The sequence below is a fragment of the Podarcis muralis genome, chromosome 4 (assembly GCF_964188315.1).
Source record: "Podarcis muralis chromosome 4, rPodMur119.hap1.1, whole genome shotgun sequence".
In the NCBI taxonomy this organism is placed as follows: domain Eukaryota; kingdom Metazoa; phylum Chordata; class Lepidosauria; order Squamata; family Lacertidae; genus Podarcis; species Podarcis muralis.
The window spans coordinates 28,206,373-28,326,361 of record NC_135658.1 but is presented as its reverse complement, the minus strand read 5'-3'; the positions used below and the strand labels follow the sequence as shown (position 1 = coordinate 28,326,361).

The following is a 119,989-nucleotide window of genomic DNA, read 5'->3' as shown; positions in this document are numbered from 1 at the left end:
TTATCACTCTTTGAAGGAACTCATGTGTTGCTTGAGAAGTTGGATCTAGGTCTCAATTACTTGGGCCCAATTACTAGGTCTCACTGAGCAATGGATGTAATGCACAGTTTCTTAGTCCCGTGTCCCGTTGAGACAGATAAAATTTGCTTCTGAGTAAACATATATAGACTCACAGGGCATGTCTGTTAAATATCCTTTTGTAGCGCTCATTATAATTTTGAAATCAAGCACATCCAAAAAAATGAATTTATTAGCCCTGAAAGAATAATTCTCACATGATAATTTTCTGTGGTTGAGATTCTATATCTTACTTGCTGGACACAGCATTTCTTATGGCAGAGTTGTTCTACGGAGTCATTATTTTTAAAAATGTAGGAATCACAATATTTTTTCTAGCCTTGCTCTGAATTCTGGGAGCATTACCTATGTGAAGGATAATAATAACAAACATTTATCTCTCAGCAATAAATGCCTGTCTGACATTGTATAGCTTTATATTATATTGCTGAGATTTCCATTTGTAAATTATTCATGTGTCCTATTTGTAATACAGGTTGCCAGGACAAAGAAAACAAGATATAATTTAAATCCTTCGAGGCTACATGGCTACAGGCAAGTATTGTTTTTTAAAAGTTGAGGGTTTTCTTTAAAAAAAGACCAGTTGTTGTTGTTGCTGCTGCTGCTGCTATTAGCCATCACATCTGGGAATGAAGAAGTTGGGGTATAGTTTGTGAATATTTTGATATTTCCCAGTTGAAAAATAATGCCAAGGGCAATTTTTTTATTTAAAAAAAATACCTGGAAAAGGTGTTCTGTGGCAACAAAAAGCATTTGCTGGTTTTTTTGCTCTTTCTCCAATTATCTGAATATGGCAAAGCAGAAGTTCCCACTGTTAGTAACAGACACTGCCAATCTCGGAGCAGAGCCGAGCCAGAAAACAGCTCTGCCCAAGACGCTGGAGCTGCTGCTGATCACAGTAGACCAAGGGTGGGGAACCTTAGGCCCAAGGGCCAAACGTGGCCCTTCCAGGCCTCTCTATCTGGCCCCAGGGCCACACACCCCACCAGCCTTCCTTTGTGCCATTCTTTTGTGTTTTCCCCTGGCTGCAGTGTGCCCATAAAGTCTGAAAATGTGTCTTCCTTGCCTGGATGGAAAATAGAGAGAGCCTTGTGTGTGAGTGTAAAAACGAGCCCCCGTACAAAGGTAAAATGAGCTCTGCCTACTTTTGCATCTGCCCTCACCTGCCAGTGGCATGTGGCCCCTGGAAGGCTATGCTGAAGGAATTTGGCTCTTGAGCTGGAAAAGATCCCCACCACCACCACCACCACTGCAGTAGAGAATGCTGAGATAGATGAATATGTAGGCAGGTTTTTATGTTTTCTATTTGTCCCCTGCTGATTCCAGTTTACATGGGACTTCATGCCTATACAGTGGTATCTTGGGTTACATACGCTTCAGGTTACATACGCTTCAGGTTACATACGCTTCAGGTTACAGACGTCACTAACCCAGAAATAGTACCTCGGATTAAGAACTTTGCTTCAGGATGAGGACAGAAATCGTGCTCCGGCGGTGCAGCAGCAGCGGGAGGCCCCATTAGCTAAAGTGGTGCTTCAGGTTAAGAACAGATTTAGGTTAAGAACGGACCTCCGGAATGAATTAAGTACTTAACCCGAGGTACCACTGTACTGGATTGTCAATTTTTACCAGTAAGGTACAACAACAGATTTCTAAGCAGTTCACGTTTTAATCCTAAAAACTTCGATAATGTGCTTGTATCAGCTATAATGCTCAATACAAATTCAAAATCATTTAAGAGTACATTAAGAAGAAACATGATGGAAGATAAGAATGGATTATCTGAACTCTTTCAAAGGATTCAGCACAGGAATTTTTTTCCACTTTCTTTTGACTCTTCTCCCTGCACACACATCAGGCAGAAATCAATTAGAAGTATGCCTAATTAGCTGGATTTACAACTGAGCAGTAAAACACAATGATACCGAAAGCAGAGCAGGCCAATTTACTTAATTGAATTTCTTTTGTCTATCCTGAATCAAAAAGGCAATAGTTTTCTATTTTCTTCTAGATTCCACAAACTTTCCTCTGCTATACTTTTAAGGACGCATTCCTACGATGCCAAAGATACAACCGCCACAGGGTTGCCTAGTAAGTTCAGCAACCCCGTAGACTTATACTTGGGGACCCTTGGTATTCACTACCACTCTAGAGCCAAACTTGACATAATGTACCACTACGGATATCAGTTTATTTGTTTTTTAATTAATAGTAGCTGTGGGGTCTGCAACATACAGGGCAAAATATTCATTGGAAGTGCAGCACATAAGAGCGAAGGTTTTGACCCTTTCTGCCCTGCTATGATTCCATTTACAACTGCCACCTGCTACTATTAGCCCAAGGAAAAAAGATCTAATTGGTACCAAAAAAAGAGACAACATTTTCAGTTTTTAAAAATCCTTTTAATGTATTGCCTGTGGCTGCCAGGTCAGAATGAGTGGGACTCTGTATTCAGCCGTTTGTATACTCTAAGGTTGCTTCCAGCCTAACACAAACTATTTATTGTTCTGTTGTAAGTTACAATGAATTTTCCACACTATCAGGACTCCACACTAACTTTTCCTATGTTAACATCCTGCTACATTCCATCCACACCAGTCAGCAGTGACATACCTGCCATGGGTGACACCATTTGAATCTCAGCACACCCTCACGCTTACCTTTGTTCCATTTTTTTAACCAATCTTTTAATTATCATTAAAGTGATTACTGCCCTAAATCCTGCAGCAGTAACAACACAAAGGGGGAGGTTGCAAAGCCTCCAGCTAAGGAGCCAGATCAAGTTCAGAGCTTGTTGCTGTAGGTCAAGAGACCAGTGTGCCTGAGGCTGTTAGAAGGACCTTGCATACCACCAGGGCTTGAGAAACCAAATGTCCCCCACACTACTCACTGGCGCAGAAAGCACACCAGACAGGTGGCTACAGAACATAGGGGGGAACACCTGTCTTCAGGCCAGGGACATTGGGCTTTTAAGATCTCTACAAGAGACAAAGGTTTAAAAAGGCTGGGTGAACTTCTGATCTTCAAGGAAGCAAACTGCTCACTTGGAGCAATCTGTGGTTCTGCACCTTCAGACCTGCCTTCCCCTGTGGGCATCAGCACCAGACCGGGATCATTGTTTTCACACATACACACACATATATATAATAAAAGAGAAGTATAACAATATAACATACAGTAATGTTATTTTTGTATTATAATGTGATACTACAACACTAGTTATTAAAAAAATGTTATTGGGCTTCCAAGTACACTGCGAAGTCTTGTGCAGAGGGCTTTTCAAAACTTACAATGAACATATGGATGTCAGATGTGCACAGTCCTGCCCCACCCCCATCCCCAAAGCCATATAACATTCTAAAGGTGCTTTGGGGTCTGACATTTTGAGGGATGAATTTGATGGCTCCATTTTCATATTTTTCCAAAATGGAAGAGTCCTATATTACACATGGATCACATTTCAGAGCTTTAGCCCATCAGAAAATTTCAAAATAATTTTGGTAGGGAAAGGGATTCATAAGGCCCAAGCACCTTTAACTATAGCACTAACCAAAGTTATTAGACCTGACTAATGCATTAAGGACATACAATGTACAGCCCATCTCTGCCACTTAGCCTCTGGCCTGGTTGGACTTCATGATCCTAGGTCCCCACCTCCAGGTGCTAGGGTACCTATGTCTTCCACTTTACAGGGGAATGTCTAGTCCAAGTCTGGTTCAAAGATAAAGACCTATATGAAAGGAGAGCAGTACGGGCCTTGAAGCTGCCCACCAGCAGTTAGCACCTTGACAGCAGACTGAGCTAGCACATAAGTTACCTGATCCCATTTCCCCCCTACTATGGTGAGATGTATTTCTATTTAAATTATACTACTTATTTCTAAATTTATACCTGGGTACATTTTATGGAACTCTGTGTCCTCTTTTTTTGATGGTGCATTTCCTCAGCTGGGGAAGTGAATACAGTGGTACCTCTGGTTACGTACTTAATTCGTTCTGGAGGTCTGTTCTTAACTGTTCTGAACTGTTCTTAACCTGAAGCACCACTGCTGCTGTGCCGCCGCCGCATGATTTCTGTTCTCATTCTGAAGCAAAGTTCTTAACCCGAGGTACTATTTCTGTGTTAGCGGAGTCTGTAACCTGAAGCATATGTAACCTGAAGCGTATGTAACCTGAGGTACCATTGTAAGTGGCAACCCTGCAAGTCACTTTCCCCTGTTTTAGCTTTCTGCAAAGGAAATCTATTCATGTCCCATCTTTCTAATGCCAGAATCTTAGAGGCAAGATGCATCAGAATTTTGCAGTGCTTGTGCATGATTGGACTCCATTTATCCCTCTGTTACATTCAGGACGGTTGCATCCCTGCTCTAGCAGCCTGCCCTAGACTTTCTGAGCAGCCATTTGCTACCTTGTGCAAGCATGCATTCATATCATTATGAGACAAACAGCTGAAAATAGATGGCCAGTAGCCAATGCCCTTCCTCCTAAAACAGCAACTACATTAAGCACTTTCAGATTAGAAACAATAAATATTGATTTGATATTCATATGCCCCTCTGGGAAATGGATACAGCAAAAATCTACACTCCCTTCTCCCCCACACCAACATACACTCTGGACATGAAATACCACTATGTTGCTTGCTGCAGCAATCAAGCTCTCATGCTTCAAACACCTTCCATACTCAGCTCTGCCTACAAGAGATAAAGGTAAAATATTACCTTTTGAATAGGAAGGTCCTTCTGTAAGCACGGCAGTCTGCGATTGATCCTACAGGCAAGGACAAGAGCATATATTATGGGTACTGAAAATGCAGTGGTGTTTAAATTGTTTAAGCATTGAATACAGCAATTGTAATAAAAAGGCAATGCAGGTGTGGGGCACATTGTTTTCAGTGATTTAAAATGTATTCAATTGGAAATGGATGCTATAATCATGGTTATGGTCTGGAAAACTTCAGCACAGCTGCTATTCGGAAGAAATACACTAAAGAGCAAACTAAACTAAATACACTAAAAAATAGTTCTCATGTTTGCCCCAGGGCACTGATAATATTTTCTAGCAATATCACAGAAACGCATATTGCCAGGCATGGAAATCAGAATATTGATGGCTCATAATGTTGGCCTTGGTCGGGGCAGTAATGCTTCTGAATACCAGTTGCTGGAAACCAGGGTTTCCCACAAACATCTATGTGGCCAATGTGAGAACAAGATGCTGGACTAGATGGTCTACTGCCTGATCCAGCAGGCTCTTTGTAGGATCTTCTGAAGTGTCCAGAAAATTCTTCTCCGGCTGAGATTTAAAACTGAGCTGGAGAAATCAAGTCTTTCGTCCCACCCACTTTCCTTCTGCATTCATTGCCACTCCAGCAGTGTGGTGGGATGGAGATCCTTTCCACACCCACAGCCTGCAAGGTGTCTGGCACACTGCTGCAGTTGAAAGCCAGATATCAGAAGCCCTGAACAATCTAGTTTCCCAGCACTGCTGCGCAACATCTCCACCCTGCCATGGCTGACATTAAAGCAGCAAAGCAAATAAGGAGGTGGATGGGAGTGAGAGTTTAGAGGAAGGGGAGAGGGCAGGCAGATAGGTGGGTGAGGGGCAGGAGGTTACTGAAGGATCAGACCCTGTTGTACTCCTAGGGACCTTTGGGGTGGAACAGGACGTAGAATTGGCATAAACCAAGCTATTTTCAGTGTTTTGGTTTTAGAACACACCAAGCTGTTTTCTGAGTTTGTGGGGAAATAGTTTTCAAAGCTTGAACAGAGCAGTTCACTGCTTCACTAATATTTTCGAAGAGCTCCAAACATGCAGGAATTACTTGACAAGTTAGTGACGCTTCCAGATATTAATTTTCTGCATATCTGTAGATGTATACGTCACCTTCAGATGTTACAGATTTATTTATATAATCCTAGGAAACCATAGACTTACATGCAAACTGCCTTATAAATGTAGCTGTGCAGTTTAGTTGGCATGCTTCGTGATTATGGCTGTCTATACACAACATCTAGATAGTTTCATGAAAAAGCTTGAGCCATGTTGAGGAGATACAAGTGTTTGTGTTACTGCCTTGGCCAAAGTCTCACACTGTTCCATTGTTTTTGTTTACCCCAACAAACTTTATCAAGTTATCTGTTTGGGAATGAGTGTGTGGATACAAGATTTGCTCCCCCCCACCCCTGTTTGCACTGCATTCAACTTAAGAAAATAGAATAGTGAGTGAATGCAGATACTATTTCCAGGACCACAACAGGACAAAAGTGAAATGAAAGATTACCAAGGATATTAGTGTGGACCTAGGCTGGATCTAGACGCGAAGAAGTGTTTCAGTTAAATGTGTTGCAAACTTTGTATGAGAAATTAGGTTTGCAAGAACAGAACTCCACAGTGCAATAGGTGTCACAGTGTTAAAATGCAAAAACCACACACATAAAGTGCATTTTCTTTGCCAATGTAGCTGAGTATATAGCAATTCCAAAAGCAGGAAACACATGCATATGAGAAAAGCAAAAAGAGTAGCGTACCAAGACTGAGGACAAGGGTGAAGTGCAATGCTATAAGAATTCTGGTATGGATGTGACCTAAAAACTTTCCAAAGAAAGTGTGTGTGTGTGTGTGTGTGTGTGTGTGTGTGTGTGTGTTCATCATCATCATCATCATCATCATCATCATCATATAGCAGTAAACATTCTCCAAAGGCCCTTCTGTAGGTTCCTCTGACAAATGAGTTACAGTAGGTGGCCACTGAGGTGAGCCTTTTCAATGGTGGCACTTCTACTGTGGAATACCCTCACCAAAGAGGGCACTTACTCTGTAGTTTATTTATTGCTCTGTGAATGTCATTTTATTTCCCCAGGATTTTCAGTTTTAAAAATACATATTGGTGCTGTTTAGACATTTGTCGCTACTGTCTCTGTTTTATTTTCGTGTTTTAACTACTTCAATCTGCTGTATTTGTATATTTTATGGATTTTGTTTTTGTTTTTTTAATTTTACACAGTCCAGAGTGTATTGTTAATGAGTGACATAAAAAATGTAGTGAATAAATAAATAGAAGAATATGATCTTAAAACAACAACAAAAATGGATACTACTGTATGTCAGCATTACTGTCTCTCTGCCATTGGATAAACTGCTTAGCAGGGTCAAAAAATAAAAGGGTGCATTATTCATGTTTCCTTATAGCCATATCCAGTCTTTCTATCCCAGATGTTGGTGTACTTGATATGGTTAACAAGCTAACAACAAAACAAAGGTACTCTGCACATGCTCAAAGTCATTATCATTCCTTTCTCCAGGACTGCAAACAAATTCTATAGCTGAGCTCTAAAGGATTACTGCCCTTCCAAGCAACGGAATATGATTTTCTAAAAATCATAATAGGGACAAGCTTGTTCTTCCTATAAAAGTGAAGAATACCAGTGTTTTCCATGTGGTTAGAGCTCCCCCTAGTATTCTGATTATGTTTAAAAAGAGTTTCCCCCTGATTTGATGCTGTTATTAGACACCAACAACCTTTGTTCCCCCCCCCAAACAAAAATAATGAAATAGTAACATAGTAAAATAAATATCAAAACAGAGCCCTTCTGAACATTCATTAAGGGTTTTTTCCCCAGATAGTCACCAGCACTCAGTCATTACAACTTTCACTCAGTCATTACAATTTTCAATCACTAATGTTTGCATTTTGAAAAGAATTTTTTCTGAAATAATGTTCTATTGTTTTTATCTGGTATTTTCCAGCAAAAGCACATTTGGAGTTGTAACACATACTATGTGTTGTCCTACTAATTGAAGTGGTCTAAAAATGTTTTCTTCCATGCAAAAAAAGAAGCGGACAAGTTTACAAAATGTCAACCTAATTAAGAAACCACTTAAGTAAGGAACTCCAGTTGGACTACTGGAGTCAAAACATATTTTGTGAAAGTATATTACTGAAATCAATAAGCTGAGTGTGAAATAGCATAATAGTTTTATAGTTAAATAAGTTGTTTTGTAAAGTCTTCTTACACACGGTCAGATACACTCACATCCCATTTATAATTTGGATGAGGATATGTGGTTTCAATGTATAAATAAGCAGTGTGGTGCAGCAGATAAAGTGATGGATTTGGTACCAGGGAGACTTGGGTTCAAAGACTCTAGCAATTGAGTGGCTTGGGGCTAATTTTCAGCCAAATCTACCTGACAAGGTTGTTGGGATGAGCTTCATGAGCTGCTGTGAAGGCCGGAATCATTTTGGCAAGCTGGCTGAAGGAACCTGGGAGAGAGGCACAGAGATGTATGGGAATCCTGTGTTGGCCTGCTGTGAAAGACTGGCTCCTCCTGAGATGTGAATGCTGTGAAGTGTCTCCCCATTGAAATCTTCCGGTGTAAATATGTGTAGATAAATCTCATTTCAAAGACACTCTGCTGCACCTCATTTTCCCCAAAGTAACACAGACTCTGGTTGAGTGCCAAGACTCCTTGGACTCACTTGCACCACTTGGCAGAGATTAGGGTGGCCAGTAAGAATACTACGTTTGTAAAGTTTCAAAAAAGTCTAACTCCTGTGCTCCTATGACTCGTCAGTATTATCAGTAGGAATAATGTGCCTGGAGGAATCAGTGGATTACCAAATAGGCAGAGTAGGCACTGGCCTACAGGGCCCATATATTTTAGGGGGCCCGCAGGGCAAGACAGCCAGATTTGCCACTAACATTGGTAAGGAGCTGCTGCTCTTTTACACACCATAACTTGAACAGACTGAGCAAAAAAATAAAATCCTTCCAGTAGCACCTTAGAGACAAATTAAGTTTGTTATTGGTATGAGCTTTCGTGTGCATGCAACGCTTATTCGGATAAGTGTGTATCTGAAGAAGTGTGCATGCGCACAAAAGCTCATACCAATAACAAACTTAGTTGGTCTCTAAGGTGCTACTGGAAGGATTTTGTTTGTTTGTTTGTTTGTTTCGACTACAGCAGACCAACACGGCTACCTACCTGTAACTTGAATAGACTGAGTTTTGTAACTATGTTATAAGATGTGTAACATTAAGAACCTGAGCTTGCTTTTTCCTCTTCCCTCCCATTCCTTTTTGTTGTGCCGTATCTTTTTTAGACTGTAAGCATCTTACACTGATTTTTGTAAGCCACTCTGATGCTAAATACACATAAAATGTAATACTTGTATGCATCGAGGTTAAAACTTATGTAAAGCTTTGCATTTGCAAAGCAGAGAGGTTTACATTAAGCCAGAGGTTTCACTCTGGGTGAAAGTAGAAAGCTGGTGTTTTTCCATTTCAGAGGGTTAAGCTACCTGATGATGACTCATTGGTGGAAATTGCAGATGTCTCACAGGAGAGAAACTTAAGAAGTCAGTGACAGCTACCAGTGGCAACACAGTCAAAGCTAATCTCCGTAATGAACAAGCTTAGGATCTCTGTGACCAGAAAGGAAAATTTACTGAACTGCATAAAGAACCGAATGGCATTGCCTGCTACTTGAAAGCAATGTTACTTTGTTTCTGTATAATGTTTATGTTCTGTATAATGTTTAAATCTTTTATAACTACTGTAGTATTTAAGACTGTATTGTGGTAAAGCTTTGAAATTTACTATTAGGGTGGAAAGCTCATTTATTTCTACACAAGGTCCAGATACCTCAAGGGCTGCCTCTCCACATATGAACAGACCCAGACCTTGCTGTCTTCAAATGAGGCCCTTATTCACGTGCCTCCTGCAGGAGAGGTCTGGCAGGTGGCAACACAAGAAGGAGCCTTTTCTGCAGTGGCTCCCCGTTTGTGGAATGCTCTTCCCAGGAAAGGTTCACCTGGCGCCTTCACTATACATCTTTAGGTGCAAGGTGTTCCTCATCAGCTAGGCCTTGGGCTGACTAACATCCAATACAGTGGTACCCCGCAAGACGAACGCCTCGCAAGACGGAAAACCCGCTAGACGAAAGGTTTTTCCGTTTTGGAGAAACGAATTTCCCTATGGGCTTCCTTCGCAAGACGAAAGCCCATAGGGAAATCTCCGGGACAGGGCGTCTTGCCCACTGTCCTCGGACCTCCTCCCGCCGCCAGGCTTCGGAAGGCTGCTCTGAAGCCTGGCGGGGGCGGAGAGGTTTTTTAAAAACCCCGGGACAGCGGAGGACTTCTCCGCTGTCCGGGGCGATTTTAAAATGCTGGCGGGCGGCAGCGCTGCCACCCAGCAGCATTTAAAAAAACCCCGGGACAGCGGGGGACTTCTCCTTTGTCCCGAGGTTTTTTAAAATGCTGGCGTCTTCCCCTTTCTCCCCGGAACTCTTTTGAAGCAAGGGGCGGCAAAGGGGAGAAGCGATCTTCTCCCCGTTGCCGCCCCTTGCTTCAAAAGAGGGGACAGAGGGAAAGGCGCGCGCCTTCCTCTCTCCCCCCCCCCCGACCCCTTTTGAAGCAAGGGGCGGCAACGGGGAGAAGCGATCTTCTCCCCGTTGCCGCCCCTTGCTTCAAAAGAGGGGACAGAGGGAAAGGCGCGCGCCTTCCTCTCTCTCCCCCCGGACCCCTTTTGAAGCAAGGGGCGGCAAAGGGGAGAAGCGATCTTCTCCCCGTTGCCGCCCCTTGCTTCAAAAGAGGGGAAGGCTGGCGGGGGGCGAAAATCTTTGTCCCCCCTGGCTGCCTTCCCGGGAGGGCTTTTAAATCGCCCCGGACAGCGGAGAAGTCCTCCGCTGTCCGGGGCGATTTTAAAATGCTGCCGTGGGGGGGGGGACAAAGATTTTCGCCCCCCGCCAGCCTTCAGAAGAGGTCCTGGACCTCTTCTGAAGGCTGGCGGGGGCGAAAATCTTTGTCCCCCCGGCTGCCTTCCCGGGAGGGCTTTTAAATCGCCCGGGACAGCGGAGAAGTCCTCCGCTGTCCGGGGCGATTTTAAAATGCTGCCGTGGGGGGGGGGGAGCAAAGACTTTCGCCCCCCCCCCCAGCCTTCAGAAGAGGTCGGGGGACAGATTGTCCCCGGACCTGGTCTGAAGTCGGTTTCCATAGGAACGCATTAATTGATTTTCAATGCATTCCTATGGGAAACCGTGCATCGCAAGACGAAAAACTTGCAAGAAGAAAAAACTTGCGGAACGAATTAATTTCGTCTTGCGAGGCACCACTGTATATTTTAAATGTGTTTGTGGGAGGGCGAGAGGGTACAGGGATACCTCCCAACTCTAAAATCCCATGAATCTAGGAAGTAATTGCCATTGAATTGAGCGGGCCGTACCTTGAGGGTAAATATTATAGCACTGCTCTGCATAATGACAATTTTATAGTACTTCAGGAGCATAGCTGTCAATCTTCCCTTTTTTGGCGGGAAATTCCCTTATCCCAGCGCCGTTTCCCACTGCTATCCCGGGTTAGCTATCCCGTAGACTGTCCCCGGGACAGGTGAGGCTGCTGATCCCTTATTTTCAAATCTGAAAGTTGACAGCTATGTTCGGGAGTGGCGATACATCGTGACAACCCGATGAATTAAACAAGCCCGTAGGTTACAAATAACGCAGAACTAGAGCTGTCACTCTTTTAGCAAACACGCATCACTTTCCCGCTTAAAGAGCCCACTCTATATAGAACACCCGCCAAGAAAAGCCGAGAGCGCCTTTTAATAACAACTCCGGATCATTCCATTTCCCGTCCCATTTCACGGCGCAAGAAAGCGCCACCCACGGCCCGGCTGCGCATGCCTTCACGCGAACTTCCCCGGTCCACGCCTCTTACCTGCGTCAGTCTGGAACGTTCGCGAGCAGCCGGGCGGAGGAAGGCCGCGCGGCGTCCGCCGTCGCCCGGGCAACGGCGGACGTCACCGGGTTCCCGGCCTCTGCATTGGCTGGGAGGGCTCGAGCTCGCCGGAGAAAGGCGGAAGCGGAAGCCGCACGTGGAGCCGGCTAAGGAGCTTGTCGCAGTTTCTGGAAACTTCTGCCCATTGTCACATTTCAGCCTCCTCGCCGGAGGCAGAGATTTTCGCGCGCAGGCAGGAAGGCAGGCAGGGCGCGGCTTTGGCTGCGGCGGCGGCTGGGCGAGGGTTGCACCTGCAGCGGGGGAGACCCCAGCGGCGAGGCGGCGGGCGGATCCACACCTTCCCCAGCAGCGTCCGGCGCAGGGAGCCCCGCCATGGCCGTGGTGGGCTTTGACTTGGGCTCGCAGAGCTGCTACGTGGCGGTGGCCAGAGCCGGGGGTATAGAGACCGTGGCCAACGAGTTCAGTGACCGGTGCACCCCGTGAGTAACAGATCCGGAGGGTGGGGTGGGGGGGGGGTGTCGCAGGCAGGCAGGCGAGATCTCCCTGCCAAAGGGCCCGGGGCAGAAAGAGGGTCGCTCTCTTTGCCATGAAGGGAGAGAAGATTGCGGGCTTTGCAAATGCAGGCGTGCGATGCACCTGTGTCAAACTGAAGGCGACAATGCCTGCATCTGATGGAAGTGGTCCTCTGCATCTTTGCTCTCACGCAAACCCCGCTGAATGTATATAGGGCTTACTCGGGAGCGATCAGGGTAGCAGCCTTCTTTAATAAATAATAATAGGCTTGGTGGTTCCCCACGCACGATGAAGGCAGACATCCGCTGGCCTTTTTTTTTTTTTAACATCCCCAATTCTAACCACGGAGACATCAGTGGCAGTTACTTGCAAGTAAGCACGTTTCCTTGTAAATGAGTCCCGTTGAGTTTAGCGGAGGTTGCTCTCAAGTAGCTGTGCCCAGGGCTGCGGCTCTTTCTTAGAAGCGGATCCAGCTGTGTTGAATTAAATGGGGGGGGCGCCTAGGAGGGATATTTAATTCTTTCCAAGATATGTGAGCTGCCTAGAACGTGGCAAACGGTTCTTATTTCACACGTGTGTATATATCCCACCCGGAAAGCTCAGTTTTGTTGCATTCCTCTCACCCTTGCCGCTTCCAACATCTCATGCATGGAAATTTAAGAGTGCATCATAGAAGCAAATGAACTCTCTCACGCTTCCCTTAGCCTGTTGTGGGCGTGTATATAGGGAGAAGATGCTGAGTATTGCCTTTTTCTTGGATTCTTGATTGAAGAGGGAGGGGCAGAGATGATGCTGCAGTGCCTCCTCACAATCTGTGTCCCCTTCACTCCCTATCCCCAAGCAGTTTCCACCTACTTAGTGCTTAGGTGCTAAGGAAGTGGGAGAGGGAGAGTGATGATGCAGCTTGAAAGAAGAGCTTGCTGGATCCTGTGCAGCTATGGGGAGATGAACTAATACTCAGGGAGCTTAGACCAGGATCTAGAAGCTTCTGGAGTTTTCTCTCCTCCGGATAGAGACAGAGGATGCAAGCAAGTGAATAAACTGTATTTTCTGCCTATCTCAATAGGGTGGAGCATCAACCCAGAGTGGGCCTTTGAGATAAAGGTTAGACTGGTAAACTCTAGAAAGTTGAGATGCCATAGGGATGGGAGACCATGGACAAGCGCCCATTTCCACACCCAAAGCTGCCTAAGTGAAAGCTTATGCATTGTTAATCTTTTAATGCCATAAAAACACTGTTGTCTTGCATTCATCAAAATGATTTCATTTAACCTCCCGTTTGCTAGTAAAATGGAATTACTGTGTTGCGAAATGATGCACGTCTAAAAAGTGTGTCACCAACATGAAAAGTTTGGAAATCTCTGTTTTAAAGCCATTTTTGTACCACACCCTTTCCCCAGATGTTCAGGATTCCATTATAGGGGGTATGAAATTGTTCATAAAAGCTATTTGTAAATAAGCAACATTTTAATCCCTAGAATGTATTGCATCTGAGTGGAATACAGTGGTACCTCAGGTTAAGTACTTAATTCGTTCCGGAGGTCCGTTCTTAACCTGAAGCACCACTTTAGCTAATGGGGCCTCCCGCTGCCGCCACACCACCAGAGCACAATTTCTGTTCTCATCCTGAAGCAAAGTTCTTAACCTGAGGTACTATTTCTGTGTTAGCGGAATTTGTAACCTGAAGCGTATGTAACCCGAGGTACCACTGTATGTCCTGCCTTCTGTGTTGGAAGCAATATGTCTCTGAATGTCAGGTGGTGAGAGCACTGTTGCACTCAGATCTTGCATGTGGACTTCCTAACAAGCATTTAGCTGATCACTGTGAACAGAGAACAGAAAAGTGACCGAGAATGACCTTTGGCCTGATCCAGCAGAGTATATTCCACAATTTGTGTAGAACTTGGCGTTTTCCCCAACTCCTCTTCTTCCCCTCCCTGTTTGCTTCTGACAGCAAATTCCATAGTTTAACCATACATCACGTGAAGAAGTACTTTCTTTTGTCTGTCCTGAATCATCCAACATCGAGCTTCACTGGATGTCCACAGGTTCTAGTGCTCAGGACCACAATACCTCAAGGACCACCTCTTCCCATATGAACCAACCTGGACTCTGCATTCATCATTTGAGGCCCTTCTTTGTGTGCCTCTTGTGGAGGTCCAGAAGGTGGCAACACAAGAACTGCCTTTTCTTCAGTGGCTTCTGGCTTGTGTTTTTATATTGTAAATCACCCTGTAATCCTTGAATGGAGTGTGGTAATAGAATTTTAATAAATAATTATAATTTATGAGCCTTAGAAAAACTTTCCTCTAGCCACTTTCTCAATGCTATGAATGATTTTATACACTCCTATCATTTTGTGTTTTGTTTGTCTGTTATCTAAAGGCCCAAATGCTGCAATCTTTCCGCATAGATAAGTTGCTTCATCCCTTTGATCATTGTGGTTGCCCTTTTCAGAAACCTTTCCACCTCTACAATAACCTTTTTGCAGCGAGGCTAGCAGGAATGTACACAGTTTTCACAGATGCCACACACTGGGTCAGCATCTTCGTTGAGCTATATGGTATGATCCAAAGGTCTCATTCCTGGTCATTCACTGTCCGTTCAGACCACACAAGCATACTGTATGCAAAAAAATTAAAAACTGGCCCCAACATGCATCACTTTGCACTTGTTTATACAAGCTATACAGCAGGCATAGGCAAACTCAGGCCCTGCAGATGTTTGGGACTACAATTCCCATCATCCCTGACCCCTGGTCCTGTTAGCAAGGGATCATGGGAATTGTAGTCCCAAATATCTGGAGGGCCGGAGTTTGCCTCTGCCTGCTATACAGCGACATACCTTTGAGACAGAGGCTCAATTTTAATGCCTTTGTTGACTTGGCACAAGCCCCAGACCCCCTGTCTTGTGTTTATCAGAGCAATGGCGTATCTGATGTATTGTGCCATATTTTTAATACTTTGTCTCAAAAAGGTATTTCCCTGTTATTTATTTTCATAGAAAATCATTCAGTTGACCAGTTCAAGCATAGTGATCCTAATCTCTAAAACGAATAGACTGGTCAGAAGTGATGTAGGAAGTGTTCTTTCCTTGTCAGTATCCCAGTTTAGAGGGACCTCTTAATGCATAATTCCCTCAATTTGGGTGATGTGGAAAGCAGTCATGTAAGAAACCTTCATCTAAGTCAGGTGCTCAAGGGAAGAAGGGGCGGGGATGGAAAGGTCATTCCCAATCTGATAGATCTTGGTTTATCAGACTAGGATCACTTGTGTATGAATTGTACAACTATGTCTGACAGGGGTAATTTTTAAAGACGTTGCAAGTGTAATTACTTTCTTTAGACCAGACCCCCTCAAAGGGTCCACTATACCCCTAGATTCCCAGCTTTCATTTTTAGAAAGCAGTAGCAAGTTTCCAGCATTTTTAGAACCCGAGGTGTGAGGCAAAAATGTACAGACACCATTCTTCTCAGTTTTGTGCAAAAGTAGCTTGCTTTGCCGTTTTAGGGTTTTGTTTTGCCTCCCTCCCTCCTGAAAAAAATTCCTGTGGATGCTCCCATATGTGTGTGAGAGAAGAAGAAGTATGTATTTGCTGCCTCCGAGAGGGAGAGAGGTAGCTGTGTAAGAGAGAGAGAGAGAAGGGGGAGGTTTGTATGAATGTGTGATGCGAGTGGTCTGTGGGGGAAATTGAGAGCTGAATATGCAAAGTGTGTGATGTGGTCACCTTGTATATTTTTCTTGGTACTATGAAATCCTTCCTCTTGTTATTTTACAGCAATGGCATCATTGTGTGTCTGGGTGGAGTGGGGAGTAGAATTCAATATTGTATGATTTCTACACTAAGGACCAGCAGGACATAGCTGACTTCCCATGGCTAGTTTTCCCTGGGTTGAGGAAGCAGCAATGACTAATTTAGTGTTCTGCCATCCCCCATAACATCCATTTCATGAGTGGTGCCCACCCCACTTTGTAAAAATTCAGAATATGCTTGTTGGTTCAAAAAGGATGGTGAACCCTGCTTTGCAGTTTTACAAAAATAACTTTGCAATATATCTTTAAAACAACAACAACAAAACAAAATCTTTTTAAAAAAACAATCCTGAAGTCATCACATGGTTTCTTTCCCCAACCCTATTTTGCTCAGTTGGTTAGAGCAGGGGACCACCTTCCACGACGCTGGCTGGCTTCCCATTGGCTGCAGGAAGCTCCTGCACCCAATGGGAAGCTGCGCACGCCTCTTCCGCGCCGGAAATACCGTTAGCGCATGTGCGCGCACACACACTCTGGCCCACCCCAGCGTCTGCAGGACCGTGAACCGGCCCAAGCTACAAAAACTTTGGCGACCCCTGGGTTAGAGCATGGTGCTGATAACCCCAAGGTCATGGGTTTGAAACCCTTATGGGTGCATATTCCTGCATTTCAGGCGGTTCAAGTAGATGACCCATGGGCATGGAAACTCAGAGCATAGGGGCATCAGGACAGAAGAACGGCCCATTATGGAGGGAATGAATTGCACCCAGGGCTGCTGTTTTCATAATACCTGTTACCGTCCTTTGCCTTGCAGAGAACTCCACTGTCCTGAGTTTTGTTTCCACTCTGACTAAATTACCAGTTTTGTACAGCTCTTCCTTTCCTAACAAGCTGGGGGGCGGCTCAGGGATTTCCTTCAAGCAATCTTGACCCCCTGACCAACTGACCTGTGATTCAAGATCAAATGTGGAAAATTCCAGCCCTTGCATATTTTAAATTATCAGCACTGTCAGCTCTTAACTGTGCCATATGGTGCAGTTCTATTGGGACTTAGGTCATTTCGACACATTTACCTGCAGCAGCAAATATGTAAATCTTTGTAGAAATGAAGTATTTCTATAGTTTTGGGCAGAAGTTGCTTTTTAAGTATCTTCACTGTGCTGACACAGGCAGTCACTATTAGGTAGGCATGAACTGATGCTATTGTAATGCACTGCTTTAAAAATGCTGTTTCCTGGCTACATCCACACCATCCATTTAAAGCACTGCTATACCACTTTATAATAATATAATAATAATTTATTATTTGAACCCTATCCATCTGGCTGGGTTTCCCCAGCCACTCTGGGCAGCTCCCAACAGAGTCACTGGGAGATGCCTCACAGAGCTACAATTCCCAGCACCCTCAACGAACTACAGTACCCATGTTTCTTTGGGGGAAGCAGTGACTCCCACAGAGTGCTTTAAATGTAAGGTGCAGAAGGAAACGTTTACAAGTGCATGTTTTTAGATTCATCGAATGATATCAGAGAAGCCCACCATCCTCTCAACCAATGGCAATTTACTGTGTATATTATATTCACTGGTGGATTACTTTCTTTTCAGATCGGTGGTGTCGTTTGGGTCCAAGAACAGGGCAATTGGAGTGTCTGCTAAGAACCAAGTGAGTCATTTTCTGAATAACAGCAAGGCAAATTACACTGGGAAATTAGTAAAGTGGCTGTTTTGAAAATAAGACACTGGGAATAGAAAAAAAAATTAATTACCCATGCTGCTTCTCAGAATGTAGGTTGCTGAAATTATACTAATAACTGCTGCTAGACCTGTCAGATGGGGAGAGAACTATTACACTCATGCTCTGCTTACAGATTTCCAAAGGCATCGGGTTGGCCACTGTGAAAACAGGATGCTAGGCTAGATGCTGGACTTTTTCCTAATCCAGTAGATCTTTTCTCGTGTTCCTATACTGGGCAGAGAGCAAATGCTGAGTGTAGCCCTTCAAGTAGCTGTTTTCTACACTGCTTGGGCTTTCCAGTGACCCAGAAACTCATCAGATGGGCCAATGGCCTGTCCCCCTTTGGCTGCTGCTTTTTAAAGTACCAGGTAAACAGATGGTGCTACATATATTATTCATCTACCTATCAAAGCCAAATCTGAATTGTAGATGAAGGTCACTCACCTATCAATCATCCAACATCATGTCCTGCAGGGATTGGGGTCGGGGGGAGTGGCAGAGGAAGGGGGTGGGGGGTGCAATCCGCCCCGGGTGTCATCATGGTGTAGTGGTTAAGAGCGGTGGACTCGTAATCTGGTGAACTGGGTTCGCTTCCCCGCTCCTCCACATGCAGCTGCTGGGTGACCTTGGGCTAGTCACACTTCTCTGAAGTCTCTCAGCCTCACTCACCTCACAGAGAGTTTGTTGTGGTGGAGGAAGGGAAAGGAGATTGTTAGCCGCTTTGAGACTCCTTAAGGGGAGTGAAAGGCAGGATATCAAGTCAAAACTCTTCTTCTTCTTTTTCTTCTTCATCATCTTCGTCACTGAGGGGATGTGTGACAAAATGACAAAAATGAGATTTTAAAAATAATAATTAAAAAATAGTCTCACAAAATTTTAGTTCAGTCAACAAACGTAACAAAATGCGGCTGGCACTGGGTGTTACACCGCAGGAGCCGGGTCTTACCTGGGAGTGACGTGGTGGCTTGGGCGCTTGCAGGCTCCGCGCTGCCTGAAACGGCAGCGTGGGGCTTGTGTCTGCCCACCACCTCTCCCTCAGCCGCCCTACAGCTGAAGGGGAGGAGGCGGAGAGGCTCCATTCAGTGTGCCCTGCCCCTATGGGTAGCTTGCCCTGCCCCTGGCTGCAGGACACGCACGCTGCACTGGGCACCCGAGCGGCTAGCTATGCCGCTGCTTGGGGGTCTGCTTCACCAGAATGTTCCTCACAAGGAAGCACACTGGTGGATCAAAACCCAGCAAGACTGAGCCCCACTGCCAGGATCAAACATGATGTTGGGTCAGTTGATTGACAGGTGGGGTTGGTTGGGGAAAATATATTTAGTTTTATGCTAGTTTTACTGTTTTTTTTTAATGTTGCAAGACGCTCTGAGTTACTTAAAAAAAATACTAATGAGTTAAATAAATTGTGTCCCTCCCACCTGTAAAAGCTGGCCCGCAAGAAGGAGCCAGTTAAAAAAGGTTGCCTACCCCAGCTTTAACTAGTAATGATAAATGAAACTTGAAGCAATAAACAGAACTTGAAACATGCCTATACTTGAAATATACCTTTGCTGACAATAGATCTCAGTTTGCTTCTGGCATCTTCTTTGACAAGATGGCCAGTCATCAGGGTTTTCTCTCCCCCGCCCCCTTCCATTTGTAGTTAATTACCCATGCAAAGAACACGGTGTTTAACTTCAAGAGATTCCACGGCCGTACATTTAACGATCCTTTTATCCAGAAGGAGAAAGAGCACTTGAGTTACTCTGTTGTTCCAATGAAAAATGGAAATGTTGGAATAAAGGTAAGACGAATTCATCGCTTCTATGATTTTACTTTTTTTTTTTTGTCAATCTCCTTTCATAATATAAATGGGAGTGCATCACACTATGCCAACCTTGACTGCAGCTCATGGTTTGTCTGGAGCAAGACAAACCATGACCTTTGGTTTGATGGTAATGTCGAGTCAGGGGTAGAGAATCTCTGGCCTGCTCACCTCATTAGGTCTTCTAGGCGTCTCCATTTGGCCCCGCCATGTCTGCCTATCTTTTACTTGATGTCACGAGGGAGGTAAAGGGGTTTGTAGGCACCACTAGTCATCTGTAATGTGTTATCTGAATCTGATAAACTGTGGTTAAGCTTTAATGTGTGTTTTGTTTGGAACAAACCAACCTCAGATCATAATTATGAAGCTGGCTTATTTCAGCCAAACATTGTTAAGGTTTACCACTGTTAGGGTTTGGATGAAATCCTAAGCTGTGCTTAAAGATAAAGGGACCCCTGACCATTAGGTCCAGTTGTGGCTGACTGGGGTTGCGGTGCTCATCTCGCTTTATTGGCCGTACAGCTTCCGGGTCAGGTGGTCAGCATGACTAAGCCACTTCTGGCAAACCAGAGCAGCGCACGGAAACGCCGTTTACCTTCCCACTGGAGCGGTACCTATTTATCTACTTGCACTTTGACATGCTTTCGAACTGCTAGGTTGGCAGGAGCAGGGACTGAACAACGGGAGCTCACCCCCTCACTGGGATTCGAACCGCCGACCTTCCGAACAGCAAGTCCTAGGCTCAGTGGTTTAACCCACAGCGCCACCCGCGTCCCTTAAGCTGTGCTTACTTGAAAGCAAAAGCTTCTCATGGCCACACTGGAGGGGAGCAAGGCTCCCTGCTACTCATGTCATGATTAACCACAGTTTATCTTTACACCTGGATGTGGTTGTTGTGGCTTTCCCCCCGCCCCTCATACTTCAGCCTTTTCCTCAGATCTTGGCCTCCTGTCAGTTTTCTCACATTCTCGGGGCGTGTGTGTGTGTGTGGCTCATTTACACATACTGGCTGATGCTCATCCACAGCTAACTTTGACTTTCAGATGTGCATTAGGAAATGTTTTTGGAAATAATTGTTTTGTAGAACAAATGTTTGGTAATTAGAATCTAAGAATAATAGTGGACTGACCTGGCTCCGGCCCGGTTGGAATTGCTGCAATAGTTGCTTTACTCTTGTTTCGTTTTTTCAGGTTATGTACATGGACGAGGAGCATTTATTTAGTGTGGAGCAGATAACAGCTATGCTGCTGACGAAACTGAAGGAGACGGCAGAGAATAATCTCAAAAAGCCTGTCTCCGATTGCGTTATTTCAGTAAGTAGCTCCATTTAACCTTGGGTTTGTATTTGTCTCCTCTTGTGCTGACCCTGTAGAAGCTTTTCAATATTTTTTTGTGCAGGCGTCTAAGCAACTTTGAATATTGAATATAACTGGACCCGGCGGGTGATGTGAGGGTATCTGATGCTGCAGCATCAGTGAAGCTAAGCAGGTGGAGAACAGAACAGAAACCTCGATGGGAATCCTCTGGGACACCCACGTAAACGTGGAGACATTGTTAAGATGTGAAAAGAAAACATTGCATTTAGTTACTTATAGATCTATAAGAGTAATACATGAGTGTACAGTGGTACCTCTGGTTGCGAACAGGATCTGTTCCAGAGGCCCGCTCGCAACATGAAAAGCCCACAACCTGAAGCGCCATATATGCACAGGTGCGCTGCTCAATTTGGCACTTCTGCGCATGCGCAAGCGGCAAAACCTGGAAGTAACCCTTTCCGGTACTTCCAGGTCGCCGCAGGACACAACTGGGAAAAAATGTAGTGTGAAGCAAACGTAACATGAGGTATGACTGTAATTGAAATAGACAACAGATAATGACAAGTACTAATAGCACATACAGTGGTACCCCGCAAGACGAATGCCTCGCAAGACGGAAAACCCGCAAGACGAAAGGGTTTTCTGTTTTGGAGGCGCTTCGCAAGACGAATTTCCCTATGGGCTTGCATCGCAAGACGAAAGCCCATAGGGAAATGCTGGCGGTCGGGAGCAAAGACTTTCGCCCACAGCCGGCCTTCAGAAGAGGACCTCTTCTGAAGGCCGGCGGGGGGGCAAAAGTCTTTGCTCCCCCCGCCTGCCTTCCCCCCGCCTGCCCCGGGCGATCTTAAAATGCTGGCGGGCGGGAGCGAAGCGTTCGCTGCCGACCCCCAGCATTTTAAAATCTCCAAGGGACAGCAGAGAAGTCTCTGTCCCGAGGAGATTTTAAAATGCTGGGGGTCGGGAGGGAAGCGCTGCCGACCCCCAGCATTTTAAAATCTCCCCGTGTCCAGGGGAGGTTTTAAAATGCTGGGGGTCGGGAGCGAAGCGTTCGCTGCCGACCCCAGCATTTTAAAACCTCCCCTGGACAGAGACTTCTCTGCTGTCCCTTGGAGATTTTAAAATGCTGGGGTCGGCAGCGAACGCTTCCCTCCCGACCCCCAGCATTTTAAAATCTCCTCGGGACAGAGACTTCTCTGCTGTCCCTTGGAGATTTTAAAATGCTGGGGTCGGCAGCGAACGCTTCGCTCCCGACCCCCAGCATTTTAAAACGCTGTTCCGAAGGGGGGGGGGCGGGATCACCTGCCCCAGCCGCCCCACTTCGGAACGCTGTTCCGAAGCGGGGAGGGGGGGCGGGAAGACCTGCCCCAGCCGCCCCACTTCGGAACGCTGTTCCGAAGCGGGGAGTGGGGGCGGGGACACCTGCCCCAGCCGCCCCACTTCGGAACGCTGTTCCGAAGCGGGGAGGGGGGGCGGGAAGACCTGCCCCAGCCGCCCCACTTCGGAACGCTGTTCCGAAGCGGGGAGGGGGGGCGGGATCACCTGCCCCAGCCGCCCCACTTCGGAACGCTGTTCCGAAGCGGGGAGGGGGGGCGGGGACACCTGCCCCAGCCGCCCCACTTCGGAACGCTGTTCCGAAGCGGGGAGGGGGGGCGGGAAGACCTGCCCCAGCCGCCCCACTTCGGAACGCTGTTCCGAAGCGGGGGGGGGGGCGGGATCACCTGCCCCAGCCGCCCCACTTCGGAACGCTGTTCCGAAGCGGGGAGGGGGGGCGGGGACACCTGCCCCAGCCGCCCCACTTCGGAACGCTGTTCCCAAGCGGGGAGGGGGGGCGGGATCACCTGCCCCAGCCGCCCCACTTCGGAACGCTGTTCCGAAGCGGGGAGGGGGGGCGGGATCACCTGCCCCAGCCGCCCCACTTCGGAACGCTGTTCCGAAGCGGGGAGGGGGGGCGGGGACACCTGCCCCAGCCGCCCCACTTCGGAACGCTGTTCCGAAGCGGGGAGGGGGGCGGGAAGACCTGCCCCAGCCGCCCCACTTCGGAACGCTGTTCCGAAGCGGGGAGGGGGGGCGGGAAGACCTGCCCCAGCCGCCCCACTTCGGAACGCTGTTCCGAAGCGGGGCGGGGGGCGGGAACACCTTCTGAAGGCGGGCAGGGGGCGAAAGTCTTTGTCCCCCCTGCCTGCCTTCCCAGGGGCTTTTAAATCGCCCCGGACAGCAGAGAAGTCCTCCGCTGTCCGGGGCGATTTTAAAATGCCGCCCGCCAGCATTTTAAGATCGCCCCGGACAGCGGAGAAGTCCTCCGCTGTCCCAGGGTTTTTTAAAATGCTGGGGGTGGGAAGAAAAGCCCTTGTCCCCCCCCCCCCCCCAGCCTTCAGAAGAGGTCCGGGGACAGACTGTCCCCGGACCTGGTCTGAAGGCGGTTTCCCTAGGAACGCATTAATTGATTTTCAATGCATTCCTATGGGAAACCGTGCATCGCAAGACGAAAAAACCGCAAGACGAAGAGACTTGCGGAACGAATTAATTTCGTCTTGCGAGGCACCACTGTATAGCATGTATTAGTTCAAAGTGGTGTGAAATACTGTGGGCGGTATCCAATGTTGCTTTTCTGCCAATGTAAGAGACTTCCACTTGTGGAATGAAACTTCCCCTCCTCTCCACTTCCCTACACCCCCCACCCTTGCATCCTCAAAATCAGCTATATTGGGGTAGGGGGACCTTCTGAAGCAGTTGGGGACAGGGCTGGAGGAGAAGAGGGGAGAGTCCCATTGTACAAGGTGAGTTCTGCTTGTGGAGCATTGGATACAACTAAGACATAAAGAATTCATACAGTAAACGTATACACAATGATTATGAATTCCTAAGTTAATATAAGGCTTTTAATTAATTATACATTCACATGGATAGATGGCAAAAAAATGGAATTAATTCTACAGCATAAACCACCAACGTGTGTTTTAAAATTGGGTGGCTTATGTTGAAGACTTAAAGGGAACTGATTTTTGCCAGCTTTCCATGAATTTATAATTATGCAAACGTATTATGTAAATATATTGCATGTTGCTACAGTATGCCATTCCTTTTAAAATAACTGCAGAAGTGTGAGAATATGCATTTTAAAACATCTATATCCCGTCCTATTGTCTGCTAACTTTTATTTGCTTGATATTTATGTACTTAAGCATAGGTTGGGGTGAAGTATTTTTTTGTTTTTGTTTGGTAATATTGAATTTATTCTGTGTTTGCTAAATTGTTGACTTTCATTATTTTGAATTTACTGACGTGTTTTGTATCTTGTATATTTGTGTTTCCAGTGTTCTCTATTTTGATGTTCTGAATGTGTGCTGTAAGCCACTATGGGCACAGCTCGTTGAGGAAAAGTCACATCTTAGTAAAATCAATCAGTCTTCTCAGCATGTTACTCAATGCAATGTCCTTGCTGAAATCAGCCATCAGGATTGCACTGGGGCAGTGAATGAGAGGCCAACTTAGTAACCAGGGCTGAAACACTGTGCCTTTAAATTACTGCAAAGGAAGCCCAGAGAGATTGTATTTTAAAAACAAATTAGCAGGACTTTTGGTAACCCTCCATACCTCTATGTGATCGCTTTCCTTAGGTTCCAACTTTCTTCACTGATCCTGAAAGGAGGTCTCTGCTGGATGCTGCTCAGGTTGTGGGCTTGAATTGTCTCAGGCTCATGAATGATATGACAGCAGGTGGGCCAATGAAATTTACTTCCTGTTTACATAGAGCAAAGTGTCTCCCCTCATGATTATAGCCACGCCTACCGTCGATGCAGTGGGACGTGGGTGGTGCTGTGGGTAAAACCTCAGTGCCTAGGACTTGCCGATCGTATGGTTGGCGGTTCGAATCCCCGCGGCAGGGTGAGCTCCCGTCTTTTGGTCCCAGCTCCTGCCCACCTAGCAGTTCGAAAGCACCCTTAAGTGCAAGTAGATAAATAGGTACCGCTTTCTAGCGGGAAGGTAAACTGCATTTCCGTGTGCTGTGCTGGTGCCGGCTCGCCAGAGCAGCTTTGTCACGCTGGCCACGTGACCCGGAAGTGTCTCCGGACAGCGCTGGCCCCCAGCCTCTTAAGTGAGATGGGCGCACAACCCTAGAGTCGGACACGACTGGCCCGTACGGGCAGGGGTACCTTTACCTTTACCTACCGTCGATGCAAAAGCATATTGTGAAAATGTGCTGTCCAGGCATGTAAGTTTTCCCAGCAGCTAGATGCGTAAGCTCATAAAACTGCTTCTGGAGTTCATAAGGGCATTAGGTGTCAGCTTGTTAACCTTTTTATCAAGGCCACGTGGTTGGGGATGGTGAAGGGAAAAGGCAGACTGGAACTATTCTCCATCTTTTCTGCTACATTTCTGAGCAAGCGAACTTTGCTGTCTCAAGTGTATACCAGGGTTGAATGCAGCGTCACCTCCCCAGCTGGAAGTGCCATTGACTTTCTAGCTATCGTAAGTGGCTTTGACTTAACATCAATGGTTTGTCTCTTCCCAGTGGCCCTGAACTACGGGATTTACAAGCAGGACCTTCCAGCTCCAGAAGAGAAACCACGATTGGTGGTGTTCATAGATATGGGCTACTCGGCATTTCAAGTCTCCGCCTGTGCTTTTAACAAGGGTAAAGTGAAGGTAGGCAGAGCCTATGGGGCCAATATGAGCAGACCTGTTGGCAAACTCATTTCTGGGAATGTGGATGCAGAACGGCAAAGGGAAAGCGGAGGAGAAAAGCTCTGTGCAGAGTGTTGCAAACAGGACAGAAAGCAAGCAGCATGTGGTCAACTGGGGCAAGGTCTGAGTGGTTCAGCTAGGAGTAGCACATCAGGCGGGGCAGAGTGTCCTGGCTGCAGTGCTGCTGCTACTTCCCACGAAGGAGAGAGGGAGGTGACAAGTGAGGTCAGGGCTGCCTCTGTATCGGGATAATGTGAACAATGGGATAAATAACACAGTGCTTAGTCTCATGTCTTGAGGAGCACCCCCCCCCCCCGCCATATCTGGATCTTCTGAGATAAGAGACCAGGTGCACTGGGTTACCATAGCAACAGAGGTCGGGTGTGTGACTGCTGAGTCATTCACCCTCCCATTGGCTCAAGGATGTAGAGACAGGTATAATAGTCTCTGGGGCATTGCCTTCATTGGGTCCAATTACATCTCCTGGTGCTGTCCTGGTCTGACTCTGAATCTGTGAGAGTCAGGAAAAGGCTGTGGGTTTTGCACAGCAGCGTTGGCTAGCATGGCAATAGTGTTAGCAGATCTCTCTGTACATATGTATCTTTAATTCAGAAACCAGAAGAACTGTATATAGTAGACAGCAGTGTTTAGCTTTGTCTTGCTCCTGGAGACAGTGATCACTTTGTTGCTTTGCACTGTGTGGGAGAGGAGTTTCCCCCTCAACTAGGGACTCTGGAAGAAGCTGTCTGCTGGGAGCAGGAAAACCCTGAAGACTCTACTGAGGCTCTGGATCCTTGGACGATACATCACACGGGTTGCGGTGTGGTGAACTACCAAGAGGCTTGCACAAGTCGCTAACAGTGGGCGTGTTGACGGGAGTGCCAGATGGGCTCTGTTGCTGTACCTGCACAACTCCAACCTCCCTCTCTCCCAGGGAATGGCAGTGGCATCACTGATGGGCTATTTATTGCTACAGCTCCACCCCATCTGGTGATCCACTCCTGTCCTTTCCATTCACTCTTCTGCCGAGTTACCTGTCCCCAATGTTCAGCATGATGTGGCCGATGAGCACACTCCACTCCCATTGGACAGTCCTGGGGTTCCCTCTGCCTCTTTGCTTTAGTTGTGCTTCTGTAAATTTTGTGGGTCTTTTGTGTATCTGTATTGTGGTATCGTTTCGGCCACATGAGCAACTGCGCTCACACTGGAACTTCGGAAATAGACGGAATGACGGAATCTTACCCATGAATTATGCCTGCTTGATTTGAGTATGTTCTCCCAAGCTGGCCCTAAACTGGTACTGCCTGTGTTGATTTAGCATGCACTGGGAGCTCTGTGTATGTTTGTACATGGATGTCAATGTTATGATTAAACAACGCTGGTTGGTAGCTCCGTTTGCTTAGCCTTCATATCAATAGTCATTTCATTCCAGGTTTGAATGGCGGTGCTATGTAGGGCAGCTAACATTGCCTTCTTTTCTTCCAACCAGGTGCTTGGCACAGCTTTTGATCCTTTTCTGGGCGGAAAAAGCTTTGATGAAAAACTAGTGGATCATTTCTGTGCTGAAATAAAAGCCAAGTACAAACTGGACCCCAAATCTAAAGTACGGGCCCTTCTTCGTTTATACCAGGAGTGTGAGAAGCTGAAAAAACTAATGAGCTCAAACAGCACAGATATCCCACTTAATATTGAATGCTTTATGAATGATATAGACGTGTCTGGAAAGATGAATAGGTGAGAGATCCCTCTGATGCGGTTCAATTGTACTGGAAAGAATAGATTGCATGGAAACCTTTGGACAAAAAGACAAACGAGAGAAGGTTTATACTTCATAGGAAGCACGTCAGATATAGCTCTGTGTTACCGTTCTGTCACCACAAGGATTTCTGCTTGCCCTGTGGGGCGTTCTTCCCCTCTGCTCCCCCTGCACCCCCCCTAAATCTGTCCTAGGGGTTCCCCCAACCCTCTGGAGCAGATTTGGGGAAGGTGCAGGGTGCCCACAGTGGCAGGAAGAGGAGAGGAAATTGTGCAGGCGGAAGTCTTCGCACTTACAGGATGCGGTAGCTGAAGGCCATTCTGTGTAAAATGTGTGAAGTCGCCCTTTCTAGGCATGCCCAGGAGCTACTAATAGAGGCACCAGTGAACTGTCCTTATCCTTGTCTTGACCGGGCACAGGAGTGTCGTGCCCAGTGAGGTGGAGTGCAGTGCTAGCTTCCTGGCAATGGTTTTGCTTACCGAGGAGGAGAGAAGTTTGTGGGGGTACTAGCGTGCCCGCAGGAGCTCCGGATCAACTTCACTGCGCAACTCCAGCCTCCATGCCCCACCCTTCCTCCTGCTAAGAGGAAGTAACTGCCATTAAGTCTAAACTTAACAGTAGCACCCCTGTCTTTCTCCCCTTTCAAGTGAAAGCTCTGAAGACTCTGTCTCCAGCCACAATATGTGAATGTGCGTTTGCCATCAAACACCTGCTTTGGGGGAGCTCCTTCGTTTCCATTTTGTCCCTAGTTCACGGGTGCGGAAGAAAGGCTTTCTCTCGCTTTTGAACCGACCAAGGCGATCAGGGTTGAGCAATCGCCATAGACCGCCTTGCTTGAACTCCAAGGAAGCCTCAGCCCTCGGTTTCTCTTTGTGTTTTCCCTGCCTAGATCCCAGTTTGAAGAAATGTGTGCTGACCTCTTGCAAAAAATAGAGCTTCCCCTTCGTTCCTTGATGGACCAGACTCAGCTCAAAGTGGAGGATGTGCACGCTGTGGAAATCGTCGGCGGAGCCACGCGCATGCCAGCTGTCAAAGAGAAGATCGGGAAGTTCTTCGGCATGGACGTGAGCACCACACTGAACGCCGACGAAGCTGTCGCAAGAGGCTGTGCCTTGCAGGTGTGTGGGCAACACCCTCCCTCCTTCCGGGAGATGGGTCTCTTGGCTTCAGGTTCAGCTTTGGGGGTGCCTTTGGAAGGGAGCATTTCTGCTGGAGAAGTGGCGGGTGGTGGGGCTTTAACCCACCCACTCTAAATCTCCCCCACCCTGCTGGCAGCTTTCCCTCCACAGGTTAAAAACAAGTACTTATTAATTACATGTATGCTTCCAAAACAAGTCTTGATATCATGTTGAATCTGTCTGGATATACGTACCTGGCAACTGATTTTAGTGTTGTCTGGTTTTGTTTGAATGATGTAATTCTGTTTCCTTTAATGGTCACCCACTTTCTCACTAGTAAATGGGCACGCATCTCAAGTGATGTGAGTTTCCCAGAAAAAAATATCCCTATGCAAATTAGCCTCATTGGGAAACCTGTCGCTCCTATCTTTAGTAAATGAAACTTCAAATGTTTGACACTTCCAGGCTTGCGTTACGTGGCATTTGTGGTTGGCATCCATTTATTGTTGCTCTTGAGCTTGCAAAAGGAATTTTTTTATGCGGAAAAACTAAAAAAGTCCTGGGAAATCCCCCCCCCCCCATCCTACATCACTGGTTATTTTCGAGTCGTATGGCAAATCTGTAGCTTCTGAATTAACGTACTACCTCATGAGTATATTTATTGTTTATTTAATGCTATTTATAGACCGCTTTTCAGGCAGACCTCAGAGAGTAATTTTCATGAGATCGACACAAAAATAAGCATTACTTTTTATTTCTGAAAAAAAAAAGTTCAAATAAAATGAAACAGGTGACTTGTTTGTGTAGAAGATGTTGTTTCTACTTCTGTCCTCAAGATAAGCTGGTCCTTTTTTGTTGTTATATAATAACTTAATTCCAGGTAACATGTCTCACCAGGATTGCATCGTAAATTGGTTTTGCCGTTATAACTTCTGCACACGAAGATGCTTCCTTGTCTCTGATGTTTAGTCACTTCTGTTTGGCTAAACCAGTAGCACATCCCATTGTTTCTTCCTCACATCTTTCTTTCTCTTAGCCAGTGGATAGACTTTAACTGGGGGGAGGTTTCTAATTCCATCTTTTTATCTCTTAGTGCGCAATTCTGTCTCCAGCTTTTAAAGTTCGAGAATTCTCCATCACTGAATCCGTTCCATTCCCAATATCACTGCTGTGGAGCACAGAGTCTGAAGATACTGATGGGTAAGAAACACCCCTCCCCCCCAAAAAAAATTCCTGTTCTTGCACAACTGACCTCCTAATGTTAACATGCAACTCCAGTTGGGGCTAGCCAGCTGCACAATTGGGGCCTGTGTACCTTGGATTTTACAGATAAGACCTCATTGTATGTTGTACCCCACATGGGTACAGCTGGTGATGTAGAAGGCAGGCAGCTCTGTTGTGATTTGGGAACCTCTTTGATAGAGCATCTGCGTTTTGTGCAGAAGGTCCCCTGCTTAGTCTTCAGGTAGGGCTGGGAGAGATTCTCTCTGAATCTCTGGAGAGCTGCTGCCGGTCAGTGGACAGGGTTGAGTTAGATGGACCTGTGGTCTGACTCTGTATAAGGGAGCTTTCTATGTTCCTGGATAGGAAGATATACTTTAGATGATATTGGTGAGAGAGGTAATCTGGCCCAATCAAGTCCTGAAATAAATAGCTCCTAGATATTAAAGTCTTACATGCAATACACATTTTACAGCAGGTCAGATGTGGTGTGCCAGTTGCAATCTACTGTAAAGTTGGCTTCAAAATAATACGGATGTCTAACTTGTTCTCCCTCTCTTTTGTTTTGACTAGAATGCATGAAGTGTTCAGCAGGCATCATGCAGCCCCTTTTTCCAAAGTCTTGACTTTTTACAGAAAGGGCCCATTTGAACTCCAAGCTTTCTATTCTGATCCCGGTGGCACCCCCTACCCTGAGAAAATGATTGGTAAGTGAATGTTTCCTTCTCAGACAATATACCGGTTGCTGGAAAACACAGACGGGGAGAGGGCTCTTGTGGTCAAATCCTGCATCTGGTTGGTCACTCTGAGGACAGGATGCTGGACTATTTCAATCCTTGGCAGTGTTTAGCAGTATAAAATTGGCATTGCTAGTCCGATAATGGCCTGGTACATACATAATGTTAAACTCTGGTTAATATGACTGTGCAATTTCATTCCTCCCTTGCTGTGTCACGATAGAAAGACAAAATCAGAGCCTCACTTGGCATTACTTGCAGTTTCCCGCCAAACCACCAATGACTGGAAACCAAGATTTGTTCTTGGCTTATTGTTCATCATTTGTTTGGCTGAAACAAACCACCAGCCCTGGTTTGCATGTAGCACCAAGCCTTGCTCTGGTTTGTTTGCTCCTTAGCATGGCAACAGCAGGAGTGGGAAACGAGTGAAGTGAGAGCTTTTCAGGAACATGTGCCAACATGCCGGTTTACATTAAACCATTTTAACTGTGGTTTAATACTTTGCACAAACCAGGGCATTGGCAGATTTGTATCTCTGGCTGTGTGGTATACTGCAGTAATGTTGCACAAAGTTCCTTTTGTTTAAAAAAAGAAAAAGTAGCAAGGGGGTTTTGTGTACACACCCAGTATTTTTTTAACATTGCAGTGCCGACTGGTTGTGTCAGTGTTGTTGAAACAATAACAATAATTGCAATGGAGTTTCATGCCCATTCATTTCATTGGATCTAGTAATGTTGGCTTCAGCTCTTAAGCATTAAAAGTCCTAGACAGTTTGAAAAATTTTCCATCCTTTTTTAGTCTTGCATCTCTCGATAGTTGAGGGCCTTCTAGAAATGGCATGGTTTGGGAAATAATTTACGACTCCCGTGCTTAACTTTGGAACCACTCTCTTGTTTAAAGGCAAATACGTTATCCAGAATATCGCAGCCCAGAATGATGGGGAGAAAACTAAAGTCAAGGTCAAAGTTCGCATCAATACTCATGGAATATTTAGTGTCTCTACTGCGTCTATGGTGGAGCAGATGAAAGAGGAAGAGAATGAAAATCACAGTGTTGAGGCTGTAGTAGATGCTCAGAATCAGAAACCTTCAGAGGAGGACATTAATGTAAGTTGGTTTCTTCACCTGGAATACACGGCCATCCTTCAGTGGTAGGGCACATTTCTTTCCATGTTGAAGGGCTGGGGTTCAGTCCCTGACACAGCCAATTAAATAGCTCAGATAGCTGTTCCCTTTGTGTGACCCTGGAGAACCATTGCCAGTCAGAACAGATGATGTATAAGGCAGATTCCTATGTATGTTTGCTTGGAATACTTTAAAATTACTTAAGAAGAAGGAAGCTTTTTTATTGTTCTATTTTCTTTTTCTATAAAATGGGAAGGGAGGTAATTCTACAGCCTTATGGGGAGAATTAGGCTGTGTAAACACTGTACCTTGAAAGCACACAAACACACACCCTGAGAATTCTGGGCACTGTAGTTTAAGGAAATTTAACTATGTGAGAAGTGAATTCTTCAAGGGAAAGAATGTCGTTCAAAGGTATAATGTGTATGCAGCCATAGAAATGGCGTGGAATGCCTTCCATCAGCTTCGGCTGGTGGCCCAGCTGTGCCCCTGTCTGAACAGGGATAGCCTAACTACTGTTGCCTACGCTCTAGTAACCTCTAGGTTAGATTACTGCAATGTGTTATATGTAGGGCTGCCTTTGAAGATGGTTCAGAAACTTCAGCTTGTGCAGAACTTGGCAGCCAGGTTACTCACGGGGGACAAGATGGTATGAGCATATTACACCAATCCTGGCCCAACAGCACCAGCTGCCAATTAGTTTCAGGCCCAATTCAAAGTGCTGCTTTTGACCCAGAAAGCCTTAAATGACTCAGAACCACAGTATCTCAAGAGCCACCTCTCCCTGTATGACACTGCGATCATCACCTGAGGCCCCTCTTTGTGCGCCGCCTCCTGAAGAGATCCAGAAGACAGCAGCACAATAATGGGCCTTTTCCGTGATGAGTCCCCAGTTGTCGAACGCTCTTCCCAGGAAGGCTCCCCTGGCAGCTTCATTACTTACCTTTCGGCTCCAGGGAAAAACGTTTCTCTACAACCAGGCCTTTGGGCTGATGAACATTCCATGGCCTTTTAAATACGTTTGTGGGAAGGGAGTGTTATTGGATTTTGTTTTATTGTGTATTGCATTATGAATTATGAATTATGTTGTGAACTGCCCTGTGATCTTTGGGTGAAGGGCGATATACAAATTCAATAACTAATATATTCACATTAATAATGATTATAAATTGTGATATAGTACACAATTCACCTATCAGAGTAGATCATCTCTTTTGAGTTGTTCCAATAATTGGGATGGCTACTTGGATTTGAATTTCCATCAGCCTCAGTCAGGGATGCTGGGCATTTTAGTGTAACAACATCTGGACGACTGCAAATGATTTCTCTCTGGCAAAATGCTTATTTGTGATGCACTCACAAGTGGCAAATTTACTTTTTATAATAAGAATAATGTTTTGGAAAGCTGCTTGCGGTATCTTGTTTACAGCCTGTGTGTTATCGAGCATTAAATTTGTTGTAGATTCTTACTTGAATCCATGTACATGTCCTGTTCACATCATTTGTGCCTGGGCTCCCATTTCAGAACTTTATCCAGCAGGGCAATCATGAGGCTGGAGCTCAGCCCCAGGTACAAACAGATGGTCTGCAGACGTCACAGTCTCCCCCTTCTCCTGAGACTCCCTCTGAAGAAAACAAAATCCCAGATGCCAGAAAAGTGAGTGACCCTTTAATGCCTTCCGCCGAAGGAAAAGTAGAAATTCAATTTACTCGGTATAAAAGTAATCTCCCAGCAAAAGACTCTAAGCAACCTGGTGCTCCTGGCAACGTGTGTTGGCAGGATCAAGGTCGCTTGAGATTGCGCGAGAACTTTAAAAACAGACTTTCTGAGAAACGCCTGCCAATCTGGCATGTGTCAATGTTCTTTCTCTGCTGTCCGCCCCAGGGAAACGAAAAGAAGAACGACCAGCCTCCCGAAGCGAAAAAGCCCAAGATGAAAGTGAAGAATGTCGAGCTGCCTATTGAGGCGAACTTGGTCTGGCAGCTCGGAAGAGACCTGCTCAACATGTACATTGAAACGGAGGTGTGTGAAATGAGGGTCGGGCATTGTATATACAAATAGCAGTCACAACCTCCAAATGGTAGACCTTAAGTTGCTAAGATGTCACCACCCACGCACAGAGTGGGGAGGAGGTATTGTCATGCTCAAAGAAACCCAAGATCCTTAAACAACCCTGTGAGGGCTATGCGTGCTCAGTGGGCACCGTAGCCAGGATGGTGGTGGTGGTGGTGGAATGGGCACTGGCCAGAAGCACTCCACACATCCTTTTGTGTTGTTGCAGGTCCCACTTGTCTTAATCTCAGGCCCCATCTGCATTATACATTTAAGGCCCGGTCATACCACTTTGGGCTTGCCCCCGAAAAATCTTGGGAACTGTTGTTTGTTAAGGATTCTGAGAGCTGCTGGGAAAGTCCTATTCCCCTCAAAGAGCTCCAAATTCTCAGAGTGGCTTTAGCGATCAGTCCCTCTTACCTGGGAACTCTGAGAATTGTAGCTCTGTGAGGGGGAATAGGAGTCTCCCAACAACTCTCTTAACAAACTCAGTTCCCAGGATCCTTTGGAAAATTCTTATATCAATTTCTATAAGAATGTATGGGAATATATTACATTTTGTGTGTGTGTAAGTAACACATCTTTGTTTTCTTTCTCCCCCCCCCCTCACCTTTTTCTCTCACTATTTCTTTATAATAGAAATTCTTGCAATAAAAGATTAATATTATATTGGTGGCCATTTAAAAAATGTGAATAAATTAAAAGCTTTACAGTACTGCATTTGTTTCACTAATATTTACAGTATTGTAAACAAAGTCTTTGAAGGGCCTTTGTGTTTCATTTCGCCAAGTACAGTTTACCTGGTCTTCAGAATCTGATGATTTAATGTAATTGTTTTTGTTAATCAAATAGGGCAAGATGATTATGCAAGACAAACTGGAGAAGGAAAGGAATGATGCAAAGAATGCGGTTGAAGAATATGTTTATGATTTCAGAGACAAGTTATCCGGACCATATGAGAAATTTGTATGTGAGCAGGTACTTACTTCATTTATTCAGCATATTTCTGTTCCACCCTTAATCAAGAATGCCTCTAAGATAGTTAGCAAAATGGAAGTTAAGTACTGTAGATATTTATCAAACAGTGGCTTCAAATATTTAGCGTATCGTAACGCCTATCCCAACCAGTTTTCAAAATATTATAAATTCCACAAACGGGGTGGATTTCAGCAGCTCTTGGTACATTTGACTGTAAAAGCAACAAGTAGATTAGTTGGTACCAGTATCAACACGTGTGTAAAATTATTTCTTGGAAGCTTTTTGATAGTCGGTTTGTCAGAGCTTCCCTGAAATTTAAGGTGGTTGATTTTTAAATCTTGCTATTGCTTGGCAATCAAAATCTCCTTTCTTTATGTTGGCTGCCTCGACAGCAAGATGAGGAAACTCTTCAAATCCAAGGGCTGCCTTCTGTCCTGGGGGGCGGTATATGCCCAATGGTGGTTGGGGGAGGCAACAGATGTCCCCACACGACAGTCAGCGTTTTTCCAGCCCCCCACCCCCATGTTTCTCCATCCAGGCAAGAAAGGGGCATTGTTGTGGTTTGCTAAGCACAGGCACTCAGAGGGTGTGGCATGGCTCATGGGGGGCGTGGCTTGGGGAGAGTTGTGTGGGTCAGAGAGAGGGGCCTGCTGGGTTGCATTCAGCCCCTGGGTCTGCTCTGGAGCATCAAGACTTTAAGGTGGTGCAGATGGGGCTTAAAGGCCCGGTATGGAAAGGAGACCAGCAAATGGAGCCCAATCCAGTCTTTAAGGAATGGTCCCTAGCAGGACTCTGGTTATGAATGTAGAAGCTAGTGAGGTAGGGACATGGAGTGTTAATCTACTTGTGGGGTGGAAGGGGCTCAGCCCGCCACTCTCCATTCCGTCTAGAGCCGTGGTTCCCAACGTGGAGCACACGCCCTGCAGGGGGGCAATTTAATTTTTAAGGGGGGCAATTTGGAAGCTTGTTTAGACCAAATTAATGGCCTTTAAGGCTTCCTCCACATGAATAGGAGTTTACTTTTTGAATAATCTGAATTATATGTCACCAGGATTTTAGAGATGCTTAGGTGGGGCATGGCCAAAAAAAGGTTGGGAAACACTGGTCTAGAGAGCCAGTGTGGTGTAGTGGTTATGAGCAGTGGACTCATAATCTGGTGAACCGGGTTCGCGTCTCCGCTTCTCCACATGCAGCTGCTGGGTGACCTTGGGCCAGTCATACTTCTTTGAAGTCTCTCAGCCCCACTCACCTCACAGAGTGTTTGTTGTGGGGGAGGAAGGGAAAGGAGATTGTTAGCCGCTTTGAGACTCCTTCGGGTAGTGATAAAGCGGGGTATCAAATCCAAACTATTCTATTGAACCTCAGGGATCTTTTTGCCTTGAGAAGTCATTCATTGCTGGAGGGTTGTATTGTGTCAAGCCTTTCCCCAGATACATGGCATGTGAGCTGGCTTCCACATTTACTGGAAAACCTCTTAAGTTTTCCCAGAACACTTAAGACTCCATTGTTAGGTTTCCCTCGGAGCTCCTTTCTCTCCTCAACAACAATCCGTCAAGATTGTGTGGCTTTATTTTGCACCAGTTAACATTTTTACTTGTTTTGTAAAGTTTCCCCGGTAGCAGGGGGGTGGGTTGGCGCAATCTCGAAAACGTATTCTTGGGACTTTTGCTTAGGATCGCCACCGCTTCTCCGCGCTGCTGTCAGAGGTAGAGGACTGGCTATACGAGGAAGGAGAGGACCAGCCTAAACAGATCTATATGGACAAACTGGCTGAGTTAAAGGTATGGTTACTTTCATGATGTAGGCGGTGTGAAAGGAAGAGTTGTTATGGGTTGATTAAATTCCTTTCAGGGGTCAGAACAGTCTTTGCAAGTATGTAAAGCTCAATACAGCCTCCCATGTATTCTTCTGCTGTAGATTTTATCAATGGGTTACAGCAGGTAATTTTTTCAGACCCAGGCCCCACTTTTAACCCAAACGTGCATTTGGGGAACTATTTTTTAATCTTTTACCATATAGTTGCATGGTGGTCCCAGTCCACCAGTTGAAAACACAGTTTATTAGAGAAAGTACACTTTATCCCATTATGAGGTGGTGTTTTGGTCAAGCCTTAAGAGACCATATGAATATCTTCTTGGGTTCAGAGGCTGTCTAATAATTCTATTACTGGGATAGGTGGTGGCAATATACCTGAACGTTGGAACATTCATTCTCTCATTTTATTTGTAAATTTGCTTTTACACACACACACACAAAATCCTGCTCAAAGCGGCTTACAACAAAGAAGCAGGGATGCATTTCAACCAAACACTACAAAAACAATTTCATAATAACATAGCAAATCAAAAAATATAATAACCAAAAAACCACATTTCAATAGTCTGCATCTCTCAAACCTGCTTTGATTAATTCATCACTATTCGCCTTTACAGCTGGTCCTCCAACGGCTGTGATTTCTGTATTACTTTATATTTTGCCATTTATTTAATGGTTAGTCAACAGTAATAAACATTTGATTTATTGGGTTTTTTTGTAGGGGGGGCTAGAAGAGACTTTAGGGGGTGGGAAGATCCAGTGCAAGGGGCCAAAGACCTTTTCGTAGGTGTTTTAGGTAGTAGATAAGCCATCTAAATGTTTCCTTGAATGTATGGTGAATCATTCTGGTCTCTCTAGAAATTTGGGACTCCCATTGAAGCAAGGTATCAAGAAGCAGAGGAACGACCAAAGTTGCTGGATGAGTTGCAGCATAAAGCGCAAAACTATACCAAGATTACGGATGAATACAGGAAGAAGGTGTGTGTGATATCACTGAGAGCGAATTTGATGTGTTGTTGCTACTTGTTCAGTTGATTTATATCCCACTTTTTGACTAGTCTTCAAAGCAGCTGATAACTTAGAATTATAAACATGTTTGTAAAAATGTACACCCACAAAGCTGGATGCAAGAATTAAAAGCTGCAATGTACAACAATTAAGACGTAGATTTAAACATTTAAAAAATAAGATATTAGAGCAGCATTTATGGTGCTGAAAAACAACCATTTTAGCCTGCTATCTGAAACTTAGTTTGAATGGTGGCTGCCTGATATCTAATAAGAGAAAGTTGGGCCCACACTGATGGGGGTTGTAGTCCAAAACATTTGGGGAAACCTCTGAGATGCTTTTCTCATTTGGTGATTTTCATTCAGCCACTAGCCCAGCAAAAACTGCAGAGTTGAAGACAACAAACCAGTCTTCCACATTAATAATATATTTGATTTTATTAGGTAACGGTCACAAATTCAGTATGGTTTTAAGACCAGATAAGCATTTTTATTTAATTTCCATGTCCCATCAAAATTTTCCAGCTTCATGAAGACATCACGTTGAGTCATAAAGCAAATTCCCCTTATCTTCCTTCCAAAACTGTTGTTATCACAAACTAATCTTAATGCAATATGAATTCCTTTTTATTTGGGAGATAATTAATCTTAAAAGCTTTCCCCAGCAGAATTATTCCCCCCCCCCCACACACCCAGTCAACCAAAAATTAGAAATAAACAAGGGGAAAATGTTTGAATCAAATATTGGCTTCCTGATGTAACTTGTGTGTCAGCATCATAAATCCTGTTTCTAGTTGCAAGTGGCAATCTTTTGGCAGAGCTGGCCCAGAGTAACTTCAGAAAACTCACTGACTGATCATATACCCATTATCCCTTGCATGATTTTTAGCGAAGTGCAGAGTTCAGGCATGAATCTTCCTGTGCTTTTATATATAGCCAATAGTTGAGAATTTGTATTTCACCATAAATGATTATATAGCCCACCCTTGTTTCTTACACAGGAGGGTGTAAAATGTAAGGAAGACCATTGGCCATGTATTTGCCAGATCTTAGAGCAGCTTTCACACAATGTGGGCCAGACACACAACTCCCCTCTTTACATGAGTCCCAAAATGGGAGAAGATGAAGCACTCATTATTCACACTTTCCTGTTTACCCCTTTTGAGGGGATTATGCAAAGCAGCACTTCGTTCAGGGGGTGGCAACCTTTAGCCGAAACAATAGCCGACAGCCACATCAGACGTTCAGCTTACGAAAAGCGTTTGAAAACCGGAACACTTATTTCCGAGTTCTTGGTTGTCGGGAACCAAGGTTCATAACTGACATCCTAGGATAAGCATCAGATATAGGATATTACTTGTTCATCAGCTTGAGGATGCCAGGGAAAACATAATCTCCAATGTACTGCATTATTCTGTGTTTCAGGATGAGAAGTACCTCCATATTGACGAAACTGAGATCAACAAAGTAGAAAAATGTGTCCGTGACACAATGGAATGGCTACACAACATTCGGAACGCCCAAGCAAAGCAAAGTCTAGATCAGGATCCTGCCGTGTGTGTGAGTGAGATCAAAGGAAAGCTGAGGGTAAGTGTTAATCATGGCACAGAAACACTTTGATGGTTCATCTCCCAGGATAGACGAGCCTAGGTGAAGTTCATTTTGAAGACAAAGGGGCAGAGCAGGGTGAACTAATGCAGGCATAGATGTTGAGATATTGCAGGGCTGGGGCCTTCCAGGCGTCGCTGGATTACAACTTCCATCACCCTTGCTATTGGCCATGTTGGCTGGCAGCTGATGGAAGATCCAACAGAATCACGAGGGCCATAGGTTCCCCTTTGCTGGTACATGGCATAGGATTAAAGATACATCCTTTCCTCTCTGCACTTATTGGCTGCCACTTCTGGGAGGGGGAAGGTTTTGAGCATGGTGACATCTTGGATGCACTTCGTATTACTAGATGTTATGGGGAGCAGGAGAGGAGAGGCAGGGCTGCCATCAGCCAGCTTATCGCAGTAAATTAGCTTCTGGCCTAAACAGAGGAGTTGCTTTTCAAGCACGTCAGGTTGACTGAGCTAAAATAAGGCAGTAGTTTATACTTATTGGTCAACTGCATTAATATAATTTTTTATTTTCTGTTTTAGGAGCTGCACAGCTTGTGTGAGCCCATTGTAACCCAACCCAAGCCAAAGGTAGACTCTCCCAAACAGGAAGCGCCACCAGAACCATCGCCTAATCATAAAAACGAAGAGCTGGAAGAGATTAAGAACATTGAGACAGTGCAGCAAAATGGCGACTGTCACATAAACGAGAGCCCAGTTAACATGGACCTCGACTAGACCCAATGCATTTCAATGAGCAGCTTCATCATGAGAAAAGACTTCAGGTGTATTATGTGATATGGGGGGAATGTAATGTTTGAGGGGAGGTATTTATAATTTGTTTTAAAGAGTTTTGAGTTCTGTTATATTATTTGGGGAACGAATATATTGAAACGGTAGAAGTTGAGATCATGATAATCCTAAAAGGAAAATTGCCTTGGTAACTTTCAGATTCCTGTGGAATTGTGAACACTTAAGAAAATCTTCTGTGCGGGAATTTAACCTTTTGTAATCAGTTAAGGCTACTTAATATCAAGGGAATGTTACAAAAGGTATTGCTCCTTTTGAAAGGGTTGCAGCTAGAGCTTTTGTAGACACCAAGGTGGTTTTCCTTTCTTCTCCATTTTTGATACGTTTCTTCCACTGGCAAAAGACATTCAGTCAAAGGCATACACAAAAACCAAAAGAAAATGTTCTTTGTACCCATTGTCCATAATATTTGCTAGACTAAAAAATTAGAAGGAATATGTGAAGCAGCATGCAGAATTGCTTAAGTTCAGTCTCTTGCTCAACAAGTCGCTTTCATGTGTGAAAAAGCTGAATGAAGGTTAAACTGATCCTGTTGTAAGTTCTTGTGGTGCCTTTAGTGAACTTTAATAAAGTTCATTGAAATGGTCTGGTTCTTTACAGTGTTGGTTTTGTGTGTGTTGTATTACTCAGCTTCCGAGACCAAGGCTATGCTAGAAACTAAGTGTTAGTAGCACATAAATACTTTCTGAATACAAAATTAAATACTTATGGCTCAGTGGACTGGATGGTAGCCTCCAGTTCAAGTATGAAACCACTAGGGTGTAAATTAGCCATGTCTAACTTAAGTCTCACTGATTTTCCATGCATCTACCCAATTATGACTTGAACCTAGACCCAAAGCCAACAGTTTTCAGTAGAAGAATTAAGCATGTGCCTTTAAGTCTCTCTCACGGTAAAAAAAAGTGAAACATACGTGCTAAACTCTAGTTTGCGTTATACTGGCTATCAATGTTTTTGTCGTCCGTTTGAGCAGAGATATGTATCAGTGAGATGAGACAACAGAACAGCAACACTGTTAGCTTTAAAGAGGAGGATTGTGGTCAGGACAATTCTTTGCAAGTTTAGCTGAAGGGTGGGGAATAGTCCAACAGAAGAAATTACACTAGGACTTTTAAGCAGGCCTTGGTTCCAGTGACTTGGCAAATGACAGGCTCAGTTTCTTGCTACTCGGCTGCTCCTTTGTAATTAGCACTGAAAATGTCTGTACCAAGAAGAGACAAATCAGGCTTCCGACAGTTTCGCGGGAAACTGTCAATTTCATAATAGTTGATTGTGCGGTAAGTGTTGGGTCCCCCGTGGCTAACCCGTCTGTTTAAAAGCTTGGATCGCTCATGCTTCAACCTAGGGGGTGGGGAAAGGAAGTTGCAGGTGGGAAGAGAAAACGCTTTGGAAATGCCGTCAATTTACTTGCCAGCCTGGGCTTCCCGCTTACCTCCTGCTTGAAGTGTTTGCATAAAGACGCTTGCTAATTTCATCTTGAATGTCCTCGCTGGTAACTGGAGCCGGGGAGAGCCGGGGATTAGAGATTGCTTCCTGCCGAAAGCAGAAGAACAGCCACTGCATTATTCATGCACCTTAACTGCTGTTAGAATAGCAATAGCAGCCGGTGATGATGCTGCTCTTGAATCTTCCGCCATGGAAGTTTTGGGAGCTGCTATGTTGGAGAATCCATACCGAAGCAGATGGCATAAGGCTGGTACCCAATCAGATGGCAGCCATTTCCATTCTGTACTTTGCACGCTGTTAAATCATTCTCCAAGGTTTCATTGCCAAAATCTGCCTTTTAAGTTGCTCTTTCAGCATGGTACACAGTTAACAGGTTTTTCCTCCTGGATTTACATATTAATTTTAATGAAGCCAGAGAGGTGCATTTAGCATCTACTGACTGGCAAGGTGTGGTCGTGGCTGCTTTAGGATATCTTTGTGCTTATCTTACTGTACCTTATATTTTCCCAGAATTCTTTGCTCTCTCTGCCATCAGAAAGGGAAATCTGCAAAATCCTCTGGGCCCAGAGAACCATCCCAAGGACCATCGGATTGCTCCCTTTAAAGGGAAAAGCAGGACCTCAACAGAAGCATTGCCCCAGCAACAATTGCTGGAGATGCAGGAAAATAAAACGATTCCACTTGCTCATTTTGCATTGACTAGCGGTGCTTTCATAACACAGACAAAGGCATACATAAGAAACTGGTGGGGGCAGGATGTAGCTCATGGCCTCCCCCTATTAACTGCACCACTGCAGCTGACATACGAACCTTAGGTGCGGCCGGATCCTGAGTTCTCTTCTCTTGCTCTGTGAGCTGCAAATCGGAGGGCTTGCCTTCTAGCACGGGGTGAATGGGCATACTTTGAGGATCGATCAGGATTTCATAAGGAACCATGGGATGTTTCCAGGAGGATGGGGTTAAAATTTCCCACGGTTCGGCTTGGCCAAAGGTTCCTATAGGGAGAGAAAGGAAAGGAATCTCTAAACAAGTGTAACTGAAGAAACAGCATGCGATGGAAGTAGTTCCTTCAGTAACCTGAGGCTGCAGAGAGCGTATCTAAAAAAAAAATATTACTTATGAACCCAGGGCCATTGTATTTCTTAAACAGAATGTTGGTCAAATAGCAGTACCTTCCATTTCTCTTTTATTGCAAGCTCTTTGGTCTTCTCCAATGATGCACACCCAGAGATGGAGTCCTAGGGCAAACTGTTCCAAAACAACTCAAGATAACATAGGGATGAGGAATGTACCTACAGGAGTCATGGGCAGGTTGGATGCTTACCCCTTTGCACACAGCATAGAATCATAGAATCATAGAGTTGGAAGAGACCACAAGGACCATCGAGTCCAACCCCCTGCCAAGCAGGAAACACCATCAGAGCACTCCTGACATATGGTTGTCAAGCCTCTGCTTAAAGACCTCCAAAGACGGAGACTCTACCACACTCCTTGGCAGCAAATTCCACTGTCGAACAGCTCTTACTGTCAGGAAGTTCTTCCTAATGTTTAATGTGTGTGTGAGTAACTGCTGCTTCAGGGCGGCTTAGCCAGCAACCTGCTGCAATACCTTAGAATGTGGACATTTGATAAGCCAAATCCACCACCCCATGTTTCAAGTTGCACAATGTTGTATGCACCAGAAAGAGGTTTTTAATATTCGGTTGGAAGCTGCCCAGAGTGGCTGGGGAAACCCAGCCAGTTGGGTGGGGTATAGATAAATAATAATAGTAGTAGTAATAATAATAATTTATTACTGTCTCAAATGTACACACCTCAGCTTAATTGCAACGGGCACATGGCTTAAGTTTTCAAATCAGACAGAAGCTGGTTCAAGGAGAAAAGCAGTATTTCTCAATCAAAAAGCAGTATTTCTCAATAAACTACAGGGCAGATGCGGCTAGATTTGCATGTGCACAGCTTTCAGTACCAGCAGTGGGTGCTCACTGGAGCTCGAGTAAATGTTAATGTGCCAATCGTCTACGTTAGGGTGCATTCCTACACAAAGCTGTCAGTCCCTCTTAAATGAGTAATATGGTCCTTGTGTTTTGTGCATTTGCCATTTACCAATGTATTCTCCATCCAGGCTCCACAACCGAACAGTACGATCAGTTGAACAGGATAGCAGGATGTTCTCTTCATCTATAACTTCTAACCTATTTGTCAAGCCAGAGATGACAACCAGTTAGAAACTCATGTGCACAACTTATTTTTGTTAAAGGTTGAGCCAATACTTACGATGGAACCAGATTCAAATGAGCTCTCCAGTGGTTCACATCTGTGGCAACAGAAAGGAATAGAACACTGGACTCAGCTACATTAGTAAAGAAAAAGAGCTTTATGTGTGTTATAACATTGTGTCACCAGATGGCGCTGTGGAGTCCTGTCCTTTGGCAACGTGTTTTCCCTTTATGAAGTTCACAACACGTTTTTCTGATACTGTATGCTTTTTTGTTGTGTCTATATCCAGCCTCAGTTCATGGATAAAACATACATTACAGTATGTACTAACATACAAAAACAGTGTGGTGTGTTTGAAGTCACATGAAGTGCAATCCTATACATGTCTACTCAGAAGTAAACACCATTGATTTCAATTGGATTTACCCCCAGGTAAATGATATTGCAGGACGCAGGTGGCGCTGAGGGTTAAACCACAGAGCCTAGGACTTCCTGATCAGAAGGTCGGCGGTTCGAATCCCCGCGACGGGGTGAGCTCCCGTTGCTCGGTCCCTGCTCCTGCCAACCTAGCAGTTCGAAAGCACGTCAAAGTGCAAGTGGATAAATAGGTACTGCTCCGGCAGGAAGGTAAACGGCATTTCCGTGCGCTACTCTGGTTTGCCAGTAGCGGCTTAGTCATGCTGGCCACATGACCCGGAAGCTGTACGCTGGCTCCCTCAGCCAATAAAGCGAGATGAGCGCCGCAACCCCAAAGTCGGCCACAACTGGACCTAATGGTCAGGGGTCCCTTTACCTTTGCTTTAAATGATCTTGCAACTCAGTGAGTCCAACTGGACTTGCTTTTCAGTACACATGTGCATTTGTGCTGTCAATCTATAACCCAAAAGCAAAGATGCTACTGTAAGTAAAATGTACATGTAGACATACACTTTGGTGCTTCTTGTTCTGGATCCTGAAGAGCATAATCTTTGATGTCATGGACATACACGTATCCATCCTCATCGGCAGCATACAAATATGAATCATCAGCAGTCACAGCAATGCTGGTAATTAAGGATTTCCCTCTTGACTGGAACACACATTGATGCAAACCACGTTGTTAGTTAACACAGTTACATAAGAGATGGGCAACTTCTCTATTCTAATGGGAGGAAAACTTCAGTCTCCATGCCAGAACAATCTAGGTGTCCTGAAGTTGTCATCATCTAGCACAGCTTTCCCCAACCTTGCACCCTCCAGATGTTTTGGACTACAACTCCCATCAACCACAGTCACCACAATTGTGCCACCCAAGGGAAGCTGGTGTTAATTGCAATTTGTACATGGGGTCATATGTGATTAACTAACATGGTTGTGGCTTTGGGCTACATATATCACACAAACATTTCAGCTCACAATACATTCAAACAGAGAATGTTAAGCCTTTGCTGCAATTAAACACAGAACCCCCACCCCAGCAAACATTTCGGCAACTTCCCAGCTGCAAAACTTACAGGTGCAAAACTTGCTATAAGTGGATCCCCAGTGCGCAGGCTCCAGAAATACAGATGGCCTGAAAAATTTGTAACAACGGGACAAACCAGTATCAAGCCAGTATCAAAGCAGAAGCATACTTTTGTGGCAACAAAGCATTCATGAGCAAAAATGTCTGAAGGCCAGTTCACATAACTACAGTGCCACACTGAACGTGTGGCTTGAAGTGGCTCTTAACATTTGAGTAATCATCATGTAACCAGCGGGATTTGTAATGATGATTACAAGTGATCCTACATAACAGCTCTCCAAATCAGAGACCACTGGATTATGGGACACAGGGAGAATCTCTGGTGACTTTTTTGAGACCAACAATTTACACTAACTGGAAATAACGATGAAAGAAATCCAGTCTGTCAGTCTTGGTTTTATTAGGACTAAACCAGAAGAATGTAGTAAATGAAATCGATGCCTGAAATTCAGCACCCCATGATAGTGCAACAGTGATGACAAAATCCAGTTGGGAGATCACACTCCTATAAAATGTTTAAAAGGCGCAGGATGTCAAGGCCCAGACCTTATGCCCTCCATGGCCCCTGCTCCACTCTCCCTAAGCCTCAGGCCTCTTATCTCTTTCAGGTACCCTTCCTTCAGGATCCTAGCACCATGTGCAGCTTTGTTACCTTAGAAATCAGCATGGCATTTACTTCCTGCTCTGCAAAGGCACGTGCAAGGGCTTCTGCAGTGTTGTTGACAGGCAAACCTTTGGCCCTGCGGATGTCGCTGAACCAAAGCTCCCATCATCCCTGGCCATGGGCCATGCTCACTGGGCTGACAGGAGTTGCAGTTGAGCCACATCTGGAGGGCCAAAGGACCCCACTCCTGTTCTATATGCTTCCACTTGTATAAGAGGCTGCACAAGCCCTTTCCCCATAGGGGAGTTGCTCCAACCCCTTGATGATTTTCACTGACTAGGTTAGTTTGGTTGCCTAGAGTTTTGGTAGGCTACAACACCAACCACATTTCACCAATCTTACCTTGCGGCCCATTGGAAACAAGCGAGGCTGCAGCCGATTCAAATTTCACCGCACGGGTCTTTAGAAAGATTACGCGGCTAACACTTGCATTGACAGCTGGGGAGGGCAAAAAGAGAAGACTTGCTCCTTTAAAGGAAACGGCATTAAATATTCAAATACTTTCTTTAAGCTACAGTCAAAAGGCACAATTTGCATGCAAGCACTGCTGCCATTAACTTTCCTGATGTTTACATTTCCTCTCCCATGGATTTCAGATGCTTCATTCCAAACCCCCTCTTACTATTGAGTAGATAAAAGGTGTTTTGCTAGGTTGAACTCTGAAATGTACGGTATATAAGACTTGCTACATTTTTGTGTCCGTATGGTATAAATTTATTAAATGCTGAATCAAAGAATCAAAATTCTTTGTCTCATTGCACTTAACTGGGATGGGGGATTGGGCCTTCTCTGTTGCCTGCCGAGACTTTGGAATTCCCTTCCAAGGGCGGCCTGCCTCACTCCCTCACAGTTAGCTTTCTAATGCAATGTACAGGTGTACCTCAGGTTAAGAACTTAATTCATTCTGGAGGTTTTTTCTTAACCTGAAACTGTTCTTAACCTGAAGCACCACTTTAGCTAATGGGGCCTCCTGCTGCTGCCGCTGCACCACCACCGGAGCACAATTTCAGTTCTCATCCGGAAGCAAAGTTCTTAACCCAAGGTAATATTTCTGGGTTAGCGGAGTCTGTAACCTGAAGCGTATGTAACCTGAAGCGTATGTAACCCGAGGTACCACTGTAAATACCTGGCTGTTTTGTCAGGCTTTCAGTCTGCCAACTGACTAAAAACTAAATGTAATCTAAAATAATAATAATCTAAGTGTTGCATCCGACAATATGCAAGTTGCATTTCATTCACACAACTGGAGTTGCCCTTTCTCTCCTTGTATGCCCCCAAAATCTGCTCCAGGGGAGGTCACCGAAATGTAGCAATGTTTATTTCCTTACGGCTTTCAACCTGACCCTATGAATGCATGCAGAGTTGCCACAGACCAAACAGTTGCTTGTACTATAGCAACTCAAATAACATCTGCGTAACAAATGGGACAGGGATGGTTGTTTAAAAGTCCTTATTTCAAGATAATAAGAGCTGTATACCAAGACATCTGCTCACAATCACAATACTATTTGCAAGGGAGGAGGGCTGTGAGGGGCTAGTGCTATATTAGAGACTTCAGACCTTAACTGAAGATGCAGGTCCACTTCCTGCCCACCCATCCGCAAATTGGGAGGTGACGAATTACAAGTGGAAAGTTTTAAAAAGCAGCAACTGACATTATATTGAGCTGGCTACATCACATCCTTGTGGGGTAGAAACTGGTGTCTCTCTCAACCATACCAGGGGCCTGTTAGCCAATAAAACAACTTGGGATGGGCTTCACCTTTCAACTTGCATGTTTTCCATGTCTATTCCACAGGCAATGATTCATACAGAATGATTCATCCAGACATAGCAGTCCTGGATAAAGGGTGAATCTGTTTTCTGCAGTATTTTTTTAGATGAGTGAACTTACGTTTGGTACTAACAGAGGCAGCAGCAACCGAAGTGTGGAATTTATGACATATGTGACCCGAGATCATATTCCAAACAATAATTTCACCATCATAACTTGAGGTTGCAAGGAGAGTAGGTGGGCACTGAGCAATGCACAAAATATCTTCTTTGTGTCCCCGGTTCTGGGAGAGAGGGAGTGAAAAAAACAGTGCTGGTTGTCCTTTGTGCTTGTCGCTTCGGAGCTGTGTCAATCAATGGACAGTTCAAGCCCTGCAAACTGGCACCACATAAGACTAAACTGTGGCCAACCACAAAGCCTCAAATGTCAATATTGCTGCTACATGTCCATCCCCCCCAATCGAGAACAAGTCTTCATAAAAGATAAGGTAGAAACTTTTAGCAGACCAACTTTTACCCCTTAGAATGTACAGGACTTTTGGGTTATATTGAGCTCAAAATATGCCCTAGGAATTTGCTGAAGCTCAGCAGCTCATGCACATTCACAGAAAATAGTAAACTACAGAATATTCCCCTTATTGGGCCCTCCTTCACAGAAAAACCAACAGTAGTCATTTGGTCTCTACTAGGGATGTGAGAAAAATCATTTTGCACTTCCCAAACAGATGTGCAAACTAAAATACAGGCATACTTCCTAGTTTGCAAGTCTCCTGATACTGCAATGCAAATTGGAAGGTCCTCATAAAAATGATTACATTAGTGAAAGTAAAGTTTAAAAAGCTTTATGTTACAGGAAATTGTTTGCAAAAATGTGTGTATATTATAGAGAAAATTCCATACAGAACTGCATATATTAACTGAAATGCATTCAAAATACATTTGAATTTCCATGCATAAAGGTAAAGGTAAAGGTACCCCTGCCCGTACGGGCCAGTCGTGTCCGACTCTGGGGTTGCGCGCCCATCTCGCTTAAGAGGCCGGGGGCCAGCGCTGTCCGAAGACACTTCCGGTTTCACGTGGCCAGCGTGACGAAGCTGCTCTGGTGAGCCGGCACCAGCACAGCACACAGAAACGCTGTTTACCTTCCTGCTATAAAGCGGTACCTATTTATCTACTTGCACTTAAGGGTGCTTTCGAACTGCTAGGTGGGCAGGAGCTGGGACCGAACGACAGGAGCTCACCCCGCCGCAGGGATTCGAACCACCGACCATACAATCGGCAAGTCCTAGGCGCTGAGGTTTTACCCACAGCGCCACCCGTGTCCCTTTCATGCATACTTTTTTTTAAAAAAATGCAAACTGATATGGAAATGGAGAGATCGGAACTTAAAGGCTGGAAAAAAGAGAACCAGGCAAAAACTGAAATTGTCCGGTTCATCCAATGCTAGTCTTAGAGTGGATCTACACACAGGGGGAAAAACACTATAAAAAGTCATAAATCATAGAAAAAAGGGGGAAAACACTATGTAAAATTGCATAGAAAAATTTTGTACTCTACAGCGCCATCTGGTATTGCATGTTTATAATGCATTCAAAACACTGTTTTTGACTAATGTAGCTGAGTCCTTACAGTTTTATAATCCGGCATAACTAGAGCATCAATAAATTAATAATAATATATTACTTATACCATGCCCATCTGCCTCCCCAGCCATTCTGGACTTACTAAGGCAGAGGTTACGTTCCAGTGAGCTGAACAGAACTCCACCTGCTTCAGACTGCACTGCATACCACCTATATGAAATTCTACCTATCAAACACCATACATGTGCTCAGCATCAATAAAGAGTTTTCGAAGTATACAAAAAAGTCATTTAGATTTGAAGAAGGTCAAGGTGGAATCTTACTATATCATCCTGCCAGTGGGCTTGAGGTTTCTGAAAGTGATGAAAGTTTTCTGTGGAATCCTGCAACATACATATATCCAAACGAAAAGATACATATGTGTGAACATAAGGATATATATGTGTTTTATAAGTTTGTGACAAAAATTCTGTTTCTGCTTGTTCCTCCCCTTTCTGACTCCAACACCAATGTCGTTAGCCAGATGTGCAAAAAGAGAGTTTGGCCTTAATTCCACCATCCCATTGGCAAGGCTCAATATCTGCCCCACCTATTTTCTATCCCAGTGCTGTGGCACAATGTGAAATTTCAATAATGAATCGTGACACCATATCAAAATGCTTTTCATATGCAATTTTGCTACTTACATAAAACAAGTTTATCCTTCGATCCCATCCAACACCTATGATGTACCTGGAAGAAGAGTTAGTAAACAAATGTTACACGTATATTTAGGGCTGCCATACGTCCAGGCGGATTTTTGCTGAATCAGCAAAATGTTCGGGAAAACCCGGATTTCTAAAAAAAAAAGCGCCTTTTCAAAAAGTTTCCCCTCCCCCCAAGCTCAACTTTGTCCTGATTTTCACTTTTGGGAATATGACAACCCTACATATATAATTAGATCATATTCTAGAAATATCACAACCCAGTTTGGTTAGGTTCTGTTTCAAGGCACAGGAACAGAGGAAACTCCCTTAAACTACGTCAGATCATTTGTCCATGCAGCTTAGTATTGTCTGCACTGACTGGCAGCAGCTTCCCAGGTTTTTTAGGTTGGGGTCTCTCCCAGCCTTACTTGGAGATGTTTGGGGTTGAACCTGGGACTTTCTGCATGCATTATACTCAACCCCCCCCCCCCAATTATATTTCCCATGAAAAAGTCTGGTTCATAAATATTTTAACAAATAACTAAAAACGCAAATCAGAGGCTCTGCCACTAAGCTATGGCCTTTTGCCAAATTGGCAACATGAGATTCTAGAAGATGGATGTCCCTTTGGCCTCTGCTTGTCCAGTGTTAATGGAAACTTTTCCATTTGTCCAGCCTGAGGATGTGGACAGAATCCTTGAAAAGGTGAGAGCTACCACACGTGTTGAAATATACTCGGAGTCGAGAGTGGATTTCATGCTCTTTATTCAGCTCATAGTGGTGAGGAGGAATGGAAGTTCCCCCAGAATGTCTGCATTATATACCGTATTTTTCGGACTATTGGACGCACCGGTCCATAGGACGCACCTAGATTTGGGGGGGGGGGGGAAATAAAGGCAAAAAAATTTATTCCCCCCCCCCCGCCAGGCGCGGGGCTGGGGCGGGGAAGCCCGAGCTTCCCCCTCCCCCAGAACGGGACCCAGAGCCATGCCGAAGCTGCGCGCAGCTTTGGCATCGCTCTGGGAGCTTGCGGGGCTGGGGGAGGAGGAAGCCTTCCGCCAGCCTCCAAACCATGTCGGGAGACAGCGGGATGGCGCGCTTCGCCTCTCCCGCTGTCCCCCGAGTTTGCAGGGCTGGCAATGGGGAGGAGCAGGCTTCTCCCCCCGCCAGCCTTCCAGCCAAGTCGGGGGGCAGCGGCAAGGGCGCGCTGCGCCTCTCCCGCTGTCCCCCGAGTTTGCGGGGCTGGCGATGGGGAGGAGCAGGCTTCTCCCCCCGCCAGCCTTCCAGCCAAGTCGGGGGGGGAGCGGCAAGGGCGCGCTGCGCCTCTCCCGCTGTCCCCCGAGTTTGCGGGGCTGGGCCAGCCTTCTAACCAAGTCGGGGGACAGCGGGAAGGGCGCGCTGCGCCCCTGCCGCTGTCTCCCGAGTTTGCGGGGCTGGCGACGGGGAGGAGCAGGCTTCTCCCCCCGCCAGCCTTCTAGACAAGTCGGGGGACAGCGGGAAAGGCGCGCTGCGCCTCTCCCGCTGTCCCCCGAGTTTGCGGGGCTGGCAACGGGGAGGAGCAGGCTTCTCCCCCCGCCAGCCTTCTAGCCAAGTCGGGGGACAGCGGGAAGGGCGCGCTGCGCCTCTCCCGCTGTCCCCCGAGCTTGTGGGGCTGGCGGTGGGGCTCTCCTGAAGCCTGGAGGTTGTGGGGCTGGTGGGGGGGAGAAGCAGGCTTGCTTCTCCCACCCCCAGCCTCCAGATCAGGTCGGGGAATAGCGGGATGGCGGAGCGCCGCCATCCCGCTATTCCCCGACCTGATCTGGAGGTTGTGGGGCTGGGGGGGGGGAGAAGCAGGCTTGCTTCTCCCACCCCCAGCCTCCAGATCAGGTCGGGGAATAGCGGGATGGCGGCGCTTCGCCATCCCCCTATCCCCCGAGCTTGTGGGGCTGGGGGGGGAGAAGCAGGCTTGCTTCTCCCCCCGCCAGCCTCCAGATCAGGTCGGGGAATAGCGGGGTGGCGGCTCTGCGCCTCCCCGCTGTCCCCAGCTTTTGGGTGCAGGCTGCTGCCCGCAAGCCTTGCGAGCCCGCGGGACATCCCGCCGGGCTTGCAAGACTTGGGATAGCTTCCTGAAGCCTGGAGAGCGAGAGGGGTCGGTGCGCACGGACCCCTCTCGCTCTCCAGGCTTCAGCAAAAGCCTGCATTCGCACCATAGGACGCACACACATTTCCCCTTCATTTTTGGAGGGGAAAAAGTGCGTCCTATAGTGCGAAAAATACGGTACATTATTTACACAATGGGCCCCACGTGATTGGCTAATTCTGGGATTCTCCTGTAGGCCAATCAGGTTGAGAATTCACTTCCACCTGGAGCTGGATTGGGTGGCTCCTGTGGACCAATCAGACTGCTGCATTCTGAATCCTATTGTTCTAAGGCCAATCAGACTGCTGCATTCTGAATCCTATTGTTCTAGGACCAATCAGACTGCTGCATTTTGGATCCTATTCAGCTCAGTACATAACACATGTACTAAATCCTTGCCCTTCCTGGCTCTTAAAAAAGGGGCAGCGGGAGACTGGCTAAGTGAGTGAAGGGTCAGTGGCTCCTTAGAACAAGGCATGCCTAAAGGAGGCAGTTGCAAGGCCTCTACTGAAAAATCCAGACCTGAATCCTGAATTATGGGATAATTATTGGCCAGTTTCTAATATCTCAGCTCCAGGGTTTTTTCTGGAGGAGACAGATGGATCTAGATCCATTTCAGGCCTGATTATGGGACAGAGATAGCTTTGGTCACCTTGGTGAATGATTTGTGCTGAGAATTGGACAGGGGGAGCGTGATGGTTCTGCTGGACCTTTTGATATCAGTGACCATGGTATCCTTCTGGGATGGAATAGGAATTGGAAGTACTTTTTTTACAGTTGCATAGCATATACTCACTAGCAAGGTAAAGGTGAAGGTAAAGGTAAAGGTACCCCTGATCATTAGGTCCAGTCGTGACTGACTCTGGGGTTGTGGCGCTCATCTCGCTTTATTGGCTGAGGGAGCCGGCATACAGCTTCTGGGTCATATGGCTAGCACGGCTAAACCTCTTCTGGCGAACCAGAGCAGCGCACAGAAATGCCATTTACCTTCCCACTGGAGCAGTACTTATTTATCTACTTGCACTTGACATGATTTCGAACTGCTAGGTGTGTAGGAGCTGGGACTGAGCAACGGGAGCTCACCCCGTCGCGGAACCAAGCCGCAAGGAATTCCACACACAAATGTTGCAACAACTCTTTACCTGATCTGGTCTTTAGCAAGTAGGGAATGTGTCAGTGTGCATTCTGTCTGACAACTTCTGAGCAGGTCTCTCTAGGTATCCCCTTTATAAATGGCTTTTGATCTGCATGAATTAGCAGGTGACCACATTTGGCTGCATGCCATTCAAAGCATTACCAGCTAATCTCTACATATTAAACACCTGCTAAAGGCACCCAAGGTGTTAGTATTTTTTTCCCTGGCAGCATTATTGTATGTATTCATACACGATCAAATGCCTTTGCAATCCAAAGGAAGCCCCATAGCTCAGTGTGACAGCATAGGCTCTGCATTGCAGAGGGCTGCACGTTCAACCCTTAGCATTCCTTGCCTAAAAACTGAAAAGCATTTGAGGTAGCAGGAAGGTGGGAAAGGCCAACTCTGAAAAGCAGAGGAGCCACCATCAATGGTCTCACTTAGTATAAGGCGAAGAAGTCCTTTGTTATGTACTAAGCTTGGATCCTAGAACAATAGGCAAGTAGGATCCTAGAATGCAACAACGGATTGGCTTGCAGGAAAAGATCAATCAGGCTCCAGGAGGAAGTTAATCAGCCTATTAGGCTGGTAGGATTGTAGAAGGCAACAACTGATTGGCCTGCAGGAGAAGACCAATCAGGCTCCAGCAGGGAAGCAGAATCAGCCAATCAGACGGCACTCATTGTGTAAATAATGTATATAAAAGCCTGAGGTTTGGCGGGCAATTCCATAACTGTCTTACAAGCTGCAATAAAGAGCATGAAATCACTACAGGACTACGAGTATATTTCATGCTTACAGCAAGGATATTTTGTGGAACACTCATGGGGGGGGGGCAATTTAGGTGACAAAGATACATGTCAGATTCTCAGAATGCCATATGGAGAAGAGAAATGCACCTGAATATAAATAAATTAACCGCTCCTTCCCTAAGATGTCGCCCTTCAATGGCAAGATCTGGTTATGGTCTGCATTGCTTACTTGTTTTTGTTGACTTCCACATAGGTGCAGCCACAGACTTCGTCACTTTCGTCCTCTGCAGGTAAGAAAAACACAGCAGCATTGCGACATCCAAGTCGTATGAGTTTTCTACAGACATAACATTTTTTTGGCCGCTTGCGTCAACATGCTGCTTACCTCTTTTCAACGTGTGCAAGCAATGCCCATTGTTGTAATTCCATACATTCAAACAGCCATCTCGTCCTCCTGTGATTAGTCTAGAACATGAATGAAATAAATGCATCGTTTATTCCACCTGCGTAGATACTTGTATGCCAGGGGTGGGGACACATAGCTAAAATTTATATAGAGTGGGGGTTCCCCCCCCCAAAAAAGGCGTATTTAGAAACATACCTTCTTCTGCTAGGATCGAAGGCGAGGCAGGTTACCGCAGAACCACCATGAGCGTTGCCAAATTCAAATAAGTGCTTTCCGCTATCAAAATCCCACACCTTGACCACCTTAAATGCACACACACACACATACATACATAGGAAAGCATCTGAATAAACACCATGGTCAGGATTCAATGGCTCACATTTGAAAGAGTAAGTAAAAATTAGTCCAGTTCTATGCACAGAGAGCAAACACAAAAACTTCAACCACATGTGTCAAAATGGAACATCTACGCATTGGCACATTGGGAAATACATGGAGTTGGTTCTATTTTACAGCATCGTTTCACTTACAGAACCCTCACAGCAGCTCACAACATGCCTGAACACTTCGTTGAACTTGCAGCACAAAACTGGCTTCTTATGGGAAGTAACCAAGTGAGGATCTGGAGGCAATCTTCCTTATGGAGAATAAAAAACAGAAGAAGTGAGGATCAAACCATCAATACAGCAGTAAGTACACCTGTATGGGGCTTGTCTGGATGGCAGCCTCTCCAGAACTGATTTAGATTTGCTGTATGTGGGAAATGTGGGGAGTTTTTTTTACTTAATTAAGTCTTGCTGCTTAATGTTAAGTGAGAATCAGCCTGAAAAAATCAGGTTCTGACACCTGTCCCTTATACAGCAAGGGAGGTGTGTATGCACAGCTGATGTGAATATAGTTGGAGTTCAGAGGTCTGTCTGCTGAGCTAAATATCCTCATCTGGGGCTGGCAGGGGTGCTGTTGACTACTTAAAGGGCTTGAGGCACTAGCCCATTATAAAAATTTGCATTAAGATTAGGGGTGGAAGGATCTGTCAATGTCAGTTCTCTCCATTTTTCATTTTTCAGGTCTTAACTCAGTTCTCCATATTTTGCAGTCCAACAACACCCCAGGATCTCATCAAGATTATTTTCAAAAACAAAATTTTAAAAGGTTTGAAATTAAACATGGAATTTAACATTTTGTGGTTTTGTAATGTTTTCATCGCTGTAAATTAACCCTGGCTGGCAGCAGTTTCTAGTATTCCATTGTCCATAAATACAGGGGTGTAGGAAAAGGGGAGTGGGGGGTGCGGTCTGCCCCGGGTGTCATCCCTGAGGGGGTGACAAAATGGCACACCATGGGGCACGGCACTTGCTGCGGGGCCTGGTCTGCAGCGCGCCCAAGGCACCCGTCTCTCCTGGGAGTGACAGGGTGGCTCAGGGCCCTGCGCTGCCCCAAACAGCAGCGAAGGGCTTGTGTCTGCCAGGCGGACGCTGTGGGCAGCTCACCGTGCCACCCCCCTGGGCAGATCGCCGTGGCGCCCCTGTGGGCAGATCGTCCTGCCCCTGCCACTCCAGGTGCCAGAGCAGCTAGCTACACCCCTGCATAAATACAGATCTTAGATGTTTAAAGGCCAGACTATAGTGGTGCCTCGGGTTAAGAACTTAATTTGTTCTGGAGGTCCGTTCTTAACCTGAAACAGTTCTTAACCTGAGGTACCACTTTAGCTAATGGGGCCTCCCGCTGCCGCCACACGATTTCTGTTCTCATCCTGAAGCAAAGTTCTTAACCCGAGGTACTATTTCTGGGTTAGCGGAGTCTGTAACCTGATAGCATCTGTAACCTGAAGCGTCTGTAACCTGAGGTACCACTGTACTATGTGTTGTTCATCATGTGATTAAACAAACGTGAGTAATCATGCTGCTTTTCTTTTAGAGAAAAAGCAACCAGAGTTTTCCCAATTCGGAGAATGACCCCAATTTGGATTGGGCCTCAAACTAGTTTCCTGGTGTCAAATTATTTTTTCCCCTGGCTACTCCCTCCTACCCCAAATTCATGGTTTACTGCTAACATCTCCTGCTCTGGAGGTTAGGACTCAAACCAATGGCTTCAAGTTGGAAGAAAAGAGATTCTGACCAAACATTTGGAAAAACTTTGTGACAGTAAGCGTTGTTTAGCAGTGGAACAGACTCCCTCGGGAGGTTGTGGTCTCTCCTTCCTTAGAGGTTTCTAAGCAGAGGTTGGATGGCCATCTGTCATGGATGCTTTAACTGAGATTCCTGCCTTGCGGGGTGTTGGACTAGATGATCCTCAGGGTCCCTTCCAACTCTAAGATTCTATTATTCTATTATTCTAAGTCAAGCATGGGCTGATTTTAAGCAGAATAAAATAATAATAATAATAATAATAATAATAATAATAATAATAATAATAATTTATTATTTGTACCTCGCCCATCTGGCTGGGTTTCCCCAGCCACTCTGGGCGGCTTCCATAGAAACCAAAGATACAGTAAAATATCACAGATTAAAAACTTCCCTGAACAGGGCTGCCTTAAGATGTCTTCTGAATGTCAGGTAGTTATTTATCGCTTTGACATCTCATGGGAGGGCGTTCCACAGGGCGGGCGCCACTACCGAAAAGGCCCTCTGCCTGGTTCCCTGTAGCTTTGCTTCTCGCAATGAGGGAACCGCCAGAAGGCCCTCGGCGCTGGACCTCAGCGTCCGGGCAGAACGATGGGGGTGGAGACGCTCCTTCAGGTATACTGGGCCAAGGCCGTTTAGGGCTTTAAAGGTCAACACCAGCACTTTGAATTGTGCTCGGAAACGGACTGGGAGCCAATGTAGGTCTTTCAAGACCGGTGTTATGTGGTCTCGGCGGCCGCCCCCAGTCACCAGTCTAGCTGCCGCATTCTGGATTAGTTGTAGTTTCCGAGTCACCTTCAAAGGTAGCCCCACGTAGAGCGCATTGCAGTAGTCCAAGCGGGAGATAACTAGAGCATGCACCACTCTGGCGAGACAGTCCGCGGTCAGGTAGGTTCTCAGCCTGCGTACCAGGTGGAGTTGGTAGACAGCTGCCCTGGATACAGAATTGACCTGTGCCTCCATGGACAGCTGTGAGTCCAAAATGACTCCCAGGCTGTGCACCTGGTCCTTCAGGGGCACAGTTACCCTATTCAGGACCAGGGAGTCCTCCACACGAGCCCGCCCCCTGTCCCCCAAAAACAGTACTTCTGTCTTGTCAGGATTCAACTTCAATCCATTAGCCGCCATCCATCCTCCAACCGCCTCCAGGCACTCACACAGGACCTTCACCGCCTTCACTGGTTCTGATTTGAAAGAGAGGTAGAGCTGGGTATCATCTGCATATTGATGGACACCCAGTCCAAACTCCCTGATGATCTCTCCCAGCGGCTTCATATAGATGTTAAAAAGCATGGGGGAGAGGACAGAACCCTGAGGCACCCCACAAGTGAGGGCCCAGGGGTCTGAACACTCATCCCCCACCACCACTTTCTGAACACGGCCCAGGAGGAAGGAGCGAAACCACTATAACAGTGCCCCCAGCTCCCAGCCCCTCTAGACGGTCCAGAAGGATGTTATGGTCGATTGTATCAAAGGCCGCTGAGAGATCCAGCAGAACTAGAAAACAACTCTCACCTTTGTCCCCAGCTCGCCGGAGATCATCAACCAGCGCGACCAAGGCAGTTTCAGTCCCATGGTGAGGCCTGAATCCCGATTGGAAGGGATCCAAATGGTCCGCATCCTCCAGGCGTGCATGGAGTTGTTCAGCAACCACACGCTCAATCACCTTGCCCAAGAATGGAAGATTTGAGACTGGGCGATAGTTGGCCATACTGGCCGGGTCTAAAGATGCCTCTTTCAGAGGATCTGGGAATGTTCCCTCACAGAGGGAAGCATTCACCACCCCGCAGAGCCCATCGCCCAGCTCTTCCCGGCTTGCTTTTATTAGCCAGGATGGGCAAGGATCAAGGAGACAGGTGGTTGGTTTCACGCGTCCAAGCAGCCTGTCCACATCCTCGGGGGTAACGGATTGAAATTGATTCCATGCAACTTGACCAGACAGAGCTCTAGCACTCTCCCGCCCCAGCCCTGCTCCCACGGTGGTGTCTAGCTCCTTCCGAATATGAGTGATTTTATCTGCAAAAACTGGCAAGGGACCCCAATCCAGATTAGAAACACTTTCCAGGTTGGGGACTCAATGGCAGTTTTTTCTCCAAAATAAACATATCCATGAACACTCATTTAAACACATAGTTTGGCTCTAAGACCATGAGTTCTGGTCTGTTTGCTATCTTCTTCTTTTTACCGTAGTCTTAGATGGAGAATAGCCAGTGTATCCGTGGCAACGCAGAGCGATCTTACGCCTGGTATGTAGTGGCAAGCACTAATCTCTCCTTTAATTCCACTGTTTTTTGAACAGGCTGTGAACAAGCAAGTCTGGTCCTCAACATCCCAAATCTGCAAAAAAATAATAATTAAGACACGCTAAAGAGAAAGTACTGAAGATGTGACAAGTGCAACTCAGCGCATGCAAAAAACAGAGACAGACCTTCACTGTGTTGTCCGTTGACATGGAGAATATTTTATCCTCTTCAGATATGTGGACATAGAAGACAGGGGCCATGTGGCCTCTGAGCATGCCTGTTGGCCTTCTGCAATTGGACCAGAACGTTAAAGACTGAGCAGCTTCAAGCGTATAATAAAACAAAAGAGATGGATTAACATTGGCACTACTGTAACTGAAACACATATGAATGAGGGAGAATTGTAGTACCAAGTGAGAAAGACGGATGAGCTAGCGCAATGTGGCCACATCCACACCATACTTTTAAATAAATAAAATATTTTTATTAAAGTTTTCTTGGTTTACACAGGTATGCGCAATGTCTCTTTTTTCAAGTTATGTTTTCCATAGGTCAGTTTCATTTGTTGAGACATTAGGGTTACATTAGAAGAAAAAGAGTTTGGATTTGATATCCCGCTTTATCACTACCCGAAGGAGTCTGAAAGCGGCTCACATTCTCCTTTCCCTTCCTCCCCCACAACAAACACTCTGTGAGGTGAGTGAGGCTGAGAGACTTCAAAGAAGTGTGAGCAGCCCAAGGTCACCCAGCAGCTGCATGTGGAGGAGTGGGGAAGCGAACCCCGTTCACCAGATTACGAGTCCACCGCTCTTAACCACCACAGCACACCACACTGGCTCTCTCTTAGGAATAAAAGGGGGGGGGAGAGGCATAGCTGTCAAGTGTCCCTTATTTGAAGGGACAGTCCCTTATTCCAGTGCCATGTCCCGCTGCTGTCCCTTATTGATGGATGTCCCTTAAATGATGTCTCTTAAATTTCAAAGGAAGCAGCTCCTCTCCCTCCCTCCCTGCCGGCCAGGGAGGAGGGAGGCTCCAACTGTGTTGCTTGGCTGTGTTGCTCACCCAATAAGAAGTCTAAGAACAACTAGGGGTGGAGCTTACATGCCTTGTGTGTGGCTAGTTAATGCAAGCTGAGGGTTTTTTTGAATACTGGACGCCATTTTGTTGCACGTGCTGCTGCAAACTTTGCAGTGCAAATCCAGGCCGGGGAGCCATCTTAAGTTGAGGCTGCATAGGCCTTGTGGTGCATGTGATTCAGATTCTATTCAGTTGAACCTCTGGTTACAAAGTTGGTTGGACAGTGTTCTCGAAGCTACCAGCATGAGTTTGTCCAGACTGCAGGAGGACAGGAAGACTGGAGTGCCTGGAACAGGTAAGGCTACAGGTCCCTTATTTTGGCTGCTGGTCCCTTATTTTCAAGGCTGCTGGTCCCTTATTTTCAAATCTGTAAGTTGACAGCTATGGGAAGAGGTGGAGAACATCATACATTTTAAGCATTCTTAAGCCACTTCAACAGTCCCACCACCACCAAAAAAAATAAAGAATAATGGGAACTGTAGTTTGTGAAGAGTGCTGAGAGTGGGTAGAACACTCACCAACTACAGTTCTTAGGATTCTTTTGCAGGATGTCCTGACTGTTGAGGTGGTATAAGAGAGCTTTGCATGTATCGTGCGGGCATGAGCTGTGATTCTTTTGTTCTTGACTCTACCTGCCTCAGATTTTCATGCACTGTTAAGACACCAGTTGGATCCAATCACTGTAACGGTCAATAACCCTCTGGCAGACAGGCCTGGATGTCAATACAAAGGCATTAAACATTTAAAGCAGTATCATACCGCTTTAAAAAGCCATGGCTCCTCCTGACTAATCCTGTATAGTTTGTTAAGGGGTGCTGAGTGTTGCTAGGAGACCCCCTCCCAGAGTTACAGTTCTCAGAGTGGTTTAAGAATCCATCCCTCATCCCAGGAAACTCTAGGATTCATTAAGAGTTTATTGATCTAGCTGCGGTTTATCTGTGCAATATTTCAGAAGACAAATCACAGCAGTCTATTTGTTCTAAATGATAATAGTTTATAACTAATGGCACAAAGAGTTTAACAAAACCTTATAAGAACAGCTGCAGCAATGCAATAAAATCTTACCCAGGCATATAGGGATTCCACATCCGAATGATTCGATCCATCCCACCAGTTACAAGAAGGTTATTCTTTTTGCTAAGTGCAAATGTTTTCACTCCTTTGTGGACTCGAAAAACAATCTGATCCCCCTCAGCTCTATGGGAGGGAGATCCTAGGACCGACTGTGCTTTCCTCGCCTTGGAATCTTTTCTGTGTTCTTTTATTTCTTTCATCTGTTGCTCAACATTGGTTGCTCCCACAACGCAACCTGTAGAAGGGCAAATGTTTCTGAATCAGCCGTCAGGCCTCAAGTAGACTTCGACACGACTGATAATACACAATAAACACCCATACATTTTGGGATTGGAAAATGCAGACCATTTTAACATTTAAGAAAACAGGAAGGAGATTCTTGCAGTGCTTGAAGTTTTCCACATTCTAGGTAAAAGGAAAGAACATGTAAATATGGTCTTCAGTGGTCACCACTGAACTCTACAGACAGGTCTGACAGATAAAACCATTTAGGCATCAAGAAACTGCTCTCAGGGAAAGATGATTTCACACACTGCTCAGATAGGCAGATAGTTATAGGAAATGGGGTGTGTGGGGTCTGGTTGAAAAGCACTGGAGGTAAGAGAAATTGCCTTCATAACAGAGCTGAAAGTAAAAGACACAAAAGGCCTCAACCTCCAATCATGTAATCCGCACATCTGCCTACCTCAATTTTCTCACTTCCCAACACATCACAGCTCTATGCCAAAACCAAATGTTGAAGGGAATATTTCTGCTGTGTGGAATCTACCACAAGTAAAGGTAAAGGGACCCCTGACCATTAGGTCCAGTCATGGCCGACTCTGGGGTTGTAGCGCTCATCTCGATTTATTGGCCGAGGGAGCCAGCGTACAGCTTCCGGGTCATGTGATCAGCATGACTTAGCCGCTTCTGGCGAACCAGAGCAGTGCACGGAAATGCCGTTTACCTTCCAGCCGGAGTGGTACCTATTTATCTACTTGCACTTTGATGTGCTTTTGAACTGCTAGGTTGGAAGGAGCAGGGACCGAGCAACGGGAGCTCACCCCGTCGTGGGGATTCAAACCGCCAACCTTCTGATCGGCAAGACCGAGACTCTGTGGTTTAACCCACAGTGCCACCCGCAAATCTACCACAAGTAGAACCTGCCATTAGAAGTACATAAGCAGAGCCCTGTTGGATCTGTTTGCTCCAGCCAGTTAGTTAATTTTGGGCCCTCAAAATGTCTATTACTTCTAAATTGGCAAGATGTCTGGATTTTTGTGATTTTCCCAAAAGAAGCTCAAAACCTTTCCCTGTTGGTATATGCCACATGACTTTTAATTCTTTTTGATGAATTTATTGTCTTTTGCTTTATTTATATACTAGTATGTTTGAGATTATTATGATTGCAATGCTCGTTGCTTTTCTAACACTACTGTGATTATTGTGAGCCGCTTTGAGCTCAACAATTGAAAGGCAGAGTACAACTATTAAATCTGATCAAAAATCAAACCTCTGGAGGCCAGAGGTTCCTCACCCTGCTCTAAACTCTTCATCCTGACTGATCACATGGATGGTACTTGCAACGTGACTACAACACTGTAACATGGGAAGGAAAAGAAATTGTATATAAGCCAAGCAAATGGAAACATGTAAGAACAACTTCCTGGATTCAAAATCAGAAATATAATTACCTATTACTATGGCTGTAGGCTCATGGCTTGAAGCAGAAATGACTGCTTTAATAGAATCATAGTATTTCAGCTAAAAAGACAGAAAACAATAATACATTACATCAAAATGCTACAAAATATTGGTTAAATAATGTTGTGTTGTTAAGATTGTTTTATAATTGTATTTGGCCCAAATTTACAATGTTTACCTGAGTAACCCAGTCTCCATGAACTTTCCAACGGATGTAAGTGACATTAGGAGAAAGAGCTGCATTCTCAAGGCTAATATTTGGAAGGTTTTCCGATTTGGGCAGCTTTTTCCACGTTCTGAAACATGTTCAGAGAACATAATAACATTAAGAAAAATAATTAAGCTTGTCCATGCTATCAGGTTCCTAATTTGGCCATTTATCACCATAGGAAGCACCTGACCTTTGTTTTGTGATTTGCAAAATGTTGTGAGTTCGTTAGTGGAAGCTCTCAGAGCTCCAGCGCTTTCTGTTGTTTCAGAGTTCACCTCGTAGGTCCCTAACCTTTCTCATTTGTGGGCTCTAAAGCTAATTGCAGCACCTTCATAATTGACTGAAGAGGACACTGTACAGCTGGCTAGAGAGAGCCCTGAGTTCTTGCATGACCTTCCAATTAAGTACTGAAACACAGAGTCAAGTTATCTCCCTTTGTTAAGAAGAGTAGATGCTCCTCTTCCCCTTCTGCTCAGCTGGGAAATGTCCTCCCAGATGCCACCCTAACCTTTTGTTAGTTTTGTATTTCTATCTGCAGCAGAGCAGAGACAGGGAAGCAGAGAAACAATGCTTCTCTGCACTAGAGTTCAGTTGCCACATGGTCATGTGTATTGCAGAAGAGCTTAGTTCCTGTACAGCAAACCGCCAACTTATACGGGGGTTACGTTCCAGGGATCATGCCTAAAGCCAAAATTGCATATACAGTAGTAGTACCTTGGTTTACAACCGTTCCGGAGGTCCATTTGTAAACCAAAACAGGTTGTAACCCAAGGCACATTTTCACCAATGGGGCCTCCAAAAAATATTTGTTCGTAATCCAAAAAAAATGGGTTGTAATCCAAAAAAAAGGTTGCAAACTGGGACACGCACTTCCGGGTTTGACGTGTTTGTAATCCAAAACGTATGCAAACCAAGACATATGCAAACCAAGATACCACTGTAATCAAAACCCATTGGGTTGAATGACAGGTGGGATTGCCAAAATCATTCATTCATTTTTTGCTGAATGCGCACAAGTTGAATGTGTATAGGTAGCAAGCTTACTGTACACAGAAAAGTCGGTTTCCAGAATCCAAACTTACTAGCAGCATCAGCCGTGTTAAACAGCCACCACTGTAGAAACACAGCAATAGTAGCTCCAAACCTCCCAAGATAACGGGGCCTCTTCTAGGAATTGTTTTCTGTTTCCAGGTTTGTGGCTACCGTTGCTCAGGGAAGTTGGCAACTGGAAGCACACCTTTTGTGGAATGATTAACGAAATGTCTACTTTAATTCTCAACAGACACTTTCAAACACTTGCCTGAGGACCTCTCCCACAGAGCAGATGAGCAAGATATTGACACAGCCCTGCAATCACAAAGAAGGTGCACACTGGAAACATGCTGAAAACAAACTGTAGGAAAGGTCACAATCGGGCAGCTTTCAGGCTTTTGAAGACAAAAACCCTGAGATTAATAGGATGAGTATGATTAACTTTCTGCAGCTGTTCTTATGGATAGGGAATCTGTACCGATTGCCTGCTTTTCATGTCGTTATGGACACAGGCATGACTGCAAGGGAGATTTCCCATTAGAAAATTATGTATGAGAGGGATGTATGAGAGGGATCTCCCTTAGTCTAACCTTGCTTATCTGAAAGTCCTCTACTTTGCCATACATACTGCATCTAGCCAATACTGTACAACCTCTGGCATTCTCTTGCTATCTGTTGTACTTTCCCTACATATCTACTCCATAATCCGGGGAATCCAACAGCAGCTGTGGCAAGCTGGGTTTCCCACCCACTGAGTTTTAAGGCCTACAGTTTCCCTAGCAAGTGTTTTTCCCCAATACACACCTGGTCATCTCCATAAAGAATCATGCATTCATCATGATCTGTGTAGCTGAATTGGAGGGGGGAAACAAAGAGGAAGAAAAATTAAGTATTGCTTAAAATCAGTGTTCTGAGCCAAGATAATATTTTGGATTGCCCAATAACTTCCAAGACAAACCTGAAGACATATCTAAAGGAGATTATGTTAACACTCAAGGTTTTAGCACAAACTATTGATTTTGCCAATGGGACACAGGTGGCACTGTGGTCTAAATTACTGAGCCTCTTGGACTTGCCGATCAGAAGGTCGGTGGTTCGAATCCCTGCGATGGGATGAGCTCCTGTTGCTCAGTCCCAGCTCCTGCCAACCTACCAGTTCGAAAGCACACCAGTGCAAGTAGATAAATAGGTACTGCTCTGGCAGGAAGGTAAACGCCGTTTCCGTGTGCTGCTCTGGTTTCGGTGTTCTGTTGTGCCAGAAGCAGCTTAGTCATGCTGGCCACATGACCCGGAAAAACTGTCTGTGGACAAACGCCGGCTCCCTCGGCCTGTAAAGCGAGACGAGTGCCGCAACCCCAGAGTCGTCTGTGACTGGACTTAACTTTCAGGGGTCCTTTACCTTTATTATTATTATTATTATTATTATTATTATTATTATTATTATTATTATTATTGATTTTGCCAGCTTGTCTTCATGCAGTGCACAGTTAACCAATTGTTATAAAAATTCTAAGGTCTCAAACATGAAATAAATCTTCAGAAGTTCATAAGTATATAAAACCATGACACTCTCCCTTCCTGTGGTGTCATGCTTTATAGAATCAGCACTCAGGGCATTCATCATGAGAAATCAAAGTGGCATTTAATGTCATGGGGAAATTAAAATGACAACTTAACACAGGTTGGCATTCAGCCCAAGGAGACTCAGAACAGGTCCTGGGGCCTTGGTAGCTACTAGAGGCAGTGGCGGAGCTTCATGGGGGGCACCCAGCGCAGGGGGGGAGCCGCGATGGGGATCGCGCTGCTGGGGGCGGTGCGCTCCCCCCGCACTCCTCTTCCTCCGCCAGTGACTAGAGGGTGTTGGGTCCTGATTCTGGGCCTGCTAGGGAGTTCCAGGTAAAGCAACCTGAGCTTGAAGAAGAGGATATAAGTGTAATAATAGATATAGCCACACATATAGAAGTATGCCATGATTATTAGCAGATAATTGACATAAGACCTGAATTTTGAGTGCCTTACCAGTAATCCACATTCAAAGGTATAGCTTCTAAACCACTAATTTGAAGGTAGGGTTCAAAGTTGGAGCTTTCGTAGAGCTGAAGTTCGCGATCCCTGTCACAAAGTTGAAATGTTATATATTTTACCATCATGGGTTGTATGAACTGGTTTCCCATAATAAGGAGGCAATTAGCAGTTGAAGGAGGGATTCTCATTCCGAAAACAGTGTTGGGGAAAGGGTTCAAAACCTTCCCCCAAGTTGTGACCCTAACTGAGGGACCCTTGCAGCTTCTATTTGTTAACATTCAAAGAGACAAGAGATTCCGTTACTGATCTCCATTATCCCATCAAGTTAGCCCCGAAGCCAATGCCCTGTCCACTATGCCAACCCTGTAATGCTGGCCAAGATCCCAAACTGCTTTGTTTATGCAGCTTTCTCCAGTCAACCCCAAAGCTTTGGACGAAAGAAATGTTGGTAACAGGCTTTTATTTGAGCTTTTGCGCATAGGGCACTTACCCAGTTCCCAATATCAACTTATTATATGGTGTCATGACAGTGAAATCCATCAACCACTTAGATTTTCTGTAGGCTTTCTCCTTTAAAAAGAGAAAAGGCAAGAAGTTAAGTATTGCCTGCCAACTCCAAGGTATGGTCTGAAGGCACATGAGGCCACCATCTTGCTGAAGCAATGTAGATCTGGGTTTGGATGGGAGACTGCATTGGAGCCGCACACAAGTATGCTGCCTTGGGTTCCATGATGAAAAACAGGAAGGATTTAAACATAAGGGGTGGGGGTGGGAAAATAAGCAATCTTTCCTGAATCATGACTACTTTGGCTCTCATCTTTTCAAAGGAAAATTGAACTAAAAGTAGCTGAGGTACAGACAGTCCTGGGTAGAAGACAGGAGGACACAAACCTTTTATATTCAGGTGAATGAGGAGGAACTTTTAATATGTAATCTTGCCAGAACTTAGGGCATATAAACCGAAATAAATAAGCAGGCCTTGTGCCAGTCACTGCCTCTCAGCATAACCCACCTCACAGGGCTTTTGTGAGGAATAAATGAGGAGAGGGAGAACCATGTTTGCCATTTTGAGCTCCTTGAAGAATGAATAAATAAGTAAAACTGGCCATCCCAGAACCTATGACATGAGAAAATGTGACATACAAAGACCATCTTGCTTCGTATCAGCTTGAGCTGTGGTGACCAGAAGGAAATATGTCCGTCTTCTCGAGCTGTTATCAATGTGCTATCCAACAGCGAGCAGATTTTCAGCACAGGCTCTCCATGTGGGATCTCCTTTATGGTGGCAGGTAGTGCAAAAGAGACCTCTTTCAACCGGGCAGATGACTCATGTTGTTCAGCATATTCCAGCTGCATGTATGTGCAGAAGTCATGCTGGGGCGGAAAAAAGTGACAGTCATTGTCTCAGCGGTCAAGAGGCCAGATCCCATGCGTATGTACTTGAAAGTGAGTCCTGCTGTGTTCAATGGGGCTTCCTCCTAAGAAACTATGCATAGGAACAATGCCATCATAAACACATCACTGCCAAAATGGAGCCAACTAATGTTGGTAATGTGAGGTACCAACTAAGGGAGAAAGCAAGACCCTTGTTGTATCACTAATAAGTTCAGTGTCCACACTTTAAGGATGAAACTTCACATACATGTGTAAGGTTGGAGGAGAAATTTGGTTTCGTTTGTGTTCTGAGAACCAGCCCCTCCACCTGCCAAACCTTAACACCTCGTGGGGCAAGGGAAATTGTAGCATACTTTAGCCTTTCTCAACCTTGGGGTCCTAGTTGTTGTTGGACCACAACCCCCATCCCTAGCTGGCAGGGCTAGTGGTTGGGGATGATGGGAATTGTAGTTCAGCAACATCTGGGGGCTCAAGGTTGAGAAAGGCTGGGTGGCGCTGTGGGTTAAACCACAGAGCCTAGGACTTGCCAATCAGAAGGTTGGTGGTTTGAATCCCTGTGACAGGGTGAGCTCCTGTTGCTCTGTCCCAGCTCCTGCTAACTTAGCAGTTCGAAAGCACGTCAAAGTGCAAGTAGATAAATAGGTACCACTCCAGTGGGAAGGTAAACGGCATTTCCGCGTGCTGCTCTGGTTCACCAGAAGTGGCTTAGTCATGCTGGCCACATGACCCGGAAGCTGTACGCCGGCTCCCTCGCGGTCAATAAAGCGAGATGAGCGCCGCAACCCCAGAGTCGGTCACGACTGGACCTAATGCTCAGGGGTCCCTTTACCTTTACCTTTATAGAGAAACACATTAACATCTTTCTTTCAGAGGCATATTCCTTGACTTGGTATCATCTTTTCACTCATTCCAGTAAGTGTTGTACTCCTCATTCATAGTCACATCCTATTTTAAGCAATTAATTACTTAATTATCACTTACTGGGGTTTCCAATACACACTTACCCAACGAATTCTGCCAATTGCAGAACAGTCAATTTTCATGAAAAGCTTTTCTATTTGTTCATCACTCTGTAGGAGCAAAGGATGTACACAACAACCTTCAACACACAAACGGTCAAGGTTACATGAGGTCGTTTCTAGCTTCAATCCAGCAAACATGAACTGCCCCAAATGGTGGCACCAACAAAGATTAAGGGCATGGAAGCCAGAGGCTAACAGTAGAATCCTATGCATATCTACACTGATGCAAGCAACACTGACTTACTCCCAGGTAAGTGTGTAGAGCACTGGAGCCTAAATAGGAGCCTAAATACAGGACAGAAAGTGCTCCCCCTCCCCCTCTCCCCATTCCATCTCATCTACGGTATTAAGCCGTTGCGGTATGGTTTTCAAACTGTGCTTTGCTTACTGCATTTTGTGACCCCATGCATTTCTTCAACGTGCGCTTGAAGTTTTCCACATCCAGATACTTATGTCCATTAATTTCTAAGTCCTGGAAGCAGATAAAGCAAGAGGAAATATGGTGTGCTATTATGAAGCAGCAGACTTGCCAAGAGGGCCTCACTCTGGTACTATTTCTTTCTCCCTGGACAGATCAAACCTGAATGCAAACATAAAGCACAAAGATATTTTATATCTCATGTCTTTGCCCAAAATTGGGTAGACACTCCCAGTGTATTGGGGTTCCTAGGGACCCTGTCCCTGAGCAGCTTTCGATGTCACAAGGCAGACCTGATTCACTTCTAAGTTTGCCGGTTTTTGATCCTGCTCTGTGGTTGTCGCTTTAACAGCAGTTTGCTGTTCAGTAATTAGCAAGTAATAACATTTAGTGCCAGGTCATCATAATACAATTTGCCTGCTGATCGCTGCTTCTTTTATTAAAGGCACATAAGCAAGCCAAACAAAAACTCATTATGCTTCTCACTCATTCAGAAGTGGCTATTAACAGACTTTGCTGAAAGCCTCTCTCTACTCCATGTCAAGGACACTTGTCAGTACTTTGCTCATAGGGAACCCTTAGAAGTCCATGAAACCAGAACTCCCAAGAGATGTTTGATGCATCTAACCCTAAGGAAGTGATTGGACCTTAAGATGCATTGGACCTTAAGACCTGACTTGAGAGGTTCCAGGAGGCATCTGGCTAGCCTCTGTGACAACAGGATGCTGGACTAGATGAGCCTTCGACCTGGTCCAGGAGACTCTTATGTTCCACAGCACCTGGTTGACTACAGTGCATGGGGAAGAGAGGAGAGGACAAGGATATGGATGCAGGTGAGGGCTGGACACAGGGCCCACAAAGCCCTGCTTGAGATATCTTTGCAAGCTAACATATCAGAACCATAGCTGTCAACTTTTCCCTTTTCTTGCGAGGAATCCTATTCGGAATAAGGGAATTTCCCTTTAAAAAAGGGAAATGTTGACAGCTATGATCAGAACTGATATTTATCTTGCATTGCATTACATCAGTAATGATTACATTGCTCTCTTGCAGACACAAATCTCTTAACAAAATTCATGAACACACTTTCTCAATACTTTCTTACTCCAAACTTTCTGAGGCATAAATGCAAGTTAAATAGGTGCCCTTCTGAAATTGGTATGAGAGAACAGTTTGTTTCCAGTCAATATGTTAACAGCGAAACAATATACAGAGTGAAAGGATGTACATTATCAGTGAAATAACATACACTGATATGATTTCATTGGGATAGTCATACCTGAAAGGCCACATGTAGCTTTTGAAGCTGTTCCAGAGTTACTTGCTGCTCAATCTTGCCAAGACAAAAAATAAATAAAAATGGAATAATTAAATGATGATGCACATGGGCCCTTTTAGGACTTGGGAGGTGCTCATGGATTTAATGTTACGTGAGGACACCTTTCAATTCATTGCAACCTATGTTCCCGCAGCCTTGCTCCTCCCGCCCTCTCCCAGTAAATCACTGAGACTCACCTGCCAGGAAGCTAGTGTAGCAATCCCACCCCACCCAATGAACCATTTTGGCACACAGCCCAGTCCTCCAAAACCTCACTACCACTAGATGACGCCTTGCATCATCTGCTACCTGAGGCAGCTGCCTCATTCTGCCTAATGATAGGACCAGACCCAGAGCATATGCTATCAGGATGCTGTGGGGAAAAAGGTTTCCCCATGCCAAGCGACTCCTATCTTGTCCATAATGTTTGCAAATAGTTGGAACCATGGTGTATGAACCTCTGTCTCTTTATTTCATGTTCCAGGTGGTTGTTGGGTGTGTGTCTGCAAAGTGGCTTTCAGTGGAGATTGTAGTGTGTGCTGTGCGGTTCTAACTGACTCTATGGAGGAAACTGCTCTCTGACATCATGGAAAGCCAGCGAGCCCATTGCCATCCAACAAATTCAGATTCTCCTCGTCCTCTCATAGCATTTACCATTTTGAAAAGCCCTTTGGAGCCCAGCAAGAGAATTCACTATACCTTTCCTTTCCATTGACTTCTGGATGAGTCAACGCGATGGCGAACGCTTTCGCTCTCCAGTATATTTTCCATGAGTCCAATGGAGTGACTCCTCTGCTGCCCTTTCAGTAGCTCCCTCAGCAGCCATTCTGGAAGCTGCTCTATCTCCTCCTCCCGAGCTTCTGAAAAACTGCTAAGGGAAACTGGAGACGCAGCTGGCAACCTGCGCCCTCCTAATGAAGTCTGCGCACGTCGAAACAGAAGGTCTGTTGTATCTGTCGTCTCTCTCAACTCATTCAGAATGCTGTCAGAGCACAAACACCAGAAGGCAGGCATGGACATTGCTATTATTATTATTATTATTAATGAACTGTCTCTTAATAATAAATTACCTATCATTAATTATTAGTTGCTGGCGGTAGCAGCAGTAACAGTAGAAACAACAGTAGATTGTTTCCAGACTGAGGCAACAGCTTCCTTTACAAGTTACAGCTTATCCACACGCACAATTCCTTTAAATTAAGGTTACCAGATTTTTTTTCAATGAATCCGGGGACACTTTTCAACTTCAATGGATTTTGTATGGGGACTGATGTGTAAATCTTTTCCCCGGGAAACAGGGGACGTCTGGTAACCTTACTTTAAATCACATTTTTCACCTCAAAGAATTCTGGGCATTGTAGTTTTTTAAAGCATTGCTGGGAACTGTAACTCTGTGAGGGGTAAACTACAGTGCCCAGAAGTATTTGAGAGTGGAAATTTGCTTGAAAGGTATAGTGCGAACATAGGGACACAACTCTATCAATCTATAACCCTCACATTTTTCAGTTATCATGTGATTAAATGGGGAGGGGAGGGAAATGGAGGGCATAACAAGTGAAGTGACTCACTAAGATTCTCAAAGGACCTGAACAATGGCACCACAAAAAAGAGAAGACACATTAACATGTTTCCAATCTGGACATTTCCTATATTAAACTATACCTAGAGTGACTGGTTGGGCATAAACAATAGGATTGTAGGGGCAGGGTGGGTGAGTCATACAAATATTTCTGCTTATTGTCAGCCTCTGTAACATGTGCTGGAGAAGATTAAATGTAAATGGACGAGTCAACAACAAGCTGGTCTTGGCTGGTGTCCAATGGGGTTGGAAGTCTTAATGTCAGCTAAGCAGCATCATTTAATACAACCCTAATTTCCTGGGTTGGGTACCATAAGAGACAGCCAACTTGGAAACTAGCGTATAGTGTTGTACGGCTGGCTGCCTTATGTGCGGCGACTCTCCCAGAGACGAAAACAATAAATGCTAATCTATTTAAATTCACAAGGAGGCAGCATTGGACAAAGGCTAGGCGATAAATTGGGATGGCTTCTAAGAGTGCTTCTAGAATGTGCAGTTTTAGTGCTACCTAGTCATTGATTTTCCACTATAAGCTACAAAAATAATTACAAGCGACTCTCCATCGGTCTATGAGCCTGGCGCTATTTGTGTGTGAATATCCTGCTGTTATAACTATACTAGTGGGCGTAGCATAGTTGTGTGGCTACAGGAGTAAATGTGTGCCTAACCATGCCATTTTAGCAGTGTGCTTAAAAAAATGCTAGGGACACTTATTCATTTGAAAACATTTGCAAAATTAAATTAAGTAGGTGAAAAGGTGTTTTGTTGCCATTTGTACCCCCCCCCCAAAAAAAATAGGCTGCTAAAAGGATGCTGATGAGAAGGATAATAATGGGAGTGTGTCAAAGTGATTATGTGTTGCAATGGAGCGCAAATTACATGTAAAAACTATGCCTCTACAAAAACAAACAGAAAAGTAGTGGGCTACTGTTCTGTTCCTACCTCCCAGAAAAGAATTGAGAAACAATGCAAGCAGCAGAGACACAGAGAGATTCAAACCGCATCAAATGCCCATAGCAAAATTAACACGCCTTCTAAAATCTCCATCTCGGCATCTGTCTTGGAATTGAATTGATTTTATGCATGTGCTGCTGTTTTAAACTGTTTTTTAAAACAATTTTTATTTAAAAAAATTAGATATAAAACAGTTGCATATAGAAAACAATTGTATAACACTGTAATAACTGGCTTATGAACACTCGATCCATGATGCTTGATGAATAGCTGGCTCTTCTCTTAGGAATACTTTAAACCTTAATATAACCAAGAGGAAACGGGAACAGGATTTGTACCCCCCCCCCTGCGCTTCTGTTAGGGAGGGTAGGACTGAAACCAATGGCTTCAAGTTACAAGCAAGATTTTGAAAGAACTTTCTGACAGTAAGAGCTGTTAGACAGTGGAGCAGACTCCCGTGAAAGGTGGTGGACTCTTCTTCCTTGGAGGTTTCTAAGCAGAGGTTGGATGGCCATCTGCCATTTATGATCTAGTTGAGATGCCTGCATTGCAGGGGGTTGGACTAGATGACCCTCAAGGCCCCTTCCAACTCTACAATTCTAGGGTCTCTTTTGTTTGCAGGGTGTTGGGCTTGTGCTGGGCCCAGGGGGTAACCCGAGAAACGCCGTCCAGGACCGGACCAGAATCTGAAGGTTCTGCTAGGAGTCAGTCCGGCAGGGCCAAGGCAAGACATGAGGCAGGAAACCAGGCAAGGACAGGTACAGGATCTCAGGCAGGATCTAGCAAACAGCAATGTTGCTCCTGCAACCTGGGGCGGGGTCTGACAGCCTTTTATCTTTGCCGGGGTAGTGGCCAGTCCTGACCCCCCTGCGACTCACCTCCCTGTTTCGCCCAAAGGTGAGCACTCCTCCTGCGAGTACTCAGGTCTCTCCTTCTCTCAGACCTCAGTCTCTGCAGCTCGGGAGACATCGGTGGGTTACTAGACCCAGGGGCCGCCTCAGCCTCCCCTGACCAAACCAGTAGTGGAGCAGCTGTAAGTGATGGCCCAGCTGAAGGCAATGAGGTAATTCCTGCATCTGGAGCCAGGGCAGGCTCAGGCCCCTGACTCAGCCCAGCTGGTGCTTGTTGCAGGGGAACCTGTGCAGACTGGGACTCTTCAGGATCAGGCCCCAGACTTGGTTCAGATGATGCCTGAAGCAAAGGATCCAGTGCGGACTGAGACTCCTCTGGTTCCAAGTCCGAGCCCAAGTCCCAGGCCATCACAGAGCTATGTGTTCAACAAAGTGCATTCCATGCCATGAATCTAATTGCATATAATTGATAGTTTGACAAAAGAAATACTGTTCCTTTGCTATCACCCCATCCCTCCCAAAATTGCTATTATTTATTTCTTGGCTTTTTGTATGGCAAAAGTTAAGCCTTGTTTTATCTTTCTTGTTCTAAGAAACCAAGTCAAGGAACTCTCCTTCTCAGGCAGTCCTGGTGTCTGAGAGCAGCTAATTATAATCCGTTGCACGTTCCCAAGCAAAGCAGACCGAGCAAACAAAACAAGCAAACAAACAAAAAAGGATTTTCACAGTAAGAATCTGCACTAGTGATATAGAATTCACCAAGGTGATAGAATGTGAAGCGATCATGTCTCAGGGAAGGAACTGTTCGCATTAGGGTTTGAAAATTTTGACAATCTATAAGAAAGCAAATGAACAGCATTTGGTTCCCTGACAACAAGCACATAGCTTCCAAACAATACTGATCAGCACTGCAGTCACTCTTGGACTCAGTCTGCACCCAAACTCATTTTATTATTATTTTTTAAAGCCGGTAATTTTTTATCTATTTATATGCATTGAGAGTTTTTTTTAACAAATCCTCCCCCCCCCCCTCACCTCTTACCTGCTAAGTGTGGATGTTTCTAAGTGTCCTGAAGCAGAACTTGGCCTCACTTTTCTCCCCAGAGGCATTCTGGCACCAGAAATCATACCAGAAAATTACCCTTCCCAGTGCCAGCAACTGAATCTCACAATGCCACTGCTGTTTCCACTCCCCTGAGGCAGCGGTGGGTGCCCACTTTGTGCCTAAGATTGGAGCCTGCTGGTTAGAGCTTGTCTGTCCACAGTTTGCCACAGCTCAGGTTACTTAGCACCTCCTCCAAGTCCCAAAGCATCACAGCTTGGGGATTATGCATTGCAGCACCCTCAGGGCAGGGGTGTTGCTAGGTGCTTAAGAGTCTTGGGGAACATGTGCACATTTGTATACCCTTTACTAATATATATATACAGTGGTACCTCAGGTTAAGTACTTAATTTGTTCCGGAGGTCTGTACTTAACCTGAAACTGTTCTTAACCTGAGGTACCACTTTAGCTAATGGGGCCTCCTGCTGCTGCTGTGCTGCCGGAGCACGATTTCTGTTCTCATCCTGAAGCAAAGTTCTTAACCTGAAGCACTATTTCTGGGTTAGCGGAGTCTGTGACCTGAAGCGTCTGTAACCCGAGGTACCACTGTATATTGATGGGAAAATTGGGGGGGGGGGGAGACAGCAGCTGCAGCACTATAAGTGACATGTAGAAAGGCCCTGAGCTGTGATTCTCAAAGGTGCCACCTGTACCACAATAAAAGTCCCTCTACGTACCTGAGTACAGTGGTACCTCGGGTTAAGAACTTTATTCTTCTGGAGGTCCATTCTTAACCTGAAACTGTTCTTAACCTGAAGCACCACTTTAGCTAATGGGGCCTCCTCCTGCTGCCATGCCGCCGGAGCATGATTTCTGTTCTCATCCTGAAGCAAAGTTCTTAACCTGAGGTACTATTTCTGGGTTAGCGGAGTCTGTAACCTGAAGCGTCTGTAACCCGAGGTACCAATGTATCTAGTTCTGCCACCAAGCCTGATAAAAGCAAATTCTGAGGCACTGTAGGAGTAGGACCTTAAGTCAGAGCATATTGTTTTGACCGCAAAATTACGCTTTAAATGCATACGGTGTGTTAGGCAGCCTCGAGCTGTCCTTTAATGTCAAGCCAGAACTTGTATAAATTCAATATTTTAAATCCCATTTCCACCAAGTAGAACAGATTGGCATTCATTGTGGTTCTCTCCCCCCCCCCCCCCATTTTATGCACACCACAACCTTGCTAAGTATAGTCAAAACAAAAAATTCCTTCCAGTAGCACCTTAAAGACCAACTAAGTTAGTTCTTGGTATGAGCTTTCGTGTGCATGCACACTTCTTCAGATACACAGATATACTTGCTAAGTATAGGTTAGCCTAAGAGTGACAGGACAAGGTATCCCCACATCCTTTTATTTTTATTTATTTATTTACATGCCACTTATAACCCAAAAGGCTTTGTCCCTGATGGCTCCAAACATCAATTTTGTGCAAGAGCTGCTAGTTCAGGAGGGAATATTCACTGATAATGTTTTTTTTTAATTATCAGGTACCTAGAACCCAGAAGCTGGGCCCATGCTATGATGGTGGAACATGGTATGGAATTTCTTAGATGTTAACGGTTCAGCTCCAAACATTGGCATACTCCGCTCAGCCCTGAGTCTTACCCAAAATGAAAGCAAAGGCAAATGGCTACTTAACCTGTTCTGATAGAAAACAGCTGTGAACTTAACAGCAGGGAAGAAGGAACATCAAAAGAGAATTATGGCAGGAAGCAACATCTCCCTGCTTCTGACTCACCCCACAATTTCTTCTGGTGCTGAAAAACTGAAATGATGAGAGAGGGAGAAAAATCACATGACATTCACTTTTGCACAATCACTTCTTTGCCTGGTGAGGAACACCACGCAGTTTACAAAAAAAGGAGAGGAAGAATGTGCAAAACAGCCCTAAGTGAATCCAGAATGTCCTGTTCTGCATTATGTTATACAAAGCACAAGTCTTGGTTTTTAGATTTTTTTTCATCCTCAATTAATAGCACCAGCCAGCAAATTCCATTATGATTCAGTCCTCCAGTTAGTACATTTCGCATTGTAAGTGAAATGTAAGAAAACCACAACTACCTCAATCTGAAGGCTTGTGGCACATATTTAAAAACTTAAGAATTTATGTAATACCCTCAGGAACAGAACTGGGTTATAGTGCTCCAGCAGCAGCTAGCGCAGTGCTGTCTTTATTGGTCATAATCTGTGTTTTATCTATCAGTGCTTAATTGTTTTTTCTGAGAATGAAAATTATTTCAGGGGAGAGCTAAACTTGGCTCAGGCCTGTGCAAGCAGCCTGATAATAGGCAGCACTCCATCTGCCAGATATTTAGTCATCAAATCTCAAAGGGAAAATAGATGGAGAGAGAGATCAACAGTAGATAGCTGATAACAGCATGTAAAGGTAGTTTGACTATGTTTGATAGTTGTGATATAGTAGAATACATATAGGGCATGCACAAATACACACAGAGAGAGACTTCATAATAATTTAATGCAGAATATTCTTGCTTCCTACCTCAGGCAAAACCAAAACACTGAAGCCATAATAAGACTTGAAAGTCATCATTTTACATCTGAAAAATAACCGCACCTACTGCTCCTGTAATCAGCCTTCCAAACAAGTCCTCATTTTGGTTGATGCATGCCATTTGCATTCCTGCCTTGGTGATATTTCTGCTATGACCTCTCATTGCCAACTGTAAATCATCAGCTATTTTTCTTGAATTGCACAGTCATCTCAATATGAACAGTAAGTGTGTTACTTCTTTTTATGGTGTCAATTACATTGCTGGTTAGCTTGTTGCTGAATTCTGAGCTAAGACCAAAAGAAGAACCCTGCTCAGTCGGACCAAAGGACCGTCTAGTCCAGCACAGTGGCCAGCCAGATGTCTGTGGGAAGCCCTATGAGACCTACTGCTTGTGTTTCATAGCAGCTGGTATTCCAAGGACCAGATTCTGGAGGTAGTGCACAGCCACTATGACTGGTAGCCTTTTTATCATTGAATTGCTCCAAGCCCCTTTTCTCTGCATCAGACATAATTTTATACATGTATTAATGTTATTGATTTTATTTTCTATCTGCCCTTCATCAAAAAGTCTCAGTGTGGGTTACAGGATATATAGATGCAATTAATACAGTAACAAACATACAATCCCCAACACACACACACACACACACACACACACACACACACACACACCAATACATGTAGGACACAAATCAATTCTTCAGCTTTCAAAGGCCACGGTAAAGAGATGCATCTTCAGCCATTGACAGAAGCTGTAGAGATGATGCCAGATGCATCTCTGTGAGTAGGGAGTTCCACATTACTGGGGCCAACACCGAGAAGGCCCTCTCACAAGTCACGGGCCACAGAAACTCTGAAAGTAGAGAAGCCACCAAGAGGGAGCCATTTAGGGCTTTAAACATTAGTGTAAGCATCTTGAATTGGGTTTAGAGCTAATAGGCAACCAGTGTGGTTACTTTAGAAGTGTTGCATGGGTTCTGAGAGTGGATGGCACTAGTTGCAGCTTTCAAATCATTTTGAAGAGCACATTGCAATAGTCTAATCTGGCAGTCTGAAGGGGGCCGCCAGCTGGACCTACAATAAGGCACCCCTAGCCATACAGGTTACCTGTGGCAAGAAGTACTTTTCAGGGACAACAAAAATATGCAATAGATGTGTGGATGCAATTCATGTGTGGATTGGGGTGGGGGGGAGTACTCAGTCTCCATTGATTCTGGAATAAAATAAAATAAAATGTTGCGTGTACACAGCCTTAACAGATTTATTTGGGTTCTGTTCCTAAATTGATCAGTTTACAAAGCAGCAAACATAATTTATACATAACGAAATATAGACTCTTAATCTGACCAACATGGGGAGGTGTAACTTCAGAGGAATAAAACAGCTTTATGCTGAGGAAGGGAACTCAAGGAATTAAAACTAGGGCTACGATATTTAGTTGCCAATCTGTTAGAACAGGCACGTCCAACTCCCAAGAGACTGAGATCTACTCCCAGTATAATAAAACTGGCAGTGATCTACCCATTGTCATTAGAGGGAGGAGGAGCGTGTGGGGTGTGTAAGTGTGGAAGGGGAGGATTGCCCAGAGTTCCTGAGCTTGCTGATCTTTTTTTACCGCAGGCGGGTGGGGAGGGGGAGGCTAGCCATTAACTACGACACTAACAAGAAGACTATAAAAGATCGCCATTTTGACGCTACGTAGGGACAGAGCGAGGGGGGCAGGGGTGGGAACATTCATTATACATTGCTTTTAATCCCATGATCGATAAAGATCCTGCGATCGACCGCAATCATCCGGGGATATACCTGTTGATCATGGTCGACCAGTTGGACATCGCTGTGTTAGAAGATCATTCTTTTTCTACAACACATGCGTACATAATCTAAAAACAAAGGGAACACTTTGCCCTCAAAACTATTATTTTCACTCATTCCCAAATTTAATTGTTTAGTTCATTGACTAAAGGCAGCAAACCCATTACCCCTTTCCTGGGAGTAAATCTCACTGAACTCAATGGGACTTCCTTCTGCGTAGACATATAAAGGCTTGCACTGTGAAAATCCATGTAGTGTAAAACTCATATTATTAATTAACTTAAAGGTCATAGTCCCAATTAAAATTTCTGAGATCCAGAAACCAATATAATCTAGTAGAAGAGCAAAATTAAAGCTAGAATAAATGTTCTCTTTTTCTAATCTATTTTTTAAAAAGATTATCGTAATTATTTTTTATTTAAATTGCAGTAGCATTATAACAAGGAAATGATAATAGGGTGGGGGGAAATATTTGATTTGCAAATATATGGAATATGTAAGATCTTCTCTGATTGGAATGAAAGTTCCTGAATCCATACTATATTTCCAAGGTCAATGTGATGGTAGCACTGCAGACTTTTACAATTTCAAAAGGAAACCTAAAGTATAAGAAAGTTTGATGTAGCTCTTCAAATGGTTTACTATAAAGAAAGACCACAAGGGTATTCAAGTGTAATTCAGCCTCCTAGAATATTGCTGAATTTTCTCCTAAAAGCTATTAGACACATTTGACTGGGTTTTCTTCCAGCTTCTTCGATGAGGAAGGCCTTTGGAATTTCTTGTCCCCGCTGACCCTTTCAAGGAAGTTCTGAAGGATGGTTTTTTCTGCACAAACAAGTGAAAGAAAATGTATCACTAAAGCTAGAATAACCAGACATACGCAACATCAATAATGATTTCACATTAGCACAGGAAATAGGTGGGATATCAAAGGGTCAAATCAGATATGACATTAACATATCTTTGCTTTTTTGTATACGTTCTGTTTGTTTTACATTGGGCTTTTTCCCCCAAGCAACTTGTTCCCTTACTGGATCAGAAAGAGCTGACTGGACTGGACTCCAAGGGGTCAATTACTCTCCAGTTTTCCCACTGCCTTTTGGTACAGTATGTCAATGATTGTGTGGGATGGATCTTAGTGTACTGAGGGAAGCAACAAGATTTCTCCCTTATAATTAGTTTAAAGGAAGCCATTAATGTATAAGAGGTAGAATCTCCTTCCAGTGTGGCCCAGTCCCATGGTTGGACCCTCACTGGTCTCCCTTGGAACTTGCTGGGCCTGCAACTGTTTGCTGGGCATAGCTATGGGCCCAAAGCAGCCAGGGAGCAGGGGTGGGCAAAAATTGAGATAGTTAGGCAAAGGCACTGATATTCCTTTCGCTTTCCCCAATGTTCCAGTCTTTGAGTTTCTAAGCTCTCTTGCCCATTCACAGTCACTCGCTTTTATTTACACTTCACCCATTCACTTGCTCATCCATTTGCTCACTGACTTACTTACCGGGATACCTGTAAAAAATACATCATATTTATATTCTGTAATTCTGCAGCTTTTCTCAGAAAAGTGGCCTATAAATAGCACACACACACACACATTCACTAAATCACTCACTCAACCAGTCCTTCCCCCACCCTCTCATTCACTTGCCCGCTTTGGTTAGCTAGGGCTTTTGGGTGGTTAAGCTATTGGTGACGGCAGAAGTGTCCACCTGTCTAGGCCTTCCAGTGTGCCAGCCCACCAGCTACCTAGGGCACCTAGTCATCTGTTACACCAGGAGAACATAAAAGCAACACACCAACTACCTGGAAGCAGTAAGTGGCTCAAGTAGTAGCTGAGCTCAGTGAGATAGACCTTAGGCACCAAAACCCCGTAGGCCAGTCGTGTGCACATTAGATGCAAAGATATAAGTGTCCAGTTTGTCCCAAACTCTGTCTAGTTAGCCTGTAACAAAATCAATCCTTCTAACCAGAAATACTTTTGTCATACAGACCAGGGGTAGACAGATGTCTAGGCTCATGCAAGTTTGTTTTCCCCTCCCTACAGGAACCCAGAGGTTCATCAGGTGCAAGCATACCCTTAGAATTAAATAATGTTGAAACGAGGAAATTGTTCCAAGTATCAGAACTGAAACTGATCTCATAGTGCTTCCACACACAAATCCACTCTTTGTTACCACCCCACACCTATTTTATTTATTTCAGACATATAATTTGGAGGGACAGGGAGTCATTTTGTTGCTGTGGGGGTCAGAAATCCTTGCCAAGGTAATGGGAATCATCCAGAGATTGCCCATAGATCCTGGCCTACCATCTCTCCACCCTTGATATAAACTGGAGGGTTGATGTTAGGGATTGGCATAATCAGGCACCTGTCTAGACCAGTGCTATTTTTCTAGAAAAAGGGGTGCTGGAACTCACTATGAAGGCCTCCCTTGTTCTTCTATTATTATTATTATTATTATTATTATTATTATTATTATTAATAATAATAATAATAATAATAATAACTATTATTACTTATTGAATTTATATACTGCCCTTTACCCAGGAGTCTCAGGGTGGTTCACAGAATAAAACCAAGATATAAAACCACAAGATACCTAATAAAAATAAAAACAACAACCCAATAGCCCCCCACAAAGAACACATTTTAAAAGGGCATAGGCTGTAAATTGGATCAACCAAAGGCCTGGTTAAAAGGGAACGTTTTTGCCTGGTGCCTAAGTGTATAATGAGGGCACCAGGCAAACTTCCCTGGGGAGAGGATTCCACAGACGGGGAGCCACTGCAGAGAAGGCCCATTCTCGTGTTGCCACCCTCCAAACCTCTGAATTGGTAATGGCACCCACCTGAGAAGTGCCAGAACTGAGTTCCAGCTGAAAAAAAGCCCTGGTCTAGGCCCATGCCCACTACCAATCCCTAGAGCCTCCTGTCCTGACCCTTCCTCTGGTTTCTGCTGAAAACAAGAATATGTTTCCTGTGACTCCGACTAGGCAGTGAGATATATTTTTTTGTGATAAATGAGGTGAGTGAGCCTTTAGTGGGCTCACTTGTAAAATTATGCCCAAGCATATGCACCCTGAGCCTCTCTACAGTTTCTCCTTCCTTGTTACTCCTCAGGTCCTGCCACACACACAGCCTGCTATGAGGCAATGTGAGAATCCGGTTTTCTCCAAATGGCCGAAGGATGTGACAAACAAAGGGGATGGTCAGTAATAGGACCAGAGGAGGACCAGGGCAGGAGGCAGCAGTTGTGAAAATCATTGCATCAGCATTGGGCATTACCTATATTTTTCAGAGGAAATCCTTCTGGGCTTCCTATAGGAAATACCTGGAAAATAAAAAATAGGCTAGGAATATGTTGTTGTTTTTCCTTGACAGAGGGTCTGTGCTTTAGCAGCTGCATGAAAAGCAGAAATTCAAAAGGTGTGGCTTTCCACCTGTTACTGCAGGGATGAGGAACCTGTGGCCCTCCCAGTGTTGTGGGACTACAACTCCCAGAATCCCTAGCACATTGGCCATGCTGGCTGGAGCTGATGGGAGTTGGAGTGCCATAGGTTCCCTTATCCCTGTGTTACTGCGGCACCATCTGGAGGAAAATGGAGCCTGCTGAATCTCTGCCATGCACAGAGCCTCTTTCAAGAAAAAAAAGAATATATGGCAGTCATCACAGAGCAAAGGAAAAGAGAAAGAGCACTGCCCTGTAACCCTTCAGAGAGAAAGCCCCAGAAAAACCCTACAAAGCGGGAGGGAAGGTGGAGAAAATAACTCACTGGCTTCGTATATAGTCACCAAAACAGCACAGATAATTCGGCCATCACATCAAACTTAATAGGAGGAAACAAAGATGCCTGGTGTGCTTCTGTCACTAAGTAGACCTGGATCTAGTCAGCCACCTGGATGGGAACAGCTAGGATATCATTCTAGTGATGCATCATCCAATATCCCAAATATAATTCAATTCTCTGAGTGCCAAAATGGCAATAGTCATGCACAAGATGGAGGTATCAGCAAACCAGGGGTAACCTTGAGGTTTTTAGAGAAAGAGAAATGGAGGAGAAGAAGACCCCCCCCCTCAAACAGCCCAATGAGGGCTGAGCATACTCAGTGCCCACAGAATGCTTTCTGCCAGGTGAGTTAAAAAAGAAACCCTGAATCTGGGAGGAAAGGGGAATGGAACAGAGAGATGGGGGAAAGGCAGAAGAGGAGAAACATAGATATAAAGACACATGCACTTGCTCTCTTGGTAGTAGCCAACCACTGCCCATTCTCTCTCAGCAGCCAGCAACTTGAAATGTCTGGTGTGTATGCAGCCTTGCTCTCCCCCATGGGCTCCTGCTCATCCATTCACTCTTGCATCAGCCAGCACCTGCCCGTTCACTTGCTCACCCACTCACTAGTCAGCAAGCCACCCATTCACGTATTCATTCACCCGTAGGCTCTTAGCTGTTCCATCTCTCACAAGCCATTCACTTGTTCTCTCGCCAGCAGGCACCTGCCTACCTGTTCACTTGTTCTCTTGGCAGCTGCCACTCTCTCGTTTACTCAGAGTAGGGAGAGCTTCGAAGGCTCCCCTCTCCAAACATACACGTACACACAACTTTTTCTTGCAAGACCCCCAACTTGTCCCCATTCTTTCCCATCTTCAGTCAAAAACACGCACAGCCAAAACAATATCACAAACAGAAAGATATATCAGCAAACTCAGAGAAACCTAGAGGTCAGCAGAAGTAGGAAAGATCTTTAGGGGGAAACCCCAGGGGGAAGTAGAAAATAAAACCAAACATCCCGACGAAGACTGAGCAATGTTCAGTTGCATTTGAGTGCTGACTGACAGTTTAAGGGTGGGACAACATGTGGGAGAATGGAGTATCCTGGAAAAGGAAGATGGAGGAAGAGACACATAGATTTAAAAAGTAAGGAGAGAATTATCACATTATCTGGATAGGTCATGTCCTGCTTTGCATTGAGCATGACCTCGTGGATGGAAGTGAGAACTGCCCATAGACATCAACAGACAAATCTAAATTCTTAATGTAGTTGGATTTGGGCACCAGTACCCCACCCACCCTAAAAAAACCCAAAAGGTAGCAGTAGCAGCAAAGAGAAAAGCTCCTGCTGTTTTAACTCAGTTAATATTTCAGGTGAAACATGCATTTTAAAAAATAACCAGCTAATGCAAATTCCAAAGCAAATGGTGTCAATTGTCCCGATACTGGAAGTTGGAGAGGCTGTGCTTGGGACAGCTTTGCAGTGTAGATCACACTAAACACTGCAAGTGGTTTACAACTGGAGTGTTGTCCAGATGTATTAGACCACTACTGGAGTTGGGAATTAGGCAGAGGCTGTCTGTAATATACAACAACCCTGCAATGTTAATCCACTGTTTTTATCCCCATACTGCATGTTGGGCTGAGGAAGTAGGCTCCAACAGCATTGTGTTATGTTGTATATCCCTATTACAAGTTGGAGGGCTGTGCTGAGAGAGTAGAGTTGGCTTCCTCTTAGGTCAATCTACTTAATTTCCCTCTCATACTTCCTCCCAGGTCAATTCAAGTACTCAATAGCATGCAGGAGCCTTATACTCTACTGACTGCCATGCAAACTGGTGACCCTTGGAAATACTAGAAAACCAAAATTGTGGACATGGACCCAAATTACAGCAGAGACTCCTGTCTCTCATGCTAACTTTTGGGGGAGTTTTGTACCTCCTCGGCCATGGATGGCTACACACACCCAAGATACACTGCAACATTTTGTTGCAGAGCCCCACTTGCATCATTTTAATCTCCTGGGACATAGGGCAGGAGATAAATATTATCACTAATTTGATCATGTACAGTGTTCAAACTATCCTGGTCAGGCATAGAATCTATAGTAGTTGAAACTGCATGTTTTAAGTCTTAAGACTGTCAAGTAATTCATTGGTTGAGAAAACAGAATCAGATCAGCTCTACAAATGGAAAAATGAGAACACTTAGAAGATTTTGTCATTCAGGAAGTCTTCGCTGCTTTTGGCTCCCCCAATGCCTATTGCAGTTTATTATCCTCCACCCCCACCTACCTGGAAGAGGAGCTCTGTCCACATATGCTTTAATTTCTTCTGGGTCTAAAGAATTCAAAACGGACAGGATCTCATTATAATCTTTCCCAAAATCTCTTTGGTATGTGGTCAGATGTTTGGTATGTTCATGATTCCAGATCTGAGCAAAAGATACTGAAGGAACTGTGAAGAGAAGCCAAAAAGAGAGAAGTGAAACCATGAAATAAAGAAACCACACCACTGTTCCCCCACCCCTTCCTCTGGAATGCTCTGGCTTTCCAATTCCAAGTTTTGCCATAATAATGACAAAGGATGCCTCTCAGGTGGTCTGCAGTTCAGGAGTACCCACAACGGCGGAGCATGATTCTGATGGACTTTGCCCTTATAGGTCAATAACTCATATGCTGTGATTTCTACTGATGGAACACATAGATGAATGTAGCCAATGACACCTTTGCCTATAACAAGCACTAATGTAAATAAAATCACAAATCAATATGCAGGACCTAACATTTCACAAAGGCAGGGACTTAGTTAATAATGATCTACAATTTCCAAAGCACATGTACTTTTCCAAATGTGCACTTGTTTTCCAATTATATGGAGTCTAGAATTCTTTCTGTGAGATAGTACTTGGTTTGCCTTTTTCAGGCACTCAAACAGCACATAATTGATAGCTGTGAAAATACAACTTCCCTATAATAGCATGTAATAATTATTAGCCCTTTGTGAAATGTAGTCAACACATTCTCTATTCAATATTGCCTGCAATGCTGATTTAGGGGATATAAAGAAAAAGCTGTATTTTCTTTTCCTATTTTTAGGCAAGAACAATACTGGAGTGGGAAGGAACCTATTTTAGGTTATATGGTGGATTGGGTTTCTCTTGTTGAATTCTTAACTGTAATGCTTACCGTATTTTTTGCTCTATAAGACGCACATTTTCCCTCCTAAAAAGGGGAAATGTGTGTGCATCTTATGGAGTGAATGCAGGCTGCGCAGCAATCCCAGAAGCCAGACCAGCTAGAGGGAGCACTGCGCAGCGATCCCTCTTGCTGTTCTGGCTTCTGGCTTAGCTGCACGAAGCCTCTTCAGGGCAGGGGGAGCCTTCATTCTGCGCAGTGATCCCTCTTGCTGTTCTGGCTTCTGGGATTCAGAATATTTTCTTTCTTGTTCTCCTCCTCCAAAAACTAGGTGCGTCTTATGGTCTGGTGCGTCTTATAGAGTGAAAAATACGGTAATTATGCTGATGTAAGCCACCTTGGATATTTTTCTTGGAAATACCCTTTAAAAATAAAATTAAAATTAAAAAGTTCTTTAAAAATAAAGCAATGATAGAATAATTTAGTGGCGAGTTTCCTTCAAGCTAACCACATGTGTCGCCTTGCCCCTGTGACTGAGGGGGCCCAGGGCTGCATGATGTCAGCGCCCCCAGCGGTGTGCAGACGTCGTCCATGCATGCCATGGGGCATGCTGACATGCGTGTGCACACCCCATGGTGTGCATACATGGCCGTTGGAAAAGTTTAGAGGGCCTGGCCCTCTGATTTGAAATTTTGGGATGGGCCTTGGCCCCCACTGCCCCCCATACTTGGTGCCGTGGTTTCGTTGTGGTAGATGCCAAGACCATTGCCTATTCCATAGTAAGAGCAATTCTCCTATGCAACCTACTGGGTCTAAGTGGCTCTTGGGAGAAGAAATCCTCTTTCTCTCATTTTCTTTGGAAACCTCAGCATCACTGCTCAAATATGTAAACAAAGCTAACCTTGAAAGTATTATCTGCCTACATTTGCAAGAAAATGGGGTTCAGTGAACCAAATTCCAAAACTGGGCATCAAACCCAGAGTTTCATCTATTTTATTGCACCCAAAAATATCCTTACCAGTGCCTTTCACTGGAATATGGCGCTTCGCATTACATCCATATTTCCAAGTATAGTCCCTTAAATCTGGATTATTGGCTTGGGGCTGGTAATTATGCCTGAATTCAGTATCTGGTGGCTTGGGGACTAACATTTTCCAGTCTGAAGGAGCAGGAGCACCATCTCTTGGAGCACCTGAAATGAAAAAGTAATGATGCGGCAAATGTAAAGAGCAAATAAATTTCTTTTTATAAAAAATGTGGAGGGGAAATCATGCAAAGAGCAAATGACAGAAAGCCAGTTAGGCTGCAGTCCTAGACACATTTTCATGGGAATTAAGTCCCATGGAACTTAATGAGGCTTACTTCTTAAAAAGTTGGAAGGGACCTCAAGGGCTCATCTAGTCCAACCCTCTGCAATGCATGAATCTCGACTAAAGCATGCATGACAGATGGCCATCCAACTTCTGCTTAAAAACCTCCAAAGAAGGAGAGTCCATAACCTTCCAAGGGATTCTGTTACACGGTTGAACAGACATAAAGTTCTTCCTAATGTTGAGTCAAAATCTCTTTTCTTGTAACTTGAAGCCATTGGTTCAAGTCCTGCCCTCCAGAACATAAGACAAGCTTGTGCCATTTCCCATGTGACAGCCCTTTAGATATTTGAAGGTGGCGATCATATCTCCTCTCAATCTCCTCTTTTCCAGGCTAAACATACCCAGTTCTTTCAGCCATTCCTCATAAAGCTTGGTTTCCAGACCCTTGATCATCTTGGACATATGCATATGATTTCTTTACCAAACATGAGACTCTTAATCTCAGGATCGTGTGTTCAAGTCCCACATTAGGCAAAAGATTCCAGTACTGCACTCTACAATTCCATGATTCTTTGATTCTAGGACATACAGAATCTAAGTTAAATGCTATCTTCCATGCCAGACTGGAGATGTTTCTGACTGAAACATGCCTTTTTGGCTTTCAACTATAGATGCAGCCGTAAACCTCAACATGACCTCAATAATAATATTGTCAAAGAAGGAAGGGAAGCCAAAGTCCTCACCTGGTTGTATTCCTAAATAATCTCTTGCGTAAGCTGTTTTATACTGTTTTTTTAATACATCCTCGATCTCTTGCTTACTAATAGGTTTCGTCCAAGGTGAATAACTTTCTATAGATATTGGTGTTTCCTCTCGAGGCATTTGCCAAATCAGGAACCGCTAACAATGTAGAAAGTGGGGAGGGGGGGAGAGAGACTGAATATGAAAATGCTGATTAAAAATGCATTTCATATAAACCGGTCTTCTACTTTATTATGCTCTATTGTTCAATAATCATTTTTTCTCTTTCTAAGGAAAATACCTATAAACATGTCAGATTAAACCACAGTTAAGAACAAACTGTGGTTTAATAACCACAGTGAATAAGCAAAGTGCTCAAAAGTTCTTGCTGAGTTCCTCCTTGGGCAACCATCGGTCCATCTAGTTTTAGTGCAGAACATAGAAGCTAGATTGTTAACTGAAACAATAAACTATGAACATATAATGCTGGTCCTGGCACAACCACACTGGTTGCCAATTAGTTTCCGGGCCCAATTCAACCAATGTTGGTTTTGAGCTTTAAAGCCTTAGACAGCTTTAAAGGACCACCTTTCCTCATAGGTACCCACCCAGACCAAGAGATTGCCATCTGAGTCCTCTGCAAACACCACCTTCAAGGGAGGTCTAGAGAGCAGTGACAAGTCTTCTTTGCAGTAGCTCCCTGTTTATGATGGAATGCTCTCCCCAAGGAGACCTGCCTGAGCATGTGATTATTTCAGTGCCAGGCAAATATGTTGTTTCCCCCCCTGCAACAATGATATATCACATTGACTGGCAGCAACTCTTCAAGGTTTCAGATAGGATTCTTTCCCAGTCCTACCTCAAGTTCTTGAGGGTTGAATCAGGAACTTCTGCATGCAATGCACGTGCTCTGCTATTGAGCTACAACCCTATGCTTTGTGCATGACTGTCCCAAATTCTGCTGAGGCCAAACTAGATGTGACATTAAGCATACAATGGGTTCCTGTGTGCTTGGCTTTTGTTTACTAAATCTCAGGCACTGCAACCCCCTCAGCCCAACCCAGAGTGGGATTGCGGCTTGGGAAAAGAACAGATCTAACCTTTTGCCTTGACAGTCTTTTAAATCCAGATTGGATTCCCCACAGCTGCTACCTGCCCCAGAAGAAAAGTGGCTCTTAGCATGTTTACTTGGCGTCTCATTCAACTCAAGTGAAACTTGCTTCTGAGTAAACACGCATAGAGTTGGGCTGCATGCTTCTGGTTGCTAAGTCTTTCCTTTCCCCTGACAATCCTCTTTGACGGATTGGTGTTTCCAAAACCAGATATCCTCCAATAGGTCATTTCATATAAAAGTAAAATGCAAAGCACATGTAAAACCTTGGGTAGAACAAGTGCATTCCTTACTTCTCCAGGCTGAGGATTGTTTCTCCTTGCAGAGCCAGCCCTTATAGGTTCAGCCTTGGAATAAGGCTTCCAACAGAACTCATCTCTGTAGCTATTCCTTCCAGTAGGCTCATCTACTTGAAAGGGAATGACATGCCCTTTGCCTGCTCTGGCACTGCAAGAAACAATTGAGATGTTAATGAAATACAATCATGGCTGCTACCTTTCAACTGCTCCTGTTTTAAGTACAGTACAGTGGACGCTCGGGTTGTGAACGTGCGTCTGTGCGTCTGTGCACATGTGGGTTGCGATTCGGCGCTTCAGTGCATGCACAAAACACAATTTAGCGCTTCTGCGCATGCACGACCGCTGAAACCCGTGGTCCATAACCCGAAAAAATGCAACCTGAAGCGTCTGTAACCCAAGGTATGACTGTACTTAAGAACTGTTTTATCCTAGTTGGATCATCTAGCTGAGTACAGTGGTACCTCTGGTTGCGAACGGGATCCGTTCCGGAGTCCCATTCCCAACATGAGCAGAACGCAAGCCACGTCTGCGCGTGCGCGGGTCATGATGTGCCGCTTCTGCGTATGACGTCATTTTGAGCGTCTGCGCATGCGTGAGTGGCGAAACCCAGAAGTAACCCATTCCATTACTTCCGGGTCAACGCAGGACATATCCTGAAAGAACGTAACCTGAACTGAACATAACAAGAGGTATGACTGTATTGTCTTCACCAGGGGCGGAGGAAGGGGGGTGCGGTGGGGGCACGTCACCCCAGGTATCACCACTGAGGGGGGGTGACAAAATGCCGGGCGGCACTCACCGCGAGGCTTGCAGCACGCCAAAGCCACGCGTTTCTCCTAGGAGTGGCGCGGTGGCTTGGGTGCCCGCAGGCTCCGCACTGCCCCAAACGGTCTGCCCGCCTCCTCCCCCTCAGCTGTAGAGAAGCTGAGGAGGAGGCAGGCAGACTCCTCAGAGGCCCCGCAGAGCATCCTGCCCAGGTAGGGCTGGAAATGACCCACATCTGAAACCCTGATGATCTGCTCCCAATTTTGTGTGAAGACCAGTGATGGAGCAAGCCGATCAGGCCCCTGGGCACAGGGCACATGTGCCACCCCAGGCGCCCGATCGGCTTGCTCTGCCGCTGGTCTTCACAGAAAATTGGCAGATCACCAGGGTTTCAGATGTGGGTCATTTCCAGCCCTACTTGACTTGAACCTGGGACCGACTGCATGCAGAACATATGCTCTGCCACTGTGCTGAGGCCTTGCCTCCATTGGGAAGGACAGGAGGAAGCAGATGCGACTGAACCAGAGACAAGGGAGAGGTGAAAAAGAGACCATAGCTCAGTGATCGAGAACATATGCTTTGCATGCAGAAGGTACCTGATTCAGTTATTGGAATCTCCAGTTTAAGGATCAGAGTATGTTAAAGACTTGCACCTGACACACTGGAGAGCTGCTGCCAGTCCAAGTAGACAACTGGACATTTCAGAGAGGAAGTGTTCTAAAGGAAGGAACTGTGAAGGAAAGGGAGCAGTGAAAGCAAAATTTGCTAGCTGTGATGGTTTCATAAGATGGGTGGGGGAGTTGGTCTTCCAGATGTTGCTTGACTACAAGTCCCATCATCCCTGACCATTAGCTATGCTGGCTGGGGTTGTTGGAAATGGGAGTCCAACCACATCTGGAGGGCCAACTCTGCCAGCTCCTTGTGCTACTCTTGGTGGCATATTGCATGTGGCAAGGCAACCTCTAGAAGACAGCAGGAGCTCCCACCTGCCAAATGTCTCTATAGGGACATTAAAAGTGCACAGAGCCCCTCCAGCCCAGAATTTCACAGCCTTAAACAACATGTGTACTCCAGGCCCAAAAGGTAACAGGGGCTCAATTTCTAGTTGTATTCAGGGCAGAGCATTCTATATAGTCTCCAAAGTGAAGCATTTTAAATATTATTTCTACATGATAGTTATAGGGCCAAACTACCGGTACTTGTTACTTTACACAATCTTTTATCTTCACTTTCCTTTTCTAGTGGTGCTGATCAGATACAGCATGGGGAAGGTAATGTTTTAAGATACATGCTAATAAAAGGAGCCAAGCAGCAAAGGCTTTTGAAAAGAATGCTTGAATGGTTTGAATAAGTTAAATCTGTATCATCTTACCAATCTGCACCAGGATCTGTTGCAGGATTAAAGACAAAATCGTGTCTCATTGTCGTTTCATAAGGATCCCACTTTAGTCTGCCTACTAAAAACAGCAACTGTAAGTGCTATAAATTCTAAACACTTACTAGTGTAATTTCTTTTTACTAATCAGTAATGAGAAAAACAGTGGGTGAACTATTTCCCCAAAAACTATTTGAAGTGTCTTGGCACCAATGAGAGCTTGTTTCTCAATGCAAATAACAGCCTTTGGGAAGGTGGTAATCTGGATCAGAACCACAGGGTCCTCCTTTTCCCATGAGGTGAACCTGATTGTGATTGCCCTTCCCAAAGCATATTATTTCCTTTAAAGAAATATAACTATGCAGCAGTTAGTTGCATAGTTATTGTCACATTGAGGTGATCACTTAAGTTACAGATACAGAAAACAGCCTTACATTTTAGCCAGTTCACGAAACTGCCTATTCTGCATTGCCTTTTCTCTCTCTCAGAACCAGCCAACTGGCACTCTACCTTTGCAAAGAACCTTTACAAAGCAACATTCAGGATCCATTCTGATTTGATTTAAAGAGACAGTACCCTATCCCTCCCAATAACTTTCTGCCACTTATCAGTGTTCTCATATACTGTTCTCATAATGTGCGTTGTAGAATTATACTCACAATAACCATCCATGTAACAGTGAACATAAACTGTGAGAATGGTAAAATAAAAAAGTAAGAAATCCTCTCGTGTGTATTCCAAACTAAATAAAAATAAAAATTAGTCTCATCCTCACAATCAATTGGATTTTTAAAAGCTTAATTTTGACCGGATGGTGTCCTTACACAGCCTATGTGCCAACTAGGTACAGTTAATACACTTTAAAAAATTTAAAAAATAATTATTATTTTACTAAATTTACTTCTTTGAGCAATGTTGCTTGCAAGAAAAGATATGTGAATGAGTAAAACAAAAGTTCTGGGTTACTCATCCAGTTGCTTGAATATTATTTCATAATTTGCTAAGCCTTGCATGAACACATGACTTGCAGGAATTCAACTGGTACTTTACATTTTTTTCTGGAAAGCACCAGGCTTGAATGCCAGTGGATAAGAAGTTTTATTCCCCCCCCCCAACTGTCTCTCATGGTACCCCTGATTTCTACCATTAAAAGGGCTTTGTGCCTTTTACATTATGTTATGTTTACATTATGTTATGTTTACAACTTCCATAATTCATGTTTATTTTGCCTTTTGTCTCAGGAGCTCATGGTGGCCTTTCCCTATCATATCTTCACAACAAGCCTGTGAGGTAGATTAGCTTGAGAGAGAAAAGGTCCAAAGTCACACTGTGACCTTCATGGCCGAGTGGGGATTTGAACCTGGGTTTTTACCAGTCCAAGACCAACTCTCTAACCATGTGGCTGGTTACCAGCAGGAGAGTTACCAGCAGGGCCTGCTCAATAAATTTTGCCACCTGAGGCGAATCATGAAATGACTAGTTATAACTTGAGGTAGATGAAGTGCCGAAGAAAGATGAAGGGCTGGCCCACCTATGAGGCAAGGTGAGGCAACCGCCTCAGGCGGCAGGATCCACAGGGGCAGCAGATCCAGATGTAGCTCTTTATTCCCCTATTGTCCCTGATGTAGAGCTTCACTCATCCCCTTTTCCCTGGCGGGGCGGGGGGGGGGGAGGACGCCATTTTGTGGTCTCCCTCAGGTGCCAAAATCTCTTGGGCCTGCCTTGATGACTAGCTTGCATATTTTATTAAAGTACTCCAGGCATGCATAATATTGTGACCCTAACAATGCATAACATAATCAAACCAATATATGGCCCCCGCCCCGACTCGAATCCCACCTAACTCTTGCTACCCCTACCCCCTACCCCGCTCCCCATAGCAAAGTTATCTGGCAAGGAGCTAAGGGCAAAGAACTTCACGGTGCGTAATGCGCAAGCTCCTTTCCTCGCGCCTGCGCGTCCTGTGCGTTCTAGACCCCCCCCCCCGTCCCGCGTTCTAACCCTCTGAGCGAAGCGCGGAAAGTTTTCTCACCCGGGGGCGCCGGCCGCGCTGACCTGGGTCTCCACGGGGGGATAAAGGGAATGGAGGCCGGTGGCGGCGGCATAGCGGTGCCATGGATGGGCGGCAGGAGAGGGCCGGCCTCGCGCTCTGGGGGCTCCATGCGGGCCGGGTTAGCTCCAACCCACCCGAGCGCTGTATTCCGCTGCCGGCGGGGGGGCGCAGAAGAGACGCGGGGCGAGAGGGCGAAGGGAGGATACCGCGCCAAGACGGGCGGCGGAGCTGTCGGGAGGCAGCGGGGGACACCCTGGGCGCTGCTGGCCGCTCGGTTGCCCCGGCGCCGGGCTTGTTATTGTGACCAAGGGAGGGAGCCGGTGACTTTACACCCTTTCCTGCCTCGCCAGGGCAGGGTGAGGTTTCACAGCAGGAGGGCAGAGAGGGATGTCGCCTCTGGGGTGGCCAGAGAAAGTGGTCCTTTTAATGTCCACCACAGCAAGTCCTTGGTTTATTAAGATGCCCGACGGCTCGTTATAATTATTATTATTTTGTAGTAGATGGGCATACCTGTTCTTTCTGAATTTTGGAGTTTTTGGATAGATTCCCACGGTGGGATCTACGCACATATAAAAACCGTTCTGAAAATGCTTTTTAAAAAGGCGTTTTTTTAAATATATTGAATTTTTCATAAGGCTCACCATCGCCATTATGTTCTATATTGCGTCCTTGAGTCACTTTGTATATTGCACATAAAGCACACTTAATTTGCAACTGTATAGTTGAGTTAGTTATCCCACTTGCTATCTCACACACCCCTGCTAAATGTTTGGGTTTTTTTTCTGCTCAGGAGTCTAGACTGCCTTTTGTCCCCAGCCATCCCAAATGGACTGATTATATTTGGTTAGTCTGCAGGCAGACTAGGGTTGCCAACTTCTTTTTATGCAGGATTCCTGCTACATTAATAGCTGCTTGCCTGAAATAACTTCTAAGAGCTTCACCTTTTCTTTGTTGGGCATGAAGATGCAATGATAGGGAAAGTTTTGTCTGAACTTTTTTTTTGGGGGGGGGTTGTAATTCTCCTAAAAGAATCTGAATCCTGGTGGGGCATGTCAAACAACGGCAATTGCTGGTTTTGGAGTGAAGGCTAAGTAGAACTGCGGTGCAGGTGGAATATCTGGATATTTTTAATTACCCACCCTAGCATTTCAAACATGGACTGCAAGAAACTAGGCATGTGTCAGCATTGTCCTGTCATTCATGTGCCTACTATCATCACTATCCCTTAATTCCTTGTTTGTAAGAAAATAGTAAAAATTATCATGTACCAGATGGACCATTCCACATCCCAGATTTCATGTTACCCTGTGAATGAGACTAACATGTTCAAAAGCGCATGTATTACTTAGCTGCACTTATTTTATTTTTTAAAAGCATGATTGCTTGGAGCTTCCTATCAAGTAATAAACACAAACTTTGTTATTTCATAGTACATGGTCATGGTATGTGTGTATGACATTCTCTTCCCAAAAATATAAAGTGTAGTTGACACATACAGGTACTCTCTATAGTTATTCTATAGTTAAACTATGGAATTTGCTCCCACAAGGGGCAGTGATAGCCACCAACCAGGATAGCTTTAAAAGAGGATTAGATAAATTCATGGAGGATAAGGCTGGCATGGCTACTAAGCCTGGTTGGTATTTATTGTATATATTTCATTCATTGCTGTAAGTTGCCATTAGTGCACATCTGGAGGAACACAGGTCCCCCATCCCTGCCTGTGTGTGTGTGTGTGTGTATGGGGAATATATTGCCCAAGAGCTTCTTAAGCACCTAACTTTGGCTCTAGGTTTTTTTTAAAAAAATGTTGGAAATGTCTTTCTCTGTTGGAATGCTGGCAGCTGCATTAAAACTCTATTCACTGCCTTTTAGTTTCAACATTCCAAAGGGTTGAAAAAGCCAAGTCTGCTGTAATTTTTCCCTTGCTGCAATGTAATCCTATAAGCATGCATGCAATTAGCATTATTTTATTCATATAAGCCAGGCATTGGCAAACTCGGCCCTCCAGATGTTTTGGGACTACAACTCCCATCATCCCTGACCACTGGTCCTGTTAGTTAGGGATCATGGGAGTTGTAGTCCCAAAACATCTGGAGGGCCGAGTTTGCCTATACCTGATATAAGCAAACAGGGTTTCTCTTTTGCCAAGCTGCTCCTTCTAGAAACAGCCATGATTTTGAGGTGGAGGGTGCACTTAAAGCAGTGTTAGTTGCTTTGGGAGATGCATGTTCCTTTCTAAGTGTTCCTCATCCAATATTTGTGTAACATCCTCCTAATTTGTGTGTCTCAGTTTCGGTAGGTGTTCCTTTTGAAGGAAGCCTTGTGTTCAGGCATAGGCAAACTCGGCCCTCCAGATGTTTTGGGACTACAATTCCCATAATCCCTGACCACTGGTCCTGTTAGCTAGGGATCATGGGAGTTGGAGTCCCAAAACATCTGGAGGGCCGAGTTTGCCTGTGCCTGCTCTTGTTTCCCCCCTACTAATTACCTTGCTTGACAATGTTACACATTTTGATACATTTTGAGAATTTATGTTGCAAATAGTCATTTGCATTGAAGACATATTAATGTTGCACCTTAATTTGTTGTTTGGGGACTTAAATAAAAGAAGAAGGAATGAGGGCATTGAGGACATAAAATAGTAATACATTTTCAGTCATTCTTCTGCTAAAAAGGTCGTGTAGCACAGAAAAGCTTTAAAGCAACATTCTAGTTACAGAATCCATTGAGCTGATTTTGGAGCCGTTCATATTCATGAAAACTTTTTATTCTGCCAAATCTTATTCAGTGTTCTAACATACCACTCTCTGGGCCATTTGCTTTCAACAAGTTTTGCAGAGTAGTAAACGTAATGAGTTCATCTTTTTAAAAGATCTTTCTTGTGGGAATTCCTGCCAGACATTATTAGACCAATCCCAGGCTGGACTGTCTGACAAACTTGGAGGAAAAGTGGCATAATTATACATAAATTCTGATATCCATCATTACTAACTGGGAATTGTTGTTAAGGAGGTGTGCCTGGTGGAAAGTGTAACCAGAAGTCACTCCTAATAGTGAAAACAGCTGGTGAGGGCCAACAGGGTTACAAAATGGGTGCACTGAGAAATTAAGAGTGAGCACTATCAGCATACTTGGTGGAACAAGGTTTGCAGAAATACAGAAGAAAAAAAATCAGGAATGAACACTAAGGGTGCAAGAAAACCCAAAAAGTGTTGAATGAAAATGGTGCATGTTCAATTGGCGTTGACCATAGAACATTTAGTGACCGTTGCAGAGTAGTGGGAAACTGGGGGACAGGGTGAATCTAATATCTCAAATAGAGGACATGACTGGCTGCAACGTCGAATAGGAGATATTTGCCCTGGAATGTTTTGTTGCAGAGTTTATATTCTCAGCCATGTAAAGGTAAAGGACCCTGGACAGTTAGGTCCAGTCAAAGGCGACTATGGGGTGTGGGACTCATCTCACTTCAGGCCAAGAGAGCCAGCATTTGTCCACAAACAGCTTTCCAGGTCATGTAGCCAGCATGACTAAACTGCTTCTGGCTCAACGGGACACTGTGACGAGTTCCAGAGCACACGGAAATGCCATTTACCTTCCCGCCACAGCGGAACCTATTTATCTACTTGCACTGGTATGCTTTCGAACTGCAAGGTTGGCAGGAGCTGGGGAAGAGCAACAGGAAGCTCACCCCATTGCATGGACTCGAACTGCCAACTTTCTGATTGGCAAATCCAAGAGGCTCAGTGGTTTAGACCACAGCGCCACCCGCTCAGTCAAGTATTGGTCTTCAAAGGGAACCCAGTCACGTTACTGGCTTTTATATGTAGATAAAAACCTTCGGATTTCTCAGTAGTTGCAAATCATACAGTCGGCTCCAATGCATGGATACTCTGAAGACGGTCTCAATGAATTTCAGTAAAATGTATGTAGGATTGATTGCAATTTCAAACAAGCAATCAAAGTTTTAATCCAATTCAGTATACATATTTATGGCAGAAACCATGGATCAAATCAATGTTCGGCATAATTGCCTTTAAAAGGGATTTTAGCATATTTCCCCCCAATCACTTTGCCAGCAGTATAGCAAATGTACATGCTTCCCAAATGCTAGCACTTTATCCCATTTTGTAAGGGTTCGCTTCAACTAAACCATCAAAGCATTGTGTCTCATCTTTTATTCATATTATTTTCCTTCCACATACCCTTTGAATGATTCCGTACCCTTGAGAAAGTGGTTTAGAAGGCAATTAATAAATCAGCTGTAATATTATCATTATTACTAATTTGTGTTCAGTATACCTCCCCCATTAATGTTTTGCTTCCATACAGCTCTATTTGCAGTACGGCCGAGTGAAGGAATTAGTCCATTTCTTTGTAAATAAGCAATGCAAATGTGTAGCTTAGAGAATTCCCAGGAGTGCTAGGAAAAAATTGTGCTCAAGCCAATGTTGCCAGCTCAATTGGAATGCCCATGCCTGATGCATATGAGTTTCAGGTTTTGCTCAGAACTCTCAGAGGAGACTCCAATTGCAACTTCTTCCAGTACTTCCCTCTCAAGCCACATCATAGACCACCTACAAGTGTCTTGGTGAAGTTACCAGTGCGCCAGTGATTTTTCCCTTGACACCCGACGTACTGCAACTGCTATCATTCACACCAGACCTAAGTTAAAGCGGTGTGGGATTGCATCATCTTTAGACTCTCACAAAAGATACCCAGTCTATCCCACTTCTTCCATGCCAGAAGCAGCATCCTACAAATTGCCCCAAACAGACACAGCGTTGAAGTCCCATAATATACTGGAGACAACAATGGCTTTGGGTGGTGTGGAAACCCTGGCCTCTCCAGCCCTCTAGAACATTCTCCAGCCATATTTCTGCTTTGAGACTGGCAAGTCACATTGACTGCTACTTGTACTACCCCTCTCAAAAACAGCCGATACCAAACAGGAATTTTTATCTAGTATGACAGCGCAAGCAGTTACATTATCTAACTGAACAGAGTCACCCAGACTCCGTGCAGATGAGAATTCTCATGCCTCTCATAAGGTTCAGTTTTACTTTACCATTATTTAGTCTGGGGAATGTTTTCATGTATCCAGTATAAATCATTGGTGCTTTAACATTAATTTGAAGAAGCTGTGGTGGTAATGGAATATAGTAGTGGGATGAGTTGGATAGTTTTAGGTCAGAAAGCATGATTAATATCTGAGTAATCCCTTTGAAGAGGTGATTCAGCCAGTTCTTGTAATATTTCATTTCACCATGGTAAAAACATGTTTTTTTAAGGTCCACAGTGTATTATATCACTGAACAGCAAATAGAACAACAGCACTTGGTTGCATAATACATTTGATCCGCCACTACATTAATCTCAAATCATTGTGATAACATGTCAAGGTTCTTGCCCAGTACTGCTAAATAAAAGCTGTGCTTTTCACACTGCAGACAGAATTGAATTCATTATTTAAATTTAGCTTCTTGTGTCATAGTCACTCATCTGCTAACACAGGCGAGCATGATGCAACTATCTGAAACAGTTTACGAAAAGGGCATCTTTTACACTCTGCTTCGGTTCAAAGACTTTGATTGATCTTCATTGAAAGTATAAGCTCAAGCTTCTGTATTCTTTTCTTGCAGCATGCAAAGCTGCCACACATCTGTTTTGGCAAGCGCCCACTGGTTTGATGCAGAGCTGCAGGGACAGGGCTGTTGTATGGCCAGTTATATGAGACATGGTTGCTCCTCCCTAGTCAAACCTAGACATCATCATGGAACCATGGACTGAAGGCTCAATTCTATGCCCTCTTCCTTTGCTGCTGGGCTCGTACATTGCTCCTGGAACCTGTGCTTTTCACCTGGCTTCTTTTCGGGGTCCTCTGCACCAGCCCTAACCACTTTCAGGCTGAATTTTCTCTAAAGTTGTTCCAAGTAGGTGGGATGGGGAACAATATCACTCAAGTTGTTTGGATCCGAAGAACTACTTTGTGCATAGACTTACAGTTGCTGACACAGGGTCATATTTGAACATTGCCTTTTCACTTTGAAACACAGGGTATGCATGCATGCATTCTTCACACACATACACACATACACACCCACACACCCACACACACGAGAGAGAGAGAGAGAGAGAGAGAGAGAGAGAGAGAGAGCTTTTGAAAGCTGTCAGTTTCAAAAACTAAGATGCCATCTGAACTGGAAATTTACCATTCAAGAAACAAGCCTAAAGCCACAATGGACATGTACAAGTAATTGTTAGAACTCCGTGTCTCAGCCCATGACTTTTAGACTTGAGTTTAGAGCAATTTTATTGCTCTGATTGGCTCCAGGTAGCATAGCTCTTCTAGAGGAATCTGTTACTTAGGTGGACAGAGGTTCATCTTGCTTCTTCACTATACAGTCCTCAGCAAATGCTAAAGACACACCACTTTGCCTTTGACACCTGAGATGTGTTTTTTCAGGGCCCATCCTATCCCTGTGACTTACCAGTTTTCATTGCCTTTAATTCTCAATTTTAAATTGTTGTAACTTGCACCCTGGGACATGCTGTTGAAGGTCCAGTAATGAATTTATCAACCATTGTCACAGTCATCCCAAGCATGGGCAAATTCATTATATCAACTTTGTTATAGATTCACTAGCTGGAGCCAGATACAAATAGTGACACAGGAGTTGGAGCAGAGTGTCTACAGCACACAACCAGCCATACACCACTTCACCTGCATATACACATACAATTCTACAGTGGAGTTCCTAAATATCATAGTTACCACAGGAGTTTATCAGAATCCAATTCAGAACAGGCTGCTTTTTGTTGTTGTTGCTACTGCTGAACAGCTGGGAGCAAGAATCCCTTGCTGATCTACTGCACGTCATCCAGGGAGCCACCACCAGTAGATTCCTTCTACCTACTCCTGTCATTCTGCTTCTTATGACTTGGTATGTGGCATGTACAGATACATGGGAACAAAAACTGAAGACACCCATTAAAAAAACTCCCTTTATTGTAAATGGAAGAAATACAAAGGCACTGAATAGGCAATCATTGAAAACACACTTTTTGGTGTGCAGATTCAATATGATAACAACAAAAGCCTGCTTTTTTGGGGGGTAGAACTCGTTCATAGGATTCCTCTTTCCAAGCAAACAAGGCAAAAACGATAGTTATTGAAGTCCCATACAGTACCAGTTTAAATCAGTCAGTATACACAGACAGCATTTCCATTGTTGGAAGACATTATACATTAGCAATATAAAACTGGTTTTCAAATATCATGCTATGGAGTGGGGGGGGGGGAGGTAAAATATTCACCAGAGAAAGACCTAACACTGTCATGTTGTCCACTGCTGATTGAAAGATGAAAAGTACGCCGTTCTTAAAAAGTAGCCTGCTTTAGTATGGGATGCCTCACGATAAACAGTCCTCAGTCTAAGGTCCTTAACCTCCAAGGGAGAGTCTACATGTCATATATTGAATTCCTTAGTTCCATTAGTGTCTGAAGGGAACAGACATTTTCCCTAATCTATATCCCAGTGCAGGTCACCCATATTACTATGAAGCCACTGCTCTGGGTGTAGTGTGATGCTCCATCTACAGAAGGTAAATAAGAGAGTCTTCCTCAGAAGGAAAGGGGCAGTTAAGCTCTTGGATAAGTTATCAGAGTCCTTGAAACTCTAGCCAAGTGCTATTTGGACCAATTTTCAGTTTGTTTGTGGGGTTTTTTTTGGAAAAATCTTCAGGAACAATATACGTTCCCACATCAGTAAAATCTTTAAATACAAGTGAAGAGCAAATCTGGAGATTCTCTGTCAGGCAATCGTATGCCACCTTGACAGTAAACGCGCCCATGTGGTATTGAATATATAGAACCAAATGAGAAATTGAAGATGTGGTTGATATGGTTTTTGCATGATACGGAATTATGTGGATATGGTGGCCCAATGTTTGCTTGCTATGGCTGAAAACCTACATGTTTCTTTGACGTACAGTGATTCGCTGTTTGTGTAAAATGGCTTTTGCCATCAACAGTGGGGTTGGAGAAAAGTTAAGAACAGTTGTGCTCCATTTACAGCAACTGGCGAAGCTCCCGAGAAGAAAACCCTGTTGCTATGTCATCTGCTTAATGTATGTTATGAAGGCAAGTTAAAGATTGAGTAGAAGATATATTATCCTAGAGGTTAAATGACTGAATTAGGTTTTAATGTAGAAAGCAATGCACATTCCATCTGCCTCCACATGTGACGATTGTCTTACAAGTTACTTAAAAAAACCGGTAATGCATTTATCTTCAGAACTGATGCAGCGTTTTTAAAAAGCACAACCTTTAAAATCTACCATGATTGGAATGCTAGTGATAAAATGCAGCATTTAATACAAAATAGCAGTATCAAAGGAATATGGCATTTTACAGAGGCTGCATCAGAACTTCAGAGACTTCCGTGATCATTACTTGAGGGAATGCAAGGGGGGAAAAAGTAATTTAAAAAACATAGTGCCAGATTTTCCCAGTGGATTCCTTTAAGTGCTTTGGAAGAAAAGAAATGAACAGTTTATGGTGTAGATTAGCTCTCCTTTTGGCCTACGAGAAGATGAAGCACAAAATAAGCTATTTTGACTTGGGGAGATATAGGAAGCGTGTAATGGAGCTGAGAATAGTCTCTCAAGCATTCCGAATTGCAGTCACATTTATCTAGGGTGTTTCATCTTTCCAAGCCAGAACAGAACTACAAATCTGGGCACCCATTGACTTTTGATCATCATCTAAAAGCTTTTGGGTTCAAGTATTCCCTCTGCTAGTTCTTTAAGGTCACCATTAGCCATTTTTTTAAAAAACTGCAGGAAGTGTGTATTTTATGAGCCTCAAAAGCCATTCTGTATCCCATTAACTTTTTCCACTGGAAACAGTGCTAAGCTGGAGCAATAATGAAGCTAGCAACATACTACACATGATTTTAGTGGTGTTTAAAAAACTTGTAATTTAAAGCCACTTGAATAATCTAGATTTAAAATCACTGAAATGACTCTAATTATATGCATTCTGACTGCAATAAGAAAACCCTATCCTCCAGAAAGCTCATAATGTTGAAAGACGAACTCGGCAAGTACTATTTTAAGAACCAGAAGTGGCTTTTCCTGAACCAACAAACTCAGCAGGAATGAAAGAGTTCCCTATTCTTCTGGGCAAAATGCAAATGAAAACAGAAGTCTTCTTTCAATAACTTCTTTCATTCTGTAATTAAGACAATTCCACTTGGGTGGATTTCTTCTTTCATGAAAACCTGATTAATGTATTTGATCCTTCATCCGATTCCTGAGCCCCTGGAAGTGTCCAAACTACAAAAGGTGACTCCATCCAAGGTGACTGTGGTGTCAAGTTGCCATTAAACACATCATCTACTGAAGCTGCAAGAAAGCACAAGAAGGAGAATTACAACACATCTAAGGAAATAGGCCACTGTAATCCTTTTGCCTACAAAACTGGGAAACTTTCTAATGCATATAACCTAGTAGGCAAAAAAATACCTTAGTCTGGTCATTCTGGAAGAGTCAAAACTTATTTTTAGGCCTCATATGCACTCTGCCTTAAAAGCAGTATCACACCACAGGACTTCTCCCAAAGGCTCAAAAATCATAGCTCTGTAGACCTGGAAGGGACCCCAAGGGTTGCCTAGTCCAACTCCTGAAATGCAGGAATCACAACTAAAGAATCCCTGACAGGTGGCCACCCAACCTCTCTTTAAAAGCCACCACTGAAGGAGAGTCCACCGGCTTCTGAAGGAGTCTGTTCCACTGTTGGGCAGCTCTTACTGTCAGAAAGTTCTTCCTAATTTTTGGTTGGAATCTCCTTTATTGTAATTTGAATCAACTGGTTTGGGTCCTACCCTCTGGAGCAGCAGAAAACAAGCTTGCTCTATTTTCCATGTGACAGCCCTTTAGATATTTAAAGATGACTATCTTTTCACCTCTCAGTCTTTTCTTCTCCAGACTAAGCATACCCAATACCCGCAACCGTTCCTCACAAGGTTTGGTTTCCAGACCCTTTGTCCTCTTGGTCGCCCTCCTCTGCACACACATTCCAGGTGTCAATATCCTTCCTAAACTGTAGTGCCTAGAACTGGACACAGTACTCCAGGTGGGGTCTGACCAAGGCAGAATACAGCAGTACTATTACTTCCCTTGACGTGGACACTATTATCATGGAATCAGTTGTTTGTTAAGGGTGTTGAGAGTTGTGAGGTGATCCCTACTTCCCTCACACTTCCCAGAGTACCCCAGATTAGTATTTGGGACTCAAACCAAACCTCCATTTTAGTACTCAAGGTTTGGGTTTCTTCAAATCAAAGGATCCAGGAGCAGTTCAATCATTGTGACCTGTGAACAGTACAGTGGTACCTCAGGTTACATACGCTTCAGGTTACAGACGCCACTAACCCAGAAATAGTGCTTCAGGTTAAGAACTTTGCTTCAGGATGAGAATAGAAATCATGCTCCGGTGGCGCAGCAGCAGGAGGCCCCATTAGCTAAAGTGGTGCTTCAGGTTAAGTACAGTTTCAGGTTAAGAACGGATCTCCAGAACGAATTACGTACTTAACCCGAGGTACCACTGTATGTGGAGATACAGATTTTAAAAATCTCACTTAAAAACATGACACCAACTTACCCCTGGATGTAACACTAAACTTTCTGTCTGAAAAGCTATTTGACCGCATGTTTGGTTCACTCATTTTATCGAGAAACTTTGTTATCATCTCTTTCTTCTGTGGATTGGTACTGGACAAATTCAGAACTTTCCCATTCACCGTAACTGTCCGTTTGCTGATCCCAAACCAATAAAAGAAGTCAAATAAGGCGTCGCATTTGAACTCGTAGGAAAAACTCAGGCTCTCTTTATTGACCAAATGGGCTCCAGGAGGAAAAAAATTCTTTACAACATCTTGGAAATCAAACTGTACAAAGAAAAAGAAGGTATATTACCAAATTTTGTACCTCTTATACCTCTAGTTATGAAAGCCACTTATATAAAAGTTTTGGAATCAGGTTAAGATTAATCTTACCCCAAAAGCAAACAGTGGTGCAGCTAGGTCATTTTAGACCCTGGACTTAGCAGTCTAACTGGGAGAGCCCTTTAAACAACCATGTTTTATACTTTATAATTGCTTCCACATTCCTGAAATGTTAGAGCAAAAACAAAGGAAGAGCCCTGGAGGGGGGGGACCTCTAAGCACGTGCAGCTTTGCATTTTAAACTTCCTTAAAAGCACAGCACCAGCCAAGAGGGACAAATGTGATATATAATATTCAGTGTCAATGTCCTTTGGAATTTTTTGTGTCAGAGGAGATTGCAAGATTGTTCAGGGAACATGCCCTTTACCCGTCATAAAAAGCTACATTTGTACCAGTCACAGAGCAATCACACAGGCACAGACAGAAAGATAACAACCATATGTAGGGCAACCTCTCTGTCTAACTCACCTGAAGTTTGTAACTTTCTCCAATCACTGAAGATATTATATTGTTCATTCCATTCTCAATCTGTCTTCTCATCTTCGGGTGGCGGGTGTTCACAAGCAAAGCATATGTTTTTTCTAAGGATGGATTAGAAATTATTGTTATTTATTAAAGCCAGGCCTTACTATTGTATTTCAGATGTTGCTCTGAAACCCATACACAAAGTTTTGCTAGAGTTCTCTTCTCTTCTGTAGACTGCTGCTGCACACCCACACACTACTAAGTTAGCAAACATGTGTGAGCATGGCACACATCTTAATATGTAAAGGGAATATTTTCTGAATCTGTGAATTTGCTTTAGGGAGGCACTGTTATGGATCACACAGTATGTATTATACACCATCTAACATGTGTGTCATTTTCTCACGTTACTAAGTGCATCAAACATACGTCTTGTTTGCCTGCTAATCTTGTAAGATGCAAAGCAATCCTTTGATAGTTACATTTGAGTGGATGTATAACCGCTGCTGCTGTTATAGATCCCATAGTCTCTTATCGTTAATTAAAAGAGTACTGCACATGGACCTCCAGTGGCCGTATACAGGAATTAAGCCACTTGAAATTACACCTTCCAGAAGGTCTCTGCTCACAGGAGAGCCTAGTTCAACACCATTTTGAGCTGTTCCCCATAGTCTCTAAATTTATTTTGGTTCGCTGCAAAAATCTGAGTTCCTATTCCTCTTTTAAAACGTTTTATTGCCATTTGAGGTTAAACTGCCTTACGTTTTAGGGAGGAGAGATATAAGTATTAAATTCAGATTCCATAGATCTGAAGAGAACACTGCTAAACTTGCCTTCCATAGATCTGAAGAGAACACTGCTAAACTATGATTAAATACTAGAGTGGAAGCAAAACCAGTGGGCTGCTTATGTCCTTTAAAGCACATTTATGCATTTGACAGGCTTTGTGAACCTCAACTTTCTCTTTAAAGTAAAGCCGTCTGGTCCAGCCTATTTAAGTGAAAGTTGAGATTCTCAAAACCCATGAAATGTACAAGAGTAGTCCTCTGATTATGCTTTGTTTGATTTATTAATCATGACTTATTTAGCAGTATCTTCTTGGAATCTATGTCGCTGGTTTTCAGAGATTAAAGGCCAGCCCCAGCCACCTTCCTTATCCTAAGATAGCCACTCTAAAACCACATCCTTGCTGGCACAACAAACTCAGCCCATGATCTATTTAATTTTGGTACTCTTTAAACATTTTAACAGGCAAAAAGCCCCAGATCCAGCTTTATGTGCTTTTAAGGTATTTCAGTAAGTTTTGCAGCTCTTGTAGTCCACAGAGAGGTGGACCCAATTGTGATCAAGTTTTCAAATTAATCAGAGTACTCATCCATGGAAGGTCCAGCAGAAACATCCTTATCCAACCAAATAGCAATTTGGGAAACCACCAGCGACCAAAACCGGTTCTGCCACTGTGCAAGCATAACTGTGCCACAGCAGGAGGCATGTTTCACTGATATAAAACCAAACAATATTTTTACATGCTTAAGACTACGTTATAAATCAAAGTTGCCAATCTTACAGGGATGTCGCAGCGCAGTGACAGCTTCATTTTTAAAAAGGCATCGCTGAACTGAATTTAACCATACCGGATTCAAATTCAACCATGGCTCTTTACACAGAGTTTATTTAGATCCAAAATATGCCCTTTTTTTAAAAAAAAAAGGTTCACTCATAGGTTTACCTTTCGAAGAATTATATTTTGTTCTGACGTTGAAGAAGAATACCAATGGGCGACCCAGTATAGTTTCTCTGTAGTTTTTATAGTCATAGTGGGTGTTGAGTTCTACGTATCTGTTGGGAGAAGAAAGCTGCATTAACGCAACTTAATTGAAAAGCAGGATACAGAAAGTTCCAGTTAAGGTAAAGGATTAAAGCAAACTTTGCAGGAAGCATAGAAATAAAATGAAACAAGTCACGATAAAATGTTTCTGTTATTCAGCCACTAAACATAGCTGCCAACTTTTCCCTTTTCTTGCGAGGGGTCCTATTCAGAATAAGGGAATTTCCCTTTAAAAAAGGGAAACGGTGACAGCTATGCCACCAAAGACCATTTACGTAGACAGAGAGGTGAAAATGGAGCTGTACAGAAGGACCCCACCCCACAAACAAATTTAAAGTGACTGTGAAGTAGAACCACTATTATTTTGGAAGCGCCCAGTATACTTAATTAGGCAGGAATTACCACATCTCCTGTTTTGAAGGCTATCCTTTTCAATGCGACTGTTTGTTAAAGCAAAAACAGCATCATAAAAAGGAGAGGGTAGGACATGTGGTTAAGGATGTGTCACCTTTTCCCTTTACGAAGCCAGGCTTCTGGCGTTTTTAACCTTCCTCTTCAACCATGAGAGAGTTGAATTGGAACTTTACTTAGACCGCAGTCTTCAAACCACGTACTCTGGCATAGGTCCAGTGAAGTAAAAAGAAGGATAAGTAAAAAAACAAAAAACCCCTTTAAAAAGCACAGGTTTAAACATCTCTGGAAATTGGATCTAGTGCCTACATGCCAGGACTAAGATGCTGGTTTCTGAAGCTATGAGAGTTGGCATCCATTAATCACACATCAGGGATGACCAACCCAGAACTTGAGGGCACCACAGCCACCCTCTGGGGCCTTGTGCGTTACCCCTGGGCACCAGGGGCCCTGGGTGCTGGTTTGCTGACACTTGTGTTTTTTTCTGAAACTGTATTATTGTTCTTAATAGGATTGGGGGTGGCAGACGCTTCGGTTGCCCATGAGGGGTTTTTCTGAAGGGGGTTGTGGTTCAAACTTGTTCTGCATGTGTGATTGAGATGCATGCACTTGGGGAGAGGGAGATGTATCTGGTGTGTGTGCAAGTTTCAGAGAAAGAGGTATGTGTGGTTGCGTCTATGTGAAGTATGTGTGTCTGAGGGTGTGTGACTGTGAACAAATTATATATATTTTTTCTGGTACTGGGGAATTGCCCCTGTTGTTAGACAAACAGTATTTGGGGTGGGGCGCAGGAGAAAACCAATATTGTGTGATTTCCACAGTCAGGACCAGCACATAACAACTGACTTCCTACAGCAAGCGTGAGGTTGTCCAGGATGCAGGGAGCTGCAATGACTGTCCTCTCTCTAATGTAGTGCTATGCCACAGCCCCATGGCAGCCATGTTACGTTCTACCATGCTCCCCACTGCAGCCATTTTGTGTTATATACCACAAGCTCCACGACAGCCATTTTGTGACAGGTACCCAAAGCACTTCCTCAGAATTTGAAACTGATGCAAAAAGGTTCGCAACTCGTGCATGAAGCAGATACGAAGTCTCTTTCATGGTTTTAAACTTTAAAAACAAACACACTCTTTTAGGTTACAGACATCAAAAGAGGTTTGATTGATCAATTGCTCTGTCTGTGCACCAAGTTGAAGTTTGATGAGCCTGACCAAACTAGTTTAACCAGGGTTATTTGGTTAGAAGGAATCATTTTCTTTCTTTCTTTCTTTCTTTCTTTCTTTCTTTCTTTCTTTCTTTCAGAGATAAACACATTTAAGCCTCTTGCATTCCACTGTGCTCACAGGGCAGGGAACAGCTGAATGCAAGGATATGTTAGCTTTCGCTAGAATGCTTAGTGATCAGTCTGTACATTATTAAGCACAAACCATGGAAGCCCCATATGGGAAAATGCATTAGCCCCACAGAAGTCAAGCAGAACTAGTTAAAATTCCAATACCCCGGGGCTCAGCTTTATTTCAGTCAAATGCTTAAGCCTGCTTGGATAGATCCATGTGGTTGCCTTCGATGGAAACTGTGGTTTAGAGTTATTTTATTATTTAATAAGTCCCCAAACAGGAATAAAGATAGTGTAGACTTGGGGGGGGGGGGAGTGAGAGAGAGAGAGAGAGGTGGGAGGCAGAGGGAGAGATGGTAACAAAAACAAAAAGCAACCTTTTTCTGCTTTATATTACTAGATCAGTTAAATACGGAATACAGTACACCATTACTGTTGCTTCTGTAACCACATCATCACATTTGTTAAGGCAAAGTTTTTGTTTTTTCCCAGGCAGGTCACTTTTACTCAATTTCACACCATATAAACCGCTAATCCTGCATGGGTTCAGCTATTTGGAGGAATATATTCCTCTTAATGGCTCGCCATACGATATAGACACATCTCCCCAGCTTGTATCTCCCCAGCTACAGTTTAAAACTAAAATTGTTAATGCATTGGAAGTACAGAGACGGTACAACAGACATGCCACATTCATTTCCCCACTTCAGCTTATAATGTGGTTGTTGGACTGTGTAAGGTGGCAATGTAGGATACCAGTCAGACACAGGAAAAGTTGGATGGGTGGTACAGTAAGGCACATGCTCCCATGAGTCAGTGTTCTGGCTGAACCAGTCATGCTGTTTATCCCCCTGAATGTGATTAATTTGAAATGTGCTGGATACAAGTTAGTCTGTGCAAAAATTGTACTCCATTTCTTAAATGCCAATTGCAAGGCACTGGAAAAGACGCAAGTCATTACGTTCTTTTGAAAACATCATCTACCAAGACAAATGGGCCTAATTTTCCACCGCTGAAAATCAGCGTAGCTGGTAACCAAGCAGATGTTTCTAACCACCATTTCATTTTAATTTATGCTCGTCTTCAAAAATATTTGCCCATATAATATACATATACCAGAATATTAAATCTTTCAGAGTTGGTAAAAAGGTATAGGTAAAGAACCCCTGACAGTTAAGTCCAGTCGCAAACGACTCTGGGGCTGCGGCGCTCATCTCGCTTTACTGGCCGAGGGAGCAGACATTTGTCTGCAGTTTTCCGGGTCATGTGGCCAGCATGACTAAGCCGCTTCTGGTGAACCCAGAGCAGCGCACGAAAACACCATTTACCTTTCCACCACAGTGGTACCTATTTAGCTACTTGCACTTATTGATGTGCTTTCGAACTGCTAGGTTGGCAGGAGCTGGGACTGAGCAATGGGAGCTCACCCTGTCACGGGGATTCGAACCGCCGACCTTCTGATCGGCAAGCCCTAGGCTCAGTGGCTTAGACCACAGCACCACTCATGTCCCTTTCAGAGTTGGTAGCTCATGTCTAGTTGGATTTTGTAAAGAAGAACTTATAGCAAATTCTGTCATAAAATGCATATTTATAAAGTGTCGCTTTTCATACCCACACCATTGAACTTTGAATTTATTGTTATTCACGCTTTTATACTGTATTTTATGCTGTTTTTTGTTGTATCACAATTAAATGTTTTAAATTTGTTGTTAGCTGCCTTGAGCCCGGTTTTCTGAATCGGGAAGGGCGGGGTATAAATAAAAAAATATTATTATTACTCTGATTGTTTTATATATATTTTTAAAGGATTTTGACGGATTGGCCCTCCTCCACACCTAATTATTCTCCCCCTCTTCCCAGTGCACCAATGCAAGCATTTAAATTGGTGAAAAGGCAGGAGGGGCATTACTGTATATCACCCATGTAGACCAGTGGAAAATCCTGGAGGTACAAATATCAATGAGCTGTGGGACACACAGCAGTTATAGCCACTCAGAAAAAGGATAAATGGCTGCTTTTAGGTGTCAATATACACATTCCTGACATCATCCAGAAATGGCTAGAAAGATTAAATTTGGGGCACCTCTGGACAGGGGACTCAAGAGCATATTGCAGCTTTAAGCTTGGCACGATTAAAGTGCTTTGTTGTCCTAGTGGAACAAAACCACTTAATTTTTTAAAATGGAACTTTGTGTGGTTTGGAAATTTGAAATCCACTGAGAATTGTGAGATGAACAAATTGTCAATGGAAAGACCTGCAAACACTCCACGAGCAAGTTGGAATGAGTGCTCAATGAAGTCTGGACGATAAAGACTAAAAGCTTTGAGTTTGAATGCCAACAAACATGTCATCTGGAAAAGCCCCTGGGATTTTTTTAGTACTGAGCTGGGGGCAGATGGGGGGGGGGGGCAGAAAGAATTGTACCATACTGGTACTTGCCTCCTCCCCTGTAAAAGGAATTTAGGGCATTCAAACTGGATAGCAATCCCTACAGAAAGCTTTGGGATTCCTAAACATGGAACAAATAACCAAATTTGGGATAATAAAGAAATACATAATTATTTCACCTTTAGATTCTAAACACTGGGAAACTGTCATTTAAACTCACTGCCACAAATTCAAAGAGTGTTAGCCAGGCCTAGCAACCATCAGTTTTAAATAACTGCTCAGATTCATTTTCTCAATAATGTAATGTTAACTGAGCCAGACCCTCTAGAGACATTCCAAATAGTGTCTCACACCCAGCCAGTCTTTTTCTGTTCTTGTATACAGTAACACTGCAGAGTGGCCAAGTGCTCAGATCACAAGGCAAAAGTTGCATCTGCAGCTGAAGATTCCCAAAGGCTATGATGCATTCTTTTCTCTGCCGTCCGGATTTTCAGCAAGAATGGCTTCACAGAGCTAGGTTTTAGCAAAGGAAGAGTTTCATCCCCGCAACACTGGTTTTAGAGAGGCCAAATCTTTGCATTGTAGGCCTGACAAAACAAAAGAACCAAACAGGATTTCAACTTGTTCTTTTAAACAAACAACCAGAGTAAATAAGAATAAAAGGATAAGCTGCCACACCCTGTAGTTTTCATTGAACGAGAACAAGTCTAAATAACAAAGAGGTTACACATAAGAGAAGGTAGTTGCCCCACAATAAGGAAATAATTTTATTTTTTTTAAGCCTCTAATTGAGGAAAGCAACAATATGAAAAAATTAAGAACTTAGCCTATGTGGCAGCATGCCCACCACTGCAAGCCCTTGAGGGAGGGGCTGTAGTTATTTGGTAGAAAGAGTGCTTCATAAGCAGAAAGACCACAGGTTTAATCCCTTTCAGACATTAATCTGAAACACTGGGAGCCCCTGCCAGTCAGTGTATGCAATACTGAGCAAGATGGTCCGACTCTGTATAGGGCAGCTTCTGCTGTTCATATGCCTATTTCTCCAGGCTGCAAGGCCCTCTCCATCTGCTTGGATGGGACAAAGTGTCCTAGGCTCATAGAATTGTAGAGCTGGAAGGAAGTCTGATACGGAGTCTCCCATTTCAGAGTTGCTTGCCTGAAATGATCATAGAATTGTACAGCAGAGTTGGAAGGGAACCCGGCGATCACCCCCTGCAACGCAGCTGTCCCAAACAGGGATCGAACCTGCAACCTTGGCGTTATCAGCACCACACTCTAACCAACTGAGCTACCATCACAGAAGGAAAAAGCTGGTCCCTGAAATGTCCCATGTTTTTCCTCTTGCCTCCTCATTCCCTTTCTCCTCATGTGTCATGTCTCTTAGACATGAGGCTTCCTTTGATGACAGCTTGGAAACTATAACTAGGGCAGAATTCAGCAGCCAGATTATGAACTGGGACTAGAAAGTCTGAGCACATGACATCAATCCTGGCCCAACAGCACTGGCTACTGACTAGTTTCCGGACTCAGTTCAAAGCGCTGGTTTCGACCTATAAAGTCTTATGTGGCTCACGATACCTCAAGGACCATCTCTCCCCATATGAACCAACCCAGACCTCGTGGTCTTCATCAGAGGCCTTCCTCTATGTACCTCACCTGAGGGTGACCAAACAAGAAAGGGCCTTTTCTGTAGGGTGTATTCCCTGCCCCCCCCCCATATGCAAATGGCTCTTCCCAGGGAAATCTGCCTGGTGGCATCATTATATCTTTTTTTTAGGTGCCAGGCTACAACTTTTCCGCCCACTCAGGCCTTGGTAACTAGGCTTCCATGGCGATGACCAGCTAGATGCTGCCAAGAAGTTCAGAAACAAGGCATAAAAGATATTACTATTACTGTAGGGTTGGCCTTCTGAACCCTGTTGTCAAGTTAGCACTGGAAAATCCCAAAGCAGTAGGGGTCAGAGAAGCATGCAGACTGAGATCTGCAAGACCTCTGGTGGTCTGTAGTGGCTCAGCAAGTGTTTTTGACTCAGCAGCTTAACAGAAGCAGCTGAAACAACAAAGAGGGGGGGAAAGGATCCTCTACAATAACTGGCCTTGTGCTAATCCCTTCTCTGTCTGCTTTGGCGTTTTCAGATCAAGGGAAGAAATCCCTGGGCTCAACATGTGTTCAGAGGCATCCTGTTCCTTAGATTTTCTTTTTAATGTTCAGCAGAAACCAAGTTAAAAAGGAAAAACTTAAAGGGAGTGAAGCACTGTAGCCTTGGAGGGGTTGTGGGTGGCTGAAGGGATCTCAAGGTCCTGGGAGACAGCCGATGATAGTATCAGACCTTGGTCTCTCCCGAAAACTCAGGAGAAGTGCCCCTTTCCCTCAGTTCCAAGGCCACATTCGCACCCACCTACGTTTAAACCACTATGATACAATTTTAAATGGTCATGGCTCCCCATAAATAATTATGGGCCCTGTTGCTAAGAGTTGTTAGAAGACCCCTACTAAAGTCTCCTCCCTGAGTTCCCTGCAAAGAGGAATTGATTGATAAATTACTCTGAGAATCCTGGCTGTGCAAGAGGAACATGGGTCTCCTAACAACTCTCAGCACCTTTAACAAACTACAGCTCCCAGGATTATTTGTGGGAAAGCCATAACTGCTTAAAGTGGTAGCAAAATGCACATATGTATGGGGTGAATGGGGCCTAAGTTTATGTCCTCCTGAAAATTCCCATTTGGTTCCAGTTGGTGAACCTTGAGAGTTCTAGTATGAAAAACCAAGCCTGATGTCTTTTCTAATGCACCCCACAGTGGAAAAGTGGTGGTGCCCAGTTAACCACTAATGGACCCTTCAGATCCCAAAAGCCTGAAGTCCCTTGGATACTCTTTTCCAAGACACTGCCTGGCATTCATGCTTATCCAATACCCAATGACCTTCTCAATACTTCCTTTTTTACAAAGTGACCTGCAGAGCTTTGTATGATGACACACCTTTAGTAATTGCCATTTATCAGTCTTCGTATGTTCAGGCTGGGAGCAGGAAAAGGAAAGGCATATTCCTTGTGCTCAGATGCACTCATTTATTAACATTTCACATGTTCCAGAGTTAAGCCATAGTGCTGAAAAATTTCCATCCAGAGAAAAGAGAGCAAAGGAGCTTCAAATCCCCAGTTAGGTGACAATAAGAACAAGATGGAAAATGAAGTTGGTACAGGAGTAAGCTACTACTGTTGTTTGAAAGAGCAGGTAGTAAAAGATGGCTATCTATATAAAACCCTCTAAGCAGTTTCCCTAACCCCTGGGCTATGGCTTAATGGGGAATGGCCCTCTCAGCTAAGTGATAAGAGTATCTGCTTTGCATGCAGAAGACCCCTGCCTGAAACCCTGGGGAGCAGCTGCCAGTCAGTGTCAACAACATGGAGCTAGATGGACAAATGCTCTTGACTTGGTATAAGGCAGCTTCCTAGGAACCCACACCTATTTCATCTCCTTCCAGCCCATTTTCACAACAAACCAACCAGGTCCGCACAAATACCCCCAAAGACTACTTACTGTACTGCTATAGTTTCATACCACCCGCTATAAATCCAGAGCTTTTATATTTTTTATCTAGGTTCCGGCAACCTCACAAAGTACCAATCCTGCTTCTGGTCTAAGATGAGCTATAGGGGTTTGGACCTGCAAATAAGTCTCCCTTTATTCTCGCTCCCTCCCCGCAAGGGCTCCAGTGCCTTTGCTAGCCCGCATGGCATGTAACAATTCAACAGGTGTAGTTTCCCAGCTAGCAGGGCGGAGGATCTGCTAGACACGCTGGAGGCATCACACCCACTGCCCCAAAATGATGCTAGGAGAAGAAACTGGGTGCCTCCCCCCCCCCCCACCAATCAGGGAACGAGAAGGAGGTGAAGTTCTACCTCTTGAAGTAGTCGGTGAGCTTGCAATGGTACTGCCCGTCCACGTGGACGGAGCCGTCGCTGATCACCGTGAAGCCGCCTCCCAGCCGCCGGCTCGGCGGGCTCCGCACGGTCAAGGCGCCCCCCGACAGCTGGAAGGACTCCGGCTGCAGCAGCGCCAGCTGTTGCAGAGGCAGCACAGCCATCTCGCAGTTGCACGTCCGCAGGCTCTGCAGCTCCCCCGACGAGACCGAGGTCAAGCTGGGCCGGACCGAGCTGCACGAGTCGGACCCGCTCCAGACGGCCATGGCGGCTGAGGAGCAGCAAACGGAGGGGCGAGAGCAGCAGCAGCAGCGACGGGCTCTGCAAGGCACTGCTAGCAAGCGGCGTCCGCGCGGGCGAGAAAAGCGCTTCGGCGCAGCTCCGCCTCCGAGCCGCCGGGGAGCGAAAGGGAGGCGGAGCAAAGGGCCGACGGCAGCGGTTGACGCCTCCTTGCTTCAGGAGGGGGCAAAATCTGCAGAGTTTAGGCGGCCTTGGCCTGCAAACTTGGCCTACCAAAGCAGCGGTGAGCAATCGGCTGTCCGCTTTCTCCGCCCTCTCCGTCTCTTTCCCCGTCGGGGAGTCACGGACTCCAATGTGGCCTTTGGAAGCCGGCAGCGGCGCGCTTCTTATGGGGGTCTTATTATTGCCTGCAGCAGCACAACTGGACGCCTTCCTCTGCCCCACTCCCCAGCTGCAATAAAACATGTCTCTTCTTTGTGGGTCTCTGCAGCCACAGGCGTTGTTGGCGCACTCCTCCATTGCCTCTTAAACAAGCTGTAGCTTGGGGCCCCAAAAAAATTTAAAGAAAAAAAAAAAACCGGGATGTACATTTCCCAAATATAAGATAAAAAACAAATAAAATAAAACCAACACACAGCAACAGTGGCAAATGGCTTTACTGTAGATACCTGTTAGGTCCATAAATTACCATATAGCATATATTCAACAAAAAATAGCAACAATTTGTTGTTGACAAAGGACAGCTGGACATATAAAGGGCCACATTACCTTCAGTAGCTTAGGGCCTCATCAAACCTAAATCCAGCCCTGCTCCTGAGACAGACGGGTGCCAAATATATTTATTTATACCCCGCCTCTTTTCCCCTAACAGGACTCAAGGCAGCTTGCGGATGAAAAGAACTGCTAGAAACATAGAAAAAACAATTAAACAGTGGTAGAACTAAAACCATATGCATGCAGAACATCTGTTAAAACCACACAAGAATTACAGTAAAAACAGCACAGCGCCTTTCATTAAAAGCAGTTGGTTCCCAAAAGCCTGTTAGAGCAGGAAAGTTGTTACCTGCTGGTTCCTTCTGGGTTAAAGTAGTTGCATGACTGCACCATGCGCTGCGCGCAGTCTTGTGCTGCACGTGAGTTTACTCACGCATGCATGTGTGCCAGATCACATTGACATGTGCATTATAGTACAGCCCATACATGCCTACTCAGAATGGAGGCATATTGCATTCCTGGGTGAGTGAAGAGGACCTCAGCCTTCAAGAGTGCAACACCAAGGGTTCACATGTGTGAACAGGTCCCCACCATTAATGGGAAGGACCATAGCTCAGTGGTATAGATTTTGCACACAGAAGGTCCCTAGTTCATTCACTAGGTAGGGCTGGGAAAGGACCGTAAACAGCACTGTACTGAGCTAGATGGACCAAAGGTCTGACTCTGTAAGGCAGATGCCTATGTTCCTGTGTGATCATCTCAAATTCTTTCCCATCTGCCTTTGCTCATCTCTCAGCAAGCTTGGTGGAATCTTTTGCAAACTGGCAACTGAGATCCACAGACTGTATTAATTATCCGGGAGTGACAATACTTTGGAGCTACAACTCAATCCCTGGATTCGATGGAGATGCATTGGCGTAATTGGCCCAAGGTTTTAATAATATACAGTGTGCTTTTTCCTGGGAGAAAGCCCCATTTAATTCAGTGGGGCTTGCTTCTAAATAAATGGGCCTAGAAAGCAGTAATCCTGTGCAATACTTAACTTGCAAGTTGGCAGTGAGTCAACGGGACTTAATGTCTAAATCACCATGCATTGAATGAGGCTGGAAGACAAGTTGTTTAGAGAGATTTGGCTGACATAGCTTGTCCTGCAAAGGTGAAATAAGTTACACCCTGCTGCAGTTTCTTCTAGGTGCATGCACAACACAAATCTGCACAAACTTTGATTATGCTGATCTACAAGTCCCTTTTCACCAGTCAATACTATCCACCCATGATATCCAGCAACCAGAGATCAATACAACCAAAGCCACAACTGGAAGGCAGGGAAATGCCCCATGCGCAAATCAAATAACTCCAGAAAGCTGGCCAAGCCACCACTTTTGGTTTGTCAAAAAAGAGGAAATGCCTCACCCAAAAGAGGACACAGATTTATTTACAGTCTGCACATGCTACTTTTTATGCATAGAAGTTTGTTTGGAAATATTTGCAATAACATTAATAGAAATATGATTACCGGTAATTGCCCCGTAGGTGGAAAGTTAACCAGGTGCCTGCTTCCCTTGCTGTTCAGGTGCTAACAATTGATGGGGAATTCAAGTCCCTTGGTGCTGCTATTGCTATGTTTAGGTTCTTCATTTTAAAAGTGGACTGAAACTGGACAGCAGCTCTTTCAAAGAGAGGACGCCTTCAAACAGAGTTCTGTCCTCTGTAAAGTAGGGCACATTGGCACCCTAATTATATTAAGCACACAGAAGATATTTTAAAAAAAAACCTGTCTATTAGCTGGGAATGTACAACTTACGCTTGATAGATGTAAACATGTTTTCTTTAAAAAGTCTAAGAGTTTATAGCACAACAGCCATCACTCTTTCTGAGTTCCAGACGGGACAAGCAACTTATGTCCTTATGTCCCACCTGCAAACTGCCCAGAGATAGTTTGCAGCTGTAGCCTGATAGAATGGAAACTGCAAGGTGAAAGAGAGGGAGAAGCCTGGTGGAGCGGACTTCTCAGCAGAGTTGTTAGCTTGCCTTCTCCTGCTTCCCTTCTAACCCTCTCTCCAACCTGATGGAATAGCTGCTGCAAGATTTACTCTTTAACACGTGTGTGTGTGTGTGTGTGTGTGTGTGTGTGTGTGCTTTTGCACCAGACCCACCTCCTATACTCTAAATTAAAATCTGCTTTTTAAAAAAGCTGCTTCTATTTTAGTGTATTCATCATACGTTGCATGCCACCCAGAAATCCACATTGCATATAAATGTTTTAATAAAAACATTTTTTATGTATAAGAGTCTGATCCGTTCTATAATAAAATTGTAGATAGAAGGGAAGAACCCTGAATGCTTTTGTGAGCTCCTTGAAAAAAGGGGCTTGGATAAACTAGTTCTTCCTGTATCTTAGTAAAAAAAATTCAACCAAAAAGGGGAAAAGAAAGGGCTGGATAAAAATAGACTAAACAAAAATTTCACAATCATTACAGGAATCACTGTGTCAAACATTTGTATCACGGGAGTCTTATGAAAGCATTTGCTACGTTTCCAGAGTTGTTTTGACAGTTTGTAGAACATTTGTTGCAAAACTCTCAGGGTGCAGAATAAGAAGTTTATTTTAGTGAGACCTCAGCTTGTCTTCAGTTACAGCAAATTGGAAAAGCATGTCCAGAAATGAGTGGCCCTTTTGGTCTTATAGCTATAGAAATTTGTGCACACTCTCCCTCTGATATGAATTACCACAGATACATTTGCAGCAGAACTGATCTCATCTTTCTGGCTGAGATCCATTTACGGACAAAACATTCACATATGTGACCAGATTGAACTGAAATAGTTTCCATTTGATATAACGTGCTCCAAAGGCAGAAACATTGAGAAATCCGAGAAATCCTAGTTCAGTGGTACAGGTTTGCTCTCTCTAATTTTTTGTGCGTGCATTTGAAATAGGAATATTCAGTCCAAGTCCTATCAATTTGTATTAAAACAAGGCAGAGAAAACACAAGCACTGATGCGATGGGCCTGTCTTACATGCATCTAATTGTGCATCTGTAACAGAATGTTGTCGCCATCTGGAAGTGGAAGCAAGTGTTCAATGAAAATGCAGAATTCTGAAGCCGCGTCACATACAGAATTCAGACCTGTACAAAGAAAAATATCCTAAGATAAAAAAAAAATAGAGTCTTGTAGTAGCACACATTTATTGTGGCACATGGCTGAACTGTCTTGTGGCAATGGAAGGCAAATGGATAGGCTAATAAAATTCCACTCAAATTAAGGTGAAATATATGCCATGGGCTTCAGATATACTGTACAAACAATGTTCTTACGTTTCTGGCATCCTACTGATGCTGCGATCTCAGAGTTTCAGTGCACACTAAGGGACAGATGATTTTGTTGGCTTTGTCCTGCTGTAGCATCTCATGTAGAGAAAGCTTTCTCCAATTAATAACTCCTTCTCGCACATCAAAACAACAAGAAGCCTTGAGGAAGACTCTCTCTCTCTCTCTCTCTCTCTCTCTCTCTCTCTCTCTCTCTGTGTGTGTGTGTGTGTGTGTGTGTGTGTAGATCACTACTTAGATCCTTGCATTGTTACACCCACCCCAATCTCAGCTGTGAGAGATTTTAGGGATCTCAGGACACATCTTATGTTTGGTTTCCTTGGAATGAAAGTTGCTGCAGAATTGATGTCTTCTGTCACACAAGGTTTGTTTTCACTTATACTAGTACTCCTTTAAGTTTATAGGGAGCTTTCTAACGCTGCAACGCTGGATCACAAGGGAGCCCATCCTCTTCAGTAGAAATTCTGTCTGAGAAAAGTTTAAGACAACAACCTAGTTTTTTTCCACCATGGAAATTCTTGCATGGGGCGAGTCTGCTAGAGCTTATGTTAGTTTAACCTACTTGGTGACCTGTCATTTAAATGAACACTCATCAGGCACATCCTTGATTTTGGTTTATGGCAGATGTTGAGTAAGAAGAATGATGTTATAGCAGGGAAGGGTAAGATTATTTACACCAAACATTCAAACCACAAGGATGGAGAAAGTGGAGAAATTCTACAGCACTAAGCTTTGTCAAAACAGGAGGCAAAAAATGATTGGAAGTGGAGGGAAAGCTGGTTTTACTCATGTTGCCTCCATCCTGCAGGAGTTAGTCACCATGGAGACTTGCTTATTTTCTCCCAGAGTGACTCACAAAATGAGCTTGCAACATTGCAAAGAATTTAGATTAGCGATACTTTGCAAAGAAGCATTGGTGTTTTAGAACATGATATATATATATGTTTATTCTGCTACAATATTGGGTGGCACCAATGGGGGGACAGGAAGGGCATGCATTCTCCAAAACCAAAAGCTCAGCCCCTCCCCCCTTGCTTCAGCGATCTTAATTTGGGAGACAACTAGAAATATACTTTGTCCCTTCTGTGCCTCCCCCCACCCACGCCAATCCCCCCCCCCCAGTGCTGCCACTGGAAAACAAGTGCTATTTTATATTCCTTTTGCACACCGCTTTGAACATTCTTTGATTCAAAAGTAGTTTGTAAGTGTTGT

General features: G+C 44.5%; 4 protein-coding genes and 1 non-coding gene across 11 annotated transcripts; 1 reads left to right on the top strand and 4 right to left on the bottom strand.

The window, feature by feature from the left end:
- The first annotated feature begins 11,943 nt into the window (after nt 1-11,943).
- HSPH1 (heat shock protein family H (Hsp110) member 1) lies at nt 11,944-40,428 on the top strand. Its single transcript, XM_028726449.2, has 18 exons — nt 11,944-12,296; nt 17,688-17,745; nt 19,460-19,600; nt 20,812-20,934; nt 24,555-24,654; nt 25,451-25,584; nt 27,113-27,357; nt 28,269-28,497; nt 29,591-29,697; nt 30,292-30,425; nt 31,356-31,561; nt 33,105-33,236; nt 33,465-33,602; nt 34,485-34,610; nt 36,284-36,391; nt 37,284-37,403; nt 38,858-39,019; nt 39,577-40,428. Exons 1-18 carry the CDS (start codon nt 12,190-12,192, stop codon nt 39,769-39,771), a joined length of 2,565 nt encoding a protein of 854 aa, XP_028582282.2. The 5' UTR covers nt 11,944-12,189; the 3' UTR covers nt 39,772-40,428.
- Nucleotides 40,429-40,520: 92 nt separating this feature from the next.
- Nucleotides 40,521-74,407, bottom strand: LOC114595778 (cilia- and flagella-associated protein 337-like). Its single transcript, XM_028726447.2, has 30 exons — nt 74,182-74,407; nt 70,455-70,737; nt 69,717-69,770; nt 68,408-68,491; nt 68,002-68,067; nt 66,746-66,976; nt 66,093-66,172; nt 65,597-65,689; nt 64,382-64,427; nt 63,846-63,892; nt 62,513-62,630; nt 62,325-62,394; nt 60,643-60,886; nt 58,686-58,788; nt 58,443-58,594; nt 54,662-54,764; nt 54,327-54,433; nt 54,111-54,190; nt 53,955-54,009; nt 49,720-49,765; nt 49,357-49,416; nt 47,572-47,734; nt 46,020-46,115; nt 45,003-45,061; nt 44,437-44,578; nt 43,567-43,606; nt 43,396-43,484; nt 42,100-42,284; nt 41,276-41,376; nt 40,521-41,184 (listed from the first exon to the last, which is right to left on the bottom strand). Exons 1-30 carry the CDS (start codon nt 74,265-74,267, stop codon nt 41,007-41,009), a joined length of 3,261 nt encoding a protein of 1,086 aa, XP_028582280.2. The 5' UTR covers nt 74,268-74,407; the 3' UTR covers nt 40,521-41,006.
- A 3,584-nt stretch (nt 74,408-77,991) lies between these two features.
- On the bottom strand, nt 77,992-93,292 carry TEX26 (testis expressed 26). 7 transcript variants are annotated; one of them, XR_013392541.1, is made up of 8 exons: nt 93,101-93,292; nt 91,066-91,150; nt 88,923-89,076; nt 87,521-87,677; nt 86,483-86,656; nt 84,623-84,784; nt 82,332-82,454; nt 77,992-79,386 (listed from the first exon to the last, which is right to left on the bottom strand). XR_013392541.1 is itself a non-coding variant. In XM_028726443.2 (8 exons), exons 1-8 carry the CDS (start codon nt 93,228-93,230, stop codon nt 79,359-79,361), a joined length of 936 nt encoding a protein of 311 aa, XP_028582276.2. In that variant the 5' UTR covers nt 93,231-93,292; the 3' UTR covers nt 77,992-79,358. The 7 variants fall into 7 exon arrangements, 6 of the variants coding, with proteins under 6 accessions (XP_028582276.2, XP_028582271.2, XP_028582272.2 ...); XM_028726443.2 differs by lacking the exon at nt 82,332-82,454 and adding an exon at nt 81,844-81,889; XM_028726438.2 differs by lacking the exon at nt 82,332-82,454.
- Nucleotides 93,293-100,115: 6,823 nt separating this feature from the next.
- Nucleotides 100,116-114,852, bottom strand: MEDAG (mesenteric estrogen dependent adipogenesis). Its single transcript, XM_028726437.2, has 5 exons — nt 114,470-114,852; nt 106,328-106,437; nt 104,602-104,714; nt 103,791-104,076; nt 100,116-102,532 (listed from the first exon to the last, which is right to left on the bottom strand). The coding sequence occupies exons 1-5, from the start codon at nt 114,754-114,756 to the stop codon at nt 102,399-102,401; spliced, it is 930 nt and encodes a 309-aa protein (XP_028582270.2). The 5' UTR covers nt 114,757-114,852; the 3' UTR covers nt 100,116-102,398.
- Nucleotides 111,791-111,864, bottom strand: TRNAI-GAU (transfer RNA isoleucine (anticodon GAU)). The gene has a single exon. It is a non-coding gene; the product is annotated as a tRNA-Ile (tRNA).
- Nucleotides 114,853-119,989: the final 5,137 nt, after the last annotated feature.

Bases quoted from the DNA above. Each gene is read 5' to 3' on its own strand.
- HSPH1 (XM_028726449.2), top strand. From the start codon at position 12,190: ATGGCCGTGGTGGGCTTTGACTTGGGCTCGCAGAGCTGCTACGTGGCG. The intron at 33,237-33,464 runs GTGAGTGACCCT...TGTCCGCCCCAG, and splicing joins AAATCCCAGATGCCAGAAAA to GGAAACGAAAAGAAGAACGA. The intron at 39,020-39,576 runs GTAAGTGTTAAT...TTTCTGTTTTAG, and splicing joins AGATCAAAGGAAAGCTGAGG to GAGCTGCACAGCTTGTGTGA.
- LOC114595778 (XM_028726447.2), bottom strand. From the start codon at position 74,267: ATGATTTCTGGTGCCAGAATGCCTCTGGGGAGAAAAGTGAGGCCAAGT. The intron at 68,068-68,407 runs GTAAGCAAAGCA...TTGCTCCTACAG, and splicing joins GCATGGGGTCACAAAATGCA to AGTGATGAACAAATAGAAAA. The intron at 41,185-41,275 runs GTAAGCGGGAAG...CCCACCCCCTAG, and splicing joins GCAAACACTTCAAGCAGGAG to GTTGAAGCATGAGCGATCCA.
- TEX26 (XM_028726438.2), bottom strand. From the start codon at position 93,230: ATGGAGCCCCCAGAGCGCGAGGCCGGCCCTCTCCTGCCGCCCATCCAT. The intron at 89,077-91,065 runs GTAAGATGATAC...TGTTTCTTGCAG, and splicing joins ACAGATCCTGGTGCAGATTG to TGCCAGAGCAGGCAAAGGGC. The intron at 86,657-87,520 runs GTGAGGACTTTG...TTTTCATTTCAG, and splicing joins TTATTTAGGAATACAACCAG to GTGCTCCAAGAGATGGTGCT.
- MEDAG (XM_028726437.2), bottom strand. From the start codon at position 114,756: ATGGCCGTCTGGAGCGGGTCCGACTCGTGCAGCTCGGTCCGGCCCAGC. The intron at 106,438-114,469 runs GTAGAACTTCAC...TTCTCCCAACAG, and splicing joins CTCACCGACTACTTCAAGAG to ATACGTAGAACTCAACACCC. The intron at 102,533-103,790 runs GTAAGTTGGTGT...GCTTTCTTGCAG, and splicing joins GTTTAGTGTTACATCCAGGG to CTTCAGTAGATGATGTGTTT.